This window comes from Dendropsophus ebraccatus, chromosome 7 (assembly GCF_027789765.1).
Source record: "Dendropsophus ebraccatus isolate aDenEbr1 chromosome 7, aDenEbr1.pat, whole genome shotgun sequence".
NCBI classification, from domain to species: domain Eukaryota; kingdom Metazoa; phylum Chordata; class Amphibia; order Anura; family Hylidae; genus Dendropsophus; species Dendropsophus ebraccatus.
In genome coordinates, this window is record NC_091460.1 from 57640391 (window position 1) to 57784569 (window position 144179).

Here is a 144179-nt window from a genome sequence, read left to right on the forward strand (position 1 = left end):
AGTATAGCAGCAGTGTGTATAGCTGAGTGTGAGTGCAGGCACATTATAGCAGGAATGGAGAGGATAGGAAACACAAGGGCTGACAGAGACTTCAGGGACTATGAAGGAATGAGCAGGGCAGATGTGGGCACATCAATTCAGCGCTCTCTGTCTGGGGAGAGAGAAGTTACAGCTATCAAGAGATTACCTCCACAGTCCTGTCCCCTGATTCAAGCCCCAGCCTGAAGTGGATCTGATATGATTTGGAAGGTGAGGCAGACGTCCTAAGTCAGAGTACAGTGCTGTAGACCATGCTATGCAGGCCATGCCCCTCCCCCACTCGCCCTCCCACCCAGTACAGGGAGCTCTTAAACCAAACCAATGCTCTTAAACCAAGTTACAATTTTGAAAAACTGTGAGCTCTTCTTGCAAAACGCTCTTAATCCAAGTTACTCTTAAACCAAGGTACCACTGTACTTGTATATTCATTAGCACTTTATGTATACACTTTATATAAATTATAATATGCATTGTGATTATGTATGATGTTTACATGATTATGTTACCTGTGTACTTCATTCATCACTTAATGATATAGTTTGAAAGTGTGTATAAATACCACATTGTGTTCACTTTGTAATTTCTTCAAAATGGTCCCATTGTATCGGAACATTGCGACCAACATGGTCATGGTAACATCATGGAGTCTGAAACATGTTGGTATGATGTGGACTATGGAGTGTTCTTTTATGCAATAAAGACATTGTGGACTGGAATTCTACCAAGGTGCTAAAATTTGGAGCCAATCATATTCCTCCCTGATGTGCGCAATACTGTATACATTTTAGTATTCACAATTGACCTAAAAGTATTTCAATCTGACTGTGCGATAGCCTGCCTTCTACTTGTGGCTTTTCTGTTCCTCCATTAGAAATAGTGATTGCAATGATGGTAGCATTGACAAAACAGCAGTAAATCTCAGCAGTCAGAAATCTACTAATGAGCAGGCTCCAGTCACACAGCGCTAATGCCATTTAGCACTATCAGCAGCGGGGTTCTATGAAGTACAGGATTGTAAGGAAAAATCAAAACTTGAAAGAACAGCTGCACAATGAACAGACATTGCTTTTGTCATCAAAAGGAATCACAATATAATATGACACACTGGTAGGAACAAGCCGCGTTTGTAATTAAAGGGGAACAGCATCCATAATTTACTGTAATACTGTCCCATGCATTGACACAATAGGAATTAGTTGGCTTCTACGTTTTATGTAAAATTGTCAGAAATTGTAGATAAGTAACTTGAAGAATCCTGTGTCTATTCTCTTTGTTAGCAGGACATAGGACTACTGCTTTATTCACTGTTCACTATTCACCTTTATCTAGCTCAAGGCTTAAGAATTATTACTATGATGACTTTAGCAATTCTGTTACAGGGTGAGTTCTGTTGCTTTGTCAACATGGTCATTTCTGCAATCTTTGTGACGTATGTATAAAAATGTCTACCATCTAGTGATAAACATCACAATAGTCTAATGTGTAAAGACCTGGCAGTGACCTACACTCACCGGCCACTTTATTAGGTACACCTGTCCAACTGCACGTTACCACTTAATTTCTAATCAGCCAATCACATGGCGGCAACTCAGTGCATTTAGTCATGTAGACATGGTCAAGACAATCTCCTGCAGTTCAAACCGAGCATCAGTATGGTGAAGAAAGGTGATTTGAGTGCCTTTGAACGTGGCATGGTTGTTGGTGCCAGAAGGGCTGGTCTGAGTATTTCAGAAACTGCTGATCTACTGGGATTTTCACGCACAACCATCTCTAGGGTTTACAGAGAATGGTCCGAAAAAGAAAAAAACATCCAGTGAGCGGCAGTTCTGTGGGCGGAAATGCCTTGTTGAGGTCAGAGGAGAATGGGCAGACTGGTTCGAACTGATAGAAAGGCAACAGTGACTCAAATAGCCAACCGTTACAACCAAGGTAGGCAGAAGAGCATCTCTGAACGCACAGTACGTCCAACTTTGAGGCAGATGGGCTACAGCAGCTGAAGACCACACTGGGTGCCACTCCTTTCAGCTAAGAACAGGAAACTGAGGCTACAATTTGCACAAGCTCATCGAAATTGGACAGTAGAAGATTGGAAAAACGTTGCCTGGTCTGATGAGTCTTGATTTCTGCTGCGACATTCGGATGGTAGGGTCAGAATTTGGCGTCAACAACATGAAAGCATGGATCCATCCTGCCTTGTATCAACGGTTCAGGCTGGTGGTGGTGGTGTCATGGTGTGGGGAATATTTTCTTGGCACTCTTAGGGCCCCTTGGTACCAATTGAGCATCGTTGCAACGCTACAGCCTACCTGAGTATTGTTGCTGACCATGTCCATCCCTTTATGACCACAATGTACCCAACATCTGATGGCTACTTTTAGCAGGATAATGCGCCATGCCATAAAGCTAGAATCATCTCAGACTGGTTTCTTGAACATGACAATGAGTTCACTGTACTTCAATGGCCTCCACAGTCACCAGATCTCAATCCAATAGAGCATCTTTGGGATGTGGTGGAACGGGAGATTCGCATCATGGATGTGCAGCCGACAAATCTGCGGCAACTGTGTGATGCCATCATGTCAATATGGACCAAAATCTCTGAGGAAGCTTCCAGCACCTTGTTGTATCTATGCCACGAAGAATTGCGGCAGTTCTGAAGGCAAAAGGGGGTCCAACCCGTTACTAGCATGGTGTACCTAATAAAGTGGCAGGTGAGTGTATATACAATGATATATATGATATGTTGTGTTGATGCAGTCGGGGTGGTTCCTATAGATGTCCTAATAAGTAGAGTTATGCAAAACGCGAGCATCTTGGGATCCAGCAGAACTCGAGCGTGCAGCATTTGATTACCAGTGGCTGCAGAAGTTGGATGCAGCCCTAGGGAGTCCTCGAAAATATGAATACAGGCTATGGCTATGTTCACACTACGTATATTTTCATAAAACTACAGTCGTTGTTGCCAATTGCAACAACGTTTGTGATTAATACAAATGTATACGTTACATTGAGGCCTATGGAATTCCGCCTGGAGTGTATACACAGGGTATACACTCCTGCCGGGATCCCTAGCGGCAGCGCGAGAAACAATGAATAGCTGCCGCAGAAAACCCAGTCAGTGCACACTATGGAGCGTTCCACCCGGGCCACATGCTCCATAGTGTGTAGTGGGGAGTTCTGGTGCGGGCGCGCACGAATGCGCCCACATTAAAAACTCAGCGGCGCTAAAGATAATCAGTACCGGCCGGGATGATCTTTTCTGAGAGTGTATCCATGTTTCAGGCAGCTTTAGGGCTGCAGCCAACTTCTGCAGGTAATAAAATGCTGTACACTTGGATTTGGAAGGACCTCAGCATTCTCAAGATTTGCTCATCTCTGCTGGTTAGTTTGGCCTCATAACTAGAGATGAGCGAACTTACTGTGAGTTTGAGTTTGCGAAAGCCCTAACACTCGGTATTTGACTGCCATTGAAGAAGATGGATGCAGACTGAGGACTGCCAAGAAAACATGGATACAGCCTAAGGCTTATGGCTGTTTCTATGTTTTCCAGGCAGTCCCCTGGCCGTATCTATCTTCTACAGCAAACGGTAGTGAAATGCAGAGCATTCAGAGGTTCGTAAACCCAAACTTACTTGTACGCCCCTTCCCCCAAAACTCACTTGGCCTGGTGCAGTACCCTGATGTTCCGTCATTCCCTCAGCTCCCACACGAGCACACGAGTGAGGTTACTTGAGTGATTGTGTATGGGGGGTGTTCTTGTGACTGGGGGTGTAATACTGCCACAAAAGAGAGTGGCAAGCGAGAAGCCATTGGCTACTTGGTCTACCTTTATGGTAGCTAAGCCACTATATCCAGCCTAAGATAATAAGAAAAGGTATGCTAAAAGGGCAGACTAGATGGACCATGTGGTTTGTACCATTTCTATCCTATGTCTACTTAGAGATCTTACGTCTTAGTTCTGTCAGTATGATGTGGGTTGTTCACATGAACACTCTTCTATGGATGCTGAAAGCACAAACCTATTACTTGGGGAAGACAAAGCTTTTGCAGCATACAGTACAATCTTTGTATGTTATGGATGAACATAACACTACCTAAATAGCACTCTAAATCCAATACCTAAAACTGCCTGTGACCTCTTCTAGAAGCTGTTGAACCGTTCCCTCTCCATTACATTCTCCTGCAGTAGCAATATATAGGGAAGTTAAACTGAATATTTTCAATCTTCCAGTGTATGTGTCACTATACATTCGCAGTTTATAGACGACATAGTTTTAAGCTTCCCATCAGGTTATTTTAAGCTTTTAAATTGTATTGATTCTGTATGACGTTTGCCTTCCTCTACTGCTACCTGATGTCTCTACGGTGAACAACCCAAGATACTTATCTATTTATTACTAACTACTTACAGCAATTCTTCAGACCCTTTCACCCTTTTCACATTTCGCTTTTTCACCTCAATCTGCCCTTGATATCCCAATGAGAATGTGAAAACAATGTCAAAACAAAATGAGATTGGACATAATTAAGTGAATTTGCCACCAGGTACATCGTTTTGGTTTATTAACCTTAACAGACTGGCGCTGGTGCAGGGGTGCCGGTGGCGCGGTCCTTTTTTTGAATCGCCACCTGGTGATGATCTCTGCTTCCCTCTGTGACACGGCTCCATTGATTCTAATGGTGCCACGTCACAGAGGGGAGGGGTTTCACCACACCAGGGGGCCAGCGGGCCTGCCTCTGGGGCAGGCCAGTGCTCAGTAATAGCACGGGGATCGGGCAGAGTTGCATAAAAAAACACGCCACTGGCATCTCCGCGCAGGTCTGTTAATGTAAAAAACCCAGCTGGTTGGACATGATTTAAAAAGGCACGGCTCTGTCTATGTAATGTCTCACAGCTGACAATTTACATTAGCCAAAAACAAGCCTTTATGAACTTAAGCCTTAAGAACTTTGTGCTCTCACTTTTAACATTGTGGGCATGGTTTTGAACTTACCCCCTCCTATACTTGCCTATCCTATCCTTGACTATCCTATGCTTGTAGTACTACAAAAATAGCTTCATTTTAGCAATTTCCCATACACTTGTTTGCAAACTGTCTTCACAATCTATGCTAGTTCTGTAGCGCATACTGTATTAAAACTGGCACTATTTAGGCCATGCCCCTTCCCAAAACTCCACCCAATTTTTGTAACATGGCACAGTTGGTGTAAACTGGCAAAAACAAGGAAATTTTTACACAAACTGGAGCTTGCACAAACTTTTTTGACTTTTCCATGTCAAACTCCAGGCATAAGAGGTGGATAAATTCTCCCAACAGTGCCGAGTTCACACTGTGCATCAGCTTTACGGCCCATGGTCCATTGTTTGGTTGGTGATCTGTTAGATGGTAGGAGAGAAAGACATTGTAACAGAAAACAGGTAAATCTCTTCTCCTGAGGGCAAATAGGGTGCTGATGGTTTCAGAGTCGTGTACCAGCAAGCAGCTGTAGACGTTGTCTATGGCACAGTCATCTGCTGGGAAACTGGGTGCTTCCGTCACTTTTTTATTTGATCTTTTTTACTGTTGCAGCCCTGCTGCTTTAACCAATGGCTCTTCTGCTCTAGCTGAACAGTGGCAATGACAGCCTGAAGAAGGCATTATCTAACTGATTAACATGTTTGAATTCTCAAAGATCACCAATTTCCTAAGGGGAAAAAAACTGATAAATGGGACCAGTAAGGGGCCACGTGACTAGAGCCATGTTACCTTCCCTTCCTTATGCCTATCTCCTGCACATTTGCACTTATAACATTTTTATCCAATTATAATTTTTCTCTTTTCACTCCATTACAAGTCCCGGTTGAGTTTCCAAGGCAATTTCAAATACATGATGATGTTGTCTGGCTAAATAAGATATTGCTTTCGTGTGTTCCAACCATGACTGCTTTGTGTTCTGCTCTATTTGACGGCTGTATGTGGCAGTGGCTTATTGGCAATCTATCACACAATCTATTGCACATAACCCGATCATGTATCTTCCACCAGAGCTCACACATTTTATATAGTTATGGAGGGCTGTGAGTGCTGCTGACAAGTAGACAAATAGAAATTATATTGTAAATGATGCAAATTCTGTGCTTGTTGTTTATGGTGATGACTGCAGTGACTTTTTTATGTTATTAATCTCAAAATCTGTTACATTTACATATAAATCCTGTAAAGACTACTGAGGGAAATTCACGAGGCAGCGTTAGTAAACAGGATCAATGACATGGCTCCCTGTTGGCAAATCACTGCTACTTTGTGTTTATGTTCTTCTGTGTTATACACCCCATTGCTTTTTGGAACACTTTCATTCTGGAAGTTGTTTGACTTTTGTATGTGCTGGCAGACAAGTCATTTAGGTAAACACAGTGATTATTTTTTCCACTGTGCCAAAAGCGCTCCAGTCATTTAGCTATCTTGTACATTTTACAAAAGAAAAAAGAGAAATGATAGATACAGAATTCTTCTTTTATAAAAATCTATGCAATAGAATTTCAAAGAGTAGGAGAGCACATAGAGAACGAAATGCAAATGGTACAGGAAGCAACATATCAAGCTGATGGGTGCAGTATAAGACCCAGCGACCAATGTTACCTGCATGTTCCTATGTTACCCCAATGCTCCAATCTTTTTAGAAATGTACAGGCATATGCTACAATATATCTTTTTATATACAGATAAAGGATTTTTAGGTAGAAGCTGAGTTCAGTCTTACACCATAAGGCTATGTTCACACTACGTATCTTTCCGGACGTAGAGCGAACCACGAATATACGCACGTAGTTTTGAGGTTGATGCGTTCGCTTGAAAGTATACGATATACGGCCGCACAATGCACACTACGTATGAGCTTACGGCCGGATCGTATACGGCGCCGTGAAAAATAAACAAGACCATTGTTTGCGGCTGTTCCAACTCACGGCCGTGGATTTCCATGGGGTGAAGTACTTATTCCAGCCAAATTGAACGTGATTTTTAGATCCAAAAGGTTCTGTGTGTTTTATTGGGCTGGGCGAAGATTTCCAAGTAAATGACCTGTTTCAGATCGCTTCGAAACAAGCTAGGGAAGCATAACTGTACTGCGGGCGTATGTTCACAATCCGGCCGCGTGTCTATTTTTCCCACGGTCGTACTTTCAGCCGCACATGTACGGCTGTGTACGAACTACGGTCGGAAAGATACGTAGTGTGAACATAGCCTTAAAGGGGAACTATCAGCAGGTTAGATGAATCTTACCTGCTAATATCAACCAAAGAAAAAATTGCAGAACTAATACGTGAATAAAACATATTTCTTTATTTAAATCAATAATAAATTACAAAATTATCACCATGAGATACACAGAAGCACAAAACTGGAGAGGGGAATAGATGTCAGTGCGGTATATGTGACTAAGGACAAATGATAAACAGTATAAAGGGGAACACCCCGTGTAAGGCACAGCTATATATATATATATATATATATATATATACTGTATATATAGATAGATAGATAGATAGATAGATAGATAGATAGATAGATAGATAGATAGATAGATAGATTAGATGACCTCCTGTATGTGCAGGGCCAACACACAGGGCAAACACAAGTGTGTATAGTGGAACAAAGTAAACCCACTAATCTGCCCAGCAAACAATAAGTACAAGCCCAAATTATAGACAGAAGGAATGAGAAATAAAAAAAGCCAAACACAGCAAGGAAGGGGGTGAGCACCAGTTACCACACTGACATCTTACCACTCTCCAGCACAGACAGCCCGGCGTACGTTTCGCTCACTTCATCAGGAGCTAAACATAAGGAGCAAACATATTTTGTGGCAGACTTTTTTTTTGCGGGGGGGGGGGGGGGGGTTGTCTTACCTGCTTATAGTTTCCTATTGTGCACAGGGCACTGAGGATGAGGGCACTGTACGTCTCTTACCTTCATCCTTGGATCTGTTCCCGTGCAGTTTTATTGTAATCCTGTGTCCGATAAGGCCGTTTGGAGCCCCTCGAGCGCCAATCAGCACCACTGGGGTGGGGCAGTGTTTCAAACAGCCTTACCAGACACAGAATTACATTAAAACTGCACAGGAACTGTGCTGAAGATGAAGATAAGAGACTTACTGTACCTTTTTACTCAGGGAGCTATCAGCAGATTTGTCTAGCCTGCTGAAAGTTCCCCTTTAAAGCCAATTTACCATAAGTACATTCACTTTAAGTATTGCACATGAATAGAACAGCGCTGGGGAAGCCGGTAGCACGGTCCCTATTTTGAACCACAGCCCAGTTCCCTGGCATGACGTCAGTCTATTACCAAGCACTGGCCCGGGCTGAAGCACTGGAAGTGGGCCGGGCTGCCCCCAGCGGGCGGAAACCCCCTCCCCTCTGAGATGTGGCTCCATTCGAATCAAAGGAGCAGTGTCATAGAGGGGCGGGGGGTTCCTCCCACAGTACACACAGTACATACAGCCTAGCTCTGTTAATAGTCCTGACAAGGTAACCAATAGTAATTACCTTTCCCCTTTATTTATCTTTCTGTCATTTTAATTATTAAAAATGTTTGGATGCATATCATATAGCCTATATAGTTGTAATATTTTACCAGATTTAATATAAATCTACTTTATTGAAAAACAAATGCAGATGTTCTTTCGGTGCCTTGTATTTTAACACGATATGTATGCAGGATGTATGTGCATCATGCAGAGAATCCAGCTATATCTACAGGACAATACCTTAGTCAATTTTACAATCAATCCACAGGAAACCTTCACAAAAATCAATATTTTATCCAGCGCCTTTATGGGCAGATAGTGTATCTTTTTACCTCTAATGATGACAATGTAATATTAGCCAAGATCTTTATGTTGCAAATTTGGTGTATTATTTTTCTTTTAAGTTCATTAACCCTACACAATGAATGCATGTCCTTATTTCAACCGATCTGAATGATCAACTCGACGAATTGACATTGATTCGAGGACGTGAGCTGCAGTGTTATGGTGAATTAGATTTCTTTCTGACGTTCTATGTGACCACTCGGAGTTCAGAGTAATTCCTATCTCGCGTTCACATTTCACTACTCCTCGGCTGTCTTCTTTTATATCTTTTAATTAGAATATGCTATAATGCATATTGATTCTACAAAGGATAGAGGAAACTGCTGCACGTAGGCAACATTACATTTTATATACACAGAAATGGACTGTACATATTAAAGTATTACTACAACTAAATTACAGGCCGCCCCATATAACATGGCATCTAATTACATTTCTAGATAACCTGGGAGATAAAGTTGCGCTTGGGGAGTAGATGGTATTCCTGCTGTATGTTCAGCATAGAAGTCTATTAAAGACTGATATAGAAAAGTTTGTTCACAGCTGCATAACAGATACAGATTAAGTATAGTTTAGTCTATGTGCTGCAAAGAAACAACCCTGATATATCTGCAGTGATCATCAGAGGTTTTTCGCAGTAGAGTAGATGAAGCTACTTAGATATCCTTAGGGGTATTTCACTTTCTTAAAAGTGGTTGCAATATAATAAAGCAGTGAAAAATAAACATGGGTAGATTGATAGCTAGAGAGAGTGAGACAGACAAATAGGCCATTAGGATTATATTGTATGGTAAAAGAAGCAAATACTGAACTCATAAGCAAGACATTTAGGCTGCTTTCACACAGCCGTGGATGCTGTTCACAATTGCTGATCAGATTGCAGACCCATAGAGTTCTATAGCCCCATTGTTGGTGTTCCGGATCCTTGTTGGGGCCATGATCTGTGCTGCAAAAAAACAAACAAACAATCACAGGCCATTGTGTGGTTTGTAGTTGCAGTTCGGATCACCTATTTAAATGAATGGGTCCATGCAAATGTGGTAGATTACAGATACAGATTCGTAATCCTGTTCATAGTTATGGGACAATATTAGGGATGTGTGAATCGGGCCTTAGGTTGATTTCATACTGCCATAATGTGGGCACTGTGCCAGCATCTCATTCAATTTTACTACCATATTACCAGAACGTAATCCAAGTGGAAGTCTTAGTCCAATGAGGTCCATGCAATTTGATTACAGATAGATAGAGATGAGCGAACCGGGTTCGAGTCGATCTGAACCCGATGGTTCGGTATTTGATTAGCTAGGGCTGCAGAACTTGGATAAAGCTCTAAGGTTGTCTGGAAAACATGGATACAGCCAATGACTATATACATGATTTCCACATAGCCTTAGGGCTTTATCCAACTTCAGCAGCCACCGCTAATCATATGCCGAAAGTTCGGGTTCGGATCGACTCGAGCATGCTCAAGGTTCGCTCATCTCTACAGACAAAGTTTCGTTCACATCAGTGCTGTTTTCTCTTAAGCTGAGGTCCTACTGTTTCTAGCAGCATGTATGCCATAGAACTGGGGTGTCAAAGCCAAAGCTTTAGCTATTCAGACATGCAGTAATGGGAATTGCAGTTTTGCAACAGCTGGAGGGCCATGGGTTTGACACTTGTGCCTCACAGACCTCACAGAAACCTCACAATCCCCATTATATGCCAGTTGATTCCATCAGGATCTCTTAGCACCAAGCTCTGTCATACTGGTCATGTTAACAATGTGATCAGTACATTTGACGTTTTGGTGGTTTGTATGTATTTTAATCTTGTCTTTATGTTAGAAGCTGTAAAGTAAAGTGAAGTGGACATTCACTAAAGCATTCCTCTCAATTTTTTTATTTTATTTTTTTATAATTTTAAAATGCAAAAAATAGTCAACCACAATTGAAATTATTGAGTCCTTTAGATGTAGTTCATGTTCGGCAAGTAATAGATATGTGTTTTTTTCTGTTTCAACAGAAAACACAATGCAGATGTCAACCCAACCTTAGCTATTATACTATCTGTAAGTGCTCTTTTGTTAAAGGAGAGCTCTTTAAACTATACAGCATCATGTTCTTTTAGGTTTTGTAATAAAGCTTTATTCAAAGTTGCACTGCTTTTTTAATATAAAGTTTTAGGGACTACATAAAGATTGTCAGTTAATCACAGTATATTGAAGGTACCCATTGTAATCTTAAAGTACTTGTAGGCTACGGACTGGGGAAAGTAGTCCCTTAGAGTCACAGTATCGGCACTACAGATGCATAACACAAGTGGAACAATGTGAGGCTACAGGTGTATATGCATGGGTATCTTGGTGCTGCTCCCTTTAGACAAAGTCCAACAATCTTATAGAAATATATAAAAAGAAAAATAAGGGGCACACTCACTTATTAAAATCTTGTCTTTATTTTTTCAAAACATAAAAGCCATCAGCTCAGCTTGCGGATGGTGGGAACGCCAAACACCTAGAAGTCACAGACTGAGCTGATGGCTTTTATGTTTAGAAGAAATAAAACAAGATTTTAATGGGTGAGTGTGCCCCCTATTTTTCTTTTTATATATTTCTATAGGACTGGAGAAAGTGCTGCAGTGACTTTGAGTAGAAACTGAATTCAGAAGAAATTAACAATTAGCTATGGAGTTTTTAGCAGCTGGAGACAGATGAAAACTAATTTATACAGGCTGTCTTCATATGGCCATAGTTTCCATTGCAATGGAACCTTGACAGCAGTGCTGGAGCCATTGAATTACTGATACCAACTGTGCTCAATGGACCCCACTGACATATAATAGAGTCTGTTAGATGCCAGCGTGGTGTATGCTGTTTTCACAGGATGAATAGTGCAACATACTGAATATTTTCTCCTCACAAAATGGAAATGAATGACACCAAAAAGTTCCAAAAAATAACTCTATGTACCAATGAAGTGGTTAAAGCATACCAACTATTCAGAAAAAACTGTCAATATATTCGAGGGACATGTGAAAAGTTTTTATCGGTGAGGCCTCCAACTGTTCAGACCCTGACCGATCAGCAGAATGAGCTGGAAGAGACACTTGCTTCCAAGTACTGCTTTTCACTCACTGTGTCTATGAGACCTGGATGACCCCATAGACTTGCATTGGGAGTCTGTCTGTCCAGGTCACCTGACACAGAGCCAGGAGAGAATGTGCTAAGCACCTGCTTCTCTCTGCTCATTCTCATGATTGGACAGGGTCTCTATGACACATCAAAACTTTTTCTTAAATGACAGGTACACTTTAAACTACAAGGTAATTTTCAATGTTTCCAAATGTAAAATAATGCACTTGGGGAAAAGGAATCCTCTATCCGAGTATTATATCGGCAGTTCTGTGTAAGCAATGACTTCAGAAGAGAAGGATTTAGGAGTAGTGATTTCTGACAGCCTTAAAATGAGTCACCAGTCCAATCAGGCTGAAGGGAAAGGAAATCCTATGCTGGGCTGTATAGCTAGAGGTAATACCAGTAAGAAGAGGGAGGTCGTGATCCTGCTGTATAGAGTAGTGATGATCGAACAGTAAAATGTTCGAGTTCGAGTCGAACCTCGAACAGTAGTGACACTCGGTTCGAAGTTCGACTCAAACTCGAACTTGAACCCCATGAAAGTCAATTGGAAATGTTCGGGTTAATTTTGACACCTATATGTAGTAGGAGAAACTGTAATTATCATCCAGAAGAGTAAACTAGAAACATGGGACAACTTAAAGCCTGAAATTTGATTTAAGAATGAAAGAGATGGGCGAATAGTGAAACATTCGATAATTCGAATAAAATAGCTCCCGATATTCATATGAATATCGAACCCTATAATAGTCTATAGGAGAAAAATACTTGGGACCTGGAAATCAACCTTACTTGGGACCTGGACTAATAAGGTTCAGGAGGGAAGTGTTTTTAGAAAAAAAATGAACTAAAGAACAAGAGGACACAGTGAGAGTTTAGTTGGGGGAAAGATCTGAAGCAACATAAGAAAATATTACTTTACTGAAAGAGAAGTAGATACTTGGAACAATCTTTCAGCAGAGGTAGATAACTATACAAAAGGTGAATTTAAACAAGCCTGGGATACACATATACAGTATCTACCCTAAGATAATAATAAAGTAAAATACTAAACAGGCAGACTAGATGGACGAAGTGGTCTTTTTCTGACGACAATCTTCTATGTTTCTATGTAATTTCTGCTTCAAAAAGAAAACAATTTCTATCATTTCTGTCTGGATTACCCAAGTATTGCATCTAATGGGTAAATGTATTAACTTTGGTAATGGTAATTTCTGCTGTTAAGGGGGATCTAATCTTTAATAGTTCCTCCCCCACCTAGGTTATTTTTATGAATAAGTGTGTATAGGGTCAGTATTAGTGATGAGCAAATAGTATTCTATCAAATAGCTATTTGATTGAATAGAACACTATTCCTGCTGTTTGATTGCGTTCGAATATTCGTACGATAACACAATAAAAATTTGATTCATCCTCCCACGTCCCCTGGTGCTTTTTTCCAGCCAAGAAACATGCAGAAGGATGGGACAGGCATTAGGAATAGGCAGGACTTAAAAAAAAAAACATGTAACTGTGATTGTCTGGCTAAACTTTCACCTCCTGAGTATAAGAATAGTGTATTTCAGATTTGTATCACTTGCTGGTTGGAGCTAGAGAGGGACAGACTGTATACCAGGGAGAGAATGCTTTTAGGTGAAGTTAGGCAGGAAGGGACCCCCAAAAGCTCTTGTTAGTTTTAAAAGTATAAAAACCATATATTTAGAAGCTGTTGTGAGACAGACAGTGTATTCAGACACCTACTGATAGTGTATACGGCTGTATACCGTGATTGCAGATTAAAACCTGTTATCTTGCTACTACTGATTTGCATCCTGTAAAATAGTTGAACGTCTCTTTCATTTTATTATTGTAAAAAACAATTATATATCCGGTATATGGCTGTATACTGTGATTGCATGATAACACCTGTTATCTTGCTACTACTGATTTGTAGTTATCGTTAATTGTCATTATTACATATGTTACACTGCGCCTGACCTCATACATACGCAAGTGCGTACTGCCAGACCGAAATGTACGCTACTACTTTGTTCGCGAAACTTCGGCATACACGAACACGAAATGATCAAAACTTTTTTTTTTCTTGTTCGGAATCCGAACCGAAAATTGGGATGTTCGCTCATCACTAATGTTAGATGCACCCAGACATGCTTCACCTGCTGTCCCATATGCATTCGAGAGGTGTTGGCATCATTTTCTGAGGTGCCATTGTGACCTCCTAGTGGTAAATCTTGATTTCCAGGTCCCAAGTATTTTTCTCCCATAGACTATAATGGGGTTCGATATTCGCTCGAATATATGAATATTGGGAGCTATTCGAATCGAATTTCGAATTATCGAAAATTTCACTATTCACTCATCTATAGTCAATATCTAGCTCTCTTTAGTCTTTTGGCTGAAAGCACAGAGTGAGTTTTGTTCATCTGCTTCCCTTTTTGTGCTGCTGTCCCATGCGGTGGCCATTATTGTGGCAGCACAGTGTCCATGGGGTGGTGGGGCTCAGAACCCAGGGGGGCTAAGTCTGGCAGCATTGGGGTTGCTAGGCAAGTGGGTCACTCCCTCCTTGGGTGCTGTTGCTGTTGTGGTGGCGGTTGCTGTGTGGTGCTGCACCATTGTTTAGGTACCCAGACAAAACTGTGAAGTTGAGTTGAGTTTCTTTAATCAAATTGTAAATTCACTTTTGATATTAGTAGTGTATAGTGCTGAGAAGCAGAAGGATCAGGGATAAGTTTATGGATGTGTGGCCATGTCTGTTTTTTTTTCTCCCCAGAGAAGTATAAATTTTTTATAACAGTTCCGTAAAGAATATTAAAAACTACAATGTACATTAATAGAGACATTCTTCATTTCCATTGCTAGATAATTGTGCAGGCAATTTCCATGTCAGTCTTGTTTCCCTTTATATGCATCTGTTTAGTGATATTTATCCTGGGTGTATTTATAACTTTGCATGGCTTTTACATCCTAGAAGCAATTAGGCGGGATGTTGGCATGTGCCTACCTTATATTAGAAGTTGTCAAAATATGTCACGGTGTAACAGAATTAATTAATATCTAATCAATGCAGAGTTCTAAAGGTCACTTCCCACTGAGACCTGCTGGGTGCTGATGGAAGCTGAATTGACTTTGTTTTATTCTCTGCATTGTCAAGGTCCTACCTCTTTGCTCCTTAGTTCATTGTGAAACGGAAGAAAAGAGTTTTAACTTGCTGCTGGAATAAAACTTAAGTTTATAAATGGTTACAAATATACAAAAATAAATAAAAGTAACATAACTTATAAGACAAGATACAGCATCAGCAGTACACTACAAGGGAGTATTGAGGAGTTCCTGTCTTTGCACAGAATAAATTGAGTCAGAGTTTGGAAAGTACACATTTATTAAACATATTTTACCCCCCAGACTGATGCACTTGTTACATCATTGTTGCAACCACTTTTCTTGTTCATTTAAAAAGAGAAACAGAAACTGGTCTCAGGGAGACCGGCCAAAGATAACACCGGGGACTGCTGGTTAAATTGTTGCTCCCTGGGAAACATCAATATGCAAAAAAAAAAAAAAAAAAAAAAAAGCCTGTGGAGCCTCATTTAGGACTAGCCAGATATCCCTCCAGGAAGGGCCCAGCCAAGGGATGGCTCCTGTAGGGAAACCACCAAAACCACCCTATTAAGTGACCCTATAAGTCAATATACTGTAATGACTAGTAATGTAATGTAATGTAATGATGATCGAACATCGGAATTGTCAGGTTCGATCGAACTCAAACCTTCTCAAACCTTCGTTATTTGATTCCCGGTGCCTTCCCATTGCGTGGGGAAGGTGGAGCAAGCCTGAGTACTACCTGGAAAACAGGGATACAGCCTATTACCTAGGCTGTATCCCTGTTTTCCAGGCTGTACTCGGGCTGGCTCCACCCTTACTACGGAACGGAAAGGCATTCGATCGAGTTCGATCGAACCTGACAATTCCCAATGTTTGATCATCTCTACTAATGACAAGGGAAAAATCAAGGCCGAGTATCCATCCACAGACAATTTTTTTCGGGGTATTGCCCCTCATCAGTGTGGAGCAGGATTCTGGTTAGGTGGTAGTAATGCCTAGTAAAGCCATAAGAGAAATAAATCACTGATCTCAAGAAGACCAGCCAAAGATAACATTGTCAGCTGCTGGTTAAAGCGCTCAATACAGTGAAATCCTAGGGGCATTGCCCCCTGGGAAACATTAATATGCAAAAAAAAAGAGCCCGTAGAGCCCCATTTAAAAAGAAGTGATGTATTAGGTAGTCACACCCACTCTTAACAATATGTTTGACGTTAGCAATGTTGTCAAAATGTGGTGTCAGGTGTTTCTTCAAGTTAGGAAAAAGACAGTAGTCAGAAGGGGACAGGTCAGGTGAATGGGGGAGGGGGGGCACCCAGGGTCTTCAATTTGGTAGCCACAACTTTGGAGGTGTGCATTGTTCACTGTTACAAAATTTTAGAACCTACTTTGCAGAAAGTTTGTGCAGGTCTAAGATATTGGTAAGAACAAAACCAACATGTTGCAGGGAAATGTCCAGAATCTGGGCTTTCTTTCTGGGGACATTAGCTGATTCTCAAGAATCAGCTAAGGAACAGCATTGCTTGTTGCCAGGTCTGTTGAGGTTGTGGAGCACCCACTGTGGGGGTCATCTTTAATGGTAAAATGCCCAGTCTTGAAACAAGAAACCCAGGTTTTGACAGTGCTGTAATGAGGAGACTTCTCCGCTAGTGTTTGTGGTAAATGTCCTTTGCAGACTTTCCCTGCAGAAACAAAAACTTCATTGTGGCCTGTAACTCCACAGACAATAAAATTGCTTGTGCCCCTGCCAAGTTGTACCCGAAATTAAAAATATTTATAAGAATTTTACTCATCCTGCATCCCTGTTAGAACTGTACTGGTATACTTATATCATGGGTGCCACAATAACAAATTGGAGTCCTTGGAGAACTCTGAAGTGGATGTCATCTTGGTCCATTGGCTTTTTAAAGGGGTTTCCCACCAACAGCTCCACAGGCTAGGAGATGAATCTCATTGCTGGAGGAATCAATGCTAAGACCATCACAGCACAAAAGAATGTGTCTGTCACGGCCGCGGCGGCTTCCCGCGTTCCGGGTCGCCGCCGCGTCCGCCTCCTGTCCCATGCAGCCGCCGGGGTCCTTGTGTCGGGACCCGGCGCTGCTGCTAGTTCGGCCCCTGGGGCGCCTCACCTCTCCTCCGTTCCTGTCTCGGTCTGTGCCGGCCGGCGCGCGCGTCCCCGCCTCCTAGGGCGCGCGCGCGCGCCGGCTGTCTCAAGTTTAAAGGGCCAGTCCGCCCTTAATTGGTTAGTTGCACCAATCACTCCCCTATAAATCCCAGCATGCCCTGTCCCTTGTGTTGGAGCCTCTACATGCTTCCCATAGCGTTTGGCCCAGCTCCCTGTTGTTCCTGACCTTAGTCCTTGTCCCTGGTTCCTGTCCTTAGTCCTTGTCCCTATCCTTGGCCGCTGCCTTCCCATTGTTCCTGAGTCCTGTCCGCCACCTGCGAGCACGCCTTCTGTCCTCTGCCTGCACGATCTCCTGCCTACTGCTCCTGCCACGCCTCGCCTGCCGTCACCAGCAACCAAGCCAGGGGTAGCGACCTGGGGGTCGCCTGCCGCAGCAAGTCCATCCCGCCTTGCGGCGGGCTCTGGTGAAAACCAGCGGCCCCTTAGACTCCGCTCCCTGGTGAGGTTAGTGCCATCGCTGGTGACGGTCCAGTGGATCCACTACTCCAGGCGTTACAGTAGGCTCCAACCATGGATCCCGGCGAGGTGCCTGATCTCCATGACGTCGCCAGAGTGGTCGCTCAACAGGCTCAGCAAATCCAGCAATTGACTGCCGCCCTACAGCAGCATACTACAGCCCAGCGCCTATCACCACCTGCAGCTACCTCGAGACTTCTACTGGCTCTCCCAAGCAAATACTCTGGTGACTCCAAGTTGTGCAGAGGATTCCTGACTCAATGCACTATGTATATCGAACTTCTAAGCAATCAGTTTCCCACTGAGCGCTCTAAAGTGGCTTTCATCATCAGCCTATTAGAGGGTAGAGCTCTGGCCTGGGCCACGCCGCTGTGGGACCGAGATGACCCTGCTGCTGCCAATCTCCGAACCTTCTTATTCGAGTTTCGCTCCGCCTTTGAGGAACCTGCCCGTGCTTCTTCAGCTGAAACTGCTCTCCTCAACCTCTCTCAAGGGAGCTCCTCTGTTGGCGATTACGCCATCCAGTTCCGTACCCTGGCGGCTGAATTGGACTGGAATGAAGCCGCTCTAATAGCCACCTTCAAGAAGGGCCTGTCTAGTCGGGTGAGAGACGTGCTTTCCGCCCGAGACCTACCCACCTCCCTGAACGAACTCATCCTACTGGCCACCAGAGTTGATACTCGTTTTTCGGAGAGGGAGGAGGAGGTTCGGCATGAACATCTACTAGGCTTGCCCCGTCGCCATCACCAGCTGGCGCCGGTTTTCCAGAATCCTGACTTTCCGGAGCCCCAGCCCTCTCCTGAGATTCCCATGCAGGTGGAACGGGCTCACCTGACGCCTGATGAAAGAATTCGTCGTCTGGAGCTGAATCTCTGCCTCTACTGCGGTGGTTCGGATCACTTTCGGCTGAGATGTCCCCTACGTCCCCAAACGTCCGGGAAATGCTCGCACCTAGGTCCGGTGGGACAGGTGTCCCTAGGTGTGAACGCTACCTTTCCAAGTTTGTCTATGCCGGTTTCCATCCAGACACCCTCAGGACAAAATCACCAGACTACTGCCTTTCTCGATTCTGGGTCAGCAGGCAGTTTTATTGCGGCAACTTTGGTCCAAAGATGGCGGCTACCCGTGATCCAACTAGCCAGGCCCTTGACTATCTCCTCGGTCACGGGCGAGATTCTTACCGACCAGATATATTTCCAGACCGCACCTCTAGTCCTCCAGGTGGGTCCTTTACATCAGGAAAAGATATCCTTCTACGTCCTGCCCTATTCATCCCCCGCCATCCTCCTGGGACTCCCTTGGCTGTAATTACATGCTCCTAAGCTGGACTGGAGAACCGGGGAGATTATCAGTTGGGGTCAGGACTGTTCCAACCAGTGTCTCAAGTCACCTCAGACCAAGTACTCGGTGTCGTCACCTGACCCCGCCAAGCCTCTATCCGGCCTACCGGCAGAAGACCAAGACTTGGCGGATGCCTTCTCTGCCGAGAAGGATCTCATCCACAAACCCACATCCCCTCGCTACAGTATACCTCCTGATCGCCTAGTACCAGTCGTCACCTCTACTCTTCAGAGAATACCCCCCGGAAAGACCCATGTTCACCCTGCGCTTCGAAGAAGGATTTTGAAGTGGGGACATTCCTCATTGGAGGCCGGGCACCCTGGAGTCCGAAAGACCGGGCAATGGATCTCCCGCCACTACTGGTGGCCCAGTTTGTTCCAAGATGTCAAAGACTTTGTGGCTTCCTGTGCCATTTGCAGGCAAGAAAGAGGGGGAGGCCAAAGGGGGGGGTACTGTCACAGCCGCGGCGGCTTCCCGCGTTCCGGGTCGCCGCCGCGACCGCCTCCTGTCCCATGCAGCCGCCGGGGTCCTTGTGTAGGGACCCGGCGCTGCTGCTAGTTCGGCCCCTGGGGCGCCTCACCTCTCCTCCGTTCCTGTCTCGGTCTGTGCCGGCCGGCGCGCGCGTCCCCGCCTCCTAGGGCGCGCGCGCGCGCCGGCTGTCTCAGGTTTAAAGGGCCAGTCCGCCCTTAATTGGTTAGTTGCACCAATCACTCCCCTATAAATCCCAGCATGCCCTGTCCCTTGTGTTGGAGCCTCTACATGCTTCCCATAGCGTTTGGCCCAGCTCCCTGTTGTTCCTGACCTTAGTCCTTGTCCCTGGTTCCTGTCCTTAGTCCTTGTCCCTATCCTTGGCCGCTGCCTTCCCATTGTTCCTGAGTCCTGTCCGCCACCTGCGAGCACACCTTCTGTCCTCTGCCTGCACGATCTCCTGCCTACTGCTCCTGCCACGCCTCGCCTGCCGTCACCAGCAACCAAGCCAGGGGTAGCGACCTGGGGGTCGCCTGCCGCAGCAAGTCCATCCCGCCTTGCGGCGGGCTCTGGTGAAAACCAGCGGCCCCTTAGACTCCGCTCCCTGGTGAGATTAGTGCCATCGCTGGTGACGGTCCAGTGGATCCACTACTCCAGGCGTTACAGTGTCCCCATTGAATTGGTTTTGATATGCATGCTGTCAGTTCATTCAACTCAATAGGGGACATTTATGAAAGTTCCGCCCGAGGTGTAAGCCAGGGAAAAGGCGCAGATTCACCCCTTCTCCCTGCCGCATTCCCCACTTGCCCAATGAGGGCTGGAAGCAAGGGTAGATTTGTTGTGCCAGGCGCAGGATCAGGTGCACGGCAGGCCGGCATGCACCTTTGAATCTGGCCTGGGAAAATGGGGCAGGGTCTAATTTAAGACCGGTGTATGAGAACTCTGGTCTTGTTAAATCATCCTAAATGAGTCTATTGGAGATTCAGTAGCTGGATATTATCAGTCTTTAAAAACACTGGGGCTAAACCCTTACAACTAGATGTAGTGATGCCGCCGAATATATTATGATTTTTCAACATCCTGTTCTACAAATATTGAACAAAATTAACTATTCAGGTACTCAATAATAATTTTTTTTAATTAAATAGCTACTGTTCTTATTTTGTCAACTTTACCCAGTTTCACATATTTTCCTTTTAGCCAAAAATGTGTCTACCCCTTTAATAAATGTTAACTCTTTTTATAGTATCTCTAATGGATAATGAATTAGATGAAATGGAAGTGTGTTTGTATAGTCATTCCTCCAGTGTGTGCTGATGTAGTTTCACATACATTAAATTTCTTTATTTTGCCAATTAAAATGTTGGCAAATATGGGCGCTGAAATCTGATAGAGACTTTTGCTCCTTATCCATACTCAGTACAACAGCTTTCATCAGAACACCATGCAGTGTCATTTGTTTTATGGGTTTAAAATGTACAAAGTGGAATCCAAAATTCTGACCTAAACTTGTTGCCATAACAGTACATTACTGCAAACTTGTAAATCATCATGTTTTTGTTCCTTTCTTTCAACAGACACCGTTTTTACTAGACACATGATTTAGCACGGCAGATCCACCAGGATATTTAATAGCTTTATTCAATCAAGCCTGTAATTGGAGCTATTTTGAATGTGATTGGATTTATTCGGCAATGCAGCTTTCCATGCTTTGTGCCCTGATTGCGAGCATACAACATTTTAACTCAAACAGAGTAATTACCTTAGCTGTGACCATTTAGAATAGTAAGTTACAACCACCTATAACATATGCGTCATGAAATATGCATGTCACAGGCCAAAGCAAAACAGAAAAAAAAAATGATTGTAATCTAGATTAATCAGAATTTAGCACAGAACAGCAGTATATCATTGAATTATGGGTATAGAGCAGAACTCCCTTTTGTTCCTAGCTATTAGTCAACTTAATTAGAATACGATCATATGGTCAGAGATTTTTATTTTGAACTTCCTTAAGGTTCTGAAGTAAAGATAAAAGAACTTTTCAAAAGCTTGAGCACAACCACACAACATCTTTTTTTCACTGTTTGCTGGGCTTTTTTTGAACAGCCATCATTTTGTACCCAAATAAAATCTGTTATTTGGCTGCAAAATGATGTCTGTCCAAAAAAAAAAGCCATCAGATGGCTAATAAAAAGACATTGTGAGGTCATGGCCAATATCTGCAAAAAGTTTTTTGTTAAGACCCAAACTTTGCCAATAGCCCCAAGGCTCTGTTCATACACAGTAAAATAAAAGCTGAATATGACCATAATTTTGAGTAAAACAATGTGTGAACAGATGAAAAAAAATGGCTGTATTTTGCAAAAACAAGTGGTAAATAATGATCAAGTTCATTATATAAATGGTCGCAATCAATTACGGCCGTTATTCTATAAGGTGTGTGCACTGTCCAACAATTTCCTATTGACTTTAAAGGGATCCAATAAGCCCAATTGGGCTGATATGGTTCCCTGGTGCGCTGTATACAGCTTCTGAGCAGCCCGCAGCATGCACAGGCCACAGCAGAAGCTGTAAACCGAAGAAAAAGAGATTTAATAACCTGGGCGTGTGACAAGCAGAGGGGGTGGGGTAGTCATCTGGGCGGCTCCCCGCCCATGTCTAGTCACCGCTCTCTGCTTGTCAGCGTGGTCTGAGGGCATGATTGACAGGCAGAGAGGCCCTTGCCGTTTGCAAGGCATTGTAGGCTATGGTCATGTGATCCTTATTTTTTTCCTTTTTGCCATGTGTTCAGTGCTATTTAGGGAGTGTCAGCCAAAACAAACTGACCAAGGTCTAAGTTCAAGCTGAATTGCTGAATTAAATTTTTATCAAGGTTCGGACGCAGGTTTGGTTTTACCACCTCTATTCTTAACCCTTAGTCGTAACATTAGATTAAATCAATGCCAGATTAATGGAGTTGTCTTTATGAGAGATGTATTTGATCTGGGATTCCCTTTCTTCATACCCATCATCAAAGGGGTACTCCGGAGAAAAAAAAATATTTTTGAAGTCAACTGGTGTCACAAAGGTCCACAAGTCTTTATGGCAGAGTCTTCTTAAGGAGAACACGTATCCCTTTGACTGATGATGAGAGGCTTCTCACTAGCCAGCATCGTGCTCTGTACTGATGAAGGGGCAACAACCATGGTTACCATAAATTTTCCTAACTACTTTTTAACTGTAAAACATATATACCTTGTTGACAAAGGTCAACTTGACGGAAACATCTCGGGAGTACTCCTTTAAGTCGAAGGAAAGAAGAGCCTTCAAAAAGTTACTCAAACTTTTGTGAACCCTGCTCATCCCAGCATAACAAATGTAATACTATGACTTCACTGCAATGAGAAGGTTTAGCCCGAGGCAGCTTCTCCCAGCTGTTATAGTTCATCAACAAGGGATTCTAAAGTTAGATCTGCAGTGATCAGCTGATCATAGGTTTGGCTTCTAACGCTAGTTTCACACAAGTGTAATACTGTCGCATTTTTGGTAGAAAGTCCTGGTCTGTCTAAAGGCCAGTGTAGATAATCTAGGTTGATGATCGTACATAATGTAATGAATTCTTTCTAAACACAATTATTTAATGTATGAGGCCGTATAATTAATTTTTTGCTTTCACTCTTTATGCACCACAAGCAACCACATGTACTTTATGCAAAAAAAATACATGATAGCAATGAAAAGGACATATACAATGTCTTGCCACAATGAACATATCTCCATATACAGTAACATCAATTTGAATAAATTTGACACATATTATATATGATATTTTATATATTATAGGCTAAAAGGAATAAAGAAATAATTCTGAATAGAAACAGAAAACTAGTCCAAGAGTAAGTTGTATTTGTGTTTTATTTCTAAGATGGTGGTCATGCAAACTAAATATTTTACTGTATTTACATTTGTTTCAGAAGTTCATGTTGGTAAAATCCACTACATACCTCCCAACATTAGATGCCTGAATTGCCAATCACATAAAATGTCTCTTCTTTTATCGATATGTAAAAGCCCCTTCAACTTTACAGCCTTGTTTTGGGAGAGCAATAGGATAAAACAGTCTGTTGGGAGGTATGCTACTGATGTTCGTATTGTAATTATTATTTTATAATAAATGTTTTCACAAAATGTAATATTAAATACAGAAGTGAAAAGTTATCTGACAAAATTATAACAGTAGAAGTGGTCCCTTGAAGACATGCATGGTATTCATTTGTTTTTCACTGGAAAGTTTTTGTGGAAATTGACAGTTTCTGTTTCAGAACTGATGTTATTTAAATAGTCACAAAATTACAACTTTTAAATTCATATGCTGAACGCACGGAATTCTATACATCGAGTAGGTTGTGACATCAAGGGAGTTCAGTAGAGGAACACACAAACCACACATCATTGATCAGGAAGGAGGAAATTCCTATAAATCATATTTTTCTAGTAATTCCATCTGCCATGGGCGTTTTTTCTCAGGAAAGTAATCAGGAATTTTGATTTTTTTAAATTCTTGTATACATTTTTTCATTTCCTCTTCAATGCTTGGTTTCTCACAGACTTTCCTTTTAGAAAGGTTGTTATCCCTAGATTTGCTCATCAGTGATTGGAAGAGTTCACTGTTCCTACGTTTATCAGGTGGTGGAACCCACTGGACTTGGTTCTTTTTTGATGGACGATCCAATGTTAGGGTACTAGGTTGATGGGAACTTGATTGTTGGAGCACAGATGTATTTTCTTGAGGGGTGCTAGCTTCCGATTGGCTATCACAACTAGATGAAGACAGTTCATTACATGATGTTCCACTTTCACTACCTTTGTCTAACACTTTTTCGCATTTTACTTCTTCACAGTCTGGTTTTGGAGATACTAACTTTTGTGGGGATCCTGTGATGGCAAAAAAGAAAAGATAAAAATAATTATACATGCGGTTGTATCATTAGTTACACAGCACAACATAATGTAGCTCATGCAGTAATAATCAACAATTAAACACTACATCATACTTAAAGGGGTAGTCTGACCATGGCCCCTTTTTTCAGAATGCCCGGAGAGAGTGTGGGTGAACAATTTACATCCACTTACTTCCCTCACTCCCACGCTGCTCTGGTCCTTGGTGTGCGGCCGTTTCTTGGTATTGTGACTTGTGACATGGTAGGCCCATTCAGAGGCAAGACACTGCCACAGCCACTGAATGGCTCAGAAGGACTTCCACGTCCAGTCCCAAGTCCCATCTCAATACCAGGAAGCGACCACACATTTTCACGCATCCCCTCCCCGGAAATTCTGCAAAAATGGGTCCTTGCACGACTAAACTGTTAAATGATGTATCCAGAACATTGTGGAATGAGTAAGAATCAATAAACATTGCACTTTATTTTACAGTGTCTCTTGCTTATCTCTCAGAGCACACAGTTTTTCTTCAAACGTCACAACCCTTTACAATAAAGCCATGCATATGCGATAGTTGACAGGCATGTGTCCCTCATATTACTAGTGTCACTAAAAAGTAAGTAAACCCTTTGGAATTACAAGGATTTCTGCAATGGATTTTTTTTTCTTTTTTTTTTTTTTATACAAAATGTGTACAGGTGGCCACTTTTCCATAGAGTTTATTAAAACACATTATTAGATTTAGGCTCTGTCCACACACTAAACTAAAAGCTAAATATGACTGTAATTTTAAGTAAAAATAAAAATGTGTGAACAGGTGAAAAAAAAGCAGGTTGTAAATAATGAGTATGTTCATTTGGCCATGTTTACACACAGTACTTCAGTCAGTCTTTTGGTCAATCTAGGAACTGAGTGGAACTAAGAGGGCAAAATTATAATAGAAAAGTTTGCACAGTTTCTGTGTTTTCAATCCACTCCTGGTTTTGGTTGCAAAAAGACTGATGGAAATATGATGTGTGAACACAGCTTTTGGATGGTCGTTATCAATTATGGTTATTATTCCATACTGTGCGTGCATTGCCGGGCAGTTTACTATTGATTTCAATGGAGAGCATTATTGAATTAAAAATACAGCCATTTTTACATCAAAATTAAGGCCATATTTTACCCTTATTTCACAGTGTATTTTGGCAGGTTTGCTCAGCAGTAATCAGCTGTTCCACACCTGCACTACACAGTGATCAGATTGTCTCCAATCACTGTGTAGAAGGGCCGTGACATCACAGGACTGGGAGCTTTGGGAGCACAGCATGGGACTGTAAATAGTGATGCTAACCTGCAGGGGCACAGAGACAGGTAGGAAGAACTTCTTTATTATGTTCCCCCCACCCCTTGCCACCTATATAATACAGACCTAATAAGGTGAAATAGGCAATTATGGTGTATTATAAAGTGGTGGATTTTTATAGCAATTTACTGGTTTAACGTGTCAAAACTTGTTTGACAAAAAAATGTATCTGTTCTCATATATCTCTTTGTGCATGCTTTAAATGTATGTAAATGGCGTATTTAGTTTACTTATTCTCTGACTGTGTTGCTGTGTCAAGAGGTGCATTATTTGTAAATGGGAATACATGCATCTCCATCCACAAAGAGATTGCTGAAGTGGTTCTGAATCTAATGTGAAAAATATGGCTTTTAAAGGGGTATTCCCATCTTAACTAACACAGCTAATCTTGTAGGGCTTATAAGGGTAAACATCTTTGCAAATACATTCATTTAGTAAACTTGCTTCCTTCTCCTGAAAATCTGCTTTTTCCTTCCCATTGTTGACAGCACATTGTCTAGGTTATCGATCACCACTCTGCTCTAAGAACAGTGGTCTGGTCTATCTATCTATCTATCTATCTATCTCACATTATATACACACTTTATTGCTATACATCTACATTATAGCTAAAAAAAATGTGCATCTCCGCTATTGTATGAAGGGCAGAGTAAGCTGCAGGAACCCGGGGTATGGAAAAAAAGAGATACGGTAGAGTGGCGCTGTGCCCAGAAAAGCACATTTCTTTTACCCGTCTGGCCGCCCTTGTATCCTACTGGTATAACTGTACCTCCTTCTCTGCCTTTTAGATCTCACTGATGTCTAATTTTTTTTATAAACTTTTATTTGGTGTGTGTTAGAAGTGGGGTAGTCTAATAGGGCGAGTATATCCCAAACTCTATATTTTAACTGAAAAAGTTGGGGGTCGTCTTATACACCCAGTAGTCTTATACGCCAGAAAATACGGTAAATAGATATTTGTGGCTTCAGCTATTACCCAGCAGAAAGTAACACGCACCACTTCTAAAATGAAAAGTTTATCATGTGTACAGGTAACACAATGCACACCACTTAGGCCTACATATACATAGCTTCCTTAAACCATTGAAACTGAGAAGACCAAATTCTGTTTGGAAATTTTAAACAGTAACATATTATAAAATGTAAGGGTTAAACACCATAAAAAATGTACCACTAAACCCTATACTTCCTGAAAACAGAGAACTAGACAAATGCAACAGTTTAAGGAGCTATTAACATATATGTCCACCCACACATACATTTGTGACAGAGAGGAATTACTAAAATAAATAAATAAACTACTTTCTGTCATCTTACAGTTGCATCTAAACTCACATCCAAGCAATTTTTTTCTATTTAAAAAAAACCTTCACATAATGAATCAATTTGTGCAAAAGGCACATACACAACAGTTATCTATATCAATAAAATATGCTGAACCAGCGGATATACAATATTACTCATTCTTGCCAAAATATGTATATAAAAAAAAAATTACACACCAAAAATGTCTGCCATACTACCAAAATGTACATTACATTCAATTACTGTACATTCAATACATTATATACATTAACACAGAATGTCGTGTATAAAGATTCAATAATGGAAACATGCAGTCACCTTCATGCAACTTTGCATCAAACAGTAATTATAGACAAAACTTGCATGAAAATTAAGATTTGTGACTACTATTGTATATAGACTTAACTTGTTAGACTTAAATGTTTTGGACCCTCACAGCCATGCCAGTCCCGATCAGTCAGTGACAGGTACTTATCCTGTCATTGACTCCTTTAAATTCGATATAGATCACAGCGCTTAAGGGAGTAGTGACAGGCAGCTGCGTGATTGTGGTGGCCTGTCATTATCAATGGCTCCTGGGACACTAGGGCATGGGGCATGGGCAGTAGGAACATTATATATATATATATATATATATATATATATATATATATCTATATATATATATATCTATATTGCTGACAGGTATGTATTGCTGTAGGTTAATAATCATGATGTAATGTTAGGGACCACATTGTGTTGGGTTGTATATTTATTTACTTTGAGATCCCAGATTAGAAGCCAAACTGATTCAAGGTGCCTTACAAAGCTTTTGTTCTATCCGTGCCAAAGGAAATTAGTAGTCGTCATCACTTATGGGCAACCCCTTTTATTATTCATGTATTTATTGGGGGCCTGGTTACTTCTGCTTTTTGTTGCACTTTTTCTTCTTCCATCTCTTCCACCTTCTTTAATAAAAAGCAGACTTAGTAGATGTGTCATGTTTGGAGGACAATATTAGGGGTCATTTTTTATTTATGAACGTGTGACAGGTTATAAATATGCAGAAAATTATAACGCTGAAAATCGGTTCCACTAGACAGGAACACATAAAAGGAATGATTTACTCATTTTTTATTGGATAAGTATATAACTATTTTTGAATAAAATATTGTTGGTTTTATCAGTTCAATTAATGGTAAAACAGATAACTATACCGAGTGCAGCAATTCTGCAAGATTAACTGCCTTGGGCTTGAAAGCAATATGATAACAGAAGAGAAACTTCCCCAGGGAAACCTTACGGATCCACAGATAATTGATGTCAATCTTAACATTAAATATTTCTTTGATTTACTACTCAACCTACTGTGTAAATGTCAATCAAACTAGCCAGCCACATGTCTATTAAATATATAGAAAAACAATAAATCTCATATTTTAAATTTGCCAGATGTTTTCACTCTCTATAAGTCTTATCTTTGCACCTTAAGGCTATGTTCAAATAGCGTATCTTTTCGTAAAACCATGGTCGTTGTACAACGGCCGTGATTATTACAAAAATGTACGTTACCTTGCTGTCTATGGGATCCCGGCTGGAGTGTATACACATAGTAAACGCTCCGGCCGGCATCCCTAGCGGCGCCGCACACAACTAACATGTCAGTTTTCTGCGGCCGCCATTCATTGAATAGCGGGTGCAGAAAACCCTGTCAGTGCACACTGTGAAGCGAGCGGCTCCGGTCGCTCGCTCCATAGTGTGCTGTGGGGAGTTCTGATGTGGGCGCTCACGGATGCACCCTCATCAGAAATCTGTGGGGCTAAAGATCATCTGGCCGGTACTACAGTATCGGCACGGATGATCTTTTCAGAGACCGGCCTCTTACGTTGTTTGAACATAGCCTAAAGCTTCTTGTATACTGGCTTATTACAGCTCCAGTCAAACTTAAAAAGCAGTCTATAGGGTCATACTATATACCTCCATATGCCATACACATACAGAAGTGTTTTCTGTCAGACAGAATCCAACAAAATAATGTTGCCGTCTTTAATTGCATGCTAGGTTACTGATACATTACCCACTAAAGCAGGGATGGGGAACCTGGCTTTGGCTGTCCAAGCATGATGGAAATTGTAGTTTTGCAACAGCTGGAGGACCACAGGTTCCCCATCCCTGTACGAAAGCATTATCAATTAGAGTCCTATCACCATAATATAGTGCCATATGGAGGCCTCATAAGATGGCACACAGAGACCTTACCTACCCCTTTACAGAATGCAGCTGTAGGATTTTGTGTCGCTGTATGGTCATCTCCCTTTACATATATTTAAAATATACTATTTAAAAAAATAATTTTTCATATTAATATTTTTAAAGTAATCAATTTATTACAGTGGGTTAAGTAATATAAGTAACAAAGGGTGTTTATTGACATACTTAAAGGGGTTGTGTCATAAAGCAAAGAAATGTACAAAATATATGCAGCATAAGGAGAATAGATATGCTGTTTTTACTAAAGAAGCCTATATCACTGTACCATGTTTCCTCCCTATACATCTCATTACTTCCTGGTTTCTTCTTTGAACTGTGACCCTGCTGTTGCTATGCAACAGTGCAGACACTTTCCCACAATCCACTTAGTGAAAACTAAGAGCCAGAACTAATGGGACAGATTAGGTGACTGCAGTTTAACTGTCCCAAGCTAGTAGTTGCCTGGTGGCCCTTAAAAGGGGTTGGCCACTTTGTTTTGTGTGTAGTATAAGTAAATGTACTCACTGCACTAACTCCCTGTGTACCTCATAGAGCTAAAATCAGATTCCTCTTCCAGGCTGTGGTGTCCTGCTCTGTGGCGATTCTGTCTATAAGATGGCTGACATGGAGGAGCATGTGACCATGCCCCTCCTCCAGTGTCCTCCATAGACATATACAGGCTCAGTGGTGGACACTTGGGGCGGGGCATGGTTACATGCTCCTTCATGTCGGCCATCCTATAGAGCAGGGTAGCTCAACCTGGGGGAGAGTCTGATTTTAGCTCTATGAGGTACACAGGGAGCTGCTGTCAGTAAGTACAGAGAGTACACTTACTAATACTGTACACTGAACAATTTTACTATAAAGTGGCCAACCCCTTTAACTAAGTGCAACAGGTTATCAAAACAAAGCAACAGTCTTTGTCTCTCAAACTATACAAGAAATGCACATTTGAAATATGTTTCAAAAACAAATGCATCAGTATAGACCTATTTATTTATTTTTTTATACAACCCCTTTAGGTGTTTTACAATAATATTAGGTACCCTCCTTTTTTTTATAAGTAATGATAAGTAAAAGTGAGTACAGTAGTATGACTATGAGCAATGTAATAAAAATAAAAACATATTTTAGAATTTTTAATAAGGAAAAATAATGTTTATGTTAAATATTAACATATTATGTTAAATTGAAATGAAGTTCTATGGACGTATTTTATTTAGGTCATATATTTTATCATATTATTATTTTATATAGTTTATTCTATTTTAAATGAATGTTCATCAGTGTCTTAACACAAAGCAAAGTTGGAAAACTATTGTAAAAACTTCCATATAGTAACTAAAAAAAATGACTTATTACTTACATCTTATTATTGCTGTTCAATTTTGTTCTTTCACATACGATGAGATGCTAAGCTCTCAGAAAGCCAAAAATACATTGGGTTGGAAATTTGGTCCTAAAAAGTAAAGCGTAGGGCTTTGTAAATATCAAGTACATAAAATCTGTAAAATTTTCTACAGCAATAACATGATTTTGTAATGCTGAACCATTGAGATTTTACAGAACACATGGACTGGTTTTAGTGGTAACACTACAATTACTGTATATCACCTAATAGAAGGTCACTAAGAATGTTTAATAGACTATTGGAGTGATGAAGCTGATCTACCCCAGTGTTGTCATTACTCAGTTTATTTCCTGGATTTTTGCAGTAAAAAGTATCTACATTTCTCTACATTCATTTAAATAAGTAATTACAAGCATATGTTAATGCAAAAATTACATCCAAAGTATGTACAGAAGTACAACAACAATTAGAGACATAAAGGAGTATGCTCATCATACTGTACATACACGAAACATAATCGTTTATTAGAATACATGAATTTTGGAATTTTCTTTCAAACATGTTAAAAAGTCACCTAAAATAAACTAAACAGGTGAAGTATTCCCCAGCAATGCTACAGTGGGAAACTTGAAACATTACATGGGGTTCACAAAAATATATGGGCTATTCTAATGTACAAAAGTGCTGGGTCCTCTAAAGCAAGACATACATTTCCTCTGTAAAAAATTTAGGTGGGATGACAACAATTAGAACATTTAGATGTTAATAAGGCCAGCTCTATAGGAACCTCCACTGTTCTGTCCAAACCAACACATTAGTTTATATGGTTTCCCATTCATTTCAATGGCTGTCATGTAATATTACATTTAAAGGGGTTTTCTGCACTACACAGTGAATGGGACTGGAAATATTTTGGGGGAAATTTATCATTGTCTCCATAGCCAGGACGCTGGAAGCCTGAGGATTCTGGTGCCCATGGCTACTATCGGGGCTCTGCGATCTGTAGAGGGAGAATTCTCTGTCTGAAGCTCTATAGATGCTGCGGTCAAGCCGATCGCAGTGTCTAGGGGGTTAATCGTCAGCACTGGAGCGCGGCTCAGGTGCTGACAGATGCGGCGGTACCCCAGCTGTCACTAACAGCGGGGAATTACCGCAGATGACACAGGCTCAGAAGCTGCGCCTGTGTCATCCTACCAAAAATAATTAACATTGCTGCAGCCTCGGGTATAGGCTACAGCAAGGTTTATTTACTGTGCAGCAGAGGGAGGGGGTTAAAAGGTGGTATCAATGTAGACAACAGTATCTAAAGATGTGCTAGTACAAGTACATCCTGTGATCTCTCTTTACCTAAGGACAGTGGGTTGCTGTAAGCTTCATTTACTTCAATAGAACGGAGTTGTTAAACCAGCATCCAAAGAGTGGTGCTGTTTCTGGAAGAAAGAGGCCATGTTTTTTTAAGCCTGGATAACCCCTTTAACAAGTAAATGCTAACAAACTCAGTCATTCATGCACTCTCTTACATAGCACCCAATAAAATAGAAAACCAAGTTTCTTATGCTTTATTACTATTACTTTATTATCTAGTTTAAAATACTCATGGTGGAAGAAGATAGGAACTCTATGGACATTTATTTTGCTACTAAACACAGAATCAAATTTTAAAAGAGACTGTAACCTATTCCAATGGAAGCTATAGATGGATCTTAGCTGGACTCAAGGCCAGTTAACCAAGACACTGAAGCATTGGGAATACGGGCACCTAATAATGGTGAGGTTTTATCTATCTTATTAATTTCATCCTCCCATTTTAATCATTCTGGATATGCTGTAGTTACACTCCACCGACCCTTTTCTCCATATGAAGCACACGAGAGACCCTATGGCCTGAGGAAGGTCCTGGTTGGACCGAAACGTTGCATATTACATTGGTCTCATCTCATGTATTTTCTGTCTATGGTCAGAGTTTAAACCTTGTATCTCACTGTTAAATAAAACTTACACCTATCCTTGTATGAAATACGAGTGCCGTGGTTTCTACTGTACAATGCTGTAGTTACAAGCTCAGAGCCCTATAAATGATTGAAAAAAAAGAGGTGTTGTAACACTCATGTCTGTTTGGGTTTCAGCGTCATCCTCTGTCTATAAAGTGCGGCAGGGAATGCACTGTTCACCACGGTTTTGCACATTTATTCTATTTTGTCTTGCACTGATCTGAACACTGCTCTATTTCACTCTTTGCTGTGTTAATTGGATACCACCATACCTGTCATGCTGACTTTGTTCTGAGCTGCAGACGGTTAAGTTAGTTATGATTGACAGTTCCTTCACCACTCATAGTCATTCCTTACCAATCTGTGATCTGTGTGGCCTGAATATCAGAGGGCCGATCCAATCACACCCTGGACTGGGGCTCTGACTTCCCATAAGAATACTTCTGGTCCTTAGCTCATTGCTTTCTATAAGTCTGTTTTGGATTTGGCTGGAATTGATCTGAACTGCTATTTTGGATTTTCTGACCTCTTACTTGTCTTTCTCTGACCTACTGTTTCTCTGTTGATTTGGTACTGTATTTTCCCACCTTGTTTTATGACCTATTTCTGCACAACCATTCTTCAGTGTTTGTTTGTCTTGTTTTGTCTCTGTGTGCACTTTGGAATAAGAAGGGAATGTCGGCCAGTTGAGATCAAACACCCAGGGTCTCCTGGGCAAGTAGGTAAGGACAGCTGGAGGGGGCGAGCACTAGGTCTCACTGTCATGTCTTTCCTACCTATTCACCTTGTTGTTCATTCCCAACAGATTTCTTCTCCACTGGAGGTCTACTCCCCACTAATTTTGCCACAGCAGCCTCATGAAAAAGTTGTAGAAGGTCTTGAAGAATCTGCTAAATGACCTATACATCATGAATTTTCTGATCTATGAGATCTATGGCTGAAATGTTGCCTGAAATAGCTGCACAGTTTCAATGCATGTACCCATTGACAGAGCTAGAACAAAAAGCTCCCAATGAATACATGAATGAAAAGCAACCCAAAAGGTTTATTCATCTATCCCATTTAACAGCAGGTACACCTATAGATTTTATTAAGAAGAAAGACAGTTCTGGAGACCTTGTATTGTGATGATAAAGAATTAAAGTCGCAATAAAAGAAAAAGGCTACTCTGTTCCATTGATCCCTGATTTTCACTTTTGAAAAGTGTCCCCTTACTCTGTTTAGAGAGTTGAGACAAATGTATGAAAGGAGAAGTCAAAGGCAATAGAAAATATTCATTACAGGCAGGGGGTGGGTGTAACACAATAAAGAACCTATACTTACCGGTCCCTATGCCTTTGCAGCTCTGCGTCCCGCTCCTGGGCCCCCGCCAGGATTCTCCATATCTCCCCCTGCTACGTCATGATCCGGTTGACGGATGCCTCACTCTGCCAGTCAGTGACTGCAGCGGGACACAGCTGCAGTCACTGACTGGCTGGGCAGGCTGTCTACCACCCTGAAATACCACAAAAAGGAGAGAAGATGACATCCAGTGGGGTCCAGGAGCCTGGGGAAGTGGCACTGCGAGAGCATGGAGATCGGCAAGTATAGGTTCTTTATTATGTGTGATACCCCCCTCCTGCAGTAAAATTATCAGTTTGGCTGGATTTCTCCTTGAACACAATTTGTCCAATATTGATAAAGATGTTGCAATGTGAAACATGTTTACTGAAATGCGATCTATGAATCTTATACCACTATTAACAAGGTTCTTGAAATATTTTGGTTTTCCAAGTATTTTAATGAACAGGCTCTTAGATCAGGTGTTTATCTGGAACATCTTCTATTACTTTGGCCATTGTTGTTTTAAATTCATTGCGTGTACTCTGTGAAAGCACGTTATTTACTAGAATTGCTGTGTTCTAGTAGAGCACTGCTATTTGCTTTGTTTGCACTATTTGTGCTGACTTGCATGTCTAAAGAAGTTCATCTAAAGTTATTAACTTCTACTTTTAGAAACCTTTTTTAACCTTTGTTACTGCAACTCTGCAGTTTCAGTGATCTCCTAGTATATATGTACTTGCATATTTAGAATCTCATGAAAGAATTATGTCCATTGGATTTCATTTGTGTATGTACTTTAATTATGTATGTACTGCATATACTATGTGAACGTGTACAATATTTTAGTTTGTATTACTGAATAGAATCCCTGGCAGTGCAACCTACAAATCTGTAAATTGGTAGGACTATAAGCAAGATGGGCTATATTTTTGAACATCCGTCATTTTGAGCTGAAAATATGGCCATATTTTGATAATTATGGCTGTAAATAAAGAGCATGATCATTATTTAACCCCTTAGGGACCAAGCCTATTTGAGCCTTAATGACCAGGCTCATTTTTCAAAATCTGACCTGTCTCACTTTATGCGCTTATAGCTCAGTGATGCTTTAACATATGCTAGCGATTCTGAGATTGTTTTTTTGTAACATATGGTACTTTATATTAGTGGTAAAATTTGGTCACTATCTTTTGTGTTTTTTGTGAAAAACATAAAAATATCATGAAAAATTTGAAAAATTTGCACTTTACAAACTTTGAAATTCTCTGCTTCTAAGAAAAGAAAGTTGTATCAAATAAATTAGTTACTAGGTCACATGACCAATATGTCCTCTTTATTCTGGCATAACTTCGTAAACATATTTTACTTTTCTTCGGTGTTACGGGGCTTAGAAATGTATCAGCAAATTACCAATTTTTCATGAAATTTCCAAAACTAATTTTTTTAGGGACCAGTTCTTTTTTAAAGTGTGTTTAGGAGGCTTGTATACTTGAAACCCCCATAAATGACCCCATTTTGGAAACTAGACACCTTAAAGAATTAATCTAGGGGTATAATGAGCATTTTAACCCTACAGGGGCTGGAGGAAAGTATTCACAATTAGGCCGGAAAAAAATTTAAAATAGAAATTTTCAAATAATATGTTCATTCAGATTAAAGTATCTCATTTTCAGAAGCAACAGGAGAGAAAAAGCACCCCAAAATTTGTAACGCAGTTTCTCATGAGTACAATGGTACCCCATATGGGGGCGTAAACCACTGTATGGGCACACAGCGGGGATCAGAAGGGAAGGAGCGCCAATTAGCATTTTCAGTGCAGATTTTGCTGTACAAGTTTTCAGGCGCCAGGTGCGTTTACAGAGCCCCTGTAGTACCAGGGAAGTTAACCCCCCCCCAAAAAAAAAGTCAGCCCATTTTGGAAAGATAACCCCTCAAAGAATACATCTTGGGGTGCAGTGAGCATTTTGACCCCACAGGTATTAGAGGAAAGTATTCAAAATTAGACAGTAAAAATGAAAAACTAGAACTTTTCCAATAATATGTTTGTTTAGTTTGAAATTTCTCAACTTCACAAGGAAAGGGAGAGAAAGCGCACCCCAAAATCTGTAACGCAGGTTCTCCTGAGTACAACGGTACCCCATATGTGAGCATAAACCACTGTATGGGCACACAGCGGGGCTCAGAAGGGAAGGAGCGCCAATTAGCATTTGCAGTACAGATTTTTCTGAAGAAGTTTCCAAGCACCGGGTGCGTTTACAGAGCCCCTGTAGTGTCCGCAGAAGAGAAACCCCCCAAAAGTCACCCCATTTTGGAAAGGGCACCCCTCAAAGACGTCATCTTGGGGTGCAGTGAGTATTTTGACCCCACAGGTATTAGAGGAAAGGATTCAAAATTAGAAAGTAAAAATGAAAAAAATTAATTTTTTCAATAATATGTTTGTTTAGTCTGAAATTTCTCAATTTCACGAGAAACAGGAGAGAAAATGCACTGCAAAATTTGTAAAGCATGTTCTTCTGAGTACAACGGTACCCCATATGTGGGCATAAACCACTGTATGGGCACGCAGCAGGGCTCAGAAGGGAAGGAGCGTCATTTTGCTGGTGCCAAACCGCAGCTAGTATCAGTTATTAGAATAGCGCAGGTGCTAAAAAATGTTTTTTTAAATGAGATTACAGGTAATCTGGGGTAGTGACGGCAAACTGGGAGTGTTTACTTGCTATCTGGGGTGTTTATGGGCAATCTGGGGTGGTACGAGCAGTCTGTGGCAATCTGGGGTGTTTATGGGCAATCTGGGGGTGTTTACTGGCTATCTGGGTTGGTTACGGGCAATCTGGGGGTGTTTACTGGATATCTGGGAGTGTTTACCGGCTATCTGGGGGTGTTTACCGGCTATCTCGGGGTGTTTACTGGCTATATGGGGTGGTAACGGACAATCTGGGGGTGTTTACTGGCTATATGGAGTGGTAATGGACAATCTGGGGGTGTTTACCGGCTATCTGGGGTGGTGACGGGCAATCTAGGGGGGGGGGGTCACAGGCAAACTGGGGTGGTGATGGGCAATCTGGGGGAGGAGTGACAGGCATTCTGGGGTCGGTATGGGCAATCTGGGGTGGTTACGGGCAATCTGGGGTGGTTATGGGCAATTTGTGGTAATCTGTAGTGGTTATAGGTAGCCTGTGGCAATCTGGGCTGGTTACAGGCAATCTGGGGCGGGGTTTACTGGCTATCTGGGGTGGTTACGGGTAATCTGAGCAGTTACAGGTAAACTGGAGTGGTTATGAATAATCTGGGGTGGTTACAGGTAATCTGGGGTGGTTACAGGTAATCTGGGGTGGTTACAGATAATGCGGAGTGGTTACAGGTAATGTGGAGTGGTTACAGGTAATCTGGGGTGGTTACAAGTAATGTGGGGTGGTTACAGGTAATCTGGGGTGGTTACAGGTAATGCAGAGTGGTTACAGGTAATGCGGAGTGGTTACAGGTAATCTGGGGTGGTTACAGGTAATGCGAGGTGGTTACAGGTAATCTGGGGTGGTTACAGGTAATGCGGAGTGGTTACAGGTAATCTGGGGTGGTAACAGGTAATGCGGGGTGGTTACAGGTAATCTGGGGTGGTTACAGGTAATCCGGGGCACTTGACTTTTTATCTTGTTACCAATGATTTTTGGTGACGGGACAAAAAGTGCCGAAAGCATTTGGAACAAGTGATCAGTGGTATATAGTATATACCGCTGATCACTTGTGCCAGGACCACATCGGCTAGTCCCTGATCATTGCCCCATGCTCTCCGCCACCTCTGGTAGTGGAGAGAATGAGAGTTTGATCTTTTTTTAAGGGTACAAACACACTTGTCATATCCGCAGCGAGTTTCTGGCTGCGTATTCGCAGTGAGACTCGCTGAGGATCCAAGCCATGTGTACTCAATGTCAGACAATTCGCAGCAGGGATGTACATGCGAGTGCGAGTTTGTCCGCAGCTTGCCCCATTAACTCCCTGGCCGCCCGAGACTATACGTCACCTGATCCCGGCTACGGGGCTCCTGGCGTCTTCACTGCCCGTTCAGCCAATCAGTGCTGCGGTGGGACAGCGCACTGATTGGCTGAGCGGGACGTGCCTGGAATCAGCGAAGGACCAGGTGATGTATAGTCGGGACCAGGTGATGTATAGTCTCCGGCGGCCGGGGGGGTTAACGGGTCGGCCTTTGGACAAACTCGCAGCAGGGATGTACATCCCTGCTGCGACTTTGTCTGCCATTGAGTACACAGGGCCGGGATCCTCAGCGAGGGATCCTCAGGCCGGGATCCTCAGGCCGGGATCCTCGCTGCGGATATGGCAAGTGTGTTTGTACCCTAAGGAATTACTCACTGTGAACACTAAGGTTATTCCGGGGGGGACAGGGGGGGGGGGGGACATTCATCTCTTCTCACTGTGGATTCATGGTGAGAGGAGATGAAAGCATGCAGTGCCCGTTACCGGTGGCTGCCGTTATACTGGTAATAACGGCGATCGTCGGTGCGGGGACTGGCCGGGACTGAGCCCACACTCTGCCCCAACTTCTCAGCGACCTCCGGTAGCTGAGAGGAGGGGGCTGCGGGCATTACCGGCGCTGCACTATTCTGCGCCATCGCCATAAAGAGCTGATGGCAGAAGAATAGAGCCCATTAGTGATCGCCGTAAAAATCCGTAGCGGCGGTCACTAATAACATAATACATGTATTCTCTGGGTCACTACGGTTACGGCGATACCACATTTGTATAGGTTTTATAACTATTACCACTTTGGCGCACTAGAAACTATTTTCCTAGCAAAAACCCACAAAAACTGTCGCCACATTGCAAGATCCATAGCGTTCTTATCTTTTGCGCGACAGAGCTGGTTTTGGGCTTATTTTTTGCGCGAAGATCTGAAGTTTCTATAGATACCAAGTTTTATATGTATATGACTTTTTGATCTCTTTTATGATGTATTTTCTAAAGCAGATTGATAAAATACTGCTATTCTGGTACTGTTTTTTAATTTATTTTTTTACAGCGTGTGTCGTGCGATATAATTATTGATATTGTTTTATAGATTGGGTCGTCACGGATGTAACGATACCAAATATGTATAGGATTTGTGTTTTTGATCACTTTTATGTAATATTTATAGTGTATGGGGAATGTAATGCATTTTTATTATGGGGGAGGGGGGGCTGGGGGGATTGTGTTTGGTGCACTTTTTTTTACTTTTTTACACTAGTGTACATTACTGTACACTAGTGTAACACTTAGATCACAGTATACAATACACTGTACTGCTTCTGCAGTACAGTGTATTGTGTCATGTGACCATCCTGCTGACAGGCAGTAGCACAGCCACCCCTGTCAGCAGGATGGCTTATCCATGGTAAGCCCGGGGGCCTTCATTAGGCCCCCGGAGTTACCATGGAGACGTCGGAGGGACCAGACGCCGCCGCGGGACCTCCGATCGCGTAAGTGGACCTGCGGCGCCATCCGGTACAGACCGGAACCCGTTAGATGCCGCTGTCATGCTCTGACAGTGGCATTTAACGGGTTAAACTGCCCGGAGCGGAGAATCCTCCGCTCCGGGCAGTTACAGGAGGGGATCAGCTGTCACACTGACCGCTGATCCCCTGTCCTGCTGCCGCCGCCGGGCGGTAGTTTATTCCGATGCGCCCGCCGTTAAAAGGTGTACGCATCGGAATAAAGCCCATTAGTGGCCGCCGTGAAAAGGCAGCATGGCGGTCACTAAGGGGTTAACCCCTTCCCACACCAAAATGTAAATGTACATTCTGCTGCAGGGCGGGGGGCTTCAGAGAGGTTTGCTAGGTGACCCCGCTCTGAACCACCGTGCTGCTGGCTGGCATTAGTAGCTGGGGACTGTGGCTTTTTAAATAGCTAATTAGTCGAAGTGGCTATCAGACCATGCTCGCTAATTAGCTATTTAAATACAGCTTTCAAAACAGACAGCTGCTTTTAAATGGTTCTAAATAGCATTTCCTGGTGTCTAGTGGGAAAATGCTTCCCCCCCCCCCCTGCAATGCGATTGAGGAGGGGCGATTCCTTTCTTTTACCCAGCCAGGGATCAGCTTCGGAATAACAGTGATCCCAGCTCGGTAATCTATAGATCTGAGCTGCAGCAGGCCAGAGTAATACAACACTGATCCAACCGATCAGTGCTGTATTAAGTATTAAGTACTCTTGAGCCAGACGACAGGCTGAGTGTCGGACTGCGGTACCTGGGGCCCACCAGAGGAAATGATCCCTGGGGCCCACCAATATAGAACCAGCGAGACACGACATGCTGACCCTGTCCTTTCCTTTTTTCACCTGTATCTGTGACAAATCTCAGAATCCCCTACATTTATACAGCTCTCAGGGTATGCTGGGAGTTGCAGTTACTGAGAGGAAAACACTTTAATAAATCCCTGTGTGCAGAGGCTCCTGGTGGCTGCAATCTGTAGGTGACAAACATCAGCCCTGAAGGTCCAGCAATACATCTGTCTACACTGTACTACAACGCCCAGCATATCCTGAGGGCTGCAGACTGTCAGTAAATGCGGGGAGTTGTAGTGCCTGCAGCTGTTGTAGTTGGGTCCTAGGTGCATTATACACTGGAGGCGTTGTGGGAGATCAGAATACATAGATCTGTGGGGGCTTAGTGTAGGTAAGTGACCCCAGAACATCACTAATAGAGGATAAAACAAAAACATCTACCCCTACCACATTATCACCATACTGTCACACTGTTACCATATTATCACCATACTATCACTGTTCTGCAGACTGGACCTGGGAGCTGCCAGCATCAGGATTAATTATGATGGCACTAGTGTACTATAGTGACCGCGGGGCTGTGTCAGTACACTAGGGCAAACCATAAACTGACCCATTTAGACCCCAATGGTACACAGGCTCTGCGCACTATATAAGTGATTACAGTGCAGTTACTAATGACTAAGCAAGGCTATATATATATATATATATATATATATATATATATATATATATATATCATCAAGACTGATATTACCAATAATACCAGTATATAGGAAGGAAATATTATCACCATACATATTACCGCCATACCTGTTTCTGACCAAATCCTTTATACTAAAACCAATAAAACACAGTACCAGATAACAAGTAACAAGTAACACCACCACATACTGACTAACACCACTGTTGCTACTAAATAAAATCCTCTGTACAAAGACCAATATCACCTTATACAATCACATAGAGGTAGATCCAGCTCTACACAGGTCCTGTTCACCATATACATTACAGTTAAGTTATATCCAGTGACTCACAGAGAAAGTCTTCTCTGATCAGAGTTCTTCCCTTTTCATCTTCTTCTCCATCTGCACTGGGCCATTATGAGAACCTCTCCGAGCCACAAATCCACAGAATCTGCCAGAGAAACAAATTAGGCTCCTCACTATGACACCATCCTCATCTCTATACAAACTGCACATCTGTATTGGCCACTTTGTGCCCTCATTTAGTGGGTAGGCTGACTCTATGTGATCCCCCCTTATAGTATATGCCCCCCTCTATGTAGCCTCCTTATAGATGGTCCCCCTCTGTGTATCCCTATAGTATATGCTCCCCTCTATGTAGCCTTCTTATAGATGTCTCCTCTGTGTATTTCCTCTTATAGATGGCTCCTCTGTGTATTCCTCCTTATAGATGGCTCCCCATGTTATTCCCCTTATAGATGTTCCCTGTGTTGTCCCCCTTATAGATGGCTCTTCTGTGTATAGATACCCCTTTGTTATCCCCCTTATACATGGCCCCTGTTATCCCCCTTTTAGATGTTTCCTGTTGTCCCCCTATAGATGGACCCCATGTTATTCCCCTTATAGATGGCTCTTCTGTTATACCTCCCTTATAGATGGCTCCTCTGTTATCCCCCCCCCCATAGATGGCTCCTCTGTTATTCCCCCCCCCCTTATAGATGGCTCTTCTGTTATTTCCCCCCCTTATAGATGGCTCCTCTGTTGTCCCCCCCATAGATGGATCATCTGTTGCCCCCCCCCTTTTGATGGTTCCTCTGTTATTCCCCCCTTATAGATTGCTCCTCTGTTATTCCCCCCCCTATAGATGGCTCCTCTATTATTCCCCCCTCCCCTTATAGATGGCTCCTGTTATTCCCCCCCTTATAGATGGCCCCCTGTTATCCCCCTTATAGATTGCCCCCCTGTTATCCCCCCTTATAGATGCCCCCTGTTGTCCCCCCTAATAGATGCCCCCTGTTGTCCCCCCTTATAGATGTCCCCCTGTTACCCCCCTTATAGATGCCTCCTCTGTTATTCCCCCTTATAGATGGCCCCCTGTTACCCCCCCTTATAGATGGCCCCCTGTTACCCCCTTATAGATGGCCCCCTGTTGTCCCCCTCGTCTGTGCACAGCAGAAAAAAAAACTCACCTAACAAACGTTCCCCCATCAGCTGTGTTCTTCTCCTCTCCTTCCCGGTTGCTGCTCCGCTCCTTTGGGGTGTCTCACAGCTGCGGCGCACACAGCAGAAAAACTCAGTGTGCGCCAGGGCTGGTACTTCTACTTCCGGTACAGAGAGCGTCACCAACACGCGTCCTCTGATCCAGAAGTCCCCGACGAGCCACACGGAGCTTCCTGCTGTGTGCGCAGCGGCTGTGAGACACCCCCGGGGAGCGGAGGATCAGCTGGGGGCCTCGTGACCGCAAGCAAAACACTTCTTGCGGTCACAAGAGTGATTGGGGAGGGGAGTAGTGCGGTAATGGGGGCCCGCAGCAGCACTGTATAACTGTCTGGGGGCCCTTCCCCTGACAGTCAGTGTGCCACATCAGCGTAGGGGGCTGGGGCCCAGTCCGACGCTGGCTGAGTGCCTGAAACGGTCGTCGCTTCTGAATCACATCATCAGATTGTGCTTCAAAGAACAACGGTGAGTGCTGGTGTGATACATTCCTATTACTGCTGTATTAAGTATACTGCACTGATTCCTATGAGTAATTACTTAGTAATTAGTAAAGTAAAAAAAAAAAATAAATAACATTTATTTAAAAAATAAAGTTTTTTCAATAATAAAAAAAATTATCTCCCCTAATAAAAGTTTAAATCACCCCCCTTTCCCCATTTTATAAATAAAAATAAATAAATATATTTGGTATCACCACGTGTGTAATCGCCAGAGGTGTTAAATTATCACATTCCTGTTTGCGCATGCTAAATAGCCTAAGCGCAAAAACCTTCCAAAGTGCAAAATTGCTGTTTTTTGTCACATAAAATACAGAAAAATTGTAATGAAATGTGATCAAAAAGTGGCATATAAGCAAGCAAGATACTGACACAAAGTAAAGATCATGGCGCAAAAAATGACATCTCAAAAAGCCCCATAAACCAAAGGATAAAAGAGTTATTAGGCTATGTTTACACAACGTTTTTTCAGCTCCATTTAAAATGACGTCCGTTATTTTGAGTCTAAAATAACGGACGTCGTTTAGCAGCCTTGCCTATCCTTATTGCAATGACTGGTGTTTGTACATTATTCTAGTTTGGGGTTACTAATTTAACTTTGGGTGTGGCTTAATTTAAAAGTCCATTGAATTTAATAGTAAAAAAGGAGAAAGAACAGTGAGAAAAGAAAAACTGTGTGTGAACAAGTAATAAAAAATGTCTGCTGTTTGCAAAAGACGTCCGAAAATAATGATCATGTTCATTATTTTGATGTCCGCGGCAAAAACGTCCTCCCTGCCTTCTAAGAGCCATAGCGCTTTTATTTTTCCACCTACAGGGCTAGTCGAGGTGTCATTTTTTGAGCCATGATCTCTAGTTTTTATTAATATCATATTGGTGTAGCAGAAAATTTTTAATTGCTCTTTATAAATTGTTTTGTTATATATAATTTAATAAAATCAGCAATCTTGGTGTTTTTTACGCCGTTCACCGTGCGGGAACAATAATGTTATATTTGAATAGATCGGACAATTTTGCACGCTACAATATGTAACATGTTTATTTATTTATATTTTTATAATGGGCAAGGGGGTATTTTAAACTTTTATTGGGAGGGGGTTTATACGGGGGTTTTTAATACATTTAAAAACTTTTTTATTACACTTTTTTTAAACACTTAACACTGTAATATATGCAATCATTATATTGCATGTACTGATCTATGCTATGCCATAGCATAGCATAGATCAGTGTTATCGGCGATCTATGTATAGAGCCTGCCTGAGAGCACTGTGATCACTGCAGATCACGGCGTTTAAGGGGTTAATGGAAGTCGGCTGCAGGATCGCAGCTGACTCTCATTACCTGCGGCACCGGACACAGATGAGAGCGGGATCGCTATCTTGGCAGCGCTCCCGCTCTCGTCAATAACCCTGTCAGTTACAGGAACGTATATATACATTCCTACTGCACGGGATATGTGCAGTAGGAACGTATATATACATGTTACTGACGCAAAGGTGTTAAAAACAGTCAGGTAAAAAAAAGTTATATAAATTACACATTGTTGTTATCATACTGATAACATAGATAACATAGATAATATGTCAGTTTTGCCATAGGATGAACGGCGTAAAATGAAAATAAATTGCTTTTTTTTTTTTGTTTCACTACGCAAATAATTTGTTTCCGGTTTCACTGCATATTTAATGGAAAAATTAAGTCTGTCATTAAGGGGTTGTGTGAGTCTGTAGGTGAAAAATACAAACGCTATAACCTTTTAAACACGAAGAGGAAAAAATTAAAGCACAAAACCGAAAATAAGCTGGTCCTGAATGTGGTAAATAAACATGTATGTAAACATACCCTTAATATCCATTTATATATTTGGGCTTTCTATATACACAACTGATGTAAGTTCAGCTCTCCTCTTTTATATGGCAGCCAAAATTTTTTGTGGTTATCCAGGCTTAGAAAAAACATGGATCCTTTCTTCCAGAAACAGCGTGACTTCTGTCTTCATTTGAGGTGTGGAGTTTTGCAGCTCAATTCTGTTGAAGTGAACAGAGCTGAATTGTAAAACCGCACTCAACCTGACACCAGATGTGGTGCTGTTTTTGCAAGAAAATGCTTGTTTAAAATCCTGGAAAACCCTTTTAATAAATTTGTCACATGTATGGCTCAGGTTGTGCAACAGATTAAAATATATGCTAGTTATGAGCTGGTATAGATTTTAGTTACATTTTTGGAAACATTTTTACCTAAATGATAGAAAATCTGCCAGTCTCGGGGAAACCTGACCGCTTTCACATCAAAATACACCAGTTTTAAAAGGTGTTGTAAGTAGTGGTAAAGTAAAAAAAAAAATAAAGTCCCAAAATGCACATGCAAAATTGTGCTGTACAAAAAATGTAAGACTTTTTTGTGCCAGAAAACCATACTACTTAAATAACATCAGTAATCTAGTCATTGTGCCTCTGCATGAACAACAAAGGCCTAATTTTCTCTTCATAGATGAAGATGCTCCAGGTCTTCAAGGTCAAATCTTTAGGGAATGGCTGATGGAGACTGTGGGACATCACATGGAGTGGCCTATACTTTCTTAAAGCGACTCTGTACCCACAATCTGACCCCCCCAAACCACTTGTACTTTCAGATAGCTGCTTTTAATCCAAGATCTGTCCTGGGGTCCGTTCGGCAGGTGATGCAGTTAATGTCATAAAAAACAACTTTTAAACTGGCAGCCCTGTGCCCTATGGCCGTGGCTTAGTTTGTGTATGCATTAGGCTGGCACAACCTCTCCGTCCCTCCTCCCCATCCTCTTCACCATTTTTCCTATTCCTCTGCAGTGAAAACTACACAGCTGCTGAACGATCCAGCCCATGTGCCGTCCTCCCACAGCTGACGAATAGGAGGCAATTTGCCTGGAGCATTGCTAATGATTAGGAGGGTGGGGAGGAGGGACAGAGAGGGTGTGCCAGCCTAATGCATACACAATGTAAGCCACGGCCAAAGGGCATGGGGCTGCCAGTTTAAAAGTAGTTTTTTATGACATTAACTGCATCACCTGCCGAACGTACCCCAGGACAGATCTTGGAATAAAAGCAGCTATCCAAAGGTACAAGTGGTTTGGAGGGGTCAGATTGTGGGTACAGAGTCACTTTAAGACCTAAGTGCCATAGAAAACCTAAGGGATCAGCTGATTCGCCTTGTAGAGGCTCGTAACTCTGTATCCCAGAACCTCAATGACCTGAGGGCTGCCCTTCAAGAAGAAGAAGATGCCATGTCTCAGCAGAAAATCCTTCCGAGTGAGGAGTTTTCCTGCTATTCCAGACTTCAACTTCTTTGTGCACCAGGTCCCAGGCTGATTGTCGATCCTTCTCTTGCAATTTTATTCAGCGGACAATAAGTAACCTACAGACATCATTATCAAGCTGTAAGTGATGCTCAAGTGCACATAACAAGTTATTGAGACTTCCTTTCTTATAATAGTGGTTAGCAGGGCTAGTTTGTCTAGTCATGCTTCAGCTAGTGTGGAATAGAGAGCAGTCAGCTAACAGAACCTCTAACACATACTGCGTTACCTGTTGCCTGGTTCCTCTTAGGCTTAAGCCTGGGGCCTTTACTACTGGATCTGGCATTCTATGATCTCTTAAGCATTAGGTGGATTGTCATAGCTGAAAGTATGGGTATTTCTCTTTATTCAAAGTCACGCAATGCAAGCAAAGGTTGTGAGAATTCCTACAGCAGAGTACAGTGCATATCTGGACAAGTCCCCATTCTCGTTGTCCCTCTAGCCTCAACTACAAGTCTTCTATTTATTTAAGTAAATATCAGAGACCAAAAATTTAAAGAACCTCTTATATCACTTGAAGGGAACTTGCTGGCAACCTCTACTGTCAAGCACAAAACTCACTGTTTTAAGGAGATTGGGTAAATTAGCTATAGTGATGAGTATATGCAGTGTTGGTGGACACGGGACAGCCAGAAGGAACAAGCAAAGGTGTAAGAAGTTTAGTATGGTAAAACAATTGCAATTGAAATACAATTGCAATGAAATCAGTGTCCGTTCTCTTCTGCAGCGGCTGCATTGCATTGAATTCAACGCTGTGTTCCCACTCCGTATTTTTAACATCCCTTCTTTAGAATGGGCATTAACATAATAAACATGCCTATTATTTCCAGATGCTGCTCACCGAACAGCGTCTGGAAACAATAGCTGTTCACACAATGCAAAGTACGCCCAGCGGCCGTACTTTACATTGTATTCAGTGGTTAATTGAATTGCAGGCACATCCAAAGGTGCCTGCAATTCAACTGTAAAAAGATAATGTTCCTGTAGCCAATGCAGCAGTATCAGCTGCAGGAATATGCCGAAAGCTCCCCAGCGTCCGGCAGTATAACCCTGTCTGTTGCTATGGATCCATCCCTCTGAAACTTCTCTCATGGCACAGACCTCAAAGCCAGCAGCATGACAAGCTGGTGGTTGATCCTAACAAAGAGATTTGCATAGTTCCTACTGTAAATTCACTCATCCCTAATCCTGGACTCTGTGCATCATTACACAAAGGGAACACTGGGGACAACCTTTTAACTGGGTGTGTTGGGAACTAGGGAGGGCTACTACCACTCAGAGCCACATGACAAGTGCCATAGCAGTACTGCAACATCAGCCCTTGTAAGTGACAAATAGCACCCCTATGTTACCACAGTCTGGTTTTGATTACCGCAATTAATTTCTAATCAATCTTCACTTCTTCAAATTTCCCCCTCCAATTCATCCTGTAAGCAATAGCCAGGGTAGTTTTTTTTTATTCATGCCTCAGCCTCATGCTACTTAATGACAGGATACAATATAAACTTTTCACCCTCACCCAAAATACTACAGCATATATCTCCTCCCTGTGTCTTTATCAGCCAACCCACATGAGGTATGCGTTCTGCCAATAACCTAAGATTAACATGCTCCATAATCCACACCTCCCATTTCCATCTTCAAGACTTTGCTTGTGCTGCACCAGTTCTCTGCAGTATCCTGAACTATCAGATTAATTTCTGACATCCACACTGTTAAGCATGCCCTAAAAATATATCTTTTTAATTCATTAATTCATTCCCTAATCTAAATCTCCTCTGATAACCACCTGCTTTCCACATTACTCAGCATGACCTTGATGCCATCATTTAACAGTGTACTTCACAGTCCATGGAGTTCACATCTGTACATACAGTCACTGGCTGCATGACTGGCTCATGAAGCTTTATATTTTTTATTCTTGATGAAAGATGGCTGGATAATGGCACAAAGCAAGCACTTTTACCTCTTCGTTTTATCCCTCCTTCCTCTTAGATTATAAGTTATGGTGAGCAGGGAGCTTCTTCCCATTGTTTTAATTGTAGAATAGCTTGTTGCTCTTTAACCTCTTCTAGATCATCCCTCTTTCCCTCTATGCCAGACACACTTTTTTTTTTTTTTAGATCAAGCAGATGTAAACACTATAGAATGTATGTCTTGTTCAGTCGTGTAAATAATAATAATAATAATAATAATAATAATTCTGATTACTTGTCTTTTGGCTGTGTCTTTATTTATTAATTTATTTTACATTGTTTGAGATATATATATATATATATATATATATATATATATATATATATGTTATCTTTTCCCCCCTTTGGGGAACACTTATGGTCCAACTGGATGTTTTAATTTTTTTTTTTACTGATTAGAGCCTTATACACAAAGGAGAACAATTATGAAAATTGCACCGGTGGCATATGCTACGGAGAGGGTGCGGATTCTTACCTTCTCCATGGCATACACCAGAGTGGCCTCCTCCAGCACATGATTTACCATGATTTACGTCTGCCAGGAGGTGTAAATCATGTCAGAAATTTACACCTGCTCAGAAACAGGTGTAGAGTTCTGCACCCGCCATGCGGCAGGCACAGATCCTGTTTGCCTCTTAGTAAATCTAAAGGGGTTTAAGACCGATGTATGAGTATGCCGGTCTTTAAAAAATCACCTAAGGTTTTTATGCATGCTCTGTGACCTGTGAAGAGGTCATTCTACAGGGGAGTGGAAGCTGAGCTACTATTGTCTTTTCTATCTACTGGTGTCATCCTGCACTATAATTATGTAGACATAGATTTCCAGCAGCCTCCTCCTTACTATCACATACAAAACAGGAAGTTTTAGCTTTTAGCTTAGTGGTCAAAATGAAAACTACAATATTTCAAGATGTTTTTTATAATAGAGTAAAATGAAAAATTAGAAATAAAAATCTGCTGTTACAAACGTTAGTGTCAGGAACTGTAGGTCTGTCTAAGCCCTGTAGTTCCTGATCCCCTGCTCTAAGCTAGCACTGATACACAGCACTATACAGAGTAGGGTCATGTACCCCCCATGTGCTGTGTATTTTATATACAATATCCAGGGAGTAGACTGCCCGACACAATGAGTAGCGATGCTATCACTGCTCACTGTGCTAGAAGCAGAGTAAGTGGTGATAACAGTCAACACTCACTGTGCAGAGGCTGCTGGACATAGCAATCATGTCAGGTAGCCCCCCCCCCCCCCCCCCCACACACACACACACATACACACACAGGTACTGATATATAGTACATGGGGAATGGGCCCCTGCTCTTTATGGTGCTGATCAGGACAAGATATCCAAAACTGTAGGGCTTAGATAGCCTGACATAAACATTGGTGGCAGTAAAGGGACCATGTCACCCCTTACTGCTGCCACTCAACGGAAGTGAACTATATTTTTTTTTAAATAAAGTTATATTGCAAAGTAATAAAACTTTACTAAAACAATGTGTTAAATCTATTTTTGTGTGTCACTAGAGTACCCCTTTAATATTATTTTTTTTATATGTCCCCTCAAATTGTAAAGTGTTAAGGAATGTGTTGTTGATACAAATAAATAAATATTATTATTATTATTACTATATAACCCAATTGGAAACATATTTAAACTCATATAAAAATGGTTCCACGGCTCTGAAGGTCAAGTAATCATATAAAACCAGTGCTGAATGTATAAATCAATGATAATCTGGAAAATCTGATAATCCAGCGTCCTCTTGATCATTGGCACTTTACTGCACTACAGCGGCTAATCCTTCCTTTCAAAAGAAATCTGGAGAAGACTATTGTTAGTTTGCATTACTGGCTTACAGGTTTTTTTTTTCATTAAATAAGAATAAGGTAACACTATGTAATAGAGTTATGTGTTCAGAGACAGATTTGTGCTAACTCTAAAAATGATATTAAAATCTCCTGGGACATATTAAATAGAAAACACAAACCATAGATACATGTTAAACAGTTTACTCTTGACTTATTTGAACTGCACAATAGGCTTAAAAGAAAATGTTTTATGCATTTTCTTGTTTCACTGTCAGTTTATAATTTGCAGGAACAAACTTTTAAATGTATTCCCTTATCAATTTCCAGCAGCCGAATGCCATTACAGAAATGGTTTAAACCTGCTTTCCTGTAAAAACCCCTAGGTGCATAAAATCTCTAAGTTGGCAGTAAAAATGTCTACTTGCCACTGTAAGGGATAATTAATCTCATTAACAAACGCAAAAGCAAGCTGGTGCTATTGGATTTGTATACTGTGCCCACTGTAAGAGACAAACACTCTTCTCTTTACTCGCTTCACTTTTGTTGCAAGCAAATTCATAACCGTTGAACTGTAAACATCATCGTTCACAGCTAGTTTTCACTGCCTAAAGGGTTTTTTTTTTTTTTTTGCTGTGGACAACTCTTCAGTAATGTCATGTATACATAACATAGCTAATTGGAAAAACTATACATAGGAAATAGTATCAGTGATTATATTTTATGTAGTTAAAGGGCACCTGTCATCACTTTCATGCTGCCTGAACCAAAGGTCATTGGTGGCTTCTGCCTTCCCCAGTGGATCTGATGATAGATATCTTCCTATACCCAAATGGGAAACTATTAGTCAAGACTGGAAGGTGAGGTGAAGAAAAAGAGAAAGCTTACGGAAACTTGGGCTGGGTACCTGCATACTGTGAGTCTCCAGAGGATCTGCACTGTCCATAAAAGGTAAATCAAGGCTTCTTTCTTATCTCAGCAGCAGTGCTAAGTGTAACTCCCTCACCTATCTCATGTGTTTATTCTCATAGTACCTGGCAAAGCCAGCGCATCAAGAACCCCTGCTATCCCACATGCTATCTATAATATTTTACTGTGCAAACCCAGCACAGTGGATGTCTGTTCAGTGCACTTTGACCAACATTATGTCATGGCATAGCAAAGAGGAGTATTTGATGTGTTATGCTGTGATTGGCTAAAGAAGTAAGAGACTAAGTAACTTTAAATGTACATTGGAATGGGCTCTGTACTTTATATTTTATAACTTTTGTAATAAAAAAAAAAAAAAGTAGTTTTTTTTTTTTTTTTAAAGGACTAAGTAACCTTATATGTACCATTGACTAACAGTTCAGCTGTGCCCCATTAAATGGAGAAATAACTGTGCTCCATAGAGGGGATTTTCAGCTTTTTGGAATTGTGGTTCTATTTACTCTAGTTTAATTTTTTTTATTTTTTAGCAGTTATGGTCATTTTAAAATGATCATTTTAAATTGCTCTGCACATGTCTACACAAACCGGTTTGTCTCAAGAGGGATCCATTACATTCTGCAAGAGGTGGCTGTAAATAAAAAGAGAGCCTGCCCTCTCCCCCTAAAAGAAGTGAAATATTTTTTTATCTCGGTACCTCCAATCAGTGACCATGTTGATGTAAGAAGGATGAAAAATTTATATAATAATTGCTTATTAGTGAGAAGTATTTCATCTGAAATTGTGGTAAAACGAATCTGTACCACTGGACAGCCCGCCCAAACCTCCAATACATTTTAATGTCCTTGTCATGGCATGTCCGATCCCGAGGTCTGCCTGTGTCCTGGGGACAGTATTCGGAGTGAAAATATGTTTTATTCCAGCAGCAAGAAGCTCTGCAGGCCTAGGGCATGGATGACTCATTGATACACAGCCGCACCACCGTAATTAAAGTCACAGAGATGTCAAAAGTTTTGATCACTGGGGGCCAGTGTTCCGACTGTGACCAATCCGGAGGGAGACAACTGCACTGTTACTCTCTCCGCTCTGTGCCTGAGTGAGCTGGATGGCTCCATAGAGCCTGGAGAAAAGTGCAGACTTCTCCCAACTCGTTCTCCTGATCGGTCGTGATCTGAACACTCAGACCCTTATTGATCAAGTTTTTACTAAGGAAAGGTACTCTTTAAGAAGCCTCAGAACATGATCTTAGGTTTAATAAGCCAAGCCAGAAAACTTCCCCAGAAGGAGGAGTGTTCCAGGGAACGTTTATTTAGAGCCTGTAGGGAAATACTTGAACTGCTTCCAAATATTCAGCGTGTTATTTTTCAGCTTTGCAGCACACAAATAAGACATTATGATGTGTCTCCTTTATGTGGCAGAAGGCCTCAGACTCCAGGCACCTTGAATACATAAGATACTCAGTTACATTCAGCACATGTAAGGGAATACTTTAAAGTACTACCAAATATTAAGAGCCTTATTTCTCATCTCTGCGGCACACAGATGAGACATGATGATGTGTCTCCTTTATGTGCCAGAATGTAAAAATAAATATTAATAATGCCCAGTGTTAGATGGTAGCGTGAAGCTTGCTACATCCATACAGTATATCAATGAACTATTGCAGGTCATGACCGAGAACAAGTGCACATTACTATTCAGTGATACTTCTAACAAGGACAGGATTGTGACATCTCCTCATTGATTTTCATGAATAGGAAAGTTGTTGTCACATTAAAAAGATGAAAAGTATATCTGTATGACAGCATGGGGAATGTCATCAATCAGAACAACTGAAACAGTAAAGTCAGTCGGGATTAAGAAGTTAAAATGTGACAAATTTTGGTTGAGGTCACCTTTAAAGGAAATGATTGGTTATTGAGAATGACTAGATTACTGTCTTATTATGGCATTTGATCATATATTCTTAGAAGTAAATCACAGTAACTGTACGTTCTCTCAAATGATTCCTGGCCAAACTGTGTTCTTTCCCCCTCCCCTTATATTCCTTTAATAACTAGTTTCCAATTTCGCTATAGGTTGACAACCATTTAACCTTTCCTTTAGGTCCACGGTTAAGAAGAGGCAGAGAACCATCAATAATGTGAATTCCTCCACACTTTTACTTCACCATTAACCATGATACATAGACGCACATTTTAGGTTGATAGATTAGCTGCTATTTCTACTGTTACTGTGTCTGTGTGATTGTGTGAGACATCCAAAATCCCTTTAACGAATGGCAGTAGTCATGCACAAAAGTAAATGAACCCTTTGGCATTACAAACTTTCTGGATAGTCACTAATAAGGGGCGGCTCAATCAGAGTAAAATTAGCGGAATTCTGCCACTATCTGTTTCACTGCCTCTGTGGCTCTCTGCTCAAAGAATTGAATTTTGTTGATTTTACTCTGTGTGAACTGAGTAAATTCAAAAAGCCTTAAGCCTGCAGGGGGACGGGGAAATTGATTACAGGTAAAAACTTACCTCTACCCATGCCCATGTCAGCAATGGGAGCGGACATCGGACTCCCGCTTGACTCTGGGATCTCCACATCACTACCCAGCTTATGGACTGGCCAGTCAGCCAGTCAGTCGGGATGCTGATCCAGTCACTGATTGGCTGAGTGGCTAGTCTATCAGCTGGGGCAGGCATTTCCCCTGGAGACTCGGAGAAAAATGACATCTGGCGGGAGTCTTGCGGGCGGTCCCGCCGCTCACCACGGACACGGGGAGAGGTAAGTTTCTACTTGTGATCAATTTCCCCCTTTCTCCTGCAGGGTGCCGGCGTTTGCCGGCTTTGAGTAAACATTCATCATGTAGGGAGAAAAAAATAAGTAATACTGTGTGCTGGTGACTTTTTTAACAGCTAATTCACAATTTTGTTTACATTTAGAAGATGAGATTGAAAATGTGGGTTGCACAGGGACTTTGGGCGTTAAACAAAAGAGCACAAAGCCTAGTTACTGTCAAGTCCATTCTTCCTGAATATACATCAACCCATAGTTATACAAATTGTCATAAAATTCAGGATTGTTGATATTCTTCCTGGAAAAGACATCTGGCTAAGATTACTTCAATCCTAAAAGAAGTGAAAAAGAACCCAATGGTAACAGCCAAATTCCATGAACATGAAGAGGGCCATACATGCAAGAATCCAAGAAACACTGATGAACAGTGCAAACGTTTATGTGTGTGTTAGTCCAGTTACACTGTGCTTGTCTATAACTGTGACTTAGATAACATTCTCATCCCATGTACTTCAGGAGTGCTGTTACTGGAAACAATCAGCTCCCTTTTAATACTACAGACATTAATTACTTCCCCTAGGCAATTTATATTGCTGTTAGCTTTGGTACCGCTAACTGTTTTATTGGAATAATGGAATGCTGTTTTATGTTAGTGAGTGGCGCATGCTGTCTATTCTCATCCACCGTGGGATCTTGTAACAAGAATGTTACTTTTATGTAGAGTAACACCTGATGCTTTGACAGGCAAATTGCTTTTCCGAACAAGAACTTTTTCTGATTGAGTATTACCATCCCAGCCTTACTTATTTAGTGAGCAATTAAAATTAAGTATGTTTTCTTTACATAATTGGATAAATGGATCTATCAACTTCCCAATGTAAGGCTATGTTCACACAACGTAACTTTTGTATTAATTACGACCGTTGTTGCCGATTTGCAACAACGGCCGTGATTAATACAAAAGTTACATGTACTGCAGTCTAAAGGGAATCCTGGCCGGATTGTATACACATAGTATACACTCTGGCTGTGATCCCTAGCGGCTGTACAAAAAACTGACATGCCAGTTTTGTGTGGCTGCTATTCATTAAAAGGGAACTCCACATATAGAAAACTTGGTTTCTATTAAAAGTACATTAAAAGTTATATAGATGTGTCTGTACAATGGATTACCGTATCTGTGCCGTTCTGCCACAATGGTAGCTGATAGAAATCCAGGAAGTGAAGAAAAATGGCCTCTATGCCAATTTACATTGTCTCCTGCTCCCACTGCTCTCCCACCTTAGGAGACAAATATTCCATGCCTCTGTCTCACATTATGTGTGTTTGCTGAGCACAGGCTGATGATACAGACAGGGGGCAGGGCGTGATGTCACAGGAGGCTTGGCTGGATCCCCCAATTCCCTGATTCACCATCTCTGACCGGCCAGAAGCAGGTGCTGCAATTTTGCTGATATTCACAAAAATGTTGCAGTAACACAAGAAAATGATGCTAAACGGCAGAGGATCAGAGCCGGCACTGCCAATAACACCTGAACAAAAAACAAGGCATAAACAGTATATCCCATGTAAGATATTATGGGATAAAGTCCATATTGTGGGGGTCAACTTCAAAGATAAAAGAGTTCTTTACTTTATTCCAATATCAGCATTACAGGTAGAGAATACAGTGTTCTGTGTGGTGTCACAGGTAGTAACTGTTTGCTGTAAGGGTGGGACAACAATGAAATGATAAAGTACTGCAAATAATTCAGTAACACAATGAAACTGCAATGTGTTAACACAGCCTAGATGTTCTGCAACAGATTTGGGTGGGGAATGTTCAGGGTGGGGAACTGTGATGAACAGCTAAAGGAAAGCTTGCATTCTGGAACCAGTACTGCATTCTGCGAACTGCTCAATCAGGAAATACAGAACCACAATACAGAACAAAGACACCCAAAACAAATGGATTTGGGGGAGTTTCAAAACTGGGATAGATAGGTAAGTAATGCTACATGCTTCTGCAGAAGTTTAATCTTTTTTTTTTAAACCTCTACCTAGAGCTCCCCTTTAAATAGCGGCCACACAAGCCTGACAGGTCACACAATAGAGAGTGTGGCAGGGGGACATTTATTAAATCTGGCATTTTTGTGTTGGGCTTAAAAATGTCCATGTGGCACAAAGGCTCGCAGGATTTATGTACAGACGCGCCAGAGCCTCTCCACGCAGAGCTGATGTGGGTTTCTCTCACGTTTATTAGCCGGAACAATCTTAAATGTGGAATACACAGAGGCAGCACCCCCCCCCCCCCCCCCCCCCGGCTATAGTTGCAGCAACCCACCTGTGCCCCTCAAGTAGGGCAAATAAATATAGGATGCAAAAAAAACTTATAAACTAATAGGATGCAAAAAAAAACTCATAAACTTTTGCACAACTGGCCCCCTTTGCCCCATTGAATTCCACATGCACCATGTCATAAATGTCCTCGATAAACATGGGTGGGGCATACACAAGATACTATCATTTACCAGGGATAGGGGAGTCAAGTGCACCATATTTAAAGGTCTGCTGTATTTTTTTATGCTCCTATTAACCAAATCTGACATTAGATGTATACTTGTCTCATAACATCTTCAGTGATACATTACCATGAGAAATTACATGGCTATGATATAGAGGTACTTACAAATGTGGCCATAAAACGTATTTGTTGCTATGTCTAACAGGTGTCTCAACAGTTTACTAAAATTAAAGAGAATCTGTCAACTCTTTATCATGCTCAGAGTACCATTTACCAGCTTGGCATTACTCCCACCTGAAGCAGCCAGGAGCGTAGCGAGGGGGGGGGGGGGCAGGCGGGGAAGCTGCCCCGGGTGCAAGGCTGGGGGGGGAGCCATCCTCCCCACACAGATAGGGAGTGCAGAGAGCCTCCTGATGGGTTGGGGAAGATAGTGAGCGGTCATGCATATATTATATGTGTGACCGCTCAATGCAGCACAGAAGCAGAGACATCGGCAATACACTGATGTCTCTGCTTCTGTACGTATATTCCAGTGTGCGCTACGCTAATAGCGTACTGCCCAACGGAATATGCGTAAAGAAGCAGGGACTCCAGCGTAGTGCCGGATTCCCTGCATCTGAATGGGCTGCTGCTGTCGGCTGTGTCTGTGTCCTGTAAGGGCACAGACACAGCTGACAGGAGGCTCAGAGCAGAGCAATCATCTCTCTGCTCCAGGGTCGGCATTGGGGGAAGGGGGGGCAAACAGGGCCCCTACCGCTATTACAGTAAAGTGTCAGGGGCAGGAGCGCACTGGCAGCCTCTGGGAGGGAGCCTCGCTACAGCTTATAGCTGCAGGACCTGTGCGCTCTATTAAGACCCCTCCCCCTCCCTCCAGCTCCATTTCCTGCTTCATGTGACCTCCCAGCCTCCTGCTTTAACCTCCTCCTGTGTGACTCCTGTGGCGGAACGATGGGGGAGAGGTCTGCAGGGAGGATCACAGCCTGCTGCTGCTGCCGCCATAAACATAAGGGGAGGACCACTAAACCCAGCATGCTGCTAAATGTAGTAAGTATTCTGTATGTGTAGTGTATGGTGTGTAAGAATGTGGGTGTATAATGGATGAATGTTGTATGTGTTACATGTCATGTGTGTAGTGTGTGGGCTGGATGGTTTGTATTTGTGTGTGTGTGTGTGTGTGTGTATATATATATATATATATATATATATATATATATATATATATATATATATATATATATATTGTGCTGACTCCAATGTCCAGCAGAAGTGTTGAGGTGAATAGACTGCACTACCAGGGAGCACAGAAAGAGGGACTACCACTTTCAGGGAGCACAGGTAGAGGGATTATCTGTACTGAGAAGCACAGGAATAGGGACAAACACTACCAGGGAGCACAGAAAGAGGGACAAACACTACCAGGGAGCACAGAAAGAGGGACTATAACTACTGGGGAGCACAGGAAGAGGGACTACCACTACCAGGGAGCACAGGAAGAGGGACTATCACTACTGGGGAGCACAGAAAGAGGGATTATCAATGCCGGGGAGCACAGGAAGAGGAATTATCTGTACTGTGGAGCAAAGGAAGTTGGATTATCTGTACTGTGGAGCACAGAAAGGGGGATTGTAACTACTGGGGAGCACAGGAAGAGGGAATATCACTACTTGGGAGCACAGGTAGAGGGGATTATCACATACTAGGGAGCATAGGAGTTGGGATTATTGCTATTTTTGGGCACAGAAGGGGGGTTATTACTACTTGGAGGCACAGGAGAGGGGATTGTCAGTACTTTGAGGAGGGGCCTGGAAACATGTGAAGCCTAAAATGCTTGTCTGATAGATGCTGTGGGGACAAGTAATGGCTGAAAGAAGTCTTGATGATGGCCTGGACTGAATGGATAAGAAACGAGAACAACTGATGAGAGAAAAAAATCTCCTTTGAGTCATTGGATGTAACTGTACTGTAATCACTATACTGTCACTACGTTAACCGAACAATGCCACCCTAGGGAGTCCTGGTGAGCATGGATACCGCCACAGACTGTAACCATGTTTTCCTGGTATTCCTAGGGCAGCATCCCGCAAAGATACAAACGCCTTTAGCACCTAAAGGGGGGCACCAAACTGAATCTTTGCCCCAGGTGCAGGAAAGACTGGTTACGCCTCTGGAAGCAGCAATATTACTCAACTTACCTATGTTCTTCTAGCAATGAGTGTTTAACAAAGGTCTGATCACCAAAAGGTTACAGTTTGATCATTGCTTTTCCTGTGAAAGCTTAAAGGGAACTCCAGGTAGAGGTTAAAAAAATGAAACTTCTGCAGAAGTATAACGCATTACTTACCTATCTATTCCAGTTTTGAAACTACCAAAAATCCATTTATTTGGGGTGGGGTTGTTCTTTATTGTGTTTCTGTTCTTCCTGGTTGAGCACTTCCCAGAATGCAGTTCTGGTTCCAGAGTGCAATGCTTTCCCTCAGCTGGTCATCACAGTCTACAGTCCTTGCTGCACCCGCTTCTGGCCTGTCAGACAGGGGCGTAGCTAGGAGTGATTGGGCCCCATAGCAAGAAATTGTACAGGCCCCCCTTGGATGCACATACTCACCTGACCAAGCGCATTTCCGTGGTGTTTTGTTCACCCAGATCTCTAGCGCATTAATGATGTTACTCATGCACCAGGGAGCTGGGAGAACAAACGCTGATAGACTGTGCTGGGTCAGGTATGTGCATAGGTTTTGAGGCCTCTTATGGCTGAAAGTGCAATGCAGCCTCCAGCCACAAGAGAGACTGAGAGGGCAGGAAGCCCTGTTAGTGGTGGCAGATATGGGCAGTGTTGGACTGGAGTATACAGGGCCCACCAGAGGAATTACTGCTGATGGACCACCTTCCTTCTGTACAGAGGAATGAAACAAGGTGGTTTGGTGCACTGGGACCGGTGCTATTTACCTCAGTGTACTGGCCAGACCCTTCTAATGAATAGTGAGGCAATGCTCTGCAATGACGTCCCTCCAGTGCTCAGCTATACAGGGTCAGATGAACATTAATAAAATAGGGCCAACAGGGGCAGATCCGTCTGCTGATCAGTACCCCCACTGTGTACCAAGCCACCTCATATACACAGTCAATATTTCCTGAAAATTGGGACACTGAGAATAAAGGTAAGAAAATGACCTTTCTCGTCAGCATCCCGGCTCCATGGGAAAAGAACAGCAGGTTAGAAAACTAGAGTTTCCCTTAAATATCTCAGTAAAACAGTAAGTGTTTTCCTGTGGCCTCCGCCTCCTGATAGCACTGATGCACATGTCACTGATAGACGTGTAAGGACAGGGGGGTCACTAACATCACAAGCTGCTGAAATACATAAACCACCGCACCATGGTCCCTAATGTACTGACACATTCATACCGTACACATATACACAACATGTACTGTATACTGCACACACATATACACAACATGTATACTGCACACAGATATACACGATTACTACACACATATACACATGACATTCCTGCTGTACATATACACACATATACCACACACACACACACACATATATATATATATATATATATATACACACACACATGACATGCCTGCTGTACACACACACATATACCACACACACATATACACATGACATGTATACTGTACACATACACACATATACCTCACACACACATATACACATGACATGCATACTGTACACATACATACATATACCACACACACATATACACGACATACATACTGTACACATACATACATATACCACACACACATATACACATGACATGTATACTGTACACATACATACATATACCTCACACACACATATACACATGACATGCATACTGTACACATACACACACACATATACACATGACATGCCTACTGTACACATACATACATATACCACACACACATATACACATGACATGCCTACTGTACACATACACACACACATATACACATAAAATGCCTACTGTAAACATACCTACACACACACAGACCTCACATACATATACACATGACATGCCAACTGTATGCACACACACACACATATATACAGTACATGCCATTTCCACTGCACACATTTATACATAAAACTGGATAGCACACACTTATGTATGCATACCTGGATACTGCACACACACATACACAACATAATTACTACACACTTATATAAACATAACTAGATACTACACACATATACACATGACATGCATATGGCTCACATATATACTAACATACTGCACACACATATACACCAAAGATACATACTGTACACACACACACACACACACACACACTTACCTACACAAATCCTGTGCTAGTGTAGACATAGCTGCAGTCCAGGAAAGCAGCAGCTATACACATGTCCATAGTACAGCTGGAGGGGTGAGCAGGGGACAGGGCTGACAGTTTCCTGCTTCTCCTTTGCCCACAGCCCGGTCTCCCCCTCCTGTCTCTGTTTCCTTCACTGCTCGGCAGGGTCGGGCACACATCACATGGCCCAGGCTGGAGACAAGCAGAGAGCCGCACAGGCAGGAGAGGTAGGGGAGGAGTCTGCCTGAGGTCACATGTGCCGGAAGGAAAGGAGAAGCAATGTAGAAGAATTATAGCTGCTCAGCTCTGCAGGGGACCCTGGGTAGTGGGCGGGACTTCTCTCAGCCCAGGTAACACCAGAGGATCCTCCGTGGCTCCGCCCGACACAGGTTAGGAGTGCTAAGAGATGTAGCTACCATGGTGGCTGGCCCGGGCCCCACAGTGTGCAGGGGCCCCATAGCAACTGCCTACCCTGCCCCCATGGTAGCTACGCCAGTGCTGTCAGAGATGGTGAATCACTCAGGGGACTGGGGGATCCAGCCAAGCCTCCTGTGAAATCACGCCCTGCCCCCTGTCTGCATCATAAGCCTGTCCTCAGCAAACACACACAATGTAAGACAGAGGCATGGAATATTTGTCTCCAAAGGTGGGAGAGCAGAGGGAGCAGGAGACAATGTGGATTAGCACAGGGGCCATTTTTCTTCACTTCCTGGATTTCTATCAGCTACCAGTGTAGCAGAACCGTACAGGTATGGTAATACATTGTATAGACACATCTATATAACCTTTTACGTACAGTACTTTTAATAGAAAACAAATTTTTCTTATGTGGAGTTTCCCTTTAATACCAATTGCAGGCATGCATGCCTCCTCCCTCCACCACCCCTCCCTGTCTTTACTCATTGATGAACAGGAAAAATTGAGAAAGTTGAAATCTTTACTGATATACAGTATATTGTGTAATTCATAAACAGGTCTGGCCTTGGGGTCGATGGCACCTTATTGAGAATTTGCTTTTGAAGTCCCCCAACAACCCCCTGTATAGTAGATTGTGCAGTTCCCTGTTGTGGATGCCCCCCTCTATGTAGTTTCCTCTAGTAGAACACCCCTGTGTAGTCCAGTATAATATACAGGGGCGTCTCAAAGGCACACATGCAATTAAATGATGTGCTTAACCGTGAATCCTGGACAGGTGTCCTGGACTCCCAGGATGGCCCTGCAGCTGTCGGGGCTCACCAGAGAATACTATGGTCCACCGGTGGGCCAGTCCATTGCTGGCCAGATGCTGGCAGCCCTCTTTTTGATTCATGAGGTGATGTACCCTGTGCGGTGTAGAATTTTCCCGGCAATATATTCTGATGATCTATCCATAGAATAGCTCTTCAGTCACTTTGACTACTAATAGTACAATCCTGTAGCTGACACCTAAAAATAATTTATCATGGAGGTGCGTGCAATTGTATAATAACTTTGCAACATGGAAACTTCTGAGCTGCCATCATCCTTTCCAGCAGCCACAGCCCGCACAGCTCTGGGATTTGGGTCGTGACATCACCAGGAAGTGAAGCCTTGATGCAGCAGTAAGTGCAGGAAAAAAAAGCACTTTATAAGCATTTCCCGTAATAAGTGTATATTGGGGATTTGTATAACTTTTGGGGGGCAATAAAATACTTTCATAAAAATTTTCGCTGGACTTTAAGACTTTTTTTTTTGCTCCATGTAAGCAAATAGTGCAAGTCTCTATGTAAAAAGGGGGGGGGGGTTCTATTTGTCACTGCTTTGCTTCATTAGGGCTTAGAGTGCCCATGGTACATATGATAGCACTTTTACAGGCACATCTTCTATTGCATACAGGACAGGAACATTTCTACAGCATTAATGCTGGAGTACATTAAAGTTGCACGGGAGGGGGGGAAGTCTTATATAAGACTATACATTGACTCATCCTCAATTGATAAGCATGAAAGCTGAAAGAAATGAAATATTCAGGCTTAAGATTACAGCCAAATGGATATATTACTTAATCTTCTTCTTAAGCAGCAATCCAACCAATCAGTCTTCCCATAGCCATGCACATATAATTTACCCGTCCTATAGATATTCTACAGAGACAGAAGACAGACAAACATTCAATGAGTTTTTGGTCTTAGAGTTGTTCATTGTGATATGTATTACTCATTTAGGGAAAAGTAATATTGGGTTGTGTCTGTGCTGTATATATTAATGTTTTCAGGAAAGCAGATGAGCAGATGAGCCTCACGGGTCTTATATTGAGATTTCCGTGGCAAATGCTGGATATTTGTTAATATGAACAGTAGTGTTATCATTTGAGTGAAGACACTAACATTGTTTCTAAGGTTTTAACGTGCATCTTTGTATTTGCAGTTGGTGGATGTTTTAATATACTGTATACAGTATATTATTGTTAAACACACTCCGGTCTTCTTTCACTCCTTCTTTAGGTCTATTTTCAGCAGAATATAAATAATTTAATACTTGATTTTTGCTGCATGAAATCACAGGGAGAATGGTGATGGGAATAAAAGACTTCATGTACCTCAGGCTTGGGTAGATTTAGAGTTTCTAGGGTCAATACATGTTATGCCTACTAATTTCTTGCTGCGTTCTTTGACCTCTATAGCATTTTTTATCCCTCAATGTTGTCAGAATACACATACGTTCTACGTATTTGTTGTAAGATAGGAGCTGCACCCTGGAGTCTGTGGAGGCAGAGGCCCCTGTGTTAAAAGGGTTAGGGCTCATTCACACTACGAAATCTTTGCAAATAAGATCCTGCGGATTCCGTGCGCTCCTAATTGATTCTCCATCCGTCCTATAGACTCAATTCTATGCTCTGGCAGATTCCGCCGTCCACCCAAAGAATTGACATGTCAATTCTTTGGGTGGATGGCAGAATCTGCCCTCACCAATATAAAATTATAAAAAGCACAGTACTACCCCTGTCCACCAAGAATGGTGCTGTTTATGGAAGCAAGTGGACATGTTTTTCTCAGCCTGGATAACCTCTTTATGTGAGAAGAGATTGGCATTGTAAATGGCACATGATAGCAGTAGGGCCGTAAAAAGATTTGGAATTGGCGCCCACTAGATGTTGCCTTGACAGCCCAGAGTCTATAGTGTACATAATACGCCACTGATTGTGTTGAATTGGTTTCACGAGAAATTGAAATCCTTAAAGGGGTTTTCCACTTAAAGCTAACTTCTAAGAGATTATCGGAGGTCCAACTTCCATATCCTCTGTCGATTTCCAGATTGGCCCACGGCTCCTTTGTTATGAATACAGCCAGGGGTACGGCATGTGAATCATGGCTCTATTCATTCTCTATGGAGCTGCCAGAAAAAGCCAAATGCTGTACTCGTCTCTCTCCAGCAGCTTCATTTATTCTCTATGGAACAAGCTATACTAATGTGGTCTTTGAACAGCTACCGCTCTTGTTAAATTGGAAGATGTAGAATGATAACATTTTTGGGACCCTAAAAATCTTGCCTAATTTGCCTAAGAACAGCAGGGGGTTTATTACATTGAAGATTTATTACCAGGCAAAATAATTAATCATATCTAATTTATTCCCAGGATGACAAAGAAGATCTCCGAATTCAATGCACAGAAGTGTCCTGAAAATAATTATAGTTATTATGAATGGGAAAACTTCTGTCAGACATTCCAGAAGTTTTACAGAAGTATAAGAAAAGGAATGAATTAAAAACTGATGAAACACTGTACATATACACTTAACATATTAAAAGCATAGGTTTAAGTTAGCAGGCATTTTAGGGGTTGTCTTAAAGGGATATTTCAATCTTAAAGGGATATGCCAACTTATAACACATCGCCTATTCAGGTGATAATGCATAGTGTCTGATCAGAGGGGGTCATGTAGCAGGCACTTATTTTGGTCATACGGCTAGCATTGTGCAGCAATATCCAACTGGAGTTATTTACTCTAAGAGTATGTTCACACAACATTTTTGAGGCTGTATTTTTGGACATCTGTGTTTTAGAGGCCCTATTTTGTAATATTACAACCATGTAAATAGAGGGCATGTTCATTATTTTACAGCCGTTATTCCTTACAGTGTGTGCACTGATGGATGATTTCCCATTGACTTCAATGGGGGACATTATATTTTTCCCTCTAAATTACAGACATATTTTGCCCTGATTTTTACATTGTGTGAGCATAGCCTCAAGGTCAATAATGGATTTGCTTACAGTTGAACCAGGGAGCTGAATCTAATGATGTATATTGTTCAAGTTAACCATCTCCAGATCACCTCTCTAAAATTGTCTCCATTCACAATGGCTGACAGGTATGAGTTTCCAAATCATAGTACCTGGAGAGTAGGCAGAATATGGATTTTAATAGATTAATAGTTATGGTACTGTATACAGACTACAGAAGTAAAAGGAAGTTAAACAAGGAAAGGATGAGCGGGAGAAAAAAAAAACATTGGGGCACATTTGCTGGTGTAATTTGTGGCAAAAACATCTTACATGACTTAACCAAGTCTGACAAATGGGGTGTGGCAAGGAGGGCAAATGGGGCTTGGCTTATGGTTCAACACTGTCTGCCAAAAAAGCACCATAATTATGGTGTAAATTTTTGGACACTTTAGGCCAATTTATAGTTGATCTAAACCTAGGCTAGACAGTCTATGAAAACAAGAGATTTATCAACCAGTGTAATAAATGTAATTTAGCTCTGGCTGTTCAGGCATGATGGGAGTTGTAGTTTTTCAACAGCTGGAGGGCCAAGGTTCCCTACCCCTGGTCTAATCTAACAGTACACTGTCTAGGAACAATATTAGTTAATCTGGACTATTGTTGAGAAATAGCTGGGTCATAGCAAGCAAACTAAAACACAGCTTGGCATATGTAGGAACCAACGGAGTGGCGAGTGAGGGATGTAATAAACCCCAGGTTACAAGGGCATTCACCAGTGCTAAGGTCAGAAATGCTTGGAGAGCATTGGCAAAAGGCGATTGGATTTGGGAAAGAGTGGTTGGGGACTGAGGAAGGGTTACAAAGACATTGGCTGGAACCTAGAGCACTTGGTGTGCAATAGCTAGGAAAGAGGCTGGGAGCACATGCACATGTTGCAGCATGGTGGATAGTGCCAGATAGAAACAGAAAGTCTGCTACATAAAGAGTTGAGTTGAAATATTGTTTCACACTATATTAGAAAGCATGATGGTATCACAGTATTAGGTGAAATAGCTGTCACTTCACTTGCACCTTGTATTTGGAATTGGGGAAGGAGCTTGGAAAGAATCTTATAAGCCTTGGAACACTGCTCCATCTGCAGGAAGCTGTCCCTCAAAATTAGGCTTTGTGGATAATAATTCATAATGTAAAACTTTGTGACATAGTCTCTATGCAATATGTATACAATTATGTTATTATGTTACATTTACTCTTAATCTTAAAGAATCTTACAGGCTCGAGAGATGTAAATCTGCTGAAGTCTATAAATATGTGTTATTCCTTTTAAAAAAATGCTTCTCTTTTGATTCCACAGGCGACACAACGTATTTCAGATTTGGTAATGCAGTCAACTCACTGTGTTAGTATACACCGTGTGTTGATATGCTCACTAGCGCTGTATACAAAAAAATATATAAATGCAGCCAGCGCAGATAATTAGTGGGTCAGTCAGAATGAGGAGGATTATATAGGTGACAAATACCTGTATGGAAATCCAGCTGGAAAGGTGAATATATCACTTGCCCAGATGCCGATATCAATGGAGTTCAGCAGAAGTCCACATCCAGCTTTTATGCAGTGTAGAGAAGTTAATCAATGGGAAGAAATCTTCTGAACTCGGCAGATGCTCCAGCCGGTAGCACTGCACATAAGTTCACACAGTCCAGTTTTCCGTGGCAAAAAAGTGGGATCCTGAGTGACGTCATTCTCCTTAGGTATGGATCCTAGTGCAAGCCAGAAGTTATCCTATGCATTTCAGTGTACACGGACACCTTCATCAGGGATAGGGCTTTTCCTTGGATCCTTTCCAGACCACCTATTGCCAGGGTTTATTTACATTATGGAGGGCACTGTTCAGATTCCTTCATGTTTTATAAAACACATAAGTGTAATGTGTATTTGAAAGTCCACATCAAATAGTTTGTTGTAAATAATGACTCTTTGCTTTTACTTGTGTTTCTTCTCTCAATCTGCATTGATTGTATGGTATTTCATCAGATCATTTACATATCCCCGCCCTTTTTTTTGCTACAATGTGTCAGTGCTGTTTTTTCACTGCCTATTTTTGTTTTGTATTGTTTCACAAAAAGGCAAACAGTTATAGATCTACATTTAAGCCTTGTGGGGCTAATGAGTTCAGTTCAAAAATCCATCTTGTTTCTGCTCTGGACATTTTCTCCAAAAAATTACCTCCTCTTCAATGTGATGTTATTTTTTCCAAACCAAAAAAATATGAATCTCTGAATGAGCAGTTATGACATTCGATATAGTGACGGGACAGTGGATGACCTTCAAATTTTCTGTTTATGTTGTAGAGATGTTCCTGTATACGTGTAGTTAGCAACCTTTTAGTCCGGCCTATATATCGTTTACCACAAGGACATACAATGCAGTAGATTACTCCCTTTGATTTACAAGTAATATGGTCTTTAATTTTTATATTATCCCCTCCCATTGATAATGCCCTAGGCATGTCACTGACCTCTTTTCTAGATTTGTTCATCTGTGTATTATCATAACCCTTTGCACTTAATTTTTCATGCATTTCCTTTGCTTCCTTCTCATACTCAGTGATATCGGTACAGTTTCTTTTCAGACGGATGAACTGGCTTTTCGGGATGTTAGTAAGCCATATTGGAAGATGGCAACTGTGTATGTCAATAAAACTATTGCTGTCTGTGGGTTTATTATAAGTTTTGGTATATATAGAATTATTTTGAATGTAAATAGTCAGGTCTAAAAAATTTATTTCCTTACGACTAAATGTGGGAGTAAATTGTAAATAAAACTCATTTTTATTAATATGATTTAAAAAAGTATGTAGACTTGTTTCATCACCTTTCCAAATAAAAACAACATCATCAATAAAACGGCGCCAGAGGACCAGGTCCGCACCCAGTTGGCCACCAGGGAATATGTATTGATTCTCCCACTGGCCCATATAGAGGTTAGAATAACTGGGCGCGAACCTGGTCCCCATAGCGGTACCCCACTTCTCATTATAAAACTCACCTTCATAAGTAAAATAATGATGGGTAAGAATGAAGGTGATACAATCCCCTATAAAATTGATTTGTGGGTCTAAAAAACGTTTGGACTGTTTAAGAAAAAATTCCGCAGATTGTCGTCCTTTGCCATGCTGGATGACAGTATACAATGTTGTGACATCTAGTGTACCCATTATATAGTTTTCTTCCCATTCCACTTCGCTTAACAGTTGCAAAATATGTTTAGAATCGTTCAGATAAGCTGGAAGTTCTTGAACACACCCCTGGAGGAAACCATCTACATAACCTGACAGATTGGATGTTAGTCCTCCTATTCCAGATATAATAGGCCTCCCTGGAGGGGAGTTCTGGCATTTATGAATTTTAGGTATATGATAAAATACTGGTGTTATTGGGTTTAAGTTAGTTATGTACTTGCTCTCCTGCTCGGATAAAATACCCATGTCAGGTCCCCTTTTAACTAAGGTCAGAAGTTCCTTTTTGTATGTGTTTACAGGGTTGAATTTAAGTTTTTCATATGTTTTAGTGTCATTGAGTAGGCGGAGGGATTCTCTGTGGTAATTTTCTTGATCCTGAATGACTATACTGCCCCCTTTGTCTGCGGGGCGGATGATAATATGTTATTTGTTTGTAAAGTTTTAATTGCTGTGATCTCTTGCTTAGATAAGTTGTTCCTCAAGGGCTTTTTGACATTTATATCTCTTATCTCTTTAATGACCATATGCTCAAAAGTATTAAAGGCCTCTGAGTTTTCATTTCTAGGACAGAATTTTTATTTATATTTAAGGTTGGTTTTACTATAAGACTGATTACCTTGTTTAAACTGGGGTAATTCATGTGTGATTGGGTTTTTTAGGAAATATTTTTTGAGTGATAGTTTCCTCATAAATTTTTTAACTCCTATAAAGGCCTCAAACTTATTGAACCTAGATGTTGGAGCAAACTTGAGGCCTTTTCGCAACAGGGATTCTTCTCCCTCCCTTAGTGTGTACTGGCTGAGATTAAAAAATTTTTGACATTCCCTTTTTTTTATCTTTATTTAATTGTTTCTCTTTTTTTCTTTGGGTGAGTTTCCCTTTACGTGTACCTCTCGTACATCTTTTTTTGTTCGTTTTAAGAAAAAACTCCTGTTTGTTGGGTTTGTTCATTTTCGTCTGTACTCTATTGTGTTTATTTTCCTCTTTTTTCTTTTGGGTATTCTGACCTTTCTTCACAACCGTTTTGGGTCTAACGACCATCTCTTCCTCTGTGTCTGTGTATTCGTTAGTGTCTCTTAATTCTGAGAATCTGTTATGAGTGGGGATTTGGACGTTGGTGGCCCCCTGAGTGACAATCTTACTTCCGTCTTTACCCAAAGGTGGGTGTTCATCAAGTGTTGCTTGATTGCAGTTAACCAAGTTAAATTGTTGAGTGTTGTACTGTTCACTTGATGTTGGTGGGTGGTCAAAACTGCTCTCCAGAATGTGTGTTAGTGACATCATGAACCGAGAATATGGAGGTGCATTCTTCTGTATAATTCTCCCCTGTTTCATCTATAGTATATAACAGTGTATCATGTTCTCTATAATTTATATGTACTTGTCTTGCCTGATCAACTTTTTGTTTTTGTTTTTTCCTGTTTGAAATTTCCCTTTCCTTATACTGAATGCGCCTTTTAATGCTGTTTGAAAGAGCTTTAACTTCTGGATGTTCCTTAAAAGGTTTAATTTTTTCAAAACTTTTTGCTATTAGTTTATTAGTTTCCATTAATTTATTTTTCCTTTTCTTTATAATAAAAATGGCCGTTTGTATTGAAAATTCATGGAACATCTGGTCCCACTCTTGTAATGTTTCAGTGTCTCCCAGGTCCCCTGAAAATGGTTTCTGTACAATTAGACCTTTAGGGATGGTATCCCCTTGCAGATGATTTTGTAGAGATGCTACTTCCCAAAGGTCTCTCATTTCAGATATTAATAACCTTTCTAATTTCTTTAATTCATATTTAATTTATAATAGTTGGTCTTCTAGATTGGGGTCATCTGGTATGACATTGTCATTGGTGTGTTTAACCGATGTCTTGTAAAAATTCTGAACATTAATGATGCGTTCTTTCCTGTCGTACCACAATTCAGCCATATTGATGTGTATACTGCCGATGTTGTGATTTAGGGCTGTGTATTCAGAATATTGGTAATGCAGTCAACTCACTGTGTTAGTATACACCGTGTGTTGATATGCTCACTAGCGCTGTATACAAAAAAATATATAAATGCTGCTAGGTGTGTGGGGGACACCCTATATTCCCCCAATTATACAGATCATAAACTAAACATATAGATACACCCAGCGCAGATAATTAGTGGGTCAGTCAGAATAGGGAGGATTATATAGGTGACAAATACCTGTATGGAAATCCAGCTGGAAAGGTGAATATATCACTTGCCCAGATGCAGACATCAATGAAGTTCAGCCGAAGTCCACATCCAGCTTTTATGCAGTGTAGAGAAGTTAATCAATGGGAAGAAATCTTCTGAACTCGGCAGATGCTCCAGCCGGTAGCTATTTCAGATTTCTTTTCAAATACTTAAGCTGGAATTCAGATTCTTCAATTTTACAGAGACAGGAATTTAAAAAAAATTAAATTGCTTCTCCATTGGTTTTCCAGTATATAAATCAATCTGAATTACTACAAATCTCTGACTTGGCAAAGCCATTCTACTATCTGTATCCTCCTCGCCAGATTATCTTGCAGGCATCTGTTTGTGGCTTAGAGATGATATACATAGTGGGAACTCTCCTAATTAAAGTACCAGTGACGAAAGACCTCGATGTGCAGTGTAAGATAGCAGGGGAGATTTATCAATACAAGGGCTGGGTACAAGGGGAAGAATCAGTTTGGCATTATGGTTTTCCAAAGTCTTTCTAAAAAATAAGAATTGTAATCTAAGAAGCTATGAGCTACTGCTTCAGTTTTCTCCTGCACAACTTCTCATAAGCATAGCAAAGTGTATCCAATAATTATTCCAGCAAATAGACATGCTAGCTGCAGGGTTCTGGAAATGTTTGCTGGTGACTTTTACTGGCAACTTATTATTTGGCCCTTCAATATAGTGAGTACAATAGAGAGGCAGGGGCATGGTTGGAATCAGCAGCGATAGAATCCATTCCACATGAAATGAGAACATATGTAAGTAAAAACCTTTTGTTACCAAGTTGTGTAGTGTTGCATACTCAGTGCTGTTTTCCCTTGGATATGCAATCACTTTAGGATATGGGACAAGCTTTTAACCTGAAACCTGCTGTACCAAGGCAAAAAACAAAAAGGGGTCAGGAAAGGCAGAAAAGTAGCTGCATGGCTGAACAGGAGTAAAGCAAGCAGTGTAACAGCATTATTACAGAGGGTAATTAACAGGCCAATAGGGCAAGCGATCAGCTAAAAAACAAAGAACATCCTATTTTTTTTTTATAATGGAATCCAATGGAAAAACGGATCAAAACGGATGCACACGAAGGCACACACATGCATCCGTTTTTTTAAATCTGTTCTTTTTAAAAAACGATTTGCAAAAACGTGGTATGAACCCAGCCTAACAGGAACAGCAGAGAGAAACAAGCAGGTTTAAATGGAGTGCCTGCAAACTACTCCCAAAGCTGATTGGTGCGGTCTTCTGGCATTCCCATTGGCCATTAATCGCTGATCAGTGGGGTGCCAGCTCTACACTATGCAGTGAATGGGTCTGGAAGCAGTAAGCTCTATTTATTGTGTAGTTGTGAACCAGCATTACTTTAGCTCAAATTCTTTACTTCCATTCAAATGACTGTGGCAGGACTGGCCACTACACATAGGTGATCAATCATATATAATACATATAGGACAAAGCATTAACAGGACAGGAAACAGACATGAGCTGAACCTTTGAGGTTCCAGTCCCAAACCTGCATCAGTGTAAACTATAATGAAGAAAATAACAATGGCTTTATTGCAAAGTTGGGATGGATGACATGTACTGTATATGTCCTTTGATGTTTACAGTGAAGTTATCTACACTAGTTCCAGCCCACACTGTGGTATTACCAGCTTTGTCCGCACAAGTATATTTCATGGGTATACTGATAACGAGTGTAAGACAATTATTTTTGTACTATTATAAGGCTGAGGTTATACAGCGATTCTGGGTCACACCTAGGACCCTATTACATGGAGTGATAATTGGATAAATTGGCCTCATTTGGCTGATTATCACTCTGTGTAATAGAGTCAACGATAAGGTCATTGGCTGATCATTTCTTTAGGCCCAGAGCTAGAATCATCGGCCGCCGACCACTCATCACTACATGTAATAGCGATGCACGGCGGACAATTGAACAGACAATTTACATTACCTACTCAGCCAATCGCTGGACATCACTAACAATGTTAAACAATTATTGGGCCGTATAATAGGCCCAGTAAAAGAGCACCGATCTAGCAGATCTGCGCTTGTTTACAATGTTGATCAGCCTTCATCAGCCCATGTATTAGGACCCTTTTACAAGTAAACTTACGTAAGTAAACAGGGTTGCATTGCATTCTAAAAGAGACCAAGACAAAGCGGTCAGAGCGAATCCATCCAAGATAGATTTTTTTGCAACTTTGTGGTCACGATTGCAATGTGACCACATTCACTTGTAGAAAATGCAACATGGTGTTTCCTGGCTATGCAACTGGGAACGACCATGTAGCCCCATCATAAAGGTGAATGGGGTGAGCAATGGAGGAAGAACTGAGCTTTGCTTGACTATTGACTACTGAAGAAGGTGAAAAATACTGTAAATGGGTTAACAAGGGTGCTGTGACTACTAGGGGAAATGGGAGCTTGTGCTTGCTTGTGAGCATAAAACTATCCCCATTGACTTTAGCCATCTGCTTTACTATAATGGCCAGAAAGAGCAGGTGGAGGTTAGTCTGACCTATTTACGCACAGAGGGTTTCTATGATACTGTACTAGGTTTTTATCATTATCTTTTTTAGTATATTTTGATTTTGCTGATCTAAGACGTACAGTAAATCTCACATTGATCAAAGGAAGAGACTGCACTTGACTATACATGATAGATAATTAATTCCTGATTACATTTTCCTCAAGTTACATAATTGCACATTAACATCTCTTTCAAGGAATAAAGAGATCTCATAAGCTATTATGCTAAAAGGATATTCTTTAGTTTGTAATTTGCAGTAATGTATTCCATGTGTAACACTTACTAAACGGCAATCTATCATAAGGGAAGGAACTTGAGCGGTATTACTGTGTCAGATGTAATTTAAAATAAGGATTCCTAAGTGCTAATACCGAGCGTTATCTAACTGTATGCAGTTATGGCTTCACTATACTGCTGTTATGGCTGTCTATGATTCTATATACATTTAGTATCAACAAGCAGAGTGTTCCCATTTCATAAGGTGACTGAATTTTTTTTTTTAACTATAGAGTAGAATTTATCATTGCATTTACACATCTTTTATTTCTGTACATTTGTTGGCAATTTGCAAAAAAATATTTTGAGACTTTTTGTCTTCCACATCATTCATTTTATCCTGGGATAAAGCCAAATTCACTTTGATGTTTTTAGTGGCAGCTGATTTATCAAATCTGACAATTTAACAATGTCATTTTTTTTTAACACAAATTAATCCCAGCCCAAATCACCCTTTGAAACTTTAACTTAAGAAAGTTTTTAATGTGGTTGGATTGATAGCTATTTATGAAGCATGGTGCCATTTTGATAAAATTGGCAGATATAAAAAGATATACGACAAGGAAAACAGTTTGGACAATCACAAACAATGATAACTTCCCCCATTGTCTGCAAAACTATAGCTTCAATGAAGAATTATGGTAGTAGTCATCATCTTGTTAAGTGAAACATCATAACCCATCCAGCATTGGGCAATATCATGGGCAACAGGCCAATATAGGTTGCAGGCACCAGCTTATTAACAGCCATCTGCTATATCTGTCTGTGTCATATGAAATTTCATTGGGAACAATATGCTATCTGGCACTGCTATATGGTAACTGTGTGCTATGAGGTATTACTTTGTGGTTTCTACTGTCGGGACAATATGCTATTGTACTGGCACGATAACTGTGTAGTGACATGTTATTCCCCCCCCCCCCCCCCAAAAAAAAAGAAAAGAAAAGAATTAGCTGAAATAATTGCTGGAGCACATTGTAATCTTAGAGCATTAGTTGTGTGGGGGATACTTTATCAAACGTGACACATTCGTGCTATATTTTCCTCTGCAACAAGCTGTAAAAAATGCATGGCAATTATTTGCTCTGTTCAAGTCAAACCCAGAATTATAGGTCGTGCTTCCACACGATCACGCAGAACAGCTCGGTAAAAGAGCACCACAACACAATGTATTTGTTATTCATCAACCCTGTTATGTAATCGTTCATGAGAAAAAGTAATTGCCCCCTTAAACTTAGTAATAATTTCAGGAGTTGCTGCAATGTGTTATCATCATCCGCCTCAGCCATCATCCCCAAAGGCGTATGTGCACCTACATGCACTATACTGTAATATGCTATTTTTATTATCTGACATTGAACCAAAGATTTGAAGTAATTTTGTCCAACATCTGCAATGTTATATAGACACGTCAGGACTGCTTAGGGTGTATGCATTAAGGTTACCAAGCCCCTTCAATTCTGTACAATTTTCTTAGCAATGTACTATATTCCTGTATGGCCTGTATTCAGCTCTGAAGAGAGGCAAGGACTCTGTGCCAATGTGAGACAATGGGATGTGATGCTTGGTAGAGCAAATGATATGACCCTTTAAGGTGTTGAGGCTGTTTAAAATTATTTACTCAGACATAGAATTATAGATACTGTTTGTGCAAGATCAATTCTGAATGCGTGGTCATGGAGCAACAGAACTCCATGCTCAGTGTTAGATAATGTTGTGCTTGTCACATAAGTCACCAGATCTGGCTGTGGCTATGCATTAATAAAATGTAATGTACACATGGCGAGATATACAGGATAGATTGATGGATAGATAAATAGATAGATAAATAGTGCTCCTCCTATTGATGTCTACTATCAATGCTAACAATAAGATGATCCTTACTAGTGATGAGCGAACATCACGATATTCGCCTCGGTTCCTGAATTAACGATCGGTTGGTGTTTGCCGAACACTCACAAACAAATACCGAACATACAGTAGAAGTGTACGCTTTGGTCTACGCACATGCGTACAGATTACCAGGTGCAAAAGTGTAAATTATGCAGTTGCGTACGCATTTGCACGCATTTCATTTGCATTCATTTGCGTACACAGTTGCGTACAGATTGTGTATGTTTCTTTCTAGAGTTACGCACATGGCTACAGATTATCAGGCACAAAGTATAAATTACACAGTTGCAGTTGTGTACGTTCGTAAGTTCGAATATGTTTGAAAATGATTGTTATAACCATTCCGATCATCGAACAAATTGTTCGTGATCAGCGAACACAAACAATTAGTGTCATGTTCGTATGAACATACGAGCATTCACAAACATGTTCGTTCATCACTAATTCTTACTTCCGGTGGGAGAAATGGTTTGAAATGAATAAAGCCTTATTACCTGAATTATTACCTTTGTTACTTATTGTCTGTTTAATATTCCTTTTTTGCTCTATAACACCATTCAATCTGACTTTGATCTGGATATGCTCTCATGACTATTTTAGCGTCTTTCTTTAATCCACGCACGAGAAAAAAAAAATCTAAAAAGCCTCTTATCTCTTGACTTGCAGCATTATAATGCCTCTGAAATGTATGCAAAACTGGCATTTTTTTGACATGAAGAATTTGCTGATGCGTGTCTTATCCTAAGAGTAACTGATTCGCTCATATCAAGAAAAAAGTAGCACTTATCTGCATATTTCAAATAGTCGAGAGCCTGATTACATTTCACTAAACTCAACCAGCTGCAGCATCTATTTTAAAGTATATTGCTTCACGTATCAGCAAAGTCATTTTTGAAATCAAGACAGAATGTGTGTTAATCATGGAATTAGAATGATAAATATTTATAGAATTAAGCTACAGAAAATATATAAGGAAACTTTTTTTGGGGGGTTTTCTTTTAATTTTATCAAATATGGAAGGGATGGTATCATCAGAGCACAACAACTAATCCAAAATTGAGATGGGGTCTAGTGAGCCGTAAACCATTATCAATTTTTCTGAAAGAATGAAGCTGTAATTGCTAAAAGGCAGGTTCTCGTCAAATGTTATTTCATACTTTTACTGTAAATGCAGTATAATCTTCATGTAATAGAAACTGGTTGTCATTTTCTCTTACTCTTACTGATTAAGTGTAATCATAGTCACCATGAGCTGAATAAGAAACTCAGTAGCCCTTTCCTACTCGTGATTATTTTTTTTGCTTTTTCAGTGTCTGTGGAGATCATATTCTTCATTTTAGGAAATGGTCACTGATTGTGGTTTTTATGATTGACCATGTAAAGTTCATGATAATCAACCAGTGAAGCTCTTCTTCTTCGCCAGACCTCTACATTCAAGTAATCAATAAATCAAAGTAGTTAGAATTCTACTTACAAATGATATCGGAGGCCACAAAAATCATGTTCAATAGGATGTATCTGTAGCACACCCATAAGCTCCAAGTACACCATTTTTATTATTATTATTACTATTATTATTATTATTATTATTATTATTATTAATTTATTTATACAGCACCCTTAATTTCAGAGAGCTATACAAGAGATGAGGGGTAACAAACAAGAACAATATAAGATCAAAACATTACATGAAGGTGAATGGCAGACTGGTACATGGGGGGAAAAGGACCCTGCCCGCGAGGGCTTACAATCTATAAGGTACGGGGAGAGAGACAGGAGGTAAAGTGCAGCCAGTAACGCGTGATACAGAATTATTGTAGGTTGTAGCCTACTTTGAAGAGATCGGTTTTCAGGTTACTTTTGAAGGACTTGAGAGTGGATGAGAGCCGGATGTGTTGGGGTACTGAGTTCCATAGGATGGGGGAGGCTCGGGAAAAGTCTTGGAGGCGGTTGTGTGAGGTGTGAAGAAGGGGGAAGCGCTAGAGGATCGAAGGTTGCATGAGGGACGGTAGCGGGATATCAGGTCAGAGGGGACAGGTTGTGGATGGACTAGTATGTCATGGTCAACAGTTTAAAGTAAATACGTTGGACAATAGGGGAGCCAGTGAAGGAATTGGCAGAGGGGGTAGGGAGAGGCAAAGCAAAGGGAAAGGTGGATTAGTCGGGCAGCAGAGTAAAGGATAGACTGGAGAGGAGCAAGAGAGTTTAATTGAAGGACATAGAGAAGTATGTTACAGTAGTCCAAGCGGGAGATAATGAGAGCATGTACCAGCAGTTTCGTGGAGTCAGGGGTGAGAAAAGAGCGGATTCTGAAAATGTTTTTGAGGTGAAGGCAGCAGTAGGTGGTCAGGGCCTTAATATGTGGTTTAAGAGACAAGGCAGAGTCACAGGTGACCCCAAGGCAGCAGACTTGGGGGACAGGGGACAGAGTGCAGCCATTAATAGTGATTGACAGATTAGACAGCAGGGTGGAGTGAGATGGGGGCAAGATGATTAGTTCTGTTTTTTCCATGTTAAGTTTTAGAAAGCGGGAAGAGAAGAAGGAAGATATGGCCGATAGACACTCTGGAATCCTGGATAGCAAAGAGGTTACATCCGGACTAGAGAGGTAGATCTGGGTGTCAGCGGCGTAGAGGTGGTACCTGAAGCCGTGGGATTCTATGATGTGTCCCCGGCCAGAGGTATAGATGGAGAAGAGAAGAGGCCTGAGGACAGAGCCTTGGGGAACATCAACAGTGAGGGGGCGAGGAGAGGACGTGGTGTGGGAGTGGGAGACACTGAAAGTGCGGTAGGAGAGGTAAGAGGAGATCCAGGAGAGGGCTGAGCAAGTGACGCATAGGGATGAAAGAATTTGTAAGAGGAGAGTATGGTCAACTGTGTTGAAGGCAGAAGATAGGTCAAAGGGAAGGAGCACAGAGTATTGGCGTGAGGCTTTGGAAGTTTGCAGGTCATTGACAACTTCGGTTAAGGCAGTTTCTGTGGAGTGGAGGGGGCGGAAGCCGGATTGCAGGGAGTCAAAAGGCGAGTTGGATGAAAATTAGGAGGATAGTTCATGGTATACTTGTTGTTCCAGAGTTTTAAGGCAAAGGTAAGAAGTGAGATGGGGCAGTAGCTGGATGAGGAGGTAGGGTCAAGGAATGGCTTTTTAAGGATGGGTGTGATTGTTGCATGTTTGTATGGAGATGGGAAGACACCAGAAGTTAGTGATAGATTGAAGAGATGGGTTAGTGCTAGGGCAAGTGCTGAGAAGTTGGGGATAAGGTGGGATGGGATTAGGTCAAGTGCGTAGGTGGTGAGGTGTGATGTGGAGAGTAGTTTGGAGAGATGTTCTTCAGTGATGGTGGAGAGATGAGATAGTGGGGAGGAGCAATGGACGGGGGGGCTGAGGGGACTGTAAGGAGAAGCTTACTCTGATGTCATCGATTTTCTGCTTGAAGAATGAGGCAAAGTCCTCAGCAGAGATAAGAGATGTGGTGGTGGCAGTGGAAGGCGGAGAAGGGAGTTGAAGGTGTTAAACAGTTGCCTAGGGTTGTGAGATAAGGAAGATATGAGGGAAGTAAAGTAGTCCTGTTTAGCAGAGGTGAGGGCAGATTTGAAGTCAATGAGTGCTCGCCTCTATGTCTGGAAGTCTTCCTTGGAGTGTGTCTTCTCCCAGCGCTGCTAAGCAGCTCTGGACACTTGCCTTAGTTTTTTTGTTAGGTGGGTGTGCCAGGGCTGTCTGTTGATGTGGCGTGTTCTCTTTTTCTTGAGACAGGGGCGACAGAGTCAAGGGCTGAGGTAATTTTGGAATTGTAGAAGGTTGTGGCTGTCAGTGTCGTTCAGAGAGTATATGATGGATAGTGATAGAGTCAAAGAGTGTTTAGATGTTAAGGTTTCTAAGGTAACTGCAAGGGTGTGTGAGGTTCTGGACTGGGGGGCAGATGAGGAGAAGACAGAAGAGAATGTTAAGAGGTTGTGGTCAGAGATGTTAAGAGGTGTGCTGGTGAGGTCAGATATGGGGCAGAGGCTGGAAAAGATAAGGTCCAGTGTGTGGCCCTTTTTGTGAGTGGCCATAGAGGACCACTGTGTAAGGCTGAAGGAGGAAGCTAGTGACAGGAGTTTAGAGGCAGCTGATTTGGATGTGTTGATGGGGATGTTGAAGTAAGCCATGATGATGGTGGGAATATCTGTTGAGAGGAAATGCAATAGCCAAGTGTTGAATTGGTCAAGGAAGGTGGTTGCAGAGCCTGGTGGTCGGTAGATGACAGCCACTTGGAGGTTAGAGGGGGAATAGATATGGCTTGAGTGTACTTCAAAGGAGATGAAGGTGAGGGCAGGGAGAGCAGGGGTTGAGGTAAAGGAGCAGTTGTCCATTAGCAGCAGGCCAACTCCACCACCCTGTTTACTGCCAGGGCAAGGGGTGTGTGTAAACTGGAGCCCACTGTAGGAAAGTGCACCAGGGGAAGCAGTGTTAGTGGGGGACAGTAATGTCTCAGTTAAGCCTAAGAAGAAGAGGTTGTGGTAAAGTAAGAGATCATTTATGAATTGTAGGTTTATTGTAGACAGAGCATGCGTTCCAGAGTGCAGCAGAGAAAGGGACAGGGACAGGGGGAGGGGGGGTCAGGACGGATGCGTATGGTGTTAGAGGGACAGCGTGATGTAGAGGAAGGTGGACAAAAGGAAGGCAGTAGGGTAGATGAGATCTGGTGGGGAGGGCCAGGGTTTTGTGAGATGTCTCCAGCAGTGAGAAGCAGCAGAGATAGAGACAGTAGGTGTGAGGAGGTGAGAGGGTGCGGACATTGAGAGCATTTAGATGTAAAAGTTTTAGTGTATGGAAAGAGGATGACAGGAGGGGTCAGACCAGTGGGTAAAAGAGCTGGAGAAATAAAAAGGTTGTTGCTTGATGTGGGAAGTGGAGGGTTAGAGCAGAGTTTGAGGATAATGGAAGCAAAGGTGAAAGCTAAAATGAACATTGCGAGCTAAAAGGGAGGGTGCAGAGATTAGAATATGGAGGAACGTTACCTTCGGTTTACTTCTGGTTTCAATCTAGTATTAATTCTGCTTTCTCACTTAGAATGGCTTATTTAGAATGGACTCACAAATGTCCAGGGTCAAATATGACCCAGAGTCCACAATATATGAGGGGGAGATTTAGCAAGACCAGCCTATTCATATGCCGTTCTTAAATAAAACCCTGCCCCTCATGTAGTCCGCTGGATTTATGAAAAGGTGCATGCCTCTTAGTAAATCCAACAGGACCTGCACCTGTCAAAAAGCAGGCGCAGTAACACACATCTGCTCTGTAGCAGGTGTAGCTTTCTGCCATTGTTTATGCCTCATTGCAGGCGTAAACTATGATAAATCAGGGGCAGGAGGTGGCTTTGCTCCTTCCCTGCCTTGTCGTGGTCCCTTTTCAGTCCATCAGGCAAGCAGGGTTCATGGAAAAGCCACAAATTTTTCTGCAAAACAAGTGGTTTGTACAAAAATCTACATCCTTTTTGTGGCACACGCCAAGGGCAATAATAATAAATCTTCCACAATGTGCCAGAAGAAAGCTCATCCACAACAGTGAACTCTGTGTATAATAAAATTGAACATACAATTTGTTTATGGCAATATAAAACAGTCAAAAATTTAGCTATACTTAAAGAGAACCCTTCTTTTTATATGCTACAAAATGGAGTCCAATATAGCTGGCACACTTTTTATAAAAATGCACTATGAAACAGAACACAAAAATATATGTAAGTGAAACTAACACTTGAAAAGTATTTCAGGAAATAACTATTTATAGCCTATAGACTGGAAAGGCTATCAATAGTTGATAACACAGTGCTTGGCTGGGGAATCATTATAAGCAATCATTCGATTGCTTATAATAGTGAAGCAATATGAATATGAATTACACCCACCTGTTAGATCGGCACTCTGCTGATACAGTTTGCCAAAGAGGTCGCAGAGCAGTCACAACAGGCTCCAAGGCCTAGCAGAGGCCTATAACATCGGGATGTTGATCAGGCCTTTGGACCACCAATGACTGAGAATAAAAACTGCTTTTGAGCATGGTATTTAAACATTTAAATCATTGGCATGAGAGTAATCTCTGATGTCTGTTATTACCAACTGGTACCATCTGCTGATAGCCTGGTATAACTCCCAACCCATGTTGTAGGTATACGTCATGGGTCAGGAAGGAGTTAAACTGAATACCTGAACAGTAGTAATTACAAAATATTTATACTACTATTCTAAACCGCTTAGATTACTAATATTTAAAAAAAAAATTATTCAAATACCAATTTGCTCCTGGTTTTAAAAACAATCATGATGTAGAATAATACATCTAATAAATCTCCATACATTTGTCCACTATTCCTTAATATACCGACCCCGCTACAGAATGTATGAGATGACAAATTAGAGTTGTCTTCAGAACGATGTCCTAGGAAGCTTATATGAGTGATAGTAATATTATCACTAATGTTTCACATATAACTCATCTGTCATGTCTGGATCACAACCATTTACAAGATGACTTTGTTTCCTAGCTAAAGTCATATATTATATTAATGTCTGCTTGGCAACTTATGACTTTCTTGCTCTTTCGAGAGACTAGGAAAGGTGAGAAGGGAAAACGTTCTTTCAATCTACTTTTGTTAGTTAACAGACTTTACATTCTGAGGCTATGTTCACACTACGCATATTTGAGGCTGTATGTTTGAGGCTGTATAGCAACCAAAACAAGGAGTGGATTAAAAACACAGAAAGGCTCTGTTCACATAATGTTGTAATTAAGTGGATGGCCGTCATTTAATGGCAAATAAGTGCTGTTATTTTAAAACAACGGCTGTTGTATTGAAATAATGGAAGTTATTTACTGTTATATGGCGGCCATCCACTCAATTTCATCATTATGTGAACAGAGCCTTTCTGTGTTTTCAATCCACTCCTGGTTTTGGTTGCTATGAGGACCTGACATGAGGACCAAATACAGCCTCAAATATACATAGTGTGAACCCAGCCTTATGATTACTCTTGATGACTTCCTGTTCATAAATCTTCACATTTGAGCCTAACCGAATACATCTAATTTTAAAACTTTTTGACCTCAGTTAGCTTCTACCTCATCGCCCACACATTCCCCTCTTCGTGTAGCTTCATAAAGGCAAATCGCTAACAGTTTTGTGCCGAGGAGGGAAAATCAATGAGCTTGAATATATAGTGAAGAGGGTTATGAAACAGATATTTGTTTTACTGAGTGATATAGTGCAAGTTGTATTAAGAAGGTTGTGTATTCTTGAAAGTACATTTTCAGATTCATTATGAGGGATTTCTGAGTAAATATAATAGGGTTCCTTAGTTAAGACTCTCATTTATCAGTTAGGGAGGAGACAGACACAAAGAGATTTGCTCGCTCTAGAGGACACAGCATGTTAAGGCATTACAAAGACAACATCCTGATGTTAATAGGCACTATGTAATGTGTCATTACCCCTATGGCGGTGCTGCAGGGAACAGTTGTTGCTTGGTCCCTCTCCACATCCATTGTAACAATGCAAAAAAATTTTTTTCAAAAAGTGCACAACCATTAAAGGCTTTCAAAGCAATTTCCTGGCGTGGCATAAAACTATTGACTGAAATCAGTTCTTTGGTAATGTAGGCATTGCATAAAATTCATGTAAGGAATGTGCCTTTGCGTTTCTCAGTTCGGTTTGTGCGGCACAGAAGGCACTGAACCTGGACTGAACAAGGTTCTGTTTTTATTTTAACAGCCCCACCCGCATTGCCTCTTAGCCTCTAGCAATGCAAGAGTTACTCTGCTAGCTTCATTCCTGCAGCTGAGCAATGAGGTGATTCCCTTGACTGGCAGGTGTCTTTACCAGTTAGGGTCTTTATGGATCTGAGCACTGTTCCAATGGGGATCTGGAACGGGCTCCTGGTCCTCATAAGTAGTAAGCATGGCCTGCAGCTAGTCGCTGGCTATTAGGGAAATCTAGGCTAAGCGTACTCCCTCTGATATCTGCTGTGTGTTTCTGTGACCCTTGCCGGTTCCCTCTCTATCCTGTCTGCCGCTGGCCCTGACTTATAGCCTGTTCTCCTTTTCCCAACTTGTCTGCCGATTTTGTACTTTTGCTACCCACCATTACCGACCTGGATTGTTGACCTTGGGTTTATTGTGTTTGTTTGTCTGTTGCTGTTCTGTGTTTCACCTTATAGAGAATAGGGACTGTCGCTTTGGTTGTCCGCAGTCGCTTAGATCTGTCTTGTGGCAAGTAGGCAGAAACAGTGGGCAGGGTCAGCTTAGCGCTCACTGTCCGTGTCTTGTCAGACTGCCTTTTGCCATACCCGACGCTGACAATTTATTTGTTTGTATAGCATACATATGATAATTTTTATATCGCTCTGCAGTAATAAATGCTAGTGTGATGTCACTGCAGAGCACCGCCTCAATATTCAATAGTGCTGTCCCCAGTGCAACATTATCCTACAAAATAAACTACAATGATCCCAAAAGCAGCTTTGAGGAAGAAGTTAAAAAAAATGCCTTCATCCTTGGTGCCTGATCCACCCCAGCAGGCTTGCCCCTCCTAATGATTATTTATTTACTCTGCAGTAATGAGATATGAAGTGATGTCACTCCAGAGCACAACCCCAGTATTCAAAAGTGTCGCCCACACCTCATTCTCAGGGCCTTGTGCTAAAGGGATATAACAGGAGATGAGAGACATGTACCCTGCTGTTAGTTTGCCTTTAAAGGGTATTTGTCTACATCACTGCTGAGTTACTGCTTTAGTTGTCTCCTGTTCTTATACACCCATTTAATCACCACTCAATGAAAAGTTAATTGTTCTATAGTATACTACCAGTTCAATCTTACCCAGTCCTACGCTTTTCTCATACTGCTACATTCATGATGGGGGGGGGGGGGGGATCAAGCAGTAGGACACCATATGATCAGCTAATCGTGCAGGTTCTTTCCAACTAATAAGGATTCATGATGGCAGGCCTTTTCTTTTTGTATGCTTGGTAAATTTGATATAGCGATATCCTATATAAGATAAGATATATTTTGCAAACTGATAAGTAATGTTTTAGAATACCCCAGGAAATGATATTGCACTCATTAACAGAAGCAAATTAGTAAAATGACACACTTAAGATATAACTGATTACTTTAATCTGATGTGTGTGGAAGGTAAAATAAAGGTCACTCATACTTCATTAAACACTCATTAACTTATATTAAATTAATTCTGACAGTAGGAAAAAAATCACAGCGTGTACAGAGAATGGATGGTGTTTGGTCGCTGCTTATTAATTTCCTCTAATTTATGGACATCTAACCTGGAACATAATTATTATTAGTGAGATGAAAATCTTCTTCCAACGTCCGATGAAACTATATTGTCTATGGCTATAAATAAATGACTACTGCTAGAACTAATACAACAACTAGACAAAATACTATGAATACTATGAATACTATAAATATATGAAACATGATAGCCTCTCTTTTGAGATGCAGAAACAATAGTTTATTTTTATTTTACTGTTGTTATTTATATAGGACCCACATATTTTAGAGCAGTGTACACAAGGGGAATTAGTATGTATGCAAATTTTTATACAATAAAAAGCTGAACAATTTTATGCAAAGCTCTCTGGATGGGGCTTAGTGTGAAAAGGCATGACCTCTCACAGCTCTAATCATTTACTATAATATATGCCATAAAGTGGTGTAAATTATAGCTGGGAACGACATCAGCTCACATCAAAGTGTGGTGTGTGCATGGTAACCAATGCACCGTTTTTGTTTTTTTTTAAGAACGAACATACTACATTGTTGCATCTTGAGCAAGCACACTGCCCCTTCAAGAATGCTTCAGTCGTTTGTTTGGCAGTCACTTCTGACCTCCTCCCCATATACATGAACATGGCATGGCCAAGCGCTCATGTGTTCCTTATTGGGAAGTCGGAGCCAGGCTCCGGGGTCAGGCAGTGATTTTCCATCTTCCCTTTCCCATATCCCTATAAACATCATTTGTCAGTGGAGAAACCCATACATTGTATACAGATGGCTAAACCAAAGTGCAGTGGTAACTTGGTTTAAGAGTAACCTGGATTAAGAGCGTTTTGCAAGAAGAGCTCACAGTTTTTCAAAATTGCAACTTGGTTTAAGAGCATTGCTTTGGTTTAAGAGCTCCCTGTACTGGGTGGGAGGGTTAGCGGAGGAGGGGCATGGTCTGCATGGTCTGCATAGCAGGGTCTACAGCACTGTACTCTGACCCAGGAAGTCTCCCTCACCTTCAAAATCATAGCAGATCCACTTCAGGCTGGGGCTTGCATCAGGGGACTGGACTGTGGAGGTAATCTCTTCATAGCTGTAACCTTTCTCTCCCCAAACAGAGAGTGCTGCTATACTGTGCCCACATCTGTCCTGCTCATTCCTTCATGCTCCCTGCAGTCTTTGTCTGCCCTTGTGTTTCCCATCCTCTTCATTACTGTACAGTAACTTATAATTTCACATATTCAGCTGTTTCTAAATTCTTGTTTCATTTGTTTTACATGTTATTTAGAATAAAAATCATTATTTTGGGGGGTGTGGAACCATTTGTCTACATTTCAATAATTTCTTATGGGAAAAATTAGCTTTGCTTTAAGAGTGCATTTGGATTACAAGTATGGTCCTAGAACGAATTATGCTCGTAATCCAAGGCACCACTGTATATGGGAACCTTTACAGGCTCATCCCTAATAGTGTCATACAGTAACTCACAGCAGTGATGGAGCTCAGGTCATAACATGAAATACATACATACCAGGAGAAATTTCTTTTAAACCCAATTAACTTGTCAATATGTTATTTGAGTGTTGGAGAAAATCAATGTACATTAACACAGACGTGTAAAGCTACACATACACTTGTGATAGCAATCAGCCTAACAATTGTTCAGCCCACCACACTGATCTTGACCCCCTATACTTATTAGATGCTTGACCTAGTGAAGTTAGCACGTGGTCTGAATGGGTATGGGCGAAATGTAAGCTGCAAACTTAACAATGATCCCAACTATACCACCGAGGTTTATAAGCTTCAAAATGTAAAAGGTTCCCTGGTCAAATGCAACAGTTAGCAGCAAATGGTATCATGGGATCAGATTTTTTTTTTTTTTTTTTTAAACATGGACTAAAAAGGGATTGTCCACAACGAACAACCTCTTTAAGACTATATAGCCAATTGGCTGTGTCTATATTTTTTAAAAGTTTTGCAGGAGAATGCCAATAATATCATTTCTCATGGAAGACATGTTCTCAAAATAATTTAGAATTTCAGAACTAGACCATCATCAATGTGACTGAAAACGCCCTTCAAGGATGTTCTTAAGGGGATCAGTACTACTAAGAATAATTTCAACCTAAAGTAATTCTAAGGAATACAATAGAGATGTATTCATCCACTTTTACATTTCGTGTTGTAGTGCCTAATGGTGTGATCCACAATTTGTACACATGCATAGATGTTTTAGATATTAAGAGAGTTATCCTATGACTATGCAGTAGTGTTATAATACAGTAGTACATAGCTAAGCAAATAAGCATGCTAACAGAAAACAAAAAGTAAAACAAAAATATCATCTAAAGTTTAGGAAAAATAGAACTTTTAAGCATGAAAAGTACAATTCTGACCTCATACCACTTCAACAATAAATTTTATCTAGACTGCTGTAGAAATTATGCTTTTACTGGAAGGTCCCAATGGGAATGAAATGGTTTCTTTGTTTTGTATCTTCTGTTAGAATTAACCGCTCCTGACATTTTATCTCCAGTGAGAGTTCATCTGCTTTCTACCTCTACTTACAGACACAGACTTACTCATAGAATTGTTCCTATGTTTTGTATTGTCTTTGTTAATCTTCCGTTACCTGATAAGTACATCTGACAGTAAAAGCGTGCATAGACCACAGTGAAGTGGACAGTGGGCTAAATTGTTTTACATCAGTTACTAAGCAAAGGAAAAATATATTCATGTTTTATTTTATTGTATAGAAGATTTACTAGTTATCTATACAAGGCATTGATAAACTATGGATAGCAGATGTGCACAAAATATCAATCACATCTAATGCAGATGTTAAAGCTGTGTCCATGAACTCTCAATAGATGCACACAAAATTTTTGTGGTTTCCTTGTGTAGAGGTTAGTGCCAATGTATGGAACCAATGCCATAGTGCCAATCTTTATACTGGTTGCCCGGGACATAAAATAATTTAACTATGGCAGGGGTGGTATAAAAGCTCCTGATACGTTGTCTTCTGGTCCTGACTCGTCACCACTTCCTGCATTCAAGATGAGCCATCTCAGCAGGAAGTGCCTGCTCAGCCAATCACTAGTTGCAACGATTGACCTGCAGTAGTCATTGATTAGCTGAGTGGGCAGTTTATGCTGAGACGCTCATCTCAGAAGAAGAAAGAAGTAGCGATGAGTGGGGACCAGATGACATCATGCCAGGAGCTGCGGTGTGTGTGTGTGTGTGTGTGTAGGGGGGGGGGATGTTGGAGCAGATGAATAGGACTTTTTCCTTATACCACCTTCAGCTTAAAAAAAAATGTCTCTATAAATCACATTTAAGATGCAATATAATAAAGCCATCTTTTGTTAAAAGCAAAGAAAATAGTGGAGTACCTTTGTAATATGGAACACTATTAAGAATTAGATATTTTTTTATTGTACCTTTAGAAGAATGGCTTACAGACTTCAATAGGTGCTTTATTATTGCTGTGCACAACTCAAAGGTTAAGTGAATGAGCTCTCACTTAAGTTCATTAAATTTATCAATGAACAGGATTTAGTCAATGTTCACATGTGAGCTTTGGCACAATATTTTGTGATTTTAATGCAAAGAAAATATAGCCAATATAGCACCACAGGGGGCATATAATTAATCACAAAGCCAGATGAATATAAATCGGAGGTGCTCTGTAACATAAAAGCAACAGTCTCTTATAAAGATCCATTTAGCCAAGCCAGAATCCCATGTGGCACTCACTAAGAATGAATGAAATAACCATACTGGGAATACATTGCAGGTAACAAGTATTCATAGCTCCTTCACTAAAGACTATAATTGTTGTTCATCCTACATGATAACTTCTCAGAAATGCAAAACGCTTGTAAGCTTTCAGAGAAAAAGCTACAAATACTTGTCAATAAAGACAGACAATATGTAGTATTCTATGAGTTATCTGTAGCTTTCCATAGGAAAAATCCCTTTTCAGAGTAACAGGGATGCTGAAAATGAAGGTAATTTTCTCAACTTCATCCTTAAAGCCATTGTCGTTAAATTCTCTCTTTTATTCAAATGTAGATGAAGAAGTTTGGTGCACTGGGGCGGGACCACAGTGCACGATTTAAGCCCCACCCCATGAATAGTCATCCAGTGCTTTACAGTGATGAGAAGCCAAAGTAACGTTACTGCAGAGCACTGGCTCTATATTCATGAGGAGGCGGGAGGGAGGTGGGGAAGATTGGTAGTTCAATCCCCAGTGCACCAAACCACCTTATTTATTTTATTTGCTGTTAGTTTCCTTTTAATACTTCAATGTGTGATCATAAGAATCCAACTCCCAGAAGTTTGAAAATCGAAAACTGACACAATGTGAGCATGTCTGATACCATAACAAAACTCTTTGACTTAGCATAAATGGGGCTTACTTCCAGTACTAGACACAATTGCATGTGGATGGGACATGGGGGTAGATGGGTATAACCAGAAAAGAAAAGAGGACGGAAAAGACACGGACAGTGAGCTCTAATGTGGTCCCACCAGCTGACCCTGCCTACTTGCCTCAAAAGTCTTAAGCAACTGTAGACAACCACGGAAATGGTCTCTCCTTGAGGCTACAGTGAAACACAGAACAAAAGACAAGACACACTCACACTGGACCTTCATGAGAAACATCCGTACACATGGGAGATGACTGTCAGGAAATCCTGCCAGTCCAACTTTCCTCAATGCCACACAGCTGTGGATAGGCTGAGCCCCCTGGCTGGTTATATAGTGTTCCCGGTAATCAGGGACGCAGTTGGGAATTCCGTGACATTACCCGGCACACGGCGCTGGACTCAGGTGGGGATATGTGCTCCTGCAGGGCAGGTCTCTGAGAGTCTGGCACAGCGCTCCAAGTGCCAAAGAAGGTGTCGCAGGAGTGTGAAGAGGTAAGGTTGTATAAGGATGCATGATGCTCTGAAGGATCCTCCACTGAAATTTTAGTATTTCCTTCTTATTATCTTAGGATACATATATATTTATCCCAGACAGGTTTACATTCAGTTATTGTAGATTTACCAACCACATCTGCTGGAAGTTTTCTCTAAACATCTACTCCTCTTTCAGTAAAGTAATATTCTCTCATATTGTTTCTGACCTTTCCCCCAACTAACCTCAGAGTATGTTCCCTTGTTCTTATGCTCATTTTTTTTTTTATTGAAACCACTCCCTTCTTGAACCTTAGTTGGTCGTTAAAGGTTTTGCTTTTGGTTTTGCCAATTTTTCTATTTGCTACAGCACAGAGGCTGCCAATCACATGCAGGAAGGGGATGGCATGTTTGCATGTTTGATCAACCCTGATGTGACACTTGATGATTTACATATATTAATATATATGAAAAAAAAAGGTTCAGATAAAAGGTAATAAGCTGCTGCCAAAGATAACTGACAGTGGCTAATTGCCCTCTCCTTAGTCCTCCAGCCTTGTACCTTTGTTTCCTGCTCACTGCAGCCACCTCAGTGACTTCTTATCCTGTCTCTAAAGTGACAGGCCGCTCAGCCAATGACTGGCTAAGATGGGACAGTACCACGGCCAGTGATTGGCTGAGCAGCATGTCACTTCAGAGATGGGTTCAGAAGTGCTGGAGGTGGCTGCAGTGAGCAAAGAACACAGGAACAAGGTTGGAGGACACCAGAGGAGCTTGGACAGGTAAGTATAATCTTTATTTTTTATTTTTTTACCCTAGCAGCAATAATATATACCCTCAGCAATAATTTTTAAACATGTTAAAAAGACATTGATCAGTCAATAATCTTTTCTTCAATTGATCCTTGTCTTTATTACATGTTGCGATATTCTGCTGACTCAGCCTCATTTCACAGATTATCACTTCGTGTAATAGGGCTCTTACTGAGGACACACATATGCTCCGCCAAACTAAGAGTGCATGAATATGGGGGAGTCAGAAGGAATAGCTAGCAACCTTATGAGCATTTGACTGACAGCTATAGAAGGTGTATATATTTTACATTATCTCATTGCCAAATGACAAATTTATTAGTTTGGACTCTTTTTATCCTCAAAAAATCCAGTATAAAATATTGTTGAAAAGTTTAAAAACCCTAAAGAAATTAAGGCCATTTTGGAGAAGAGTGAAGATAACAGATTGAGAGATATATCACAGAGTGGCAGTATTACAGCTATGCATTATATTTATAAAACCGTTGTAAAGTCAAACAATTTTGATGTATACTATAACGCTTGGTTTATAACACCATCAGCATTCTGTTTTGGTCTGTTGGGTTCCAGTGTTCCTAATGTCAAGAACAGCATAGTGTGGAGGGATAGACATGCCATTAAAAATACTGGAACTTTGACAGAAACTTGACATATCCCATTATGAGTTAATGGGATCCTTTAGGACTGGTTGGTATCCATTTCTAAAGGAATCCATCATACTTGCCATGATGTTGTTAAGAGCAGAAACAATGATGGTGATATGATATGAGTCTATAGTACATAACTATCACTGAAAAACATGTAGGTTTAAAACTTCTAACAAATTTTATTGGATATACATTAAAAACGTGGTCCAAAGAGAAAACAAAATATATCACCAAACATAGAAAAAACTTAGTGAATGATGCCGCACTAAACAAAATATGATATAGAGGTAGTGTGTCTATTTATTCATCTATTCCCACACTACACCCCAATCGCTGCATAAATATACAGTATAGTGGCATCAATCTACCACCCCGGTCTCAACGCGTTTCTCCCCTCCGGGATCATCAGGAGACCAAACCTGTAAACTCAAATGACAACAAAAATATGTTGCCACTATATCCCGTGTCCCTAAGGACAATAAGGGATGGTATTGCAAGGGCACTGTAAACTTTCACTCAATAAATAATGTATAAGTTATGCTTAGAAAGTGTCACAATCGACCAACCAGTGCCATAATAAAACCGGGCTCCAACGAGCCACTTACGATCCCCACAGACAGATGTCCGGTCTCATATGGTAGTGCCGAGGACACTACCATATGAGACCGGACATCTGTCTGTGGGGATCGTAAGTGGCTCGTTGGAGCCCGGTTTTATTATGGCACTGGTTGGTCGATTGTGACACTTTCTAAGCATAACTTATACATTATTTATTGAGTGAAAGTTTACAGTGCCCTTGCAATACCATCCCTTATTGTCCTTAGGGACACGGGATATAGTGGCACCATATTTTTGTTGTCATTTGAGTTTACAGGTTTGGTCTCCTGATGATCCCGGAGGGGAGAAACGCGTTGAGACCGGGGTGGTAGATTGATGCCACTATACTGTATATTTATGCAGCGATTGGGGTGTAGTGTGGGAATAGATGAATAAATAGACACACTACCTCTATATCATATTTTGTTTAGTGCGGCATCATTCACTAAGTTTTTTCTATGTTTGGTGATATATTTTGTTTTCTCTTTGGACCACGTTTTTAATGTATATCCAATAAAATTTGTTAGAAGTTTTAAACCTACATGTTTTTCAGTGATAGTTGTTCCTATGCTCATGTAGTGTATCTACATCCATCAACTATTTAGGTGGAAGTTTTTTTCAGTGACGGTCTATAGTACATACAAATAAGACCAATGTGTGCCAAATCATTGTTCATCCAACAGTATTTCTCAAGCGTGGCACCATAAACATTATTTATTTCAATAGGGAAAAAGGCATTAAGCTGCAGCCAAACACCTTTTTCAATGACCTATTTTTTGTGGTTTCTTTCCATACAATATCTGTCATCTAGACGCATTTTTCAGGCTTCCATTTATATTTGTTTGTTTACTATTATTATTCCTTCATACACGACTGTATTATGGCTCTGTTTTGTTTGGAGCTGTAATACGTTTTCCATTCTAATACATGTACCCAGCTGTATTTTAGGGTTCCATATTGAACATAGACTTACTACTGCCATTCCAGTGCATGGAGTCTTAAGCGTGACTCTTAATGCTATCAGTACATAATATGCCATTCTGAGCCATTTTCTGTCTTGACATGCTCTATTAGAAACTGTGTGTATGTATGTGTTCTACTACAATATACTTGCCTCTAGGGAAGAGTAGTTTCACACACACCACCCATTAGAGCTGCTATGGGAGCACATGGATGCTGTTCTGCCTCTGTGTACTAATGGGCAGTCTTCAGACAAATGGCTTTGCCATAAGACTTTTCTCAACCATCAAGAATATAGTTAATAGAAAGAGTTAATTGAATTGTGTTACTTAAATGACTGAGGCAACATGCTGAGAGCAAGAGCTTCATTGCCAAATGCAAAGACTGAAAACTCTAGAGAGAAAAGATGCACTTGATGATGTATGCCCATGGAAAGGACTAAAGTACTGTAGAGCTTTGGTCCGCCAATGAGTTGCATGCAGTTATCCAATATGGAACATAACACTAACATTTTGACTTTTTAAGAAACCATAAAATACTTCTTGATACTCGGAAAAAAATTAAAATGCCCATTATCCACAATGCAGAACGAGGTGGTGCCATTTATCACACAGTATGCAGCCAGAAAACAGGTGGAAATCACCCAAATTGACAATTAAAAGCCACAGCCCTAAAGTTGTTGTGTATGTAAATAGATAATTAGAGTAATGATTTTGCCATAACCCACTAAAGAAATCATTAGCATTTTATGTTCCTAATGTAATGTTCAGGGAATTATGTATATCGAATAGTTTTTCCTGCTGAGAAAGCAATGAAATCCATACAAGCTCTGCCGTTATTGTTTTAACCCAGGACTCCTTAGGCATGTGAGGAAGAAGAAAATTAAGTATGAGATATGATGTTACGGAATAGCAATGTCAGAATTCCCACTGGAGCCTTTTGATGCGCCATCGACATTTCTCACACATGATAAGCGGCCTCAAAAGAGCTCTGTTCTTATATGGTGGCATATAGAAAGTATTTGCTAGAGAACAAGCTCCAGTAACAATGGCTCTCATGTAGGACTGAACCATCATTCATGTAAGGGTTCGCTGGATTATTATTTTACTCGTGCTAGTGCTACTACATGTGTCAGCTTATAATTTATATCCATTGTTTGGTTGCAACTATACAGTGGGCAAATTACAGTGGGCATTTTCCTTCCGCTGTCAAATTCTCGGCATGATTGCTAGTAACTTGTTGAATAAAGAGTTGGAGCTGGATTGAATTTGCCATTGAACTATTCCTATGTGCACTGGACTCTGCATGATGCGCTAAAGACGCAAATCTGCTACACCTGTATAACTCACCACATTAAGGCTATGTTCACACTGCGTATGAATCCGTCCGTAGATCGTACGCCGCCGTACATGTGCGGCTGAAACTACTGGCGTGGGAATAATAGACATGAGGCCGGATGCGTACGAACCGCGAACATACGCCCGTAGTTCAGTTATGTTTCCCTAGCTTGTTTCGAAGAGATCTGAGGCAGGTAATTTACTTGGAAATCTTCGCCCAGCCCCGTAAACCACAGAGAACCTTTTGGATCGAAAAATCAAGTTTAATTTGGCTGAAATAAGTACTCCGTACGGGACCGCATGGAAATCCACGGCCGTGAGTTTCAACATTTCTGTCCTCAAACAATGGTCTTGTTCATTTTTCACGGCGCCGTATACAATCCGGCCATAAGCTCATACGTAGTGTGCACTGTGCGGGCGTATATCGTATACTTTCAAGCGAACGCATCAACCTCAAAACTACGTGCGTATATTCGTGGTTCGCACTACGGACGGATTCATACGCAGTGTGAACATAGCCTTACTGTACATACCATAAACTCTGATCAGCCATAACTTTGAACTACAGTACCTCCATTACATTGTCTAGGACATCCTTGTGTTACTACAACAGCATCAAGGCATAAACTCCACATACCCCTAAAGGTGTCCTATGCCATCTGGCACCAAGGCATTAGCAGCAGAGGCTTTAAAGGGGTTATCCAGTTTCAGAAAATTGTATTTAAGCTCAATTACTACTACTATAACTACTAATATAGTGCATGCAATAGCATGCTTTGTCACAGACAAGAAATAGAAAATAGAAAAACTAAAAGATGTATTTAGTCTTCAGCTTCTCCCTCTCTTCTGTGACAAAGCGTCATCCTTTGATGTAACTGGAGGCTAGATTGGATCTGGTGTCTGAGCTCTAGCCCTGCCTCCTGAGATATCTTTATTGGGATGTTTAGGAAGAGTGAGAAGTGCTTACAGCATGCTGCCTTGTCATGAATGATGCTACGGAAAGAACAGGCAGGGAGAGCATGCAGCAGGTTCTCACTGTGCAGTTGTCTGCAGTGAAATTAGATAACAGCCTTGGGTGGGGGACTGTCAGGAGTGATGTGGGATGGGAGTAGGCTAGTTGGGAGGACTGTGAAGAAGAGCTGAGAAAAAGCATTGCATTCTGCGAATTGTGGTACTAAGCAACTGATCACCATGAAGAACAAGCAGAAGGTACAGAAATAGGACATGCAGGCAATGACACAGGGTTTCCAAGCAGAGCATTGCCAAGAGCATCTTATTTCCTCTGCTGGTTTGTCTTGGTAACATAGCACTGGTGACATCTCTTCTGTAGTTGAGAAGTACACCTGCATCCAGCAATCCACATTATGTAAAAAAACAATTATGTGACTCATTAGACCAGACCACCTTCTTGAAATTCTCCAAGGTATATTATAAGTACATTTGTCAGTGTACTAGGATTGTTCTTTCACTATGGTCTCCAGCTGTGTAACTCTATCCACATCACTTGGTGTGATTGGTGATTCAGCAGCAACTTTTTAAGAAATTCATGCTACACTGGTTTGCCTGTGGGATTGCACAAGATGGTAAGTCTTCTCTCCCCACTAACTTTATTGAGTCTTTGATGCATAACCATGCGTAATGGTACACAAGTTGTTTTTCCTTGGACCACTTTTTGTAGGCAAAAATCTCTGCATATCATGAACACCCCACATGAACTCCACAGACTCATGTACTCATGTGTGCTTTGTCAATGTGCGTCATGCCAAAAATTGCCATAAGCCATGGATTGCTTTTTTTCATCAGTAACTAAAAGACTTTTTTTTTTTTCATTTCCAGTGGAACAGACAGTAAACAAAAAGCTGGAACATCAGAAACATAGACATAAACTTCCATACTTCGTGTTATAGCAGAGAAAATAATCACGTTTCCAAATTAAAGCAGAACATTTACATAAGAACACTCAAACTGGACATCTGAGATGTGGGGTTGTGTTTTTTGGGCTGATGATGAGTCTAACTTTGAGATCTTCAGAAGCAACAGAAGGCTGTATGTACTTTGTTAGAGCAGTAAAAGACTCTTTAAATAACTACAATGATCAGCCAAGCATGGTGGAGGATCAGTGCAAGTGCTGGGATTTAGAGCAACATCTGGAATTGGTGATTTGCTTTTTGATTGAAGGCACCATGAATGCAGAAAAAAAAAATCCAAACTAACTTTAATACATTGTGCAATACCCTCTGCAAACCATCTGATGGGCTGGGAAAAGATTCATTCTACAGAGAGATAATGACGCTTAACACACTGGCTTGATGATCAAGGCAAACGAATAAAAGAGGCTGCTAATAGATGTGACATTTATACCCTGACTGGATCATGTTGAGCCTACAATGGAGACGGATTTAAATGTAATTAGCAATGATAAACCAAATTATAGCACACAATGCTGCATCTACCGCTAACAAGACGCTGTCATGTATTAGAAAGGGCATCGCTTCTAGATTAAAGGTATTATTTCACCACTTTATAAAGTGCTGTGTGGCTACTTGAATATGCAGTCTGTTTCTGAAAGGTAGTTAATAAAAAAAGGATGTTAGGAAGCTAAGGAGTTGGGAAATAAGAAAAAAAAAGGAACATTTTGGGTATGTGCACACTGAGCAATTCGTGTGGAATTTCGAGCAGATTCCGCATCAAAATGCGCACGGAATCCACTTGAAATTCCTCCCGTAAAAATGAGCAGTCTCAGATCCTATTGTGTTCTATTGTATTTCCGCACATTAGTGCACATGGCAAAAATTTCTGTCCGGAATTCCGTCCGCATTCTGCGCGGAATCTGTGCTCCGCCCAAAGAATTGAGATGTCCGTCGGATTCCGACGCTTGTACCTATTCACGGTGGCGTCCGTCACCGTACGAATGACGGAATCCAACGGAATTTATCCATTTGGATTCCGTAGTGTGAACCCACCCCAATAGGCGAGGAATTGAAGAGGAATCTCTTCTTAATTTCTGCTTGAAATTCCTCCCGTCCTATTGTGTTTAATGGGATTTCTGCTCTGTTGTATACACTGCAGAATTTCCGAGCATAATTTTCTGCCGCAGATCCGCTTTCTGCCCGAAGAAGTGACATGTCTCTTCTTTGGACAAATTCCGGTAGAGGAATCCAATAGAGGTCAATGGGGCTTGAATTCTGCTTGCATTCCGCCTTTAGGGTGGGTTCATACTGAGGAATTCTCGGGGATAATAATGTCTGCGCGCGGACAGCCAACAGAATTCCTCGGATATTATCCGCAAGAATTCCTCAGTATGAACCCACCCAAATTCCTCTCAAATTCACCTCTTATTCTACTCCTATTCTGCCAGAGCAGAATAGAAGATGAATTTTGAGCAGAAATCTTTCCTTTTCAATTCCTCATCTATTGCTCAGTGTGCATGAGACCTGTAGAAGCCCTGTAGAAGTCATCTTTCTCTTCAATTCCTCATGGAATCCACGAAAATTGCACATACCCTAATGGCCAGTTTACACTGAGCAAAACTGGCGGAATTCCGTGCCGGAGAATCCCGCCAGCCTCTGTGTCATGCTGGCAGTCTATGGGAGGCTTGCACGTCTCCTCCTGAACTGGCCCTTATAAGGGGTATAGAATATATTAGTTCCTATATAAGAAAAAGCTGTACAAATTACATCCATATACTTGTAAGTATTTGTTATTGTCCCTGAATAAACTTTTCTATATAACTTTCTTTCTTTTTGCAGACCTCTTAGAAGATTGCAAGGTTGCTCCTTGTAACTAAAGATTGATTTGACTTGATGTGGACATAAAAGCATTAACTTGACATCTACACTGTACAGTCATAAAACATGCCCCAGTGGGAAATAGTAATGGCAGAACATGTTCATAGATTTAAACAATTTCCTTGAGAAACACACTACACTGGGTTACTTGTAATAGCAATGTAGAATGTTGAACCAGGTGTATGTCCACTTTTTTTGCCAAATTTATTTTTGCCAGTCAATGGTGTGTTTTATTTTCTCCTTTATCTGGTTCAACCTGCGTTTATATGCATAAAGTCTATAGGACAGATTTATCAAACATGGTGTAAAGTGAAACTGGCTCAGTTGCCCCTAGCAACCAATCAGATTCAACTTTTCATTCCTCACAGACTCTTTGGAAAATGAAAGGTGGAATCTGGTTGGTTGCTAGGGGCAACTGAGCCAGAAATCTCTCACTATGACTTTACTAGGACCTCTATAAACCATGTTCTATTTATAATACTGTTGGGGCCTCATAAACACTAGGGTGTGGGTGCAACTGCTACCTGCACCTTCCCTGCTATAGATGAGCCCCTGGCAGACATACTAAAATGTTTATACCTTGCTACGGTAACATGTCATCCCTGCAAGAAATAGCTTCTTAGCCAGTATCAGATTGAGGAAGGACACTGATGCAGACAGCGATTGGCTTTTCTTGAAGTGATGACGTAATAAACTAGAATGATGTGGTGATGAGTGGGAGTTGAGGAGGATCAGGGTAGGTGAGTATCACTACTTTATATTTTTATATTCCCCCAGCCATAAAAAAGAATCGATCCCTGGACAGCCCCTTTAAGTCTGACAATAGACAATGATCTATACCCAAATCAGACTTTACAAGATGTATTAAATCCAGCCTCACAGTGATGTCGATGGTTAATAAAGGAATTATTCTGTATGGGTAACCTCTTTCTAACCTGCATATTCACTCTTGACTTTAATGTTTTTCACTGTTCAGAACTGTGATTATTCCCATAAAAATATTTTCTGAACTTGAGCTTGAAAGCCATTCCATAAAAGTGTTTATAAAGTGTCTGGGGGAATATGCATTATTTATCTAGTAGAAGTGATCATGGGCTGTGCATCTGTGCTGTTCAATGTTAACTAGAGAGTCTGACAGGTGCAGGTGCACCCTATTCACAGGGAGAAAATTGCATACTAGAAACAGAATTACAGTGATATACTTTGCCAAGAAGCCGACTGGAATAAATAATTAAAATCACAAAAATATCCATCGGACAAGTAAAGAACTAAGCACATTGGCTTTAAAGAGCCATGTTAAGTAGGAGACCCTCATAGAGTGCAGTTACAGATAAAGCAATGCTAAGTGACTGTAGTGATATTTTATTTAGAAGAAATATATATTATTCTTACTATTATTATTTGTTATATGATCCACAGTTGTATGCGCTATAGCACTCTTTTTATCTTGGAAGAGCCAAATCTTCTTTAACAAATAGAAAGATTAAGCCCAATTCACCTATTGCTATAATCCAATAAAGTGCTGGATAAGGTATAAATGCAAAGAGCATCTACTTAGTGATGAATGAGATTGCTTATTTTATTACTTAGTATTAAAATCCATAATAAAGTGAAGGAATAGAGTACATCGTTCACTACAAGACCCTTTGTTATAGCATTTAGTCTGCTGTGTTCTCTCATACAGTTAAAAAAGGTTTGTCTGGCCCAACAGAGGTCAGGTAAGTGGGTCAGCTGTTTTTGGCATATGCACTTAGTTTATGGTTCAGATGTGTTCAAGCAGTGACCCTAGCTGAATGCTAGCATTCCCTCCCACCACTTGTATAATTTGCTCTACTGTGGAGATAGATACCAATCACTTACTGTAAGTGCAGTACAAGCAGACAGCACAATAAGTTAGGACCTTGCATTCAGGAGAAAAGTATACTATGGGGTATTTCTCTTATTCTACAAAGGGAGACTATGGGTAAGGTGCCCTGCTACAAGTCTATAAAGTGAAATACAGATGTATTACAATATGACATGATAGCAAAGCCCTCAACAGGCAGCAGCAACAACTCATACTACAACCACTGGGTGGTCAAACGGAGCATATACATCTCCTAACTACTGCAAGAGTACTGCAAGAGAATATATTTTTCAAGGCTAGTCATTTTGTCATGTGTTGGGATGTGTTGCGCCATTAGAAAAAGTAGGACATATTTGTGTATTGCAGCCTTCCATTGGAATAAATGTATACATTACTGTAGCCTGAAGAGGGTTTAACCTTTCCCTGACCCCAAAAATTTAGATTCTTGGCATTTCGGGGTTCTGGCTCCTTTCTCAAGTCGGGAGAGACAACATCATCTATTCTTACTTTAGAAGTGGGTCTTGACCTCAAAACGTGTTGTTTTTATGAGACAATAAATCCTTCTCGATTCCACACTGTCTCGGAACCTCTTCTTCGGCAAACTCTGAGGATCTGACACCTATTACGACACATGCTCCCTGTGCCTTCATATAGTTACAATGCTCCCTGTTCACCTACATACCACAATAATGTATCCTGTCCCTCCATATAGTAATAATAATAGTCTGTTACCCCAGACAGTAATAATTCCCCCTGTGGTCCCATATAGTAATAATTCCCCCTGTGTTCCACGTAGTAATAATGTCACCTGTACCAGAAAAGTCCCTGTGCTTCCCTATATAATATTAATGCCACCTATGCTCTCTTTAAGTAATAAAACCTCTTGCTGTGCCCTCCATACACTACAAATGCCTCTGCTGTGCTTCCCCTATATAGTAATAATGCCCCCATACACTAATAATGCACCTGCTGTGCTCATCAATATGGTAATAATGTTATGTGTGCCCCTGTATAATAATTGTGCTCCCTATTGTACTCCCATTAAGTAATAATTTCCTGTGCCACAACAGAAAAAAATAATACTCACTTAGTATTATTTTCTAAAGTGTGTGGGGCATCCCTAGAAGATGTACAGCTGCGTACCCATGCAGTTTAACATTGGAAACATTGGTCATAGCAGTCAAGTGCCCTACTGATCAGATACATCAACTATCCTCTGACTACAGTACATAGTAAGTTTTAAGTATAGAAAAATTACTTCACTATAAGGCTATGTTCACACAACGTAAAAGTATGGCCGTTGTTGCAATTGGCAACAACGGCCGTACTTTTACAGAACGTTATGTTGCATAGTTTTGTATGGGATCCCGGCAGGAGCGTATACACATAGTATACGCTCTGGCCGGGATCTCTTGCGGCGCTGCAAACAACTGACTATTCAGTGAATATCGGCCGTATTAAACCGCTTCCTTCATAGTGTGATATGGGGAGTTCTGATGCGGGCGTGCGATGATGCACCTGCATCAGAACTCTGCGGCAGGAAAGATAATCCGGCCGGTACTGCAGTACCGGCCGGGATGATCTTTGCAGAGACCGGGCGCTCCGTGACCCGGCCGGGTCACAGAACGGCCGGTCCAATACACCATGTGAACATGGCCTAAAGGTAATTTCATCAAGCATAATCATGGCTTCCCTGACTCCTCTGGTCTCTCTTTGGCACCCTGAGGTAGCCCAGAAGCCAAAAACAGCCAAAGTGGGTCAATGACAACATTCTTATAACTTCTTCTGACATTAAAGGGAGTTGGATGGTATGACCTTTTGCTATTTATGTAATTCAGTTAAAGGGGTAACACAGACTTATGAGCTATCTTCAGCACACTTCAATCACTGATTAGAAGGATTCAGACCCCCCCCCCCCATTGATAAGCCGCTCAGTGCCAGCACTACACAGTGAATGGGGCCGAAGGCAGTTTGCTGTGGTCATTGCGTAGTAAAGGCAAAACATCTCAACTGCAGCTCAGCTCCCGTGAACACCAGCGGAGCTGCAGTAACCAGGCTTGGCCACTACACGGTGAACAGAGCCAACTGCTTCCAGACCCATTAACTGTATTGTTCGAAGACAAAACAGCTGTTACCAGATGTTGGCACTCCACCGATCAGTGACTGATAACATATCTGGTGGATGGCTTATCAGTCTATTTTGCCCAGAAAATCCATTCAAAGAGGTTTCCTAGGCAAATGTATTGCTGGCCTATCCTCAATAAAGGTAATCAATATAAGATTGGTGAGGGTCTTGAAGTGAAGAGAGCTACTGTAACCTACAGTAACCGATCTTGGCCACTATACAGTGGATGGAGCTGTCTGCTTCCTGCTCTGTTTCATTGTGCATACTAGCAGCACAGCCCTGGCAAACAGGGAAATATCAACAATAAGTTTTGCCTGGAAAACCCCTTTAAGCACAGTGTAGCTCACACAACTGCACACATTAGTGTGAAGGTGAAGAACACAAAGTATAATGGCATTGTCAAGGACTTTGGATTTGTGCATTACAACACAGTATGTCTTAGCTAATATATGTTAAACATATCAAGTTTCATTTACTGGAACATTTTTTCGTTTTCTACCCTAGAATAACCTTCTCAAATGATAGCAGAATATTTATATCTAAAAGTAAAATGCTGATCTTGTTTTTCCACTTTTCATTATGCTACTTAGCTGCTGATCTACTGTAAAGCAAACCATAAGGATGACAAAAAAAGTGCTGGCATCTGACACATATACATATACTGTACAATCAGCATCATAATACCGAGTAAACAATGGAAAATCAATGACGCTAACAGACATGAAGTCAGAGATCAGCTCGTAAGTCTCAGTGTCGCATAACTACAGTATAATAAAGTTAAAATGATCTATAGTACCAGCAACGCTTTCATAGCTAGCTAAAATACAGTACATACCAAAGCTAATATCTTATTATCATTCTGGTTCCCAAAATGCATATTTCCATAATGCTTGAGTCCATAAACCCGCAGTCAGTAACAATGTTGCTGTCCATAGCCGGGTATACAGCAGCAGTTATCAGAAACACAAATCCCTTTTAGAAATCAATGCTCTGCAGTCATTTGCATCCTGTACTGGGATCATGTGGGATCATTTCCCCCCTCCCCATATGCTCTTTGCACATGATTCTGAGTGTTATCTGTTCTGTATTAGCTGCTTATACCTGCTTCTGGTCCAAATGCAGAATAAAGAAACTGCAGGCACACAGAAAGGGTCAGTTACATACTACCACTACTATTAAAAGGCTATGCTCCCTGTCCCTCTGTGTTTGGGATATAACACAGCAGGAAGCAAATGAAATGGAGCAGATTGTTCTTAGTATCATCGGCATCAGGGCTGAGTAGCAACAACCAATAGCTGCAGAGCAATGGCTGATGTAACAAATGGAAGTGTGGCTGGTAAAATCACTGCAGCATGCAGCAACATCTGCAGCAGTGGTTCTTGTCTGTTGGACCATGGACCTATAGTGGAGAAAGAGCCTAATTGTGTGTTTACACAGACAGATTTATCTGATAGATTTTTGAAGCCAAAACCAGGAATGGATTTAAAAAGAGGAGAGATTTCAGTTTTCCTTTATGACCTGTTCTGTGTTTATAGTCAATTCCTGTCTTTGGCTTTTAAGATCTGTCAGATAAATCTGTCTGTGTAAACGCACCATTAGGGTCCATTTACACAGAAAGATTATCTGACAGATGATCTGCCAAAGATTTGAAGCCAAAGCCTGGAATGGATTTGAAAAGAGGAGAAATCTCATTCTTTCCTTTATGGCCTGATCTCTGTTTATAGTCCGTTCCTGGCTTTGGCTTCAAATCTTTGGCAGATAATCTGTCAGATAATCTTTCTGTGTAAATGGACCCTTAGAAATTGGAATTTGGGGAACAAGATTTACTGCCATTGTTATGTTACATAAGGCTGGGTTCACACTATGTTTTTCAATCATTTTTTTTTTTTTGCAAAAACAGATGAAAAAAAGAATGGAAAATGGATGCATTTGTGTGCATCCATTTTGATTCGTTTTTCCATTAACTTCCACTATAAAAAAGAATCAAAATGCATCCTTTTTCTTAACGTACACAAAAATAAGGTCAAGTACGTTTTGTGTAGGTTAAAAAAAACTGGAAGTCAATAAAAATACAGATCAAAACGGATGCACACAATTGCATCCATTTTTCCATCTATTATTTTGCAAAAACAGATAAAAAAAAAGAAAGAAAAAAAAAGGATTGTAAAAATGCAGTGTGAACCCAGCCTAACCTACTGAGTTGTTTCTAACCGCTTTACTTCCTAATGTTTCATTCACAATTGTGTTACGATAATCCTTAGACTACACTGGTCAAACTGTTTGTTGCAACATCTACAACTATTGTGTAGGTGCCTCGCGATTTGCTACAACAAAACTAATGGCATGGGTGTAAATTAGGCATATTCTATTGGATTGGGCATAAGACAGGATAGTTGACAAGTAATTTTATTGCATGCCAGTTCTTTGAAATAAGTAAAATGATCTATATTTTATAAAAGGACATGGCACTGGTTCTCTTGTTGAAGACAGGATCTATGAACACAGAGCGAGATGCTCCATCTTTGAATGCATAGTTATATGCAGCAGTAAAAAGGGGAGAACAGGTGCTCAGAAACATATTCCGGCAACAAATTTGGAATTAATGCATATTACAAAAATGACTATTGTGCCCAGCGCTGCACGTGACACAGGGCAGGAAGTGAGTGCGATGTGCGTGTGCGGATTGTTCTTCTGATCTGTCACACTCTGACTCTGACACACATTCTGAACGTGCAAAAAAGTAGGCCAGTGGAGCCTTAGTTGCAAGTCTCAAAACACAGGAATTGCCAGATATCCCTACAGGGAAGGAAACCTGTTTCCAAGAGGACCTCCCAGTGGGGAGATCACCAAACCACCTGATACATAACCACTTAAGTCCCACTCAGTTGCAAGTATTGGAACATAAATAGGGAAATACCGGGGTGGTCCCTTTTGTGTCAAAGTCTAACTCAGTTTTGAGTATTGCCATATGAAAAGGATTTGCCAACGCCAGGCATCAATCCACAGACAGCTTTTTCAGGGTATTTGCCCCATGTCAGTGAGGAGCAGGATTCTGGATAACAGGGATCAATGAAAAGTAGACAAACAAAACACAGCAATGACTGAGCTCAGGGAGTTCAGTGAAAAAAAAATCCAATAAGACTCAAGTGTCTCCATTGATACATTGCCCCCTATAAATTTAAGGCTATGTTCACACTACGTATATGTCCAGCCGCGACCGGAAATATACGTGTTAAACTCCGGCCGGGAATTTACGCCAGTTGCGGCCGGCTACGTACGGACCGCAAACTTACGCCCGTAGTCTACTTACGCTTCCCAAGCGCTCTACGTAGCGATCTGACAGCGGTCTTTTACTTGGATATCTTCACCTAGCCCCGGACACCCCACAGAACCTTTTGGATTGGCAAAGAAAAGTGGAAAAATGAAGAAATCGCCACTACGTACGGGACCGCATGTTACGCTACGGGCGTAAGTTACGTCATTTTCGTCCTCAAACAATGGTCTGGTTCATTTTTACGGCGCCGCGTACGATCCAGGCGTAAGTTCGTACGTAGTGTGAACTGTGCAGCCGTACATCGTATATTTTCCATTGTACGCAAACTACGTAAATCTCCGGCCGCTTATTCACGGAACGCGCTACGTCCGGAGACTTACGTAGTGTGAACATAGCCTAAATATGCAAATAAGGGGTTCCATGGAGTCTCAGTTCTGATTGGTCACACTCTCACTCTGAACGGAAGTCTCCAACCGATCAAAACTTTTGACATATCTCTCTGACATAATTTTTTTTTTTAATGACATTGATACTATGTGCATACAGTATGTACTGTATATATGTTTGTACATATACAGTATTTTATAAAAGGCGTTTCATCATTAAAGGGGTATTCCCCCCAAGGGCTAAAAAATGAAATGCTCCCAAACCTAACTGGTCTCACTTACCAAGTCCCCCTGAGTGTTTTGAGCCGTCCCCCGTCTTTCTAGCTGCTGACATTCCTGGGTAAAAGTTTTTCTAAAAAGCCTCTTTATATCCAAGATGGCGCCGGCCAGGAAACTACATTATCCATCATGCAGTTCAGGAGAGGGAGCGTGTCGGGGTGGATTGGACTGAGCTCATTCTCTGCCTGCACCTTGGGTGAGGAGACAGGAAAAGCAGCAAAAGGACACAGAACACATCATAACTTGTATTGGCCCATATGTGAAACTGGGGGTGGGCTTTTACATAGTGTAAAAAAGATTTTGGGGGGAATACCCCTTTAATTCTAACTAGACATCAAATGGCACATAAGAAATAGTATGCAAAATTTAGGCTATGTTCACATTGCGTACAACATCAGCCGTTCTGTTACTAAAGATCGGCCAGTGTTACTGAAGATCATACCGACAGGTACTGCAGTACCGGCCGGATGATCTTCATTTCTGGTGAATTCAGATGCTTCCCAATTCACCACTGAACAGTGGACAGTGTGCAGCGGTGTGAAATGTGTGAGCTGACATGTCTGTGCGGCTGCTATTCAATGAATAGCAGCCGCAGAAAACTGACATGTCAGTTTTTCGTGCGTCCGGATGGGATCCCAGCCAGAGTGTATACTGTGTGTATACTCTCTGGCAGAGATTCCATTCATTCAAATACAATGTATGTTTGGCCGTTGTTGCAAATTTATGCTAAATATACATTGTGGGAACATGGCTTCACTAATAAAAGCAGTTGACTGACACAGCATACTTCCAGTATTCCGTCCTCTATATTTCTGCCTTTTGTCTCAACCCAATTTCCTCACTGGTTGTAAGCACTTTCAAGCATGTCCCTCACTTCTCTTGTTTAATTTGTTTATCGTGGTAAATACTTGAAATCAAAGTATTTTAGGAGTGATACCTTTATTGGCCAACAAAAAACTGTTAGAGCTGTGAGCTTTGGGGATTCACAAGATCCCTTCGTCAGACAAGTTCACAAATGAGTGACTTACAGAAACAGCACAACATTTTAGGGATGTTACAAGCCAGAAGGGAGAGGCCTTTGTGAATGAGGGGGGGGGGGGTGAGGGGGTATATACATCACATAGATAAGCCAGGGCAATAAAAAGGACTTGTTGTAAATTAAAGCTTATTTGGAAGTCCAAGATTGTTGGTCAGTTCAGTCTTATCTGTGGAGTGTGTCCATGTAGTGGGTCATAAATCAAGGTGCCAGGTTTAATCCATGTGTTAATGACTGAAATGTTTTTATCAATTTGAATTCCCACACTTTCCTCTCTCTGTCACTCTGGAAGTGACCTTTGAGGACCATAACCTTTAAATCTGTTATTCTATGGTCCAGTCCTGAGAAATGTTGGCCTACAGGGGTGTTGAGCCTTCTTTTTATTGTATGTCTATGTACTGTAAGTTCATTCTAGTTTGTAGCTTCTGTTTTGTTTCCCCAATGTAAATCCCTGTGGGGCATTGTGTACACTTTATCATGATCCATTTGTGTTCGGTACATTGGGGTATCTTCCATTATGATTATAAAAAAAATGTATAGTATGGTACTGTGTTAGCCAGAAAAATCCATATCGTGGTAAATACTTGAAATCAAAGTATTTTAGGAAAAATCCATATCGTGGTTTAATTTGTTTGTAATTCTTTAATGTCAAATTTCTGTCTGTATATGTGACCCTTAGAATTTTAAAGTATTTACAAATACATTTTATTATTTCATGGAGGAACAGTGCTCCCACCTCCCCTCTGCCACCCTTGCCAGTGATTGATGGTTATTATCTACACTTGTAGATACATGGTGGACGTCAGTCACCAGTGAGGGAAGGAAGTGGTGGAGGAAGTGCTTTTGTGTGAGAGTTGTGCAGAGGGAAAGGGTTTCTTGCAAAAAGTCTTGTTAAACCTTGTTAACCTGTTAGTGATAAAAGTAGAAGGAAATCACAGCTCCAAAAAATGTGAAGGAGTTAAAATGTTTAAAAATCTTTATTCCAAGGCATGTTAAAAAACAACAACCATGTTAAATGGTTAGTGAATTGACTATGGAGTATTGAGTATTGAGTAGGTAGACAGTAAAAGAGCAGAGCAGGAGTCCCAAGGAATGTAACAAAGCCTATCTAGAGACAGATAGGACCAGGCCTTACTCTTGCAAGGAACTGACCCTAGTGTACCAGCTTTGCCCTGGCCTGAGGTACATTTCTTACGAGGGCTTGGAGAATACCACTAGCCTCACTTCTTCTAATCTACAGTGAGAGGGTAACATTTTATCAAGGAACTCTTAGCAATCAAAAACCTTGGTGAACCTCTTGTTGGGTTTTGGACTTTTTCAACCACCAGTAGTCATTACATCAGAAATTCTAAACATCTCAGGAACTAGCTCAAAATACCTACTGACTTTTCACAGGTTAACTCCGGACAAACCACACCACCTGTTACTGTTTCATCCAAGTTGGTAAAACTGTGTCTCCATGTACAGTACAGTGGTACCTTGGTTTAAGAGTAACTTGGCTTAAGAGTAACTTGGTTTAAGAGCTCACAGTTTTTCAAAATTGTGACTTGGTTTAAGAGTATTGTTTTGGTTTAAGAGCTCCCTGTAATGGGTGGGAGCGCAAGTGGGAGAGGGGCTTGGTCTGCATAGTGAGGTCTATAGCCCTGTACTCTGTCCCAGGAAGTCTCCCTCACCTTTCAAATCATGGCAGATCAACCTTAGTTTGGGTCTTACATCAGGGGAAAGGACTGTGCAGGTAATCTCTTCATAGCTGTAACCCCTCTCTCCCCAGAGAGTGCTGCTATACTGTGCCCACATCTGCCCTGCTCATTCCTTCATGCTCCCTGCAGTCTCTGTCAGTCCTGATTGGTCCATGCTGAACACAGTCCCCTTCCCCATTGCTGTCATGTGACCACACAGACCTCAGACAGACACAGACAGCAGCCCTGCTTCTCTATTCTAGCCTGTTATACTACAATACTGCATTATGGGGATCTGCAGTTCCATCCTGTATCTACAAACTGCGGCTGTGTTATCAGGGTTATGCACTTATACATTATACTTCACATGCTGATTGCAATACTGTACCGTAACTTATAATATCACATATTCTGCTGTTTATAAATGTTTGTTTCATTTGTTTTACATGTTAATCAGAATATAAAATCATTATTTTTTTGGGTATGGAACCAATTCTCTGCATTTCAATGATTTCTTATGGGAAAATTTGCTTTGGTTTAAGATTGAATTTGGATTACAAGCGTGGTTTCGGAACGAATTATGCTCTTAATCCAAGGCACCACTGTATATGGATGATCCATCACCGTTGAACTGCTTCACTGGGTTTGTCTTGTTTCTTCTGCAGTTATTCATCATCATTGACATGGTACTGTATTTTGGTGTTTTTTGAGAAAACTTACTAAGCAGTTAATCTCACCTGTGGACTATTACCAATGCTGTTGTGCACCTGAGGAATGCCCTGAAGGCCACAGACTTAGTGTAAGGCACTACCGGTCTTAGTTGCCCCTATGAAACAACACCTTTATCCTCACAGTGGCATGCAGCACTTATAAAGCATTCAACTAGAATTACAGGAACCTAACAATACACATCAGTGAGCTTCCTTGGCTCAACCTTCAGACTCCACTGATAATAGTCTGAAATCCTGTGCTAAATTCTTTATAGAAGATGCTATGCTCTCTTTGACCTGTGTTCCTTCTTCCAGAACTTTACTAACAGATCATTATATTGGATAGTAGAGAAATCATACAGCCTGGAATCAAGAAGATTTGCTAGTTTAAAGGCATCTTTATATACTGTGCATTTGGTAAGCCAACGTGCAAATTACTGCCAAATAATATTGCTTGTTTAAATATAAAAGGAGAAGTCCCATGAAATTCAAAAAAGGTAGGAAGGCAGGGGGGGTACAGGAAAATAATAAACCCAGCTAAGCGATTAATTGCTCGCTCAGCCAATCAGTGACTTGGGGCAGGACACTACCTGTAAGGCCTGGAGTAGTGGATCCACTGGACCGTCACTAGCGATGGCACTAACCTCACCAGGGAGCGGAGTCTAAGGGGCCGCTGGTTTTTACCAGAGCCCACCGCAAGGCGGGATGGACTTGCTGCGGCAGGCGACCCCCAGGTCGCTACCCCTGGCTTGGTTGCTAGTGACGGCAGGCGAGGCGTGGCAGGAGCAGTAGGCAGGAGATGGTGCTGGCAGAGGTCTGTAGGCGTAACCGCAGGTGACAGGCTGAACACAGGAGCAATAGTGTAACAGAGGAGCAGGAACCAGGAACAAGGACTAGGGACCAGGTAGCGGACAGGAATCAGGAACAAGGACTGGGAGCTGGGCCAAACGCTATGGGAAGCATGTAGAGGCTCCAACACCTGGAAGAGGGCAGGGATGGAACTTATAGGGGAGTGATTAACATACAGGCCAATTAGGAGCGCACTGCCCCTTTAAGTCTGAGACAGCTGGCGCGCGCGCGTGCGCCCTAGGAGGCGGGAACACGCGCCGACACAGCGACAGACAGGAGCACGGTGAGGTGAGGCGCCCCCTGGGGCCAAAGCAACAGCAGCGCCGGGTCCCTGCCTAGGGACACTAGCTGCTGCAGATGCAGGAGAGAGGGTGCGGCGGCGGTCCGGAGCACGGGACGCCGCCGTGGCCCTAACACTACCGAAGTCACTGACTGACTGATTGGGCAATCACTTAGCCAGGCCATGACGTTGCAGCTGGATTTCAGACAAAAATTACATCTAATAGCTGTTGGCAGGACCTGGGAGCGATGCTACGGAGGCAGGGGGGCGGGTAAGTTTACTTTGTTTATTATTTTTCCCCAAACCCCACCACCTTCCTACCTTTTTTTCCATTGGACTTCTCCTTTAGTACTAGCACTATACTAATATTGGCTGGGATGGTGGTGGCCCTGTCAGATGGTAACCCAAGTAACATTACAGTCACATTATAAAGGCAAATGGTAAAATAGTATAGAGTGTGTATAATGTATGTAGTTTGTGATATATGTGTACAGTGTGTGTATAGTACATGTTGTGTGTAGTGCATGCTCCTATAGTGGATTCTTACATGTCAAGTGGCACACAAAAGGCCGTAGCCAGCATCAGAACAAAGCACAATGCCACCTGGAGAAAAAGGGGGCCTGGATAGGAGCTGTATATAACCAGTGGGGTCTGGTCTGTGGTCTTATTTTACTTGTCCTGTTCTGGGCTATGAATTAATTTTAGGATCCCATGTCAGGTTTCAGTTATATTCGGGGTTGGGTCCGACAATTTTGGGGACAACCTGGGGTCTGAAGAATGTTGGGTTCTTTTCTGAGGTCTGTTTTGTTTAGGATTCTGCAGTCTGAAAATATTATAGAGTCTGAACTTTGTTCTACATTTATTTTAAGGTTTAGATTCATTTTGAGGTATGTTCTGTGGTTTGAAATATCAGTGGTGTCTATTTTTGACCTGGATTGATTAAGATTTGGGATCAGGGTTTGAATTAGGGGGTTTGGCTCCAAGTTAGTTGAAAGGTCTCTCCTGTTGCTTGAATTAATTTAGGGGTCACAACTGGGGATTAAAATTATTACAGTGTTTTAGGGTCTGAATTTATTTTAGCTTCTAGTCTAAGATCTATATAATTTTTTTGGTCTGGGATCATAATTAATTTTGATGTGTGGTCTGGGGTCTAAAGTTTGATAATTTAGTCCACCCATCAGCATTATTACCTAGGGGGGTACTCCGGCAAGGGCCTTTTTATATGTGCTCAGGGATGTTTTTTGTTTTAAATTAATAAAGGACACTCAGCTCCCTGACCGATTCTGAGACCTGTTGTTGTGACGTTGCAGGCCTGCCCAGCCAATCAACAGCTGCCAAGGTGTCCTTTTTCTGTTGCTGATTGGCTGAGAGGACCTGCAATGTCATGTCAACAGGTAAGGGAAGTGTCCAAACAGCAGAATGGTGTGTCAAGATGGCGCTGCAGGAGCCAGGGAGGTAAGTACCCCCTTAAGTTAACCACCCTGATAATAAATTAGACTAAACTATTTTAAAACTGGTCATAGCTTGCAGCATATAAGAAAAAAAAACAGGCTTTGATTTAACATACATACATAAAAAAAAAGACTTTCTCTACCTAAAGTTTCAAGTGTAGCCACTGTTTAGCTACTTATCCATTCCAACTTATACCACTTCTCTCTGCTTTAACCATTTTTATTCCCAAAGCATTGCATTATGTTAGTAATTGCTACTTTAGGCAGAAGAACTAAATTTGTTAGTTTCTGCAATTCCCCTCTCTTGCATAAACTGTTAACACAGCAATATGAGAGAATAGCCTGGTACCCACCAATGCGATTATTTCACTCAAAGCCTTTACAGCAATCTGAGAATCCCATTAAACTGTTTGACGGCGGCTCCTGACTCTTGACGGAAAAATCCTCTGAAGTATTTTCCTGTTTGTCTTGTAGATGACTTACCATTAAACCTCATTAGTCAGGACTACTGCCCTTTATTATACACTTAGGATACATTTAAAAGGTTTGGGTTAGCAAAAAATGGAGGCATGGTTTGAAGTAAGATGCTTGTATGTCAAGTGGAGGAAATTAAAAAAGATACTAGGACATAGCATGACATATTTCACAATCACTTAACCCGTTGTAGAATTTGCTAACATAAAATATTTATACTTGAGAAGTTCAGTATGAGTTTTACGTATGGTCTTATGCAAGAAAAAAAAAATTGCCTTATGGTTTCTGTCTCCACTACACAGCTGATCTGTTTTTTACCCATCCACTGCTTATTCCAGATGGAGAGTGTTGACTTTATAGCTAATGAGAAGGAGAGGAATTGCAGACAAGGTTTAATCCTTTGTGCCAAAAAATGTAGGCTATAAATCAAAGCCAAACCACTGCATTCACAGTAATGAAAACAAAATGCAAACCATTTGATAATGCTCAGCAGCTTTTTTTTCTATTAGAGACATTCAATCATACACCCTTTCAGGGTAGATTCCTATCTTTGTTCCTTTCAGGTGTTATGCTTAACAAGGACCAATACACAGACAATACAAAGCTGATTTTTTTCTAGCAGAACTTTTATGACATTAGTACCTGTTACCTGAGATTCCCCAAAGGATTGCAGGTGTCTTAACTCAATTATCATGGTGCATAAAAGGAAATAAAGAATTCATCAATACTTTCACTAGAAAACTAGCTTTAAAAAAGTCTTGAATTTTGTGCAAAGCACGGGAAAGTCACAGTTTTTCACAAATATGTGTTGGCTTTGATAAATTGATAAATTCCCCCCCAAAATCTATTTTATCTAAAGCCAAAGCTTGTGGAATTTAGGTCTGATATAGTTTTAAAGCACTGTGATCCTATTATATTGATTATATGATTGTTGCATTTCCATATGTATTTGCTGGCAAGTGTATGTGAAAGTTTAAAGTTGTGAACAAGAGAAACAGATCTCTATAGTGTGACTTGATATATATATATATCTATATATATATATATATATATATATGTAAAAATATGAGAAGTAAAGTGACTTACTGTAAAAGATGTACTCGGTATAACTGCTCCAGATTTTGTCATCCCTGTATTGGTTTACAAAAGCTGCTGTTCCAGTAGAATTGCAGGCTACCATGTGAAACCCAGCTTCGGAAAGCCTGTCAAAAGCTTGCTCCAAGTAAGTGAATTTTAGGTAGAACCTGGAAGTGTACTTTTCTGGGGGGCGATCAGGGTCTCTACTCTCATTCAAAGTTTCTCCGAAAACTTCTTTAGCTAGAGCTATTCTGCCACATACCATAATCCTGGCCACTCTTCTGAACTTGGCATCAGCCTGGTTATCTCTGACCATGGTATAGGAGCCTCTGTAGCCTATAGTGATAAAACCAGATTTTTTGTCTAAAGCTGCAGTTCTGATCAGATCACTGCTTTGTGAGTTCTCTTCCAGGTCACTCTGACAGCCTTCATCATTCAAAGAGCTCTGTTTTGTTACTTTAGGAGTCAGTAGCTTCACCAGGTCGCTGAGCTGGAAATATTCAGCCTCTCTTAAAAGCCTTTCCTTTTCTGGGAAGTGATCTGGGAGTGAGAGCTGCTTGTCCCTTAAGTAGTCAAGTACATACCTGAAAAGGAAGCCATCTCTGTCTATAAAGAATCGAGACCTGTTATCTCTGGGAAGCTCCTTGACATTGTTCCTAGAAAACATGCTGTACAGAGTGCTGTCCGGAACGCTGGTAAGTGTAGAATACTTTGTAACATAAACTTGGCCGCCTACGTTCAGCTCTACCACATCCGGAAAGGGATAAGACATTTCGCTGATAGGGAGGATTGTATCTTTCAGAGCCATATCTCCACATCAACATGCAGAAAGTGATGGATTTCAGAATACAGTGTCCAGAGCAAAAGCTTTGAGTTAAATCCAGACCCAGTACACTCAGCCAAGGCTCAGAGACTTCTAATCAGTAGCACACAGAGAAGCTTTCAGCACCATGGACAGTAGCACATGATAGTCTATGGAGCCCCCACGGCAGAGCAATGATCAGCACCAAGGACAGCTGCCTGTAATAGTCCATGCAGCTCCAGAACAGAGCAGTGATCAGCACCAAGGACAGCAGCACATAATAGTGTATTCAGCCTCGCAGCAGAGTAACGATCAGCACCACTGACAGCAGCACATAATACACTGCACTGAGAGCTTCTAGGGAACTGAGCTTACGTCACTTCAACTGCAGGCTGGGCTTCAGGAAACTTTTCCCACATCTGTCTTTTAAAGGAGCATGCATCTTTTTACATGCATTGGAATTCTGTCAAATTTAAACCCATATACAGATGATAAAAAAAACACTATGCATGGAGAGCATAATACTTTATGTAGTACAGTAACCCCTTACATTTACACATGTTTTGCCTTGCTGTCTTCAGTTCCTTTATTTAATTTATAACACACTCTGTACCCTCTTACTCCCCCCAATAAGCAATCTTGCTTTAGTTAGTACAGTCAGGATTATGCAGGATACCAAGGGAATTAATGTATTAAAAATAATTATATTAAATTGGAAAGCTATTATAATCACTCAATCAATTCATACCATATTTGCAGGATGAGATATGAGATAGTGAAAGGTTAAAGGGGTCTTCCGGAGAGAAGGGTCCTTTTCCCACCTTACCAAAAGGAATGTGGAGACAATGTACTTTGAATGGCCTTGACATCAGCTGTAGAACCAAACCTGTATAATTCAGGGGTTCTGCAGTCTTCTCATATAGAGAAAGCCAGGATCATATGGAAAACTGTGTAGTGAGAACAAAATGCATTGTCTTTTATTATCTTACATGAATGGGTGTTTTTTTAATATAGCATATGTATGACTATTTTACAAGGTGTATATATATATATATATATATATATATATATATATATATATATATAGCAGGGCCCTGCCTCGGCTGCTGAATGACTAAGAGAGCTTGAAACATCACTTCTCAAGCCACATAATATGGCCAGAGACTGGAGACCGGAGCAATGTGATGTAGGACTCAGTGTTCGAATTGGGGAGGTAAGTGGACACCATTGTTTTCATCCACTCCCAAGCCGTAGTGAAAAAAGCCCTCTCCTGTCCGGGGTACCCATTTAAGTGTGACCCAGCAAAGCATCTTTAAAGGAACCATACCATAAAGTGGAGGCAGGGTTTTTGGAAGATTATTGGGCCAGAGTCAGACTGTTTTTAACCCCTTAGGGACCAAGCCTGTTTGGGCCTTAATGACCAGGCTCATTTTTTTAAATCTGACCTCTCACTTTATGCGCTTATAGCTCAGTGATGCTTTAACATATGCTAGCGATTCTGAGATTGTTTTTTTGTAACGTATGGTACTTTATGTTAGTGGCAAAATTTGGTCACTGTCTTGTGTGTTTTTTGTGAAAAACATCAAAATATAATGAAAAATTTGAAAATTTTGCACTTTACGAACTTTGAAATTCTTTGCTTCAAAAAAAAAAAAAAAAGGCACATGACAAAAATTAGTTAGTAAGTCACATTATCGATATGTCCTATTTATTCTGGCTTCATTTCGTAAACATATTTCCCTTTTTTAGGGTGTTACGGGGCTTAGAAATGTATCAGCAAATTATCAAATTTTCATGAAATTTCCAAAACTGATTTTTTTTAGGGACCAGTTCTTTTTTTAAGTTGATTTAGGAGGCTTTTATACTGGAAACCCCCATAAGTGACCCCATTTTGGAAACTAGACACCTTAAAGAATTAATCTAGGGGTATAATGAGCATTTTAACCCTACAGGGGCTGGAGGAAAGTATTCACAATTAGGCCAGAAAAAAATGGATAATAGAAATTTTCCAATAATATATTGGTTAAAGTGTAACTGTCATGTTTTTTGTTATTGCAGAAATCAGTAGTATAAGCGATTTTAAGAAACTCTGTAATAGGTTTCATCAGCCAAAAAAGCCTCCTTCTGTACTCAAGAAGCAATCTCCCAGCCTCCCCCCCTGACTTCTTATCTGTGCATTATCAGGCAAACACGTCTTCATTACAGAGAAGCCAGTGAAGACGGGCTCTGCTCTCTCCATTGTAAGCCTATGAAGGGGGGAGGGGCTGAGGGAGATGAGGGAGCAGGAAGAGGTGACATGAAGGTCAGCTGTTTGTAAACTCTCTGGGCACCTAAGACGCTGGATTCAGGTGTCAGAAAGGTCAGTGCTTATCTATGAACTTACTGAGAGAAGATTGCAGGGTGTTGTGCTTTGCAGAAATCCTCCGTGCTCAGTCACTCCTAACAGCCCCTCCCCTCTCCATAGCCACATAATGGAGACAGAAATCCTGCTTCATTTGATGTGAGGGGGGAGGCTGGGAGATTGCTTTTTCACTACAGAAGGAAACTCTTTTAGTACATAAAACCTATTACACAGTTTCTTAATATCGCTTGTACTGTTGATATTTAATGTTTTCAGAAAAATGACCCTGAAATGACAGTTACGCTTTAAGATTAAAGTATCTCATTATCATAATAAACATGAGAGAAAATGCACCCCATATTTTGTAACGCAGGTTCTCCTGAGTACAATGGTAAATTTGATCACTGTCTTGTGTGTTTTTTGTGAAAAACATCAAAATATAATGAAAAATTAGAAAATTCTGCACTTTACGAACTTTGAAATTCTTTGCTTCTAAAAAAAAAAAGGCACATGACAAAAATTAGTTAGTAAGTCACATTATCAATATGTCCTCTTTATTCTGGCTTCATTTCGTAAACATATTTCACTTTTTTAGGGTGTTACGGGGCTTAGAAATGTATCAGCAAATTATCAAATTTTCATGAAATTTCCCAAACTGATTTTTTTAGGGACCAGTTCTTTTTTTAAGTTGATTTAGGAGGCTTGTATACTGGAAACATCCATAAGTGACCCCATTTTGGAAACTAGACACCTTAAAGAATTAATCTAGGGGTATAATGAGCATTTTAACCCTACAGGGGCTGGAGGAAAGTATTCACAATTAGGCCGGAAAAAAATGGAAAATAGAAATTTTCCAATAATATATTTGTTAAGATTAAAGTATCTCATTTTCATAATAAACATGAGAGAAAATACACCCCAAATTTTGTAACGCAGGTTCTCCTGAGTAGAACGATACCCCATATGTGGGCGTAAACCACTGTATGGGCACACAGCAGGCCTCAAAAGGATGGGAGCGCCTATTAGCATTTCCAGTTCAGATTTTGCTGAAGAAGTTCCTGAGTGCCAGGTGCGTTTGCAGAGCTCCTGTAGTGTCAGCAGAATAGAACCCCCCCCCCAAAAGTCACCCCATTTTGGAATGTACACCCATCAAAGAATACATCTTGGGGTGTAATGACCATTTTGACCCCACAGGTATTAGAGGAAAGTATTCAAAAGAAGACAGTAAAAATGAAAAAATAGAATTTTTCCAATAATATGTTTGTTTAGTTTGAAATTTCTCATTTTCACGAGGAACAGGGGCGAAAACTCACCCCAATATATATAACGCAGGTTCTCCTGAGTAGAACGATACTCCATATGTGGGCATAAACCACTGTGTGGGCACACAGCGGGGCTAAGAAGGGAAGGAGCGCCAATTAGCATTTCCAGTTCAGATTTTGCTGAAGAAGTTTCTGAGCGCCAGGTGCATTTGCAGTGCCCCTGTAGTGTCAGCAGAATAGAACCCCCCCAACAGTCACCCCATTTTGGAATGTACACCCCTCAAAGAATTCATCTTGGGGTTTGGTGACCATTTTGACCCCACAGGTATTAGATGAAGGTATTCAAAAGAAGACAGTAAAAATGAAAAAATAAATTTTTTCCAATAACATATTTGTTTAGTTTGAAATTTCTCAATTTCATGAAGAACAGGGGAGAAAACTCACCCCAATATATGTAACGCAGGTACTCTTGAGTAGAACAGTACCCCATACGTGGGCATAAACCACTGTGTGGGCACACAGCAGGACTCAGAAGGAAGGGAGCGCCAATTAGCATTTTCAGTGCATGATTTTTCTGAAGAAGTTTCTGAGCACCAGGTGCGTTTGCAGTGCCCCTGTAATGTCTACAGAATAGAACCCCCCCAAAAGTCACCCCATTTTGGAAAGTACACCCCTCAAGGAATTCATCTTGGGGTGTGGTGAGCATTTTGACCCCACAGGTATTGGAGGAAAATATTCAAAACTAGACCGTAAAAATGAAAAAAATTGAATTTTTTCAATAACATGTTTGTTTAGTTTGAAATTTCTCAATTTCACTAGGAACAGGGGAGAAAAAGCACCCCAAAATTTGTAACTGAGGTTCTCCTGAGTACAATGGTACCCCATATGTGGGCATAAACCACTGTATGGGCACACAGCAGGGCTCAGAAGAGAAGGAGTGTCATTTTAGTTACAGGCAATATGTGGGTGTTTACAGGTTATCTGTGGTGGTAATAGACAATCTCAGGGTGTTTACTGGCTATCTGAGGTGGCAACAGGCAATCTGGTGGGGTTATGGGCAATCTGGGGTGGTTACGAGCAGTCTGTGCCAATCTGGGGTGGTTACGGTCAATCTGGGGTGGTCACAGGCAATCTGGGGTGGTTATGGGCAATGTAGGGTGTTTACTGGCTGTATGGGGTGGTTTTGGGCAATCTTGGGGTGTTTACTGGCTATCTAGGGGTGGTTACTGGCTATCTGGGGTGGTGATAGGCAATCTGGGGGTGTTCACTGGCTATCTGGGGTGGTGATGGGCAATCTGGTGGTGTTCACTGACTATCTGGGGTTGCAACAAGCAATCTGGGGTGTTGACGGGCAATCTGGGGTGGTGACGGGCATTCTGGGGTGGTTGTGAGCAATCCAGGGTGGTTGCAAGCAATCTGTGGTGGTTACAGGCAATTTGGGGTAGTTACAGGCAGTCTGTGGCAATCTGGGGAGGTTACGGGCTGTCTGGAATGGTTATGGGCTATCAGGGGGGGATACGGGCAATCTGGGGAGATTACGGGCGATCTGGGGAGATTACGGGCAATCTGGGGTAGTGACAGGCAATCTGGGGTGGTGATGGGCAATCTGGGGTGGTTATGGGCTGTCTGGGATGGTTATGGGTTGTCTGGGATGGTTATGAGCTGTCTGGGATGGTTATGGGCTATCTGGGGTGTATACGGGCAATCTGGGGTGGATACGGACAATCTGGGGAGATTACAGGCAATCTAGGGTGGTTACAGGCAATCTGGGGTGGTTACGGGCAATCTGGGGTGGTGACGGGCAATCTGGGGTGTTCACGGGTAATCTGGGGTGGTTACAGGTAATCTAGGGTGGTTACAAGTAATCCAGGGTGGTTACGGGTAATCCAGGGCACTTGACTTTGGTGACAGGCGTAAAAAAGTGCCGGCACCATTTGGAACAAGCGATCAGTGGTATATAGTATATACCGCTGATCACTTGTACTGGGACCACACCGGGTGGTCACCGATCATTGCCCCATGCTCTCCGCCACCTCCGGTGGTGGAGAGAATGAAGCTTTGATAATTTTTAGGAATCCATCACTGTGAACAGAGTCTGTTCACAGTGATGGTGGCGGCCATCTTGGATCAGATGGCCGCCCAGGGAGGGGAGGGTCAGTGGCCAGGTCACTAGGGTTAATTCTGGGGACAGGGGGGGGACATGTTCTCATCTCCTCTCACTGTGGATTCACGGTGAGAAGAGATGAAAGTGTTCAGCTGCACTGGCAATGTCTGTTACCGGTGGCCGCCGGTATACTGATAATAACGGCGATCGCCGGTGAGGGGACTTGCCGGGACTAACCCCACACTCTGCCCCAACCCCTCAGCTACCTCTGATAGCTGAGAGGAGGGGGCTGTGGGCATTACCGGCGCCGGTGCACTATTCTGCACCATCGCCATAAAGAGCTGATGGCAGCAGAATAGAGCCCATTAGTGATCGCCGTAAAAATCCGTATCGGCGGTCACTAATAACATAATACATGTATTCTCTGGGTCGCTACGGTTACGGCGATACCACATTTGTATAGTTTTTTTTAACTATTACCGCTTTGGCGCAATAGAAACCATCTTCCTAGCAAAAACCCACAAAAACTGTGGCCGCATTTCAAGATCCATAGCGTTCTCATCTTTTGTGCGACAGAGCTGATTTTGGTCTTATTTTTTGCGGGAAGATCTGTAGTTTCTATTGATACCAAGTTTTATATGTATATGACTTTTTGAGCTCTTTTATGACGTATTTTCTAAAGTGGATTGATAAAATACAGCTATTCTGGTACTGTTTTTTTATTATTTTTTTTACAGCATGTGTCGTGCTATATAATTATTGATATAGTTTTACAGATTGGGTCGTTACGGACGTGTCGATACTAAATATGTATAGGATTTGTGTTTTTGATCACTTTTATGTCACGTTTTATTGGGTATAGGGAATGTAATGCATCTTTATTATTGGGGGGGCTGTGTTGTGTTTGGTGCACACTTTTTTTTACTTTTACACTAGTGTACATTACTGTACACTAGTGTAAAATTCTTTGATCACTGATACAATACATTGCAGTACCTGATGTACTGCAATGTATTGTATCATGCCTCATGCTGACAGGCAATAGCCACAGCCACCCCTGTCAGCATGAGGCATCTCCACGGTGACCCCGGGGACCTTCATTAGGACCCCGGGATCACCATGGAGACATCGGGACCCTGGACGGCACTGCGGGACATAGCGATCACGTAAGTGACCCACGGTGCCGTCCGGGATCCACCGGGACCCGTTAGATGCCGCTGTCACACTTTGACAGCGGCATTTAACGGGTTAAACTGCCCGGAGCGGAGAATCCTCCGCTCCGGGCAGTTACAGGAGGGTGTCAGCGGTCACACTGACCGCTGATCACCCGTCCTGCAGCCGCTGCCGGGCGGTAATTTATTCTGATGCGCCCGCCGTTAAAAGGCGTACGCATCGGAATAAAGCCTACTAGTGGCCGCCGTGAAAAGGCAGCATGGCGGTCACTAAGGGGTTAAGATGTCAAAGGTCAGTTTCAAGTGGGTGTCACGATGCCTGAGCAAAAAAACATGTTGCCAGCAATTAAGTCAAGAATTAGGTACCTTCTATTCCTGAATCTTTACAGGTGATTAGACATGTGTCCACCACCATGGTCCTGAAACCAAACAAGAGTCAATGCAATGAAAGCAAACGGGGTCGCCAACTCTAAAAAATTGTGTGCAGCAGTCAGCTGGAAAAATCATGGTAACAGTTTTTTTGGATACAGAAGGCATTTTATTACTAGAATTAAAGCCACACAATGCAACAATTACTAGAGACACTATCACTGAAAACATGTAGATCTAAAACTTAATAAATTTTATTAGGTATACATTAAAAATGTGGTCCACAATAAATAATTACCATATAGGTCAGTCAATTAGATACAAACGGCACTAACCAAAAATTCATAGTGTGTTTCACAAATCGTGAGATGACACATCATACCCCTACCAAGAAGTATATATGTCTTGCATAGTAAGTGGTGCCACCCTGGTCTCTATGCATTTCTCCCCTCTGGGATCATCAGGAGACCAACCAGCAACAAGCAAATAAATGGGGTCAAGACTACCACTAATCCAACATGTCAATCTGGACAATAAAATATAAATAGTGGGAAAGCACTGAAAAATTCATACTTCACCCTGTGGTGTCAAAAAACATACACAGCTCAATCAGGTAAAGAGTGTCACGATGGACAAACAGTGCAGTAATAAAACCAGGCTCACTCAGAGCCACTCACGATTCCCGAGACCAGATGTACGGTCTCGTGTAGTAGTGCCGGGGACAATTACTGGAGACACCTATGCTTCAAGAATGAAGGCATTATATGAGGCCATCAAAGTGGGAAGTTGTTGACAGATGTGTTGCTGCTTCACCACAATGCTCCAGCTCACAAGTCTCATAAATCATAAATTGCTGTCAGGAAATGCAGATTTATGAAGCTTAGCCATCCACCCTACAGTACAGACCGGGCTCTCAGTGGTTTCTTTTTCATTTATAAACTTAAGACATTTCTGCATGGGCAACAATTTCCTGATGATAATGCAGTCAAAAGACGGCAGCAGGGTTCCTTCTATTCTGAGAGAATCTAATCACTGAATGCAAAATTGTAAGTATATTAAAGACAAGGGGGGGATTTATTAAGACCGGCGTACAAGCATGTCGGTCTTATATTAGGCCCCACCCCCTTTTCATCGGCAGGATTCACTAAGAGGCGCACGCCTCTTAGCGAATCCGGCCGGCCGGGTGCCTAAACCTGCACCCGGCGTCTGAAATCTACACCTGCTTACACCTGCAGATGTAGACTTTGATCATGATTCACGCCTGTGAGCAGGTGAAATCATGATAAATGAGGCGCGGGAGGAGGCCTTGCTTCCTCCCCGCATTATCACGTCCCCGCAAGCTCCGCCAGCCTGCCCATCAGGCGAGCGGGGCGTACAGCAGGCGTACGCCAGGGAGAAGTGGCAAATCTGCACCTTCTCCCCGGCATACGACTCAGGCATATGTTTCATAAATGTCCCCCAAGGGGTATAATATTAAAAAGCAGAAAGTTAAATTTTCTCAGAAAATGTTGTTTTTATATTTAGGTAGATAACCTATTGAACACCTTGTAGAATCGAAGTTTTTAGCAACACATTGGCGGTAAAACACATATGCTAATAAGGTCAATAGTTATTGTATATATAACAGAATTGCTATCCTCAAACCTAACAAAGTCCCCAAGATGGAGATCCAAGGCATATTGACTTATAGGCTACAACACTCCCATGAGAACACTAAATTTCATTTTGATATAAATTTGTAATGACATCCAATAAATGACTCCTTCTAAACTGAAACTGAGGGCGAACAAGGTGCCCTTCCACAGAATAGGTAATGCTACATCATTGGTCAATATATTGGCAGGAGAAAACAAAAGAAATGCAATCTACCTTTGGTAACATCTTATAAAGAATAATGTCCTCAGATATAACCCGATCATCATTCTCTGTTGAATAGGTAACATAGAACATTTATTTCAATTCTTTAAGCTTTGGTTATTTGCTGCTGGATGTACCTATATATGATCCAAAAAATATATGTTGGGGTCCCTGTGCACACCTTATATATCAAACCCAAAAGCAAAGAAAAGGGGGGAAAACCACCCCACTAACAAAAAATGCAGGACCAAAGATTGAAAAAATATATATATTATTTTCCTTTATTCACATACTGTATATGTAGAAAATACATTTACATAACAATACTCTAAAAGCAGTGAAGGAACTGACACATAAACAGATCCCCAGAGAAATAGGTGGTAGTAAATTAAGCAATACAATAAATATACACAGTGTAGAGGTAATAGATTAATTTACACAAACAAAGCACTGGGCATTGGGCATGTAGTTAGCTAAATTTATGCATAGTGCCATAGAAAGTGCATACAAATCCATAAAGTGCATGTATAAATACTACCCATAAGTCCTTAGTGCGACGACCACCATACCACTCGCCCGACGCGCGTTTCGCGTACTTGCTTTATCGAGGGTGATCACCCTCATCACCCTCGATAAAGTGAGTGGTATGGTGGTCGTCGCACTAAGGACATATGGGTAGTATTTATACATGCACCTTATGGATTTGTATGCACTTTATTTGCTGCTGGGTCACACACTAATGGAAAGCATGTAGCAACTCCAACACATGTGGTAGGGCAGAGTTGCAATTTATAGAAGAGCTGCAGCGCAACAGCCAATTAAGGGCACACTGGCCCTTTAGATTAGAGCAGAGTCGGCACACGCACTCCCTAGAAGACAAGGACGCGCATGTCGGGCCGATAGGGAGCTGGAGGAGGCGGAGCCCCTGTAACAGAGCAGGAGATGGGGCACCAGTGACAGAACACCTGCGGCCTGGGACGAGATTGTGGTCGTGGCCAGGGTGACAGCGCAGCGGCGGCAAGAGGTATGTGCCGGGCTGTGACACTCTTTATAAAGTGCCAGCATATTCCGCACAATTGGATTGAGAACCCTAGAACTAACAACAGTCCACAATGAGGCTCACAATCTAATTTCCATATAATATAATTATAATATAATTTCACAATATAATTTTCATGTAATCATCAAGTTTTCATGATGTTGGATAAAAACTACCAACAGAAAACTATAAAAACTATGTGTAGAACTATGGGTAGATGTTGTCCTTGGTAAGATGCAAATTCAGGACTACGGCGCTACAAAACATTAATGCCACCCACCAACCCACTATTCCTAGATGTTTCCTAAAAAATTTGTGTCTGCCAGTCATCTTAATAGCATGTAATATGTTTCTTTATAATTAATGCCATCATGTAGACGTGCCCTTTATGTTTCACGTTTGCTCAGATGACTGGCATGCTATTGAAATTGACATGCATAATATACATTTTGACATAATGGCTTTATTTTCTGCACGTGACAGTGAAATCTCTGGAGAGTCTGGATATGCTCACTGTTACTATTATTCTCTACTATAGAATATATTTAGCCCCTTTCTTTTAAAGAGGTAGAAAGAACAATCCACGTATGTAATGTACTGACTCATTTCCAGATGTTCGTGAGTGGTTGTGGCTTATGCAAGTCAATTCAACTTATACTCTGTAACACATTGGTGATTCATCCCAATATCAGAATAAGAAAATGCTTCATATAATGCATATACTTTACCTTCTGTTTTAAATGGCTTAAAGGAGAACACCGTGGTGCTCTTGCAGTGCAGCGTCTATGCTCGCGGTCACCTGCTGTTTTTTTTCTGTATCTCCTGGTCCTGAGACGTAATAACCCAGCTCAGAAAGGTTTGCTTAGCCAGTCAGTGATTGAGGCAGGACACTGAGTGGATAGTTCCTACCAACCTAGGAGATTTAGGAGACCGGCAGGTGACCATGAGCTAGTGACATTGGGGCTGTGGGATGGGTAAGTGTAACTTCATTATTATGTTCCCACCACCCCCAAGTTTTTTTTTTTTGTTTATTTTTTACAATTGCCTGGAGATCTCTTTAAAAGCGGATGGCAATCTTGTATAGGTTTTTTTTTTTTTACAGAAGTGAAGCTGTGAGTTTAACTGCTAACTTGCTTATATTGCGAGCCTTCTCTGTAGCCCAAATCAGAGTAAAAATGTCAATGGGCCCCCTCTCAGTCCTGTTCTCTGAATCCAGTCAGCAGCTTCTCTGTCTATGTATGTCTTATAGAGGAGCAGGTGACATATATGTCACTGTGCTTGGTCCACAGTGCCTGCGCTCCTTGATTGAACAGAGGGCACAGCTATAGAGGAGGCATAGCGATATGTAGTGTCATGTCTTTCTCCACAGACATCATGTATGGATCAAAAAGCCATCTGGTTGCATTCAAAGACCGAGCGTACGAAGGGGGAAGGGTGGCTGGGGGGCAGAGCAACATCTTTACTTATACTGACTGCTACACTATTGTGAAATCATATACATAGGGGGTCAACCGCTTTAAGAAACCACAAAATGTGTGTCGTAAATAGAGAAGAGCGAACCTTGAGCATGCTCGAGTCTACCCGAACTGAACGTTTGGCATTTGAATAGCGGTGGCTGCTGAAGTTGGATAAAGCCCTAAGGCTATGTGAAAAACATGGATATAGTCATTGGCTGTATCCATGTTTTCCAGACAACCTTATCCAAGTTCAGCAGCCACCGCTAATCAAATGCCGAACGTTCGGGTTCGGATGGACTGGAACCCGAACCCGGTTCGCTCATCTCTAGTCGTAAACTATACTCTGTCTCGAGATGTATATGCAACATGTTTCTATGTGTGGCCACCAGGAGTTATGATGTGAATTGCCACAGAAAGGTATTAGATTATGTCATCAGAAACTGGAATCCTTAACTGTATTAAAGAAAAGGTTAGGGTGACACATCTGTACATGAATATGCAAAAAAAGAGCCTGTGGAGCCTCACTGAAGAGTCTCAAAACACAGGACTAGCCAGATATCCCTCCGGGAAGGACCCAGCCAAGGGGCATCTCCTGATAGGAAACCACCAAAACCACCATATTAAGTGGCCGTATAAGTCAATGTAATGACAAAGGATAAACCAAGGCTAGGTAACCATCCACATACAGCTGTTTCGGGGTGTTGCCCCTCATCAGTGTGGAGCAGGATTCTGGCTAGGTGGGAGCAATGCCTAGTAGAACCATAAGAGAAACAGATTGCTGAACTCAGGGAGACCAGCCAAACAACAACACTGCCGGCTGCTAGTGAAAGCGCTCAATGCAGTGAAGTCCTGGGAAACATGAATATGCAAAAGAAAAGCCTGTGGAGCCTCATTGAAGAGTCTCAAAACACAGGACTAGCCAGATATCCCTCCGGGAAGGACCCAACCAAGGGGTGTAGAGTAGATAGTGAAATCTTCATGTGTCATCTGTAACTTTCTATAATATAAGAGCTGGTTTCAGACAAAGGGTAAATCCATTATTTTAAAGCATTCAGCACTCTCACATTCACTAAAAAACTTTAAAGGAAATATATCTGTGAGGTTAGGGTACCTTAATTTGCTGATACAGCCGTGTCATAGAACAGCTGCTGTCAGTGAAGTTTAGGATAAACTTCACTTCTTTCGATTTGGAATGCAGGCACATTCTGGTGTGCCCGCATTCCAAATCACTATAGCAGACAATAGTCAATAGTGCACTATAGCAGACAATAGTGAGCTTTACATTGTCTGCACTGTCAGTCTTGTATTTAATAATCAGTGGCCCCACAAAACTGACATGTCAATTTTTTATGTGGCCGCATGGAATCCCAGCTGGAGTGTAAACACTTTGTCCGGAATTCCATAGGACAAAATGTTATTTTAGTGTTCAATAAATAGCATCCAGTGTTGTGACAGCCATTACTTATTGAAAATTTACGTTGTGTTAACTTAGCCTAATACGGGACCTTACACAGAGCCACATAGTACCCCTTGGTGCATCGATATGGCTGCTTTCCTGCTCTTCTAAAAATGCCTCAGAATTCATTAAGGGGTGTAATTAGAGTTAAAGTGACTAAACACACGAATTCTGGCCAGTACATAGAGTCACGGCTCAATATGTCCATCAATCATATGACTGCCTTCTCTCTGTTCTCTCTGTGAGCGCTCAGATGGCCTGGGATACACAGGACTTCCTGATTTCTGACTGTTCCCTGTTTTTTGAGAAAAAAAAGAGTCAGAAACAGGAAGTGCCGTGTTTTCCATGATAACTAAAAAATAAATTATGAATGTAAATTGCAAACTTGCTTTATATCACATCTACTGTTGATTTAGATTTTGAAAGTTATAACAACAGGGATACTTTAAAGAAGTTTTCTACTTAAAATGAACTTGTCCCTTATATACAGGATAGGGGACAAGTAAGAGATCAAAGAGGTTCAACCTCTGTACCCCCCAGTGATCTCCAGATCAGTCCCTGGCTTCTTTGTTTTGAATACAGCCGCGGGTACGGCATGTCACTTACAGCCCCATTCATTCTCTATAGAACTGCCGGAAAGAGTCGAGTACAGCAAGTGAGTGTATTTTAAAATCTGTTGTTGCAGACTTTGCTGGGAATCTTCACTGTTTCGGTTGAAAAATCTGCAACATTGTTGATTTGCCATTCATTTTGACTTCCCTATTGATGTCAGTAGAGAACATCCAAAGCAAATGCAAATCTGCATCATATTGGTAACATAAAAATTATTGCAGCATGAGATTTCTTTTCCTACAGTGTGTTTTCCACAATGTGGTAAACTAGTAGCATTTGTAAAGTAGCTGTACTCAAATTTCCAATATATTTCGTCCATGTATCTAATTCAGTGTAGATTATGCAGATAAACTTACCTAAGGGGAGATTCCAATGGGCGTATATTTCTGCTGTGGCTATAACTGCAGAAAATGCATGCGTTACATGATGAAAATGTGGATATATACAGTATATATATATATATATATATATATATATATATATATATATGCTTGCTATAGAATTCACCCTTTTAGAGATAATGAAACATTTCAAATGTTTGGCTTGGTAGGTTCGTGATACAGTATTTTGGCATAAAATTCGGGTTCATCCAAATTGAACCTTAAACAAACCAAACTGTAACAGTTAAACTATAGCAGCTACACAAGTGGGACTATTGGTACTGATTTGAAGTAAAAACTACATGCAAAACGCACATTGTTTTACTTCAGAAAAAAGATTTCTAATGTCACACTTCTTTCTATTGGTGAAGTGGCTGTTTTGAGCATTTCTGCAAGCAATTTTACTGCATAACCCCCAACAAAAATGCATCAATACCAGCAGCAGAAAAGCCAGCTAAACATCACACAAAAGCTGACTCTCTATCCCTGTGTTTTAACCCATGGGGAGCAGTGTTTCTGACCCTGTGTAACGACTGGAGTTGTGGATCCACTGGACCGTCACCAGCGATGGGGTGAGCCACACCAGGGAGCAGAGTCTAAGGGGCCGCTGGTCTTCACCAGTGCCCACCGCAAGGCGGGATGGACTTGCTGCGGCAGGCAACCCCTAGGTCGCTACCCCTGGCTTGGCTTGCTAGTGACGGCGGACGAGGTGTGGCAGGAACAGTAGGCAGGCAGGCAGCTGGACACACGAAAGTGCCGGGTTAGCAAATAAGAGCGGGAAACGCAGATGGCAGAGACAATGGGCAGGAACAACGGGCAGGAACAACGGAGAGCTGGGCCACACGCTAATGTGAAGCATGCAGAGGCTCAAACAAGGCCAGGGCAAGACAGGTGGGGATATTTATAATGTCAGTGTGTTTGGTGCATCTACCAATTAAGGGCTACCTGCCCCTTTTAATCTGTGACAGCCGGCGTGTGTGTGCCCAGGACGCGAGGGAGCAGGCACGAGGAACGGTGAGACACCCCCAGGGGCCGAACCTGGAGCAGCGCCGAGCCCCTGCACATGGCTCTGGCAGCTGCCACAGAGTGAGGAGATGGAGAGCGGGTGCAGAGGCGTCTCGGACCGCGGGACACCGCTGCAGTCCTGACACCCTGTGTTTATGGCTATGCATGAAAGTGAAACCACAGCAGAGAAAAGTGTGGTTGCAGGTTGGCAGTTTGTAGCAGCAAGTGGTTGTGAGTGAGGTGCTTTCCGGGAGTCCGACTGTCTGAGTCATTGTGGGGTGGCCTAAGGAGGATGAACAGCCTTGGCATCCACCGGTGTTTTGTGGATGGCCTGAGGAGGATGAGGAGCCCAGACATCCACAAGTCTGTAAGGGGTGGCCTGTGGGGGAGGTGGATATGCCACATGATCCCTTTAACCACTGCCCAGCTAAAGGGAGGCAAATAAATCTGTCTGGGACAAGGAGCCAGATCAATGCAGTCCACCACCATCCTACTGGGAGGCTGTATTGGGTATTGAAGCTCAAGTAAGTGACTTGAGTTTAGAAGTCCCACAGGGGCCTCAAGCTGTGAGCGTGCAGCATTCTCAAAAGAGCCATCAAGCTGTGCACATGCAGCATTTCCAGAAGGGCCGCCAAACTGGCTCCTCCTGCTTACACCATGTTCCTGCACTATAAAGAATGAGATGTGAAGGTCCCCGTGTGCATGATTCTGTTTTACATGTATAGTGCTGTACTGTAGTGATTAAATTGTCCATTTTTCAGCAAAATATACAGGCACAGTAGTTAGCTATTGGTGGAGGTTGGAACCAATTAAACATATTTACACTGCTGTTTATGGGAAAAACTTTTTGGTTCTCAACCAGCCTAGGAGAACGGATTATGGATGAAAACAGAGGTACCACTGTATATAGTAAAGGATGTTGTGGGGGGAGGGTAGGATGGGTTGCCTTGCAGTCCATTGCCAGGCTACAGGGCATTATGGATAACCCCTTGCAATCTCACTTTTGCCGTAATGTAATGTTCTATACATGGCCACCATTTTGATCGAACTTCAGGAAGAACTTTTTCAATATATATTTTTACAAAGTTTGTAACGAATCCCAGATTAGCAAGTTCTGTTGACTCATCTCTATAACCTTTGCATTGTAAAAAAGTGAAATACACAGGAAATCATATTGTAGCCATATGTAACCAATGGATTTAACAAATGGCTTTAATGGGCCCCAAATCAATGGTGGAGAATGTGTGACATTAATCTTTAGTCTTAGCAGTATATCAATACATGTAATGATGTTTCCCTGTCACCAACATTCTGGTATAAGCTGCATGCCCTATACAGTAAGCCAACACATCTTGTTTAATTTCATTTTCATCCTATGGGAACCATTGCTTCTTACAAAACATAATGAAGAATTAAAAATCTGTTTGTGAGCTCACGTTATAGGAGAACTGGGTTTTGCATTTAGACATAATGTCAGAGCTGACATGCTTGAGGGAAGAGAAATGATCCCCTGTAGTTGGAAAACCGGAACACCGCATTCAAAGAAAGGAAAATGTGTTTTTTACAACTATGCAAGTGAAATGCACATTAATGTAAAATCGTAAATAGGAAAGAGAATCAAAGGAGTGAAGTTGATTGAAATTTATACCACGGGATTATCCAGAAATACTTATCACTGTTAGCTCTCACATGCCACACAAAATCCCTTGAGGAAATACATTAAATATAATTTCCTAAGCGTATCTTGAAAATGACATTTCATGGAGTTCTCTCTGTCATGTTCTTACCCTATAAAAATAGAAAACAGATTGTACCCTGTATTTGATTGAGTTACACTGACAAAGATGATTTTATGTTGAGATATTCATGTCTGGAGAGAATCACATTTGCAAAGAAATTGACATTGTAGAATTCGCTGATTACCACATTGAATCGCAGGGAGAGTTAGGAAACAAGCTAAATTAAATTGTTCCATATAGGCTTGTGTGACTTTTTGGCGATACGAACAGTCTATTAACAGCTGAATGCATAGAAAAGCAGTATAAATCTAGACATATATATACATATCTAAATATAGCACGAGACCCCCAACCTGAAAGGGATTATGGTGTTTTATCTGTGCTTGAATTTACAGCCTTTTCTTTTAAGATTATAGGAATAAAAAACTGCTTTTTTTAGGGTCATACAGCAGTTTTGTACAAAACTGCAAGCTCAGACTCAAAGCATGAACAATCTATTGTAGCTTTAAATGCCTATTACTTCATATATAAAATCCATCAGAAAAAAAGGAAAAAAAACATAGCATGCACCACTAAATTCTGTAAAGTATATAGGAAGGTATTTTCCCTTAAAAGCCTTACTGTGCAGTCTGTGCATCAGTGCATGGAAGCTATACAGCATACAGGCTCCGTATGTACACATTGTAATAAATAAGGAAAGAAACCCCCAGAGCACATTCAATGTTTTTTGGAGTGCTAGACTGCAGTTCTTATTGATTTTACCTATAGGCTTTGTGAAATGCCATTTGCATGAGCCTTAAGGCTTTCTTCACATCTGTGTTAGAGGCTTCATCACAGATTCTGCCATATTTGAGAATAAAAATAGCACAGCAAGCACTTTTTTCTTCCCATCAAAATTATGTTATCCAGCAAACCTCATTGTGTCATAGAGTGCTATTAGGCACCACTGGTGTCCTCCATGTTATGGAACCTATGTTTACTATAGCTGTTGCCTGGGACTTCTATTCAGGCATGGTGGTTCTCCTGATTTTGCTATATGCTTTATGTGTTGCAATGTCATGTCTTAGCCACAAGATGTTCCTGCAGCAGAAATAGGAGCACATGATACAGAGACAGGATCTGGAACTAGTATGGGTGTTTAGCTCCAGGCGTAGAGGAGGCGCATTACATATAGTTAAGTTAAAGTGTACTGTATCTGTCATTTTAATGTTGTTGTTTTTTTATAAACCTGCATGGTTTTGTTAGCTTAACCCTTTCTAGTGGTAGTAAGGTGATTTTAGTACTCTCAGTGCTGTTATTGAACACTTGAGAGTCACCTCCATGGTATACAGCTGTTTCCTATTCTCTACATTTCAGCGGGTGGGAACAAAGCTGGGTTGTTTACCAGTAGTACACACAGATTCCCTTACGTCTCTAGCCAATCAAAGCACATGCACCTCCTATGCCATGCCACAGTGCTGCCGAAAATGCACTGGAGTAAAGCGGCTGGCACTGTGCTGGGCTCTTTTACTGAGCTGTGCTGTTTCTCTTCTGCACCCATCTATTGGACAGGTCAGCAGGTGACAGTCCCAGACAATACGAAGTCAAGAGAGTGTGAGAATAGAGGGAATCTTCCTCACAGATGAATAGTTGAGAGAAGCACTAGTGAGGAAGACTACGGATGTGATGGATACAACAAGAATTGGCAGTAAAGCTGTGCACTTTGGAAGAGAAGGAGCCTTTATTGCTCATAGAAATCAGTAAAGCTTCCATTCCTTCTGTTGAAAAGTGAGAGCTGGGCTGTCACTGTTGTTTTATCTTTTTGCAGAAATCAATAGTCCAGGCGATTTTAAGAAACTTTGTAATTAGCTTTATTAGGCAAATTGCCATTATCTGCATTCAAAAAGACTTTCCCCAGGTCCCCCCCTTCCTCCTCTCTCTCATTCACTGCTCATTATCAGGAAATGTCAACTCTTTTACATCAGTCAGGCCTTGTCTGTTTTATTGAGAGGAGAGGGGGGAGGAGGGAGATTATTCGCCAGCAGAGAGCAGAGAACAAAGAATTACACAGCGGGATCTGAGTAAAAGCAGTATTCAGAGGTCAGAGAGGTCAGTGCTGACTGTCAGAGAAGATAGCTGGTAATGTAGCTGTAAATTAACTCTTTGTTGTCCTGTTTTGATGCCTTATCTCCCTCCACCCCTCCCGCCTCCATAGAAAATAATGAAGACAGGGGAGAGAGCTTCAAACTGCTTTTTCATGATAAAAATGCATTTTTCGGCTAATAATCCCAAATACAAAGTTTCTTAAAATCGCCTGTACTATTGATTTCTGCAAAAAAAACGACAGTGGCACATTAAAAGGTTCTGGGGTGCCTGTCTAATCCAATGGTATGAGTGGCAGCAATAGGCTTCTAGCCAGCAAGGTGTGTTACAAATAATCATGTGAATTTCACCTATTATGCAGTTGTTTTTTTTCCGTGCCAAAGCCAAAAGTGTATTCAAATGGGATGGAGAATATAAAGAGAAGACTTCTACTTCTCTTTCCTGTTGAATCCACTTCTGGCTTTGGCACAAAACCTACCCTGTGTAGAAACTAGCCTTAGATGCCTTATCTACATGCAGTTACAATACTAAGCATAAGCAACTTCCCTCATTGTGACTTGTCTGTATCCTGCTGGGAACCCTGCTAAGTTCACAAAAAGGACATTGAGAGGGGAAAAAACACCATCCTGTATGCTCATTGCTACGGGTCCTCCACCCTCCTATGCGAGGCATTGATGGCACGCATAGACATCACAGTATTGGCTTTGTCACGGCACCTGAAAAATGGTTGTTTCTGCAGAATGCACTTATGATTTTTACAAACCCCTTTAGATGTACAGGAAGAATTTCTGCTGCATAAATCTGCCACCTGTGAATATAACATTTATGAGCTGAGAAAGAGAGAATGCCATAGAAAGCATTTTCTATATACATCTGAGCATTCTCAATTTCTCAGGTGGTTGCACATCACTGATAATAAGGAGATTACCAGCTTTGGCATCATTAGTGTAACAAGTCCCATTTGACATGGCAGGGACCCCCCATGCCTACAGTACCCCTTTCCTTCTGTGCATGGATGTAACTATAGATGCTGCCATGAGACCCAGAGCCTGAACAGCTACAACTGCCTGTTAGTAAGGGTATATTCAAACATACCCTGTGTCTGCATTGTCTTATGGTAGTAGCAAAGTGTATGGAATTTGTAGAAATCACATCCACCTGATACATCAAAGAAATTTGCACAAACTGCACATAAATTGACCCGTGATACATTTAAGACCATATCTACTTTTGATGACACTACATCCATATCCATATCATAATGTTTTATATTATCTTTTATATTGTTTATTTTTTTCCTGATAATTAATGTGACAAAATTTCCGCAATCCTGCCACTTTTTTCCTCTTTTTATTTAGGCCATTTACCGGACAAGAATATTATTGTTATAGCTTAATAGATTTGACAATTGCGCATGCTACCATATATAATATGTTTATTTATTTTTTTTGTATGTGTTTTATATATAAAATGGTAGGGAGAGATTTTAACTTGTATTGGGGGAGGGGCTATGTCATATTTTAAAAAAGTTTTTACTTTTTTTCCCCCTTCACATTTTAAGTCCCTCTAGGGGACTACGACATGCATGTATTACATTACTAACATTGGTCAATGCAATGCCATAGCATAGCATTGATCAGTGTTATTGGCGATCTTCAAAAGATCACCGAGCTTACTGCAAAAAGGAAGGTAAGAGACCTCCAGTGGCCAATTAAAATGATCGGGACTCCCACAATCACACTGCAGAGATCCCAATATGCACAGTGACAGGAGAGCAGCTCCTGTTACTGACATTTAAATGTTGCGATCACAGCAGCCTGTCTTTATAAGTCAGGGCCTCCATCAGGGTAGTATTGGCAGTACTGCCATCAGGGGCCCAGCCTATAATGGGGCCCAGTGATGCCTCTCACATTGCATTTTTTGTTAGTAGGAAGACCTATCCACAGTGTGTGCCTGTGCCGGGCCTGGGAGCTGCTGCAGAGTGAGGCCAATCCACTTAGAGTACTGGGGGGAGAGGAGGGGCCCAACATTTAAATTAAATTAAAAAATGATCCCTGCAAGGTAACAGGGATCCCTTTTTTTTTTTTAATTAATCTACAATCATGGGGCCTCCCCCTCCCCCTGCACTCTCCCTGGACCAGCCTCAAGTCAGCAGCTCCAAGGTTTGGCACAGCTATCTTCCTGCCTGTGCACCCAGGTGACACTCATACACCAGTGACCTCTTTCCCCACTGTGAAGAACCCCCCCGTAGACCCGGAGCACCTCCGGCTGCTCCCCTCTGCCTCTCCAGACTCTCCATCACAGAAGTGGCAGGAAGCAGTGGGAGATAATAGCTCAGCAGTGCGGGGCCGACAGCACAGGGAATTTCCGTCAATATCGTGGGAATCTCCCTTCTTTGCAGGGTGTTCCCCAGAGAGAGGCAGGAGCAGGCGGCAGTTGCTAAACTTGCTGCCCTGCTCCTCCCAGTTGCAGGGAATACCCTGTAAAGTAGCAGGGATTCCCATCATAATGAGTAGCAGTAGCAGCCCGCTCCTGTCTCTCTCTCTCTGTTGCGGGAAACACGGAGTGGGGATTTCCGTCAATATGACGGGAATCCCCACTCCTGCTCTCAAGCACCTCTAACTGTCAGCTGCACAACAGTTCAGCTGACAGTTATCCCCCCTGATTTTGTTTGGATACCGAGCAATGTTGGATTACCGAGCAAAACTTCAGGGGGAAATTAAGTTTGAATACTGAATTCTTTGAACACTGAGGTATCACTGCAGTTTTATTCAGTATGGGTATATAGCAGGAAGTATTCTGTCACAGTGTTGTGTTCATGCATGGGTATGATGTTGCAGTATTTGTCCCTTGTGTGTATTATTGGTATTGTTGGTGATAGTTTCTCTGTTTCTTTGCTGTTTTAAATAAAAATGCAGCAAATGTCCTAAAATTGTTTACAACATTTCCCATCACACCAATGAAATGATTTGTACAAAGCAATAATCCAGTACAGATGCTCCAATATCAGCAATGATGTACTGTAAAGGCTTGTGTACACAGTCACCAATCCCAGCCATCAGTGGTCACATGCCTTAGCGGTAATGCCAGTGAAAACGGCAAAGTATCATGGCTTATAGCTGGTACACAGACTGGCTGTTCACCAGATCGTCTGCATAACAGGAGCTAATCTGATTTTTGTTTTATCTCCTCCTTTTTATTCAACTCTAGGTATAAAGAATACTGCAGTGATCTCTATGGGAGATTACTGCGGTGATAATAACATTCCCCCAGGGGGACTAAAAGTTAAAGTATACTGTAAAAAAAAAAGCTTTATTATTTTTATCAATAAAAGTTTTTATTAATAAAAAAATCTCCTCCCCTTATAAAAGTTTGAATCACCCCCCTTTTCCCATTTTATAAATAAAAATAAATAAATACAATAAAAACAAACATATTTGGTATTGCCGTGTGCGCAATTGCCCGAATTATTAAATTATCACATTCCTGATCTCGCACGGCAAAATGGCGTAAGTGCAAAAAACCACCAGTGCAAATCCAGAAAAGTTGTAATAAAAAGTGATCAAAAAGTCGCATATACACAGTCAAGATACCAATAGAAAGAACAGATCATGACTCAAAAAATAACACCTCACTCAGCCCCATAGACCATTGGATAAAAGTGTTATAATGATAGGAAGAGGAGCAATTTTAAACACATTTAGTTTTTTTTTAAAGGTTTGAATTTTTTAAAAGCAGTCAGATAAAATAAAAGTAATATAAATTACAAATCGTTGTAATCGTTCTGACTTGAGGAACATATATAACATGTCACTTTTACTTTACAACAAATAGCATAAACACAAACCCCCAAAATGAAAACAAATTTCCCTTTTTTTCAATATTTTTCAATTTCACTCCACGAATAATTTTTTTCTGATTTCACAGTATACTGTATGGAAAAATTAAGTCTGCCATTGCAAAGTACACTTATGCTACGTTTACACAGAACGATTATCAGGCGAATTTTCGCGATAACGATCGAATTTGAACGATTATCGTACGTGTAAATGCAGCGAACGATCTTTTATCTTGTTCTTAAATCGTCGTTCGCAAAAAATTTGCCGATCGTTCCGTGTAAACAGTCATCGCGCGACAGTCCGGCCGCCCGCAGCCCGGCCCCCCCACTCATCCGCAGCCCGGCCCCCCGCTCATCCGCAGCCCAGCCCCCCGCTCATCCGCAAGTGCTATGGCCTTTTAAACATGAGGAAGAAAAAACACAAACGCAAAAAACAAAAATAAGCCCAGTCCTGAAGGGGTTAAGGGGGTAGAGCATTGAACAGTATGGGTACCGCTTGACACATCTAGTTAATGCACTCTGACTGTGCTCTGCCACATCTGTACATTGTTTTCTGTGCAGAACATCTGCTATATGACCCTTGGTTATAACTCGAGTGAAAATAGTTGCTATTCCGTTTACATTGCCGCAAACCAGTTGCTATTCCATTTACATTACTGCAACTAGATGGTAAAGGTTTACTGGTGACCTTGCTGTGGGGTTGTATGAAATCCCCCCCTTTGTGGTATCTTGGCCCCAGGATAAATTCCTACTCGAAACATTTAACATTTAAACCTTCCAATGCAATAGTTCCTATACATAAGAAAACCACACACAGTAGATTATTGTATACAGTGAGAAGAGATAATAGTACACATGAAGTATAATGTGCAACCTCCAGTCTAATTAGGTTGTCTCGCTTTCTGTAATATCCCGAGGTTTACTCATATGTCAGTTTTATTTATTTAGAGGACACTTACTCCGCCACTAGTAGCCATTTCTATTCACAGGAACACATCCTGCTGAGAGCACAGCTGTTAGACGATAATGAAGAGCTCCACATCCCAGATCTCAAGGGGTGTCTAATTAGGAGGAGCACCTCGACTTGCTGCCATATAAAAGCTACATGCTCAGGTCCGACACCACCAGGCACACAAAGTTTTTTCTTTTATCGCTTGAAAATATAGATAGTTTTTTTTACTAAAATACAAATTGAATCTTCATCTTCTATCCTGTATTATAGTGCTTGACTCTACTAGTATAGCATACTAAAATGGAAAAAGAAGCTTTATCAAACACTATGGGGGGCATTTATTAAGTCCGTCGTTTTTTTGTGCCGGGCTTAAAGAATGTCCCTGCAGCGTCAAGGCTGTGAGGATTTATGTTGAGGCGCAATGCCACTACATAAATCCTGTGGGCATCAGAGCCCCTCCGAGCACACAAAGTGACACCTATCCCAGTTCAGAGCTGGCGTAGGTTTCACTGACACTTTTCCAGGAGAAAAATGTTAAATACAGCAAATGTAGTGGCCTCACCTTCTTTGTGTGCAGCCGAACCCCCTCGTTCTTCCCCCTTCCTGCCCCTCTGAAACATGTGGCACAGACATTCATCTGGTCCATCTGCACCATAAAAAGGCATTTTAGCCTTATAATGAATGGTTCCCTGGGTGTTTATTCAGTAATGAAGCCACTTATATTTCATGGTTAAAGGAGTTATTTAGGCTTAGAAAAACATGGCTGCTTTCTTCCAGAAACAGCACTATTCCTGTCCTCAGGTTGGGTGTGGTTTTGCAGATCAGTTCCACTGAAGTGAATGCAATACCACACACAACCTGAGGACAGGGGTGGGGCTGTTTTTGCAGAAAAGTAGTTATACCTATTCTAATCCTTGATAAACCATTTATGCTAGCAGGGGAGGTGCCGAGATGATATGGTCTAGCTACCATTGGGAAGGATCGGGAGATATAGCTATTGACTGACTGAATGTACATCTGACAACTGTTGCTGGTGTATGGCTATCTTTATAACTGAAGGTAACATTTTGTCTCCCTCATCATTTTGCACTAAATACTCCATAATGACAATGTGAAGGCAGAATGTTGGAAATCTTTGCTATTTTATTAATGGAAAAACTGAAGTTTGCACTCTGGGAATTTGTGCTCAACTGAAATGTAACCCCCTTAAAGGGGTACTCCGGCGGGGGGGGGGGACATTTTTTTCCTGGGACCGGGGATGAGGTGGCTGAGTGAAACGATGTCCACTCACCTCCCCAGTTCCAGAGGCGGGTCCCGCATCGCGGCGCTCCGGTCCCCGGCCGCTTCTTGGTGTCTGACGTGGGCCCAAGACGATACGTCTCAGGTCCGCTCAGCCAGTCAGTGACAGTCAGTGAGGCGGGATCTAAGCGGACTTAAAACGGATCCCGCCTCCGTCAATGACTGGCTGAGCGGACCTGAGACGTCACATGGGACCGGCATCTGGAATCGGGGAGGTGAATGGACGTCGTTTCCCTCAGCCACCTCATCCCCGGTCCCAGGAAAAAAATGCCCCCCCGCCGGAGTATCCCTTCAATGTTATACTAAACAGATGCACAGATTAAAATGTTGTATCACTGTCATTATTACTGTCATCAAAATCTAAATCAACAGTAGATGTATTATTTTTATTTATTTATTTATTTTTTATCATGCTGTAAAACAAGTTATTCTTACTTGTATCCAGGTCCAGTCTCCTGAAGGCAGATTTTTAGTCTTGTGTTGGTTGAAAAAAAGAGACTACACACATGACGTCCGGCCAGTACAGAGAGTCACAGCTCCATGTGTCCATCAATCACATGACTGCCTTATCTCAGATGGCCTGGGAAACACTGGACTTCTTGTGTTTAGATTCTCTTAAGGCTGGGTTATTATATATATATATATATATATATATATATATATATATATATATATATATATATATATATAATATATATATATATATATATATATATATATATATATGTATATTTGAGGCTGTATTTGGTCCTCATAGCAACCAAAACCAGGAGTGGATTGAAAACACATAGAGGCTGTGTTCACATAATGTTGTAATTGAGTGGATGGCCGCCATACAATGGTAAATAACTTACATTATTTCAATACAACAGCCGTTGTTTTAAAATAACAGCACGTATTTGCCATCAAATGACGGCCATCCACTCAATTACAACATTATGTGAACAGAGCCTTTCTGTGTTTTTAATCCACTCCTTGGTTGCTATACAGCCTCAAATATACAGCCTCAAATATACGTAGTGTGAACATAGCCTTAAACTGTTTTTATTGAACTTCGGCAGCATAAAAATGATATATATAAACAAAAATACAACTGTGTATAAAAGGCTCTGAAGCAGTGTCCAGGGTTCACAGCATGAAAGTTTAGTAAGGAAACATATGTCTTCTAAGAGTAAGCACATAGTCATTACAATTGTTCAACACGACTCCACGTCAGGAGAAGAATTATAGCAGATCAGTGCAAAGAAGAAATAGTTCATTTAGATATTCTATCTAGTTAGTTAGACCCTGAAAAACCTGGCAAGCTGAAAAAAAAGGGGGGGGGGGTGTTGCCTGTGGGTCTCCGCGTGCTCCAGGTGTTGCCCATAAGATGTAGTTCCTTTAATGTGTCGTCTTATATTGTAATTTTATATTGGTGGGTCATTTGCGAGTTGTCTGGTAAGGTACCACGTGGTGTCTTGAAAAGTGTGTTTGATTTTTACCCTGGATGCGGAGAGGTAATGTAGGGATGAAGGTTTCCCAGACAGTAAAAAAAATTCTACTCTGTGTTCCTTAACCCTTAGGGGACACAGCCAGTTTTGGTGTTTATGACACGGCCAAATTTTTCAAATATGACATGTTTCACTTTATATATTAATAACTCAGGAATGCTTTTACCGATCCTTGTGGTTCCAAGATTGTTTTTTCGTGACATGTTCCACTTTATGTTAGTGGTACATTTGGGCCACTACCTTTAAGTTTTTTTGTAAAAAACTCCAAAATGTTGTGAAAAATTGAAAAAAATTGCATTTCTCTAAATTTGAAAGTTTCTGCCAATAAGAAAGATAGTTATACCATATAAATTATTGACTAATTCATATCTAGAACATGTCTACTTTATATTGGCAGCATTTGGTGAACATGCCTGAACTGTTTTAGGATTTTAGAGGCCGTTATTGTTTAGTAGCAATTTTCTACATTTTTGTAAAAATTTAAAACTCAGAATTCTTTAGGGACCAGTTCAGTTTTGGAGCATATTCTAGAGGCCCATATATTAGAAACCCCCATAATTCACCCCATTTTGAACTCTTCACCCTTTAAAGTATGTAAATTGACATTTAAAACTGTTTTTAACCCTTTAGGCATTTCACAGGAATAACTGCAAAATAAGTGTGAAAAGTAAAAATTTCCATTTTCTTTGTAGACATTTCAATTCAATTCTATTTCTTTCATACCGCACAGTTAAAAAAAAGTGAAATGCAATAAAATATTTATTCCTCTGAATCTGCAGTTTTTACAAATACCCCATTTGTGGATGTAAAGTGTTGTGTGGGCACACAGCACGGCTCAGAAGAGAAGGAGCACCCTTTAAATTTTGGAGTATGGATTTGGTTGGAATAAATGTAGGAGACCATGTTACAGTTACAGAGCCCCCCTAGTGCCGAGACAGTGAAACCCCCCCACTAGTGACTCCATTTTGAAAACTACACCCCATAAGGAATGTAACAAGGGGTACAGTGGGCATTTGGACCCTACGGGTTTTTCACAGTTTTTTGCAAAAGTGGGCCATGAAAATGAAAAATTGCATTTTTCCCACTTATACATTGGCAAAATCTCAAATTTTTCAAATTTCCAAAAGCTTGGAGGAGTAAAAGCCCCCCGATATTTGTAAAGCAATTTCTCCTGAGCACAGAAATACCCCATTTGTGAACATAAAGTATTGTATGGGCGCACAACAGGGCTCAGAAGAGAAGGAGCACCTATGTCTGTGTGTGCACAGACGTTTACTGACACTTACTAATGGACACTGACTGATGCTTACTCACTCTTACTAACGGACGCTGACTGACTCTTACTAACGGACGCTGACTGACGCTTACTAACGGACGCTGACTGACGCTTACTAACGGACGCTGACTGACGCTTACTAACAGATGCTGACTGACGCTTACTAACGGACGCTGACTGACGCTTACTAACGGACGCTGACTGACGCTTACTAACAGATGCTGACTGACGCTTACTAACGGACACTGACTGACGCTTACTAACTGACGCTGACTGACAGACACTAAGATCTCCCTTATTACTGGGAGGGGGCATTTTTTATTATATGTGTGTGTGTGTTTGTGTGTGTGTTTTACAGTATATGGATGCAGGCTCTGATCTCCTCACAAAGTGAGGGATCAGAGCCTGCATCCATAATCAGATACTGTGATTGACAGCTATGATCACAGAGCTGTCACTCACAGTATATAGCAGCATGTACCAGCGTCACTACACAGACGCTGGTACATGCTGCTGCAGCAGGAGGGGGTCACAGCAGATGTCTCTCCTTCCCCCTCCTCCTCGCAGCACTGGCTCCCGGGTCCCGGAACTCTGAGCTCCGGGATACGGGGAGCCAGTGCTGCCAGGAGGAGGGGGAAGGAGAGACATCTGCTGTGACCCTCCGGTGAGTACCGAAACAGCGGCGGCGATCCGGGGGGTGGGGGGATTGCTTCATACTGGAGGCAGAGGGAGCCCGGCATCAGGGGGGGGAGAGAGAGAGGTCCATGCTGCAGCAGGAGGGGGGTCACGTCAGAGATCGCTCCTTCCCCCACCTCCTTGCAGCACTGGCTCTCCGGTCCCAGAACTCATTGAGCTCTGGGACCGGGGAGCCAGTGCTGCAAGGAGGAGGGGGAAGGAGCGATCTCTGACGTGACCCCCCTCCTGCTGCAGCATGGACCTCTCTCTCTCCCCCCCCTGATGCCGGGCTCTCTCTGCCTCCAGGATGAAGCAAGTCAAAGACCGCCGCCACCCCCCCCCCCAACCCGTTCGCCGCTGCCGCCGGATCGCCGCTGCTGCCGGATCGCCGCCGCTGTGCTGTGGTAAGTACCGGTACAGCAGGAGCGCCGGCGGCAGCAGGCGGGGATGAAGATCGGGGGACAGCGGGGGGGCAGGGATTGTGTGGCAGCAGCTTCCCCCGGATCCCGGAACTCGACAGAGACCGGGACCGGGGGTTTACTGCTTGCTTCACCGGGATCAGTGGATCGTTACCGATCCACTGATGCCGGTGATCGCCTGTGCTGGACCCCTTCAGGGGGTCCAGCAGCAGCAACACTAAACTGTCAGCTATCAGCTGACAGTTTAGTTGCGGCTCCCGGTCACTGTTTATGTAAACAGTGAGCACCGGGAGCCGGGAAGTTATAGTACGTCCTGGTGCGGATAGTAACCTCCTGCCAGGACGTACTATAACGTCCTGGTGCGGCTAAGGGTTAAGAATGGAAGCCTCCATCCAGTCCATTTTAAACAAGAATAATAGTTTGTCCAAAAATAAACGGTGGGAGGGAGTGGAAACTTCCACACTTGTAGGATGGCTTTGTTTGCAGCGGTGGCCAGAAAGTGCAAGAGTGCTTTTTTTTAAAAAAAATCTAGGCAATTAGGCAATTATTTTAGGCAATGAAAACCCAGATGGATGGGAGTAGGGCTAAGTTTAATATTTTTAGTTTTATGGAGACAGTAGAAGAAATGCACGGTAATAAGAAAGGGGAACTGAAGAGACTATATATGATTTTCACAGAGTAAGAAAAGAACAGAGTGGGAAGAAGAAGTAGGAGAGGTGACAGAAGTAGAGTGGGATAATATCCTAGGTAATGTTAGGAAGTGTAGTTTGAATAAAAACCGTCAGATGGTCCAGTTTAAAATCTTACATCGTTTACATTATCATCTGACCTTTTTACGTAAGGTTGGGGTTAGATTGGATGACACATGTCCTAAATGTGGCCAGGTTGGGGCAAATTATATCCACATGTTATGGAGGTGCAATGTAATACAGGTCTTCTGGAGGAAGGTTGTGGACTGTATGGTTGAGAAAATGGAGATTGTGGTACCATATTGTGCGAAATATATTATACTTGGCTGCTCGGTGGGCTTGGAAAGCCATCAGACCTTTGTACTTAAAGCTTTGCTCTTAGCCAGGATAGTAATTCTGAGGGCTTGGCTGGACCCCAATCCCCCTGTGTTTGAACGGTGGTTTAACCTCATGGGGAAAAGTATGAAAAAATATTAGCTGGGGCAAGGGATAAACCCAGGAAAAAATATTTGAAAACCTGGGGGAAATGGTCTGAGGACTAAAGGAGTTGTATGTTTGTTTGTTTTTTCCCCCTCTCTCGCCAGTCTCAGGGGTGAGGGGGAGGGGGGGATTTATAGTACTTTGGATTAGTAGGTATTTGTACTCCCTGCGAGGAGAACTATTTGTATTGTCTTTTTATGGAAAATAAAATAAAAATAATATAAAAAAAAAAAAAAAAATCTAGCAGCACAGGAAAAGCTCTGTGCATGCACAGAGCACACTCGGGATTCCTTTCAAGATATTTTCACCATTCCTTTACATGAGCACATGTGCCCCCGAAGACAAATAATAGGATTCCAGCAGTCACATGCTGTCTAGCTTGCAGCCAATAGAAGCAGAGCAAGCAACGTCACAGAGAGGGGCCAAGCAAGGGGGAAGCTGAAGAGGGGGGTGGACGGCCCGGCCAGTCCCCAATTTGTCAGTTGCTGATGCGTTGGCACAAGAACACGTGGAAAAGGCCAAGCAGGTAACAGCACCACATGACAAAGTTAAAGCCGCACTACCCCATTCATTTGGTACATCTGGATATGTTGAAATAAATTAAGAAAGAACACATC

General features: G+C 41.6%; 1 protein-coding gene across 1 annotated transcript; it reads right to left on the reverse strand.

Moving 5' to 3' along the window:
* Positions 1–23476: 23476 nt before the first annotated feature.
* On the reverse strand, positions 23477–113584 carry KCTD8 (potassium channel tetramerization domain containing 8). Its single transcript, XM_069976508.1, has 2 exons — positions 112777–113584; positions 23477–24473 (listed from the first exon to the last, which is right to left on the reverse strand). Exons 1-2 carry the CDS (start codon positions 113573–113575, stop codon positions 24013–24015), a joined length of 1260 nt encoding a protein of 419 aa, XP_069832609.1. The 5' UTR covers positions 113576–113584; the 3' UTR covers positions 23477–24012.
* Positions 113585–144179: the final 30595 nt, after the last annotated feature.

What these genes read in the sequence shown, in the direction of transcription:
- KCTD8 (XM_069976508.1), bottom strand. Translation starts at nt 113,575, where the DNA reads ATGGCTCTGAAAGATACAATCCTCCCTATCAGCGAAATGTCTTATCCC. An exon ending in TACCGAGTACATCTTTTACA is followed by an intron (nt 24,474 to 112,776) that starts GTAAGTCACTTT and finishes TTGCCATCACAG; the next exon opens with GATCCCCACAAAAGTTAGTA.